This window comes from Phlebotomus argentipes, unplaced genomic scaffold (assembly GCF_947086385.1).
Source record: "Phlebotomus argentipes unplaced genomic scaffold, Phlebotomus argentipes genome assembly scaffold_4, whole genome shotgun sequence".
NCBI classification, from domain to species: Eukaryota; Metazoa; Arthropoda; class Insecta; order Diptera; family Psychodidae; genus Phlebotomus; species Phlebotomus argentipes.
In genome coordinates, this window is record NW_026776174.1 from 9,140,449 (window position 1) to 9,262,344 (window position 121,896).

Here is a 121,896-nt window from a genome sequence, read left to right on the forward strand (position 1 = left end):
ATTCCATCATTTATTGCCTTAACGAAAAGTGAGGAAGCTGAAAAATCTCTCAGCGCTGGAATTCATTGGATTTGGATGGCAATAAAAGAGTCCCCGCTAGAGAATCCACAGAGAAAGAAAAATAATGTATTGAAAGAGACACATTCTCGAGTGGTTTCCCCGTCTCGTTCACACCCTCAGAAGCCAACACCATAGCATTGATCGAGAAGAAGTGAGCGAGAGTGAAACGAGAGACCGAGTTTATTTTATGGCAAATTTTATGTTATTTTATGTAGTGTAAACGGCCCATAATCGTAAAGACATCAAAACAAATCGTAAATTCGAAAAATCTCCACTTGTGGGTTTCCACTGCATCAAATACAAACACCACGGAAGGAGTGCTCACGAGTGTTCTCTGAACACTGAAAGTCACGTGCCGAGACTTTATAGGCAAAACCAATAATAAATGATAAATTTATCGCTATTTTAACGACTCAAGGTCGCTATTTATGACACCGCAGCCCTTCTGCGAGGGTGCAGATGGATCAGAAAATCACCTATGAGGGAGATTCTCTCGCTTTTCCTCTGCCAAGTCGAGTCATCTATTAATAGTGGCTGTGGTTTTTGATGTATTTGACACGCGGGGAAACTTGTGAGTTTTCCTCTCGTGAGTGAAATTTCTGATAAAATTCCACAGAGAGCGCTTGAAAATGTGCTGTGTTGACTCTTTTACAGCTTTTAAGCTCTATTTTCAGATGCTGAAAAATTCCTCGCAACTTCAACTTGCTGCCCGTCTAGCTATATGCAATTGTGAGTATCTTGGCAATTGGGCATGAAATTTTTACACCTCCTCAGAATTGATCCTGGGCCGGCAGGAAGACTGTAATCAAACTCCTGATGAACTTTCCCCATCCACCTGTCGAAGGAACTCCCCCGGGGAGGAAGGCGAATAGATTGCAATGAAATATGCAGGTGAGCTTTCCATGTAGCGTGCCGAGCTTTACGTGTGTTCTGGGCTGTCTCTTGTGCTTTGTCGTTGTGGGGCGAGCGCAGATTTTGTGCATGTTTTGTGCGACAGGAGTGCGAAACAGGTGGGCAATAACCATGGAAATAATGCACGAATTTACTCCACACACACATACCCAAAGAGACGGTGATAATCATAACGATGCCATTCTGCTTCCGAAAAAAAAGTCCACGCTTCTACATTTCACATTCACAAATGTATATGGAGATTTTCACGGGAAAATTTATTCCATATGTCAATCAGCGAGGTAATGCGAGGTGTTTTAATCCTACGCGATTCTCGTACGCGTTTTAATTTCCGCAGTGCCAGAAAAACATTACAATATGGTGAAAAAAGTAAGAAACACCAGGTTATTGACGTGTGATGTGGATAATGAATGGGAGAGAAGAGGTTGTAAAAAATCAGCAAATTTGCATAATTAACGAGTCTTTTACAAGCAATTCATCGTTATACAAAACATCCCAGATAGTATCAATTATCGAGAGAGCTTCGCATCGCTAAAGATTAGATTGGTGTGTTTTTTTTTTCCTTTAGCTGATGAAGATTGGAGCTGCACGCAATTTAATCTGGCCTCTTATTCACCTTCGAAGACGTGAAATGTGGTGGAAAAGAGGGCCTCACACGTTGAAAAATTCCCCATGGAATTTTTCTTCGGTGCGTGAAGAAAAATTCCCAACTGTTGGAATTTTCATCATCATTCTGCCCGGCAATTTTAATTAATATGCAATTTAATTTCACGTTTTTCTTGGCTGTGCGGATTTCCCCTGGGCGCATTTTTTTTTTCACCATTGGCTCTGGAGATCTCGAGCAGCAGAAGAAGACGAACTGAGATTTTTTGGTGTCGCGTGACGTTTGGTAATTCGCGTAAAATCGCTTTCATGGGGCAAATGCAGCGCGCGGGACGAATGGGAATATTCACTGGAGATAAGTGTATTTCAATGAGTAACAAATTGACAGCATCTTTGATGATCAACATTTTACCGCCGAAAAACTCACCGACATTCATCTTCGATGGCTTGGAGCTTGAGGCGTGTGCAAAGTATGAAAAATGTGGGCTGGAAAAAATTGAGTGGATGATGAAGAGGTGAAATTGGCTGCAGACTCACCCACTTCTTTTACTTTTTCAACGCAACATCGTGCCTCTCAAGACATGGCGAAGCCATAAATTCGCCAAGAGAGGAGAAAGATTTAATTACGGCAACGCCAAACAATAGTCATACCACTTATTTAGCAATCGTCGGTGTGGAGGAAAAGAAGAACACACATATAGCCAAGAGTACTCAACAGTTGACACAACTTTGCTGCACTTAATTTCCCGTGAAACCATGAGCAAGAAGTTGGCTTTTATGGGTTCGAAAGTCGCTCTCAAAAACTCACCCAGAAACACACGGAGCTTTTGTCGGCACTCAGATTACATTTCAATCGAACTCGTGCCCTGTTGGCTGCAACTCAGGTGAGAAGAGGAAATATCACTTGAGTGCAATTTTTGTCGAATCGTGAGCAATTTGGGGGCAATTTGCTCCTTAAAAGCCAATAAAACGCCTCTCGAGCCTTTCAAAGGCCACACCAAATGAATCACAGTTCCGTGACTCGATTAGGGTTCATTACATTTTGTAAATTTCACTTGGTGTGAATTTATGCTATCTTCCTACAGTTAACAGTGAAAATTTCCCTGCAATATTGCGCTCCCCTTTCCTCCTTAATTGTTGCTCCTGAAAATTCCCGAGTGCGCCGCGATAAGGAGTTACTGGGAAGGGCTTTTAATTGTCCTCCCGTCACAGTGGGTGGCTCACAATGGATGCTATATTTCGAGGCTCTGCCGTCGCTATTTGCCAATTTGCAGAGGGATGGAAACGGCAAGAAAATTGACTGTAAGTGCACTTCATTATTTTGCAGCCTCCTCTTCCCAGCATTCATCATATCCTCCACTTCTCTTTCCGCCGTGATTTAGTGTCACTTTTGGGCTTTTTTTGGCGTGCAAAAAGTCATGTAGAAAAAAAGAGGACAGAGGAATTTTAAATTGTTGGTCGGGTGATCGATGGACAGGGATGCTGCATATGCTCAACTAGGAGAGCTTTTCCTCCATCGATCATACTGTAGATAGCGAGATGGAGCCGCCGGGTAGCTAAGGATTTATTGGCGGGGTTTTTTTTTGTCTATGAGTAGTGTTGACCTCTTCACGCGTCCCACTCCTGCTTTGGGGACGACCAGAAGAGGAAAAAGCGTGGTAAGAGCTGGGTCAAACATGGCCCAAACAACCCCGTTGAACCATAAATTGACTTTCCACGAAAGTGAAAATTCATATATATCATACTTGCAAATTCCGTCCTGTACAAATAGCTATGGGAAACTTTTCGTGGAGGAATGGCCTGCAATTTACAGATAATTTCCTACCCATTGAAACTATTTTAAATGCAAATTGCCCCGGGAGTGAGAAATTGATTCCGGAGCATCTAGAGAATTTTTTTCTTTCATCTTCTTAATTTCTCTCTGGATGCTTAATTAATTTTGTTCCTATGTTTACGAGCGCAGAAAAATATTCGTCAGTTTAATTGATATGTGAGGTGGAATTGTGGGGAATTTTCGTCTCACTCCACCAAATGAAGAAAACACACACCCAAGAGGAAAATAATTAATCTTCCCGGCGGTAGCAGGTGTTAGAAAAGCGGAAGCAATTAATGCGAATAAATTAAACACTTCACATTGCAGCGATTTCGAGGTTCATAGATGGCGTCTCTGGACAATTTCCCAGACAATGGGATGCAGGACAAAAATTCCCCAGAAGACCAATTTCGTCAGTTGGATGGAGGGAAAAAAATTGCCGCTGAAAAATACAGCGTGAAGCGACTTACCTGCTGTGCGAAGCAATTGCCGTCGGTATTCGGCGACTGCGGAGCTGCACTGATGGCGCGCACTTGGCGAAAGGGCGCGACTTTTCAGAGTTGCCCTCAGCGCTCTCCTTGGGCGATTTATATCAATTTGAGGTGCTGACAAGTCAATTTAATCTACCATCCGGATGACAGACGAATGTGCCGTGGGAATTAATTGGCTTTCTTTTACAGCGACGAAACGCGGATTTATATTAGACCTTTTCTTAGTCGGAGTGCTTTATGGGTGGAAAAAGTGTGATTTATTGTGACTAGCTCGGCTTTTCTCGCTGCGTTTTCTTGCACGTGGAAATGAGCAATGGCAAAAGAGCGCGTCAACACTTCACAATATATATTTATATATTCTCCAGAGCCTTTCTGGACTCTATTATTAGCCGGCAATTTTTTTTTTATCTTCACCACACCGAAAAAATCCGATCGCGGTGGTCAGAAGTGGTCTTACGATGGCAAACGGGAAGTGCCTGAAAAATCTTGTGACAATTGAGGCGCCTCGGGAACGTTCTTTAGTGAGTATAGAAATACGAATGTTGCCAGGACTCGATGCTTTATTGTTATTGCCAACGCCAAAAGCTCCACGATGTTGTCCATTTTCGCAAGAATATGGGTGAGAGAGTCACATGGATTCTCTCTCACGAGAGGGGGATGTTGCGATTTAACCCACATATATTGCAAATCTAACAGAGACAGCCAACACTTTATGAGCTTTCACTGTGAATTATTCACTCTCTTTCTGCGCGCCTTTTTGCCCCTTTTTCCTGCGCACACTTTCCCACTTTCTCCCCCCTCATGTTGGGGTGGGTGGGGAGATGGACCATTGCAATTTGCCATTTCCCAGCTGAGATGCCCATTAACTGAGCGATAAATATCTGCATGCGATCAGCTGATTCAAATGATCTTCGCTGATTAGGATGCATTCACACGGCGACTTCACGCAGTGTCCCATAAAATACAAGTATAGCAGTGCTGTGTTTTATAGGAAGATTTTATAGCATGCAGGATCTATTTATTTTGGCAAACAAAGCTAGAAGCAAGCTTAGACGCACAGGTTTTTTAAAATTGTGTTTAATAGCTCCTGTTCTGACTTATAGCAGCTCTTACAGTGATGGCAATTCTGGCTGTTTTTTCGCTAAAAACCGAGGAAAGAAGAGATTTGCAAGAGAGTCACACGTGGACTGAAGTCTCTCTCCTCTCCCACGCACACACTCTCAGCAGAGCAGAGAACGCACACTCGCTCAATCGTTAGGGGAATGCTTTATGGCTGAAATCTATGCTTTATGGCTGCCCATTTCATTCACTCTCGGCGCTTTGAGAGCATGAGAGCGAGGGAGAGAGAACGAGTCATAAGTCTCCGCCTTTTGTGCGGTATACCACCAGCTCACTCTAGCCAACACTCAGCATCGCGACATGAGTGAGACTACCGTGGATATAGTGTGAGAATTGTATATTGACTTGTTTATGGGCGTTACAACGCGGAAGGAAATTAATGATGAGAAAGAAACGGTGCGCTCACACACAATTCCCCCGAAATTTTCGCTCTCGTGAACTTGAAAGTGTGTGTGAGAGAGAGAGCCGTGGAGGCGCCTGGTACATCGTCATGAAAAATTAACACTATCATTCTATCATTTCGATTCACATAAATGTTTTGGGTGATTTTTTTTTCTGCAGGAGCTCTTGAGAGTTTTGTTCTCTGGATGGTGAAATGGTTTTTGGGTGAAAGTGACTTCTTTGGAGGGCTCTTGAGCTATTTTCAGGTCAATTCAATTATCAGGCCGAAATGCATTGAATCAGCAATTGGCTCAATTAATCACCGAGCAATCCAGTCAGGCCATAAATCACACCATTAATTGATTGATGGAAATATAAATATGTACATGTGTGGACTCTGGCTGAGATATTGATGCTGGCCTCGCTAATGCTTCGCTGAGTAATTTCTCATCATTAGGGACCTTTATTGCTTTTTGATAGAAGAATCCTCCCTCGGCTGTTTGGGATTTATATGCCGAGGGGCCGGGGGAGGCTATTTTGCCCGAGAGGGGGGTGGATTTGCATATGTGCCGTCTTTCCTCCGGTTTCCATGCACCACCACGCTTCATTCACTCGGCATGTGAACGTGCCATAATTTCTCAATTTGCCACTGGAGGGTGGATCACAAATGATGAAAACAAATCGATGCGCTTTTTCTCTGCAATATTTTCACTCTTCTATCTCCCCCTTTGTGCCATCACCCAGGATATGTAGCAAAAAAAAACGAGAGACAGCGCATTGCCAGAAGAGAAAGAATTAATTCTTTCCATCCCTGTGGCGGGACACAAAAAACAACTTTTTCTTGTTGCGCAATTTCTCATCTTCACTCCAATATTTTATCATTCTGGTGCGAGCGGCAAAAAAAGGACAAGACAGAGTTTGGGTTGTGGAGGAAAGAAAAGACAAAGATGATGGGTGGAAAGAGATAAAAATAAACATGAGAATGCCACAGGGATGATAAATCAAAAAACTTTTCCTACTCATGCCATGAGCTTTCCTCGGCCATAAGAAAAAAGCTGCATCGCTGAGCTTTTTCCTATGCACTTCCTCCCGCTTCCCAACTTTAATTCAAAACGAGCAAAGTCCAGTGGAGAATTGTACAAATATCCGTCTCATGGAGCAGTATTTTTAACGACTATTGAGCTGTATTTGGATAGAGTGGCATAAGTAAGATACAAACAGATATAAAAGTCCATCGATGGAGCCAAATATTGTGATATAAGCGATGAGAATAACAATGTAGCGTGCGAGCTTCCTCTTCGGATAGGCAACGCATCATTTGTATGATAATGACTTTTCAATGTGACTCGCCATGCTCTCCTTCCTCGGCACTGGGATTTATGTGTGTTGAGAGATTTTTCAACCCACTCCGCCCACCCATCCTCGCCAGTGAGACTTCCTCTCTCAGCACTTTTGCCGCGGAGTCGCCCGCGCGTCCTCGCAAATAAACATCCCTCTGCAATATGTTTGGTTACCCAACGAGTGGCGCTCGTCCAAGTAAAGTTAGGGGTGGACTCCATGTACGGAATGCTCTCGAGAGGGTTCAAAGAGGTCAGTTATTGGACTCCCCAGTTGAACAAAGAAGTAAGACGTGAAAATACAAATGTGTGAAAAATTTCCCCCCCAATGTAAGTGCTGTGAAAACCTCGTGATATTTTACCCACAATTTAACCTTTTAATTGTTCTCTCACTTCCACAGAAACTCCCTTGCTCGCAGCTGTGCCAAAGGTCAACTGATAGAAACCTAGAGCGCACCTCTTTTCACTCTTCCAACCGCAAATTTCACGCTCAACCCCAGCCTAGGGGTTTCACGCAATTTTCCAACGCTCCAGAAGCCACCCTTCAATGATGGAAAAATTTAATTTATCTCCTAATGAATTTCCCCCGGGGCACCGGGCGAGGAGCACCGGAATATTGAGTGATTTCGAATTGAGTTACGTGCTCTTGAAAGCGTGATGGATCCTTCGGGAGTATTACGTATTTATTTTTATTGCACCATTTTTTGTGTGCCACTGCTCATCTTGTCTGCAGAGGAGATGCTGGTGTAGATTTTTCGCCAGACTTTTTTGGGATTTTTCGGAGCGCCACAAACTATAATATATATTTATAATGGCAACGTGGAGCGCACGAGAAGGGCCGGGCGAATCCCCCAGAAGGAATGGGTGAAGAGCTTTGAAATTCCGAAGTCGTTTTTCTGCCACCCCACCCGCGCTATGAGCTTATAAACCATTTATTGGGGGATCCACAATGATGGATGGAAGGTGTTGTATTGGAAATAATAATGATTTTATTTCCTCCTTTGCTGTCTATATATTTCCACCGAATGAGGTGGTCCTCAATGCCACTCATTGATTTACTATCCATGCAATATTTGCTGGTGTCCTTCCTTAAATCACTCTCGCCTTCTGGGCCTGTCCGTAAATGCTTCTGTGATATTTTAATTTGAGACATTCCAGCTGAATCGATGGCACAATTTCGCCCACAATGTGATCAATGAAAAATTGACGAGAGATTTATAACTTTTGGGAGAGTTGATAGTAAATTTTTCAATTTCTCCCCACTCTTTCTCACAATTTTTTGGCCGTCCGTGGAATGTTTTATAAATTATGACACATCCGCATTTTCATATTACAATCCATAATTCATCTTCTGGAGCACCCGCAGAAGTTTTCTCTTGCCTCTCACACTCCTTCACTTTTTCCACTTCTGGCGAGGAGTGAGAGTGAGAGAGAGTCTTAACTGCGGGAAATGCGTAACCACAGTTAAATCGACGGGGTTGGCTTCAGATGGAAATCCCTTGAGACACTCTGGGAAAGTTTGATTAATTCGCCACGGTTGGAACTTGAATAATGACGCTTGTCTGAGCGCGAACACTCCCGATGCTCAACGAGTTAGCGAGCAGACCAAATTTTTCGCACTCGATCTGTCAAATTTCATAAAGCCAACCGACAATTTATCCCTGAGTTCTCGAGAAATGCGAAATGGGGAGTGAGAATTGAGAAAGTTGGATTATTAATTTAATTTAAAATTGCCATAAAGTATTTAGTTTCATTGCAATGTTTTACATTTAAAATAACTCCCAGTTGGAATTTTGCAAGAGAGGAAGCGAGAGAGAGAGAGAAAGGGTTTTGTGCTATTGTGTGGTGGTTAAACTTGAAAGTGAAGTATAAACTAACAAGTAGCACATATCTTAAAAGTTGTTTCGACAAAGTTCAAGCATTCGTCTTTCACTAATTAACCGCATACTGTTGCAAATTTACATATACACCAGGGATGGGTGCTTTGGGGGGATGAGGGGGGTGGGAATTTTTGTAGCCCAGAATCTGGCCCATGGAGCGGAGTCTCATGGCTCTGGGGTGGTGGAGGAGGAACGGAAGAAACGCTTAAGGGCAAGAAGATGAATGAATTTCTCTATTTTGGACTACTTTCTCCTCCACACAACATTGTTTTAAAGCCAGAGCTTTTGTGTGCGAAGCTCTTTTTTGGGGGGCTCTCTCCATCCCACCCCCAAACTTTTCCCTCCCCCAGCAATGGGTTTGGGTGAATGGTGGCAACTTTATTTTGTAATTCTCTACATTTTGTTCTTCACAAGACTTTGTTCTATAACAATAAATCTTATTTCGCCCACCCCGTCTCACCCGCGGGAAATTCGCTTTCTCCCTCCCTTTTTCTATCGAGGGAAATGAAGAAAATTAAGATGGGCCTCGATGATGTGGTTGGGAGCCAGAGTTGTGTGGCTTTTCCGAGTGGGTGGGCCTCTGGAGAGATGTTCCATTTCATGAAAAATCACCAGTCTAATTTAAAAGGAAATTCCACGTTCCTGTAATTGCGCCTGTGTCTGCTTGAGAAAAGACGCCTGCGATGGAGGGGGGATGGGAAATAAATGCAGAAGCAAGCAAGTTGACCAACAGACGTGTAGTCCGCAATTTTTTCATCATCCACAATTGGCCTTACATGTGAGGAAAAAATTTAATATCTTCACAATTCTGTCCGGTATAAATCATCGAGCTTTTCTCATAAAGCACCAGAAACGGATGTTTCATCCCACGAGCGTCCTCGAAGGCTTGAAAAACAAATGTCGTATATGGCAAAATCTCATGAAAAGCCTTTTCTCTTCTGCATTAATTGCTGTTTTCCTCTTCTTTGTGGTGTAATTTATATAACGACTAATTGGCGATTAGTTTCCTTTAGAATTTCACAATATATTTTTCGATTCCGTCGCTTCCTGTACCAAACGACATGCTGCAAAACACTTCCTCCAATTGTGAAGAAGATTGTGCGAGAGAAATGCAGTAAATCGACTTGGAAGATACAGCCTGAGAAAAATGCTGGGAAAACTGAAACATTGCAAATGAAAATTAAATATGAAATTTCATCCCCCACCCAATTCTGCCCACTCTCGTGCCAAATAGCAGGAAGTCTTGCATAAATTGGAGATTCTCCGACGTAGAAGTAATTAATTGTGGGGGAGCTTTCGCGCCTGCAAATTTGCACTGCATCTCCAGAGAGAGAGCAAGTGGGTGGTCCAGAGCAAACTTTAAAATAACATAATTTAACGCACTCAAACATTCTGTGAAAAATTTGTCACTTAATTAACATTAATTATAATTCACACCTTGTAAGCGTGGGCTGGGAAATGAAAGAAGTACGCGGGTTCGGGGAAAAATATATGCAGGAATTTGTCTCTGAAGCATTTTAATTTCAAAACTGCACAACTGTGGATACTTGTGCGCCCCGAGAACTTTGTCATGGGGACTTTTTTTCCGCCACTTGCCACACACTGGGCTGCGGGGTGAGGTCGCTGCGAGGTGGATCGTACGCGAAGAATACACAAAATTCTCTGTGGCCCAAGACCACGGCGGATGGGTGGCGTGGAGGATGGATGGCGGGGAGAGAAAAATTCGCACAAAACCCCCGAAGACGAGGGGGTAACATAATGATATAGCATGAGGGATTACAGAGTGATTTATGGAGGATCTACAAGAAATATGGGAAGAGTGTGTCGGCAATTTTTATTGGGCATTTTAAAAAGCAAGTAAGACATTTTGCTCTCCACATCTCACACCCCATCTTGAGTGGGAGGGAGGCTTTTCTGGGGCTCATGCATGAGCTTCCTCTCGCTGTCCTTTGTCTGCCTCTTCGGAATTTTCCACTTTTCCCACTCGGGGATGAAATCCTGCTGAAATCATTAAAGATTCACCAACACTGCCGAGGGGTGATTAACCATAAGCATTCTCACGAGCAAACTTGCGAGTCTCATGTCAGCCCATAGATCTCGAGTCCTCGCGAGCCATGCTGCCCCGCAGAGGGGCCGCAGGAAGAGAATAGCAATAAACACCTCTCGCTCTGATACAATAATTTATATCGTCCTCTATGTACATAATATTAATTATACTTTTTGCATTTTTTTTTCTTCGCCAACTCCCCGAAGAATTTGCAGTGCGGGAAAGAGATGTGAAAAAGAATGAGCAAGCAATTCATTATGTGGCGCTAATTTTATAGCACTTCATGTCCGCCTGTTAGCACCTGATGTCCTGGATTTTTTTCCATCTGTTTTCATTTCTTATTTAGTTTTTCTCTTTCCACTATAAATTACATCTCTCGCTTCATATTCACCTCCTCTTTCCCGCTCTCTGGCGGTTTTTGGGTGAAATTTTGCAGTGCCAAAAGCTGGGGAATATGAGGAGAAATGCGATATGAGAGATGCTGAATAAATTTGTCATAAATCTTGCTCATCAAAATGCAATTGCAAACAACAAATTCAACCTACGCAGGAATTTTTCATGCCCCACGACGGTTTTTTTCCTCAACTGACTGCGTCTGAAGAGGAGCAGAAAAAGGTGGTAAAAAGAAATTTCAGACAATAAATTGACAATGTTCCCAATAAATTACGCCATCGTTTGTCTCTTGCGGGAGACAGAGAAGAATGCTCTAAGACAGTCACTCTCGCGCCACGTCTCTCAGCACAGAGGCTGAGAGAGGGATGGGATTGCAATTATGGCATCATGATGAATTTTTGAGATTCTGAGCGAGTGCGTGGCCAGAGACGGCATGCAGTGTGAATTCTAATGCATACCAACTGAAATCAATAGCCACAGTGTGTAATTGCAATTTTATTCCACATGCAGTTTGTGGGCAGTTTTTCATCGTGCCAACCATGCAAATGAGCTGAAAATGTTCTGCACCATTCAAATGACGTCCTCGAGAGTGAATTTCGACAATTGAGGTGACAAGTGTACCAGCCACAAATCAGGTAGAACATGACCGAGCGCAGCAAAAAAGGCAGAACAAAGCGCAATTTAATTATTGTTTGTTTTCTTGCGCGGCGTTATTGTTTATGTGGGATTTTCTGGCGCGATTGCTATGCAAAACATCGCCGAGGCGCCTTCGAGGGCCACAAGACACGAAGAAGAGAGTCAATGGAGCAATTTATCAGGCCGAATCCTCGGTAATTTGAACGCAGAAACACGCCAAAATGAAGTTGTTTCGCCTTCGAGATGTGATTTCTCTCTGGTCCTTTTCGCCAATGGATCTCGCAGTGGTCAATTGGCAATGGAATGACGGTGGTAACACACATAGTAATTAGCTTAGACTTGTTCTCGCCTTTTACTGAACTTCCTTCGCACAATTTCAGCTCGCACACCTTCTCACGACAGAGACAGTTGGGAAATAAAAAATAGAGACTCCCGAATGTTTTGAAATCAAGACATACTATATTTATTACTAATATATCTCACATTGATAATTTCTCTTACTGTTAATGTACTAGAGTTTCATTCAGAGATAAAAATATGACATAATTTTCACTAAATTATGATTTTGTAATTATTCCACCGCCTGTATCAAAACATAATCGGCGGTTTTGTGCTGAAAATGTAACACTCTGTAATTCTCCTTCTTCCTCAATAAATAATTAATGATATTCAAATGGCAATTTGAGGAATTCTGGGAGTCATTTTTTCTCGGGCGAGAAGAAAAGATTAAAAAGCTCCTCCCGCCTCTGCAGATTTTTTTCCATCTCAGCGACACTTCCGGTGAACGGCAACACACCTCAAGAGACGTTATTCAAGCGAGCCAGCGCGTGAAGAAATCCGTGTAATTTTTCACTGTTTGTCAAAGTATTTTTGTCAATAAATCACCCGAGAAATTAGCATATTGCTCCAATTTTTTCGTGGCTCGCACGTTCGCTCGTTTTCCTGGGCATGGAAATTGCATCTCAATAAATTGTATTAATTCCCTGCTCAAATATTGGATCTTGTTCTTTGCACTTTTTCCCCTCAGCGCGTCTGGAATATTTGTCAGCTCCCCGATTTCCTCTAAGAAGATGAGGAGAGAGGAAAAAAAGCAGAACGCAGTGCGAGAGAGATTTTTGAATAATATAAATCAGAGATTTTCTTGAATAACATTTTTACTTGGAGATTTATAACCGAGCATGTTGTGTTTACATGGAGTTTTTGGAGATGCCAACATAGATATAGTTTCGTGCTTTTTTCTCGGCTGCTTCTCAAGGCAATTCAACTCTTTTGCCTCACTCGCTGAATCCCGATGCGTGTTTTTATCATCCATAGAGACATATGAAGAAATAATATAATAAAATGAAATATAAAGTAGAATGTCCACCAGAATCACACCTTTGACCACTTGCATGAATTACGAGGTCTCTCTCTCTGACAGCTTAAATTGTGAGAGGTTCTGAAATTTATTATTTTACCGCCACGCTACACTGTTAACGTGACTTGAAAGCAAGGTGAGCGCGAGAAGTCTTCGCAATTCATTCGAAAAGTGCCTCATGGAAAACTCTCAACGACCATTTCTCGCTGTGTTCTTCATTCAATAGTTTGTATGAGATGTTGTATCAGTTCTGACCTCATATATCAGTCATATTCTTGGAAGGGAATTCTTGTGTTCTCCCGAGTCATCTCTTTCTTCTTACCTCGCAGACCCTGATATGGTTGGACAATGAGAGTTTCCTATGAAATAAGCATGATAATTTCATTGGAAGAACCACAGAATAAAACATGGGAAAGAAAAGTTATTGAATTTTTGAGAAATGATCCAATTTTTGCTGACCAAATATCTGCCAAAAAGCTCTGAGCCAGTCAACAAATTTATCAAATGCCCATAATAGAAGCTTTTCTGCCAATCCTACGCATTTTTTCTGCGTACGAATTCCGCCCCGAGAAGTTTATAAACTTTATCCTCCCTTCGCTCTCGCATCCACCCAAAGTCACCCCCAGAAATGCTATTTATTTTTATAAAAATATATCTTGTGTTCGACGTTGCGGAACATTTTTATTTCGTATTTATTCGTGATCACACAATCCTTATTCTACGCACTATTTATTCCAATTGCTGTCGCTTCTCTTGAGTGCAAGACTCTGGGGTGTGCGAGAAAGGGAGAACGAATGGGGTGACAGGGAATAAATAAATCTCAGGCTCTTCCTCATTTGAATACTAGCAACCCAAGACCCTTAAAATTCATCTCACATCTCGTATTTTTTTGCCGATCTTCATGATTTCTCTTGGTAAATTAATTTCCCGCAAAGTTTAAGTGCCTTCGCGGCGGGAAATTGGGAAATTTTTCAATTGAAATCAATTGAATTAATTCCCGAGCGTGAGTGAGCAATTTTTCTAGCTGTAATGAATACGTTCATGAAAATTAATTGGATTCTTCAAGATGATTTAAATGCGCTTTCATTCTATATCGCGCCATTGAAGTGCGCTTAAACTTGAGTTATACAAATGTGGAGACTCGTGACATATCTCTCCTTGTTGAGATTAAAATTATGAGCATGAAGAATTGCACAGAAAGCACCCTCAGGCTGCAACCCCTCCAATTGATGACATGGACAATAAATTCACAAATTAAAGATCACTTCTTGTGGCTTCCAGAAGTGGCGCAGATTAATATGAAAATGTAGAAGGGAAGCAGATGGAAAATATCACACAAGTGTGGCTCAGGCTTCTTTTCGCTGCTTCCCGCATTTTTAAAATATTCAGCAAGATTCTGCGTTATGTTTCTTTATGGCCCTCCAACTCGCCTCTTGAGCTCGCGAGGGAGGAGTTGCGTGTGAAATATGTGGAAAATTTTGCCGCAACATTTTTTCTGCGCTAAAAGGACGCTTCTGCAGAGGGACGAGTGACGAATTTTTATAAGGGAATACATTTCTATTCGCCAGAGGATTAGCAGCACACTCATTCCTGGCGGGGGTGGGAGCATGGTGTGTTCGAGAAGGAGCTCTAAATAGCTCACGATCTGACCATGACTTGACGCTTGGAAATGGGCGAGAGAGGTGAAAAATATGTTGCGGAAGAGACCCACATATATTACACGAAAAGGGGACTTTTCTCTCCTCTTTCGTGGATACACTAAAGATTATAAATAAATAAATTTAGATCCGTACAATTTGTTTCAATTTCAACTTTAAATCCCTTTTTAAATCCCAAAAACTTCTCCCCGGTAAGCATTTTAAGGGTGTGTGAGTGTTGTTTTCCCTGGCATTCAAATTTATATGCCATCTCCCATTCACAGATACACTGGCGAATGTTGAAAATTTTTCGATGGGGTGAAGGAGGGATTTTTTTTATTCAGAGCCCACACGCCAGAAGAGGGTGTGAGATTTGAGGCTCAGAAGCCACCCCGAAATGGCAAAAATCGACATTTGAAGGCACAGAAGAGATGCAGAAGGTGAAATACACGAAAATCCCTGGGATGTCTGGTGGACTTGACATGGCCAGAGACGAATGGCCAGTGGGAGAAGGTGGGTTAAAAAAGCGGGACGATGGCTGCAAAATACGGTGTGTGTTCGACATGCTTGAATTTACATGCTCCGGCGTTGGCAACAATTGCCGAGGGTGAGAGGGAAACAATTGCGCCATGATTTGGAAATTTACAGCCCTTCGATTCTCTCAGTCTCACCCCTTTTCGGCCACCCCATCCGGAATTCTCCGCGCCGGATTAGGCATCAGCCAATGTGCATCGCGAAAGATTGGGGTGAAATATTCCCGGAAATTGTGAGTTTCAAATTGCAAACCAACGTGTTAATTTGAATTTAACAATTAGATCATGTAAAAATGCTATTTGGGATAATTCTTGATGATTTTTTTCCAAATGCTCCTCAAAGTCTAAAGGAAAAAATGACCAATGTTGGCAGCGACAAGTGAAGCGCGCCCCAAAGAGATCAACCCCCAGAGACGCATGCATGGCGAAAGGGGTGGGAAAAAGATGGTACACAATCAGTTCAAGAGTGTGTGTCTGCGATGGCAATTGGTGGAATAAATTAGCGACGGTTTCGTATCATTTTGCCATTAGTCAAAGCGACACACAATCTGGTACATTTTGAGAAAGACGAGGGATTCTCTTTGTGTAGTGGAAAAACTGTCACCAATAAATCACGACAAATGTCATGGATTTCGTGTGTATTTCCTTAAATAGAACAGCATCAGGACTTGAGGTGATGCCGAGAGAGGGAATTTCTCGGGTCTTCAGGAATTTCTTACCTCACTCAATTTTAGAGACAGTTTTTTCATCTATTTTCTTACTGCCTCTCTACATACTATACAGGGAGTGAGGAAAAAACTACGACATAGGAAGGAGAAGCGAATTAATAGTTCTCTCTTTCTCAGTTGAAAATTATCAATTTGTGAACATATCTTCCCTAGGCGGATACCTTGAACAGACGCCTCAAATATTTTGGATACAGAGGAGAAAAATGCCCACCGAAGGACGAATTTTTATGGAGGATATTCGAATTTTTGTGCCCACTTTTTTCATGTTTACAATTTTACAATTTTTTATGGTGTCTTTCCTGGGATCACAGTCATTTTGCCTGTTTAATATTTCTGCCACACTCTGCACGAATTACATTTATGATTTTTGACAACCTTGACTCCTCCGACACTCACAATTGCAGGTGATGATTTCAAAATGAACAATAACGCACGTAGTTTCAAACACTGGTCGCTCAGGTGAAAGTCCAAGGACTCCTTGAGACATGCTTTGGCAATTTGCTGGGTTACTGATTTTTTCCGGCCACACTTTTTTACTCACGCCCAGCACGAAAGTTTGAGTCTCAGCCAGAGATGGAAACCATAATTTATGCGTGCCAACATTGAGGTCAGAGATGAAAGAAGAGGCGCAAAAAATGCCCTGTTTCGCCCTCTAAATGCGCGCTTTTTGACTATCGAGAGGATGATAAACAGCATATGCTCTATGCTGAGAGGCCAGGAATCGGCAAAAAGACGCTCTGAGAGGAGGAAACAAGACAAACTCCCTATGATATCGACCAACAACTCAATTCAGAATTATTCAATATACATACGAATGGTGAAAGAGAAGAAATCGAGCAAAACACTGTACAAATGCAATTCGCAGAGAGACATAAATCATCGCTGAGAAGTGGAAAGAGTCCAAATGTCGATAATGTTGGTGCGTGTTTCGAGAAATCACTTCAAACTCGCCTTATTTATGCACTATTACAATAAATATTGTTGTGGTGTGTCTGTGAGTTACAATTTTATTGAGATGACTCTCTTGCGGATGCTTTTCGCCATGTGCTCGAGAAATTGCCGCAAAGAATTTCAAATCACTCGCGAAGTTGAATGGGAAGCGAATCAAGAGAGAGAAGCAGATAAGATGTGGTGTACAGGAAAGTATTAATAAAATACTTGAATTACCTTTTTCTGTGTGGATTAAAACGGATGAAATTGCGAAAATCGTTCGTAAAATGAACACTTTGTACAATTCTTTGACTGCATTGTGCGTGATTTTGTTGATTGCTCACAAAAGATGGTGTACAAATCCCTTCTCTAGAGTCTCTGCCTCGTGCGAAGTGAATAAAAAATCCCCGCAGAACAGATCCTGAAATCCAATTGCTTCACTATTTATAAGGTATGAATTGCCGATCAATTGACGGGCTACAGCAACACGAAGTGAGTATTTTTGCCGTAGAAATTCAACACATCTTCCATCATCGTCACTTTGATGGATGATTCTTGCACCCACACACCTTCTTGATTTATTTTTGCATTTTTATCGGCTCATGTTTTCCACCCAACTGCCCATATTTTCACTTTGACATATTCATAAACACGGCGAGTCTTTTCATTTGCCCGAGGAATGCCATTTCGAATTACATTTTGAAACTGCATTAATAATTGACACAACGACATGTGTGACTCCACTTCCGCATACCTTTCCTGTCCTCTAATATCACGTCCATCTGTCGGGAGGAATTCTTCTGAGTGGACATGCCTTGTGGGCTTTAATTTAGTATAAAAAAGTGATTTTTTTGCATAAATTTCCCTGTCTGTTTTTGGGGTTGGGCCGGTGAAATGTATGGCAGAATATGGTGAAATATTAACAGACAAACGACTGGACAATCGTTGTTCGGGTAAATTTTTGAGTTATGGCGCGGTAATAACGTAAATTTAGCAAAACCCGTCCAATGACAAACCATTATCTGTCCATGAATCAGTTTTATACACATTTATTTGTGGAGGTTTGTTCGCTTTTTTTCCACCCTCAGCCCTTTTTCTCTCTGGGTGAAGGAGAATCTCACATGAAAATTATTTTCCCCCCTCGAATGGCGGAGATAAATGGGGAGAAATATTTAAACAATTAATCGGTGAAGAATTTTCATCAGCAATTTTTGTGAAAAATTCAAACGCATGGCCATATATTTCTCCCTGAGGAGTGAAGAATGAATTTTCCACCCTGGCGGAATTTCATCAAGTTGGGAAAATGCGTGGGAATTTTAATTTGGGAGTGAGAATGATATGTGGTAGGGCTTCCAGAAGGGTGGAAACCAATAGTCGTGGATCACATAAATTTGTGAATTTGTCTGGGGAGGAGATCGAGAAAACTCCCGGTGAAAATGCCAGATGAATAAACTGTGCGGGTTTAGTTGAATCCTCGAAGAGCTTTTCTCATCTCTGGGTGTCTTTCTCTCTTCGTCATGGCCATAAAGCATAACCTTTGTTTCACTTCCATTGACATAAATTAAAGTGGCTTGACTTTTCTCATCCAGTGGAAATGTATTAAAATGAACTTTAATACATTTTGTGTGTGTGTCTCAACGTCCTGGAGGAATATTTTACCATCATTTCTCATGTATGAGAAGTGAAAGAGAGTGGAGTTGTCTCATCCTCGGTGGCGGCAAAGAGCGAAAGAAAACCAATTTTCCACAGTTCACTAAATTTTCCAAACGAATAAACTATTCAGAGTGAGACAGAGAGAATTTCTTTTTGGCATCTTTAACGTAATTTATGATGTTACGTTGGCAACTCTTGCTTATCTTATCTAAACTTTGGCATCGCTCCGGCAAAAGTGTGTACGAATGTGTGCGAAGATGTGATTGGATGGTGGAGACGAAGGAGGAAGACAGAAAGACTAAGAATTGCCTCAGTTTTTTTCCTCTTCTTCCTCCTCTCCTTGACATTTCCACTCTATTTTATTTTCCTGCCACCCCCACACGCTGTCAGGGGGTGAAACTTCCGCCACCCGAAAAGAGAATGAGAGAGAGAGAGAGAAACGGCAGAGTCACCTAATTCAAAAGCTCAGTCGAGGGTGAACGAATATGGGAGGAAGTCGAGGAGGAGCTTTTTCTCACAAGTGAATTGAAATAGAAAAAATCCTGACGCAGGATTTCATTGAGTGAAAATCCAAATTCAGGACCAGAGTTGATGCACTACGATTGATAGATAGCAATTGGATTTCGAAAAGGGATAAGACTGTAATTTCCGTCCGATCCTCAAGCGAAGCATCATTCCAATGCGAGGGCGTCAAATGTCATATTTCTTCATATTTATGTTTCAAAGTCATGGTTGTTTATTTCTGGTATAAACATTATACAAAATTCTAGTAAATAAAATCTTTATCATCACCTTGTCAGTCTCCAACTCTAATCTAGAGCGTGACCGTCAGGAGTGGCTCTGAATTTCTCTGAGACAATTTTCCCGGGCTCCATGTGAGAAAATTCGCCTAATTTTCCGGGGTGGGAGGAGAAAATTCAAAATGATAGGCGTGTGAAATAATTTATATAGTTATTTGGGCGCCTCTTTTTCGCTCTAGGGATCCTCGTCGGGCAATATATTTTAATTTATTTACTCAGGCAGCAGGACAGCGAATAAATAAATAAATGCACGTCGGATGGGGATTTATGGATTTCCATAGTTTTCGACCTTCTCACTCTACCCGTGAAATGTGTCACAGAGTGAAACAGAGTTTCGGATTTCGCGTTCGTGGCCCACCCAAAATGCCGGGCCCCATTCGGGGGCACCCTCTGAGTCATTTGCCCATCAACCTATCAGCCCCCAGACCTCGATGTTTTCATGCTTTATTTGGCGTATGGTTCTTTTTTCGCCCCGGCGAAAAATTCATTGTGGACAAGTCAGTGTAATTGTTAGTAATTTGTCAATGTTGTGCCATGCATTGTCCATTATTGTATGGTTTATGTCGAGAAATGTGTGCACGAGAGAGAATGAAGGATAAAATATTCCGAAACTTCATGAATTACGACACTCTATGAGGGATTTTTTATACGCGCGCCTCTGTTATAATTATTCCTCACTTAAGGCCCGGGCGGAAAAATGTTGATGTTTTGCAGAAATTCCCGCAAAGTCTGCGGAAAAAGTGCCCCCCCATCCAGCCAATAAGAGGAGTTTTGAGGGGTTGGCTAATTTTGAATATATCTGTAGACTCCATAATTCACTTAAATTCACTTTATTATGTGACAATTTATGGCGCTTCCCTCTCAATACTTAATCAAAATACATATCCATTCGCCCTCTCTTGCTCATTCCCATTTACCGGTGTGTATTTTAAATTATGAACAAAACATGAGAGATTTAAAAGCACCCCCTCTCAGCGCCCCCGAAATATTCATTTACTCAACACAAATGTAGGTGAGTGTTTGCGTTCGGATTTAATTCCATCGCCATTGTCCACGCTTGGACACACCGAATCCGATGGTTTCGCGGTTAATTGAATTGAATTATCATTAAAATCAGAGACGCGAAAGCTCCATAGCTAAAAATGCTTTCTGCTATGTACACTCTGGTTATTTTGCAAATTGATCAATGAGGGCGATTGGGGTTGGGTTTATTTATGGAGTTTCTCTATAGAGCTTTCTCAGGACTTTAAATTATGCTTGAGATTGCTAATAACTCCCCTTAACTAATATTTTCTTGCGTTCAATCGTCCCATTTTGGGGGTGGGTTTATAAATCAATGTGACATTTTGTTATTTATAATGTTTATAGGAGAAAATTTCCAATTTGAAAATTTCGATCGAATCGTCTTGACTTGAGTGTGTCTTTAATTGTATATTAAAAATAAAACCTTGATTAACTGATGGGAATTGCATGAATTTTTTTCCCATGATTTTTAACACATTTTCGAAGCTTCCTCCTAATGATCTTGCGCTCTCCTGGCCAATGTGTTGTGCCTTGTAATCTCATGAAAGGATGCCTCTTAATTGGTTGAGCTGTCTTCGTCCCTTGGGATGGGCTATATCGCACATCCTTCGCGATGGTAGCGCGGGAATCGAGGACACACACCTCCCTCGCAGTGCGTGCTTCTCGGGGGTGGTTTTTCCGTGTCGTGTGCGTGAAATATGTTGTGCGTGGGAGATGTATGTGTGTATAAAGCACTCAGGGGCACGCATGGGGGCTCTTCCGGGCGCGCGGGATAATGGGGGCGACGCAATGTGTATGCGGGAGATAAGGAAAAAGCTGCGAAAGAAAAAGAGGAGCGAGATAAAGCAATATCTTCTGTCAGAAATTTAATTTGACCATAAATCTCTCAGCTTCTTCTCCTTTTTCACCCTTGTGCCATAGTGTGTGTTGTCAGGGGTTGCCATCTCGCTCACCCTCACGCAGAAGCTCGGGGTTGGCGAGCTGTGCGAGAGGGAGAGGAAAAAATAGAAATGTGGCCGCCAAGACAGAAGGAGAATTAATAAATCACCGCCGCACGTTGTACATAAAAAGGAGGTGTATTTTGTGCCTTCTTGCACTCCTTTTTTTCCTTCTGGGGTGGCTGTGCCTTCAGTGGAGAATTCCACAATCTTTCCGCATTGTGTGTTCCTTGAGCACATTGTGAAGCATTTTCTGGGGGTACTTTTGAGCCGTGAGTCTCTCCCAGGGAGATTCCTCCGCACATTATCCCATCGTATGTATCACGTACGTGTGGCGAAAATATATAACGCCACCATGTTATTTATGGGGAAACTTTCCTCTCGATTTTCCACCCATGCGAAAGCTCCCACGATCATTTTAAGCCGCACTTTTTGCCAAGCCTCTTTCGAGGATGGATTTTGACGAGGTGAAAGCTCAATCCACAGCCCTAATGAAAATCCACCCCTGCTCGATTCCTGGGAGTGCGTGAAAAAGATTGGCTAGGGCAACCCTTTGCGTGTTTGGACTTCATCTGGCGTGAGTTTGTGTGGAGATTCAATTACAAATTGCGTGTCGCTCCACGTGAATTATCTCTCCCTCCAAACAGGGTGAGGGTGAATGATCTGACATATTTCATCCCGAAATTATTGCCAATGCTGTACGGGGGACGTTTTTCCGCAGTGACTCATTTCCGCGAGGGGTGGGCCGCCCACAGCTGGAGGGAATTTGGCCGTGTGAGCATCGAGAGTGCATCAAAGTGGAAATTTATGGGGGAAACTTGTGGAAGTCATTAGAGGACAATTACAAGGATGTCTTTGCCGAAATTTCCATCAAACTCTCAGCACAACGCCACCCTAAAGACGATGACAACCTATTGTGCCCCACTTGACAATGAGGAACCCCTTTTCTTTCCCACCCTTCGTTCTTCACAATGGGCGAGATCAAGTATAGCACGAACATCCATTCTTCTTGGGATTTTGCGTGGCCGTTCTCTGGAAAATGAGGTGCGAAAATTGAATTAAGCTCTACATCATAATGAGCTTGTATCATGCCATGTAAATTATGTGAATTCTTTTTAATTCACCCTCTTCCCTCGCTCTTGGCAAAGATGAAGCGACTGGCCTGAAGAAGGAGGCACTCTTTTGTCCCTGACTCACCGAAGAGGGTGGAGAAAATGGACGATGAAAGTGAGGAATTGCAGAGTGGATGAAAGGAGAAGGTCAATTTGGACGAAACAGTGAGAGAGAGAGAGACACTGCAGGGTTACCCAGGCCATAATTCACTCCTTGAGGCTTCAGACAATCGTCCAATATGTCCATCCCTAATTTCATCCCTTCCTCCTCGGCCAAGACCATTTTTTCGAGAACCTTTCTTCGGCTGAAGGGCTCACTGATGAGGGTGATTCTCTCAATTGTTAGCCACTTTCTTCTCCAGCATTTCTACACAGATAGAAAAAAGGTGACGGAGATTTGCGTAGATTTGGGTAGTTTTTGGCATTTTGAAAGTGAAACACTTCCTTCGGCGTTGCATTTTCGGCGGAAGTCCTCAAAATCACCACCCTCTTGATTCTTTGTGGCAAAGAGAAACAAAGAGACTTTGGCCGTTGAGGCGGAGAAAAAAGAATAGCAAAGTTATAATACACTTCTGTGGGAGCAATAAAGCATCTTCTGCTACATGGAGCAAAAGCTTTATATGGTGAATAAATCTCTATGGCGCGCATGGGTGAATTATATCACACCATCAATATTTCACAATTTACGAAAATCTCATCTTATTATTTATTTTTCCTGCCCGAGTAAAATAACAAGCAGTTTTCAAAAACTCCAGCCATAAATCGTGGCCCAACCCCGCGTGCAAGGCTCCCATATGGGGAAAAGACACGAGGGCGACTCTGAATCGCCTCGTGAGCTTTCCCTCCGGCTCTGTCGGGCGGGATCAAGAGGCTCTCGAGGTGTGGAAAAGAACGGTGGCACAACAAAAAGAAAATCGCTTTTCCTTCCCATCATCCATCTCATGGGATGATCTTGAGCATTTCTTCATCCCTTTGCCAGCTCCCAGCCATTAAATTACGTGCGAGTTGAGCTTTCGGCGAATATTAAGTGCCACTTTCTCGGCTCTGCCCGGGCGAAAACACCACAGCAATTTTTTTTTCCTCCTCACACGTGGAAAATCATCCGTGAGTTCATTAATTTCCAGGCCATATTTCCATGCTCCAGGTGTTTCTTGCTCTTCCCACACCCCGTGAAAAAGTGCTTCACGCGAGGATGAACACGATGAATGGACTTGAGCTGTGATGCTCAGGAGACTTGGATTTGTCCTCAAACACTTTCCTCTTTAGGAATGAAATGTAAAATAAATCCTTTCCACCCGACAACCGACCACTTCCGCATTTTCCAACGGTGAAGAGCGCGCCAAATAAATAAATAAACATTTGGATTGGAAAAGTTGGTTGCTGGCTGAGCAGAAACCAAGGAATGGAAAACATCCGAGAAGCCTGGGCAAAAAAAGCGTCCGACGTCAGCATTTCGCGAAAAGCCAAAACGGAAATATTTTGCATTAAGTTTGGATAAATTTCATGCAATAGTTTTGGATTTTCGTCTTCGCCAAAGGAGAGCACAAAAAATTGGGATGGGCGAAACTTCTCGTTTCGCCAAATATATTCGTGTTTGAACAACAGTGAATTGATGTTTTGGAAATTTCAGCGGAATGCAAGAGGACGAGCTTTCAGCACAAGAGAAAATATTTGAAGTGTGTTGGAACGAATCTCAGCTTTTCATTCCAACCCTCAAGCGATCTTCCCAGCGCCAAATCCTATTTATTGCTATGTTTTCGTGGCCCTTTCTTTTTCACTGTGTTGCGTGGTTGAAATTCCTTTTAAACACCCTCCTCGAATGCACGCCAATTTGGCCCAGCCATTCGTTCTGTGACGGCAAAATTGAATGCATGTTTTTCACATTTCTGGAGCCTCTTTTTGCAACCACGAAGATGTATCTATCTTGGGGTGTCTTCTAAGAGAAGAACGAGTTGAATTCTTTGTTGAAAAGTCCCCGGCATCGATTTATCTTTCAGCCAGAATCACTGAAATGCACTCAGAAGCTATGGTTGCTCGCAGGGGGTGAAGAAGATCAAATATCAATGCATATTCTTTGATGAGTGAAGCACAATGTCTTCAGAAAATTCTCTGCCAGACGCTGCATAATTTAATCTCCGACTGTTTCTGTTTTTGCATTGAAATTGAAGTTAATTGCCCCTCGGCGATGCCAATCTTTCTTTTTTGATGTTTTCGCCAATGAATCAACGCACTTTGCAATGAATGAGTGTGTTTTTCATCTATTTCTGCATTGAATCGCTGTGATAAATCCATCACAGAGTGTCTTCTTCTATTCGGTTGGAAAATTTACCGAGGATTTTTCTCCCGGACATTTGCATTCTTGGATGAAAGTTTGTAATTGAAATGCCATAAATTGGGTGAATTTTCTTTCGTTTAGGACAAGTTATTTCTCTTCTGCCATGCGGAGTGAATTTCCAAGTGCGAGAGGAGGACAAAAGTTCCTTAAGAAGGAGAAACAGAGAGGGAGAGGATGAGAAATGGGGTGAATATTGATGATACAAACATTTATACACACTTCTGGGTGTACGTGAAGACAAATAGAAAATAAAACCGACAACTTTTATAATAAAACTTTTGCAATTCATTTGAGAACAACTGCTTCATGGTGCTTTTTTCTCTCCTCCTGTCCTGTGTTTTGTATCTTGGCTGCCTCTTCAGATTCATCCCACAATGCTGGCGCGATGGAGGCGCCGGGTGTCGATGGCGACGCCTGGTCAGAGGCGCGGATTCGGAGGAAAAAGTGCTGCATCCTCAGAGTTTGTTTCCCTCTCAGAAGAAAAGTGCAAGCCATGAGAACAGTGTGTCTCTGAGAGATGCCATTTTTGCACACTCATACATCAACTTCTTTTTGGGTGTTCCTTCTTTTTTGCTCCCATTTCCCGCTCACACTGTGTGCCATGGTTGAAGAATATAGTGTGCAGACATAATGTCTGGACTGCGGCTATAAATCTGCACATGGTGTATAACCTCCTTTGCTCCACAGAATTTTTATCGTTCTAATGCCAAAGTATCTGTCGATATACGCATTAATCCCATTCCGCCCTTCAATAATTACATTCATCCACTCCGACGGCCGTTTTTCACGTCCACAGAGACAAACACAGAGCCAGCCATAAATAATTTGTTTACCCAAAAAATCACTCCTCGCGCGTTCAATTCCAACCATTTTAATTGCAATTGCGACTCCTCGAGTGAACTTCCTCGTGAGCAATTTTCCTCTGGTGTGCGACAGAGATGAGAAAAGCTGTGGCAGAAAAAGGCTGGAGGAAGAGAAATTAAATTTATTGGATATTTTCTCAATTTATCTCCAAACGAGGATGAGTCTTTCTTCATTCATTCAATGTCACCCAAGACGACGATAAAACTATTACCTTCCTCCCAGAGCAAGTCTCTGTGCCAGCCTGTCCCCTGCTGCTGCGCCGTGTCAATAAACTGCCTCAACTTCAGCTGCAGCCGAAGAAGAGTGTATATTCTAATGGGAAATTGACGACTTTTTATGATCACTTGAGTCCTGTGCCAAGAATTAGGGTGCAACTCAAATTGGAAAGATTTCTTAGGGCACTGGGAAATTTAAGTAAAGTGATGGTTCAATCTGGCTATTTATGGTGGTCAGGACTAGAAGTCTCTGCTTGTTTCATCAAAATATTTTGTAATAATTAGCAAAACACTCAATTAAACATCAATTCAGTGTACAAATGTTCGAATACGGCAAATTGACGAAGTCTCAGTGTGAGGCGGTTTGTTTAAATTTTTGAAATTTTCATTGCCTTCAACACAACGTCTCGTGAGGCCAGTTGCAGTCCCACTTAATGGACAAATTGAACATGAAATCTCCGGTCCAAATAATCTCCCCTATGAATTGTGATGAAAACTGGAAGGAAAATTCCTCACTGGCGAGCAAATGTGAACTGGTGAGAATTGTTGGAACATATTAGAAAGTAATAATTTTAATTTATAGACTCTCACCATTCACACTTTCACCCGGCACGAATCTGGCGGAACATTTTTCCCCCTTGCACTATATATGGGAGTGTGTTTTGCCACTTTTGGGGTCTTGTTTTTCTCTCCCCCATCGGAATGCCCCGAAATATAGTTTCCAGATCACACACCACATGGGCTGGGAACAGTCCGCAAATCGCCTCACACACTCCCCATACATTTGGTGTGCGCGGCGAGTTCGGCAGAGATAAAGAAAATGAAAACAATACATCATGGGGCATTTGAACATGACGTTTTCGTTTCGCAGCTATATTTTATATCTTTCTCACATACACTCTGGGATGCTGCGGCCCCCTGGGAGGCCTCCTGCCCAGGGGTTGGGCCAGCTCAACTTTGGCTTTCTCAACTTCTTTGCGCCTCCGCCAGCTGACCGTCCTCGGGGTGGTGGAGTCCACGGAAGGAGCGCTGTCTTGGGGGAAGTAATGGAAGGAAAACTTCCTTGGGTAAAAAATCTACTCACTCTGTCGAAGGAGAATCAAGAAAACTTTTGAGTCTCTCTTAGATTTTTCATATTAATTTTTTTTTTCTTCTTAATTCTTCAGCTTAACCACAATTTCAATTCCTTATACAAATTGCCATGTGAAAACTCTCTCGTCTTTCGCTTTATACTCCTCTTTAATCTTCTTCACGGTCTTTTCACTAGGCACACAGTGGCGTTGAAAAAAACTTCTCCGCTGCACACATTGAATAGCACTTTCTCACTCCCGCCAATTGGTTGAAATGGGCGTAAATGTATTTTATAAATGTGTAATGCAACTTTATGAATCCATAAATTTTACGGTGCGGTGGTGTATTCAATTATTTATGAACTCGCGCGCGTTCCATGTTCGCACTTTTAGTAACTAAATCATTCTCACAATACATAATTATTCTCCGAGCCACCCACCCCACCCGCCCCTCTATTAATATTGCAACAGCACTCGTGGCTTTCGGCGGGGCGGCTCTCGTGGGGGATGATTTGAAATAGAAACATTTGTTCCCTCTGTTGAGAGTCCTGTTGGCCCGGCTGGAGAGTCCTTTTTACCGGGACATGAGTCATAAAGTGCATTTTTAAGTAGCGTTTGAAAGCTCCCACTCTTCGCAAAGTGCTGGGATTTGCCATAAACTTGCCAATTTGAGTGAGTGAAAACAGCCGAATAGTAGGCAATATAAATGAACGTGAAGCGAGGGAAAGAATTCAGTGGGAAGATATAAAGTTGCCACGGCTCATGCTCAGAGCTTTTATGCTGAATTTATGGGCGATGTGTTTTGGGTAGGTTCGCTGAGATTCACTCCGTGTGTCGCCTTTTCGCGTGTAGATGGCCCAACATGACTCATGTTCGGAATTTCTGTTTTATGCGCCGCACCATTGAATTGCCCATAGAGTCCATCATCTCGCACTAAGACTCCTAATATACCGTTGATTGGATTTGCGGAAAGGCAATCTCCGTCCATTGAAATCTCTCTGGAAGCACCATCGATAAGGTGGTAATATTCAGTGGACAATCTTGTACCCAAATGACTCCCAAGACAATCGTGCGATGCGACGGTGAATAGAGAGTATCTCAGACTTGATGCACAAATTTGCCTCTCCATCATCCCAGTTCAATAATCGAATTTCCTCTAGCACTAATTCACTTCCGCAGAGGAATTACAATTCCGGCCCAATTGGATTTCCTGGAGGGTGGTTTTCACCCCCCAGTGCTGCCACCTCTTTCCGCCGGGCCACAATTACGGCTCAGGGGACACTTTCTAGTGCTTTTTTGTCCCTCAGAGTCCTTTTATGCATGAATTAGGGGTGATATCTCACCCTCTGACTGCCTGTTGTACTCCTCCTAAGGTTTGAGTCTTCAATAAAAGTTCACCCCGAGGGGCAGCTCAGTAATTAACTTGAGGTTAAGGTTAGTTTAGAGTACAGCTATTAAAATTTAGAAAAATGTGTTTTTAATGATGTTTTATTGTGTCTTTGGAAAAGTTTTAGATCTTCTTGAAAAGGATTAAGGATTTTTTGTGTCGTGACTATTAAAATTGAGTCATTTATTGAAATATAACACATGCAGAAATATTTTTCTTAAACATTTAAAGCATTCATACAATCAAAATAAAACAGTTTGCAATTGCTGTCGCAACAGATGAATCTTATAAGGATGCAATCGTGAGAACAAAGCCGCCAAGCAAGCCACAAAAGTCGTGAATTGAGCTGCCCTTCAAGCATAGAACAAGCAACGATGAGTGTGTACAAGGAGCATAAGAATGTAAAAGAAAGTGTGTCCATTTATTAGTTTTTATTGACAAAGAAATTTTCTCTTTCAACTTCTTAAATTTTACTGCATGTTTCACAAAAATCTCATTAGTGTTCCTCCTCTTCCGTTCGGGAGCCTTCTGTCCACATTTCTTGTAATTTACACCTTATAATACTTCACTTTTATTCCATCATCCAAGTAATTTCCCGGGCATCGACCATGAATTGCAATGCCCGCTTTCTGGCTTACTCCATCTCAATAATAATATAAATAACTTATTATTAACTAATATTTTATCTCACTTTATCAATTTATTTCATTATTTAAATATATTTTGTCCACTTGTGAGATAAAATATTCACCAACGTTTCACTCTCACTTAATTTTTTTTTCTTCTCCATTTTTATCTAAAAGATAGACTTTTTTGTTCTTTACGTATACATTCTGAAGGTATTTCAAATAATTCCTCAATATCTTTCACTTCTTTTGTGTGTCATTTCTAGTAAAATTATGTCTGTTCTTCTTAAGATTCCTAATAAAACGACTACAAATCTTTTATTCTCTGCTGTGAATGCCTTCTTTCTGGAGCATCTCCACTTTGTTTACTCCTTCTCTTCTCCTCCACAAATATTTCTAGTGACCTAAAAAATAGTGTTTTCCTTTTTTTTTACTAGTTTCTCCAAAGGTTTTCTATTTCTTCTCAATTTAGTATACATACTGTATGCAGGGAAATTTTTGAAAATCCACCTTGTCGCCAAGGTGAAGTTCGCAAAAGATTTCTCACGTAAAAAATGTACAATGCCTCAAAATTTTTGAAAATAACCTTTTTTTTCCTTTATGCAAAAGAAGAGTATCTAAATTTTGGCTAAGTCATCTAAATATGGGTTTTAATTAGCTGCAGTGTCTTTTAGTTTTTGAGGAACGCGGGATGGATGATGCCTCATGAGAAATGAAAGAAGTTTTTGCAAGGAAATGACTCTGATTTATAAAATGCAATGAATCTCATGTGAAAAGACTGCAATAAAGTGGCTTCTTTACAACTATTTTGGAAGTTTTTCTTTATCTCCTCACTCCATCTTCTTGTCTTCTTCTATGGCACTAAAACTTCATCTAATTGAGCTGAATTTCTAAGGAGGGATTCATTCACTCTCACTCACTACACGCTAAAATGTGTATCTGGGCGTTTCTTCCATCGAAAGGATATTTTTAGTGGGACTCGTGTTAATCTCCTTCAACGTAAACCACCTTTTTTTTAAGTACTTCTGCCCATTTCATCTCCTCGTCGTCACAGAATTTCCTTGTGGGCGAATTTATTCAATATTTTGGAAATATATTTTCAGCAGAGAGAGACCAAATAAATCACTTTCATTACGTATTTTCGTTATATTTTATACATGTCACATTAATTACGTATGCTTTATTTCTCATAACACTCTCTATCATGCTCTTTCTCTTCAGCGTTCAACTTTAAACAAATGGTCCGATTTCATCTCACTAATCTCTTGCAGGATGAAGAAGCGCAAGCTAAAATAAGTTAAAGCTCTATCGAGAAAATGCTATGCTCAAATGTCCAGGAAAATCTTCTGTAGTTGATTGAATTCTGAAAGCTGAATCATCAGTGTGTATTTTCGCGAATCTCATCTCTTGAGAATGTCTTTAATTTTTTCACAATTATTCTTCTATTTTTTTTATGACAATAAATAATTATTGCAAACATTCTGATAGCAAAAATATACACTTTACACAGATGCGGATTCACATTCACTGGGGCGCTTTAATACTTCCTTTTATACATAATAAAATTTATAATATATATTTTATTTATATATTTTATTTAGATGTCCACTTCTAAAAATTTTTTACTTCTTAATCTTTTCCATATACTTTTTCTTCATTCAATAATTTTTCTTGTTCACTTTTTGGCGGCTTCAACAAAAGGAATCCTTTGCGATATTATCCAAACGATAAAATGTGTGTGTGTGTGTGAGTTTCGTTTACTTCTGGTTCGCATTATTCTTATTTTTGAGAGGAAACACGAGGAAAAAGAAGACATGATAAAAATTCCATTTACACATTACAAAAATATAAACAAAAAATTCAACAAAATAAACCTATAAGAAGTAAATTCTTTACAAAAGTTTCTCAGTTAGTTACACCTAAATACAAAAGAGTATTTCATCGCTCTCACAAACTCACATGAATTCTTATTGGATCTTCTTTTGTGAAGTTGGGAATAAAACTCAACAGGCAAATATCATTTAATAAAAATATATATCACCATTGATTTGCAAAATTGCGAGAGAGAAAAGAAAAGTCGTCAAACTTAAATTTGGAGTGATAAAAATTTGTCGTAGAATTGTGCACAGAATCATCCAATAAAATTCACACACTTTGAAAGTCAACATAAATGTGGTTTTTTTTGGTACCCTATTTTGTACAGTTTTCTGCCCTTTTTCGCGCGCACAAAAAAAAATCAATAAATAGCCGAAGACGGGAAGTTGATGAAAATATTTTGTTCTGTGAATATTCCATATACTTTTTCTTACTAATTAATTTAATATTGCCACACGATTCTTAAGTCTACGCTTTTTTTACTTCTTCCACTTCATGCTCGGTTTAGTTTGGGAGGGGGGGGGGGGGCGTGGAGAGAAAGAGATAGGAGCGCCTTCGAGTGTGGCCGAGGAATGGGGATGGAAAATGTCCCAGCAAATCGACCAGAAGAAAGTCACTCCTATCAATTCAATATGACACTTAGAACATTAACTTTATGCTTCAATCTCATGTGATTCTTCCGCCTGTCGCCGTATAATTTTCACATTGTCCTCAGACGTCCGTTTCTTGCTTTGATAAATAAATAATTTATATTGGTATATTTTACATTTATATAATTTACGCTAGGCTTCACTATCTTAGAAATGTTCACTGCTTTTGTCTCTCAAATCATGTGTTATGTGTGTATGTGGGTTGCCTATTCACAACTTACTGTATTGGTAGGGCCGTCCTTACTGATCCGATATGACTTGGGCTGCCGCCGCGGCGGCCGCCGCCGCCTTCTGGGCCTGCGCCTGCTTCTCCTGCTCATTGAGCTCCTTGATGGCCTGGATCTCCTTCTTCAGCTTCATCCGGCGATTCTGGAACCAGATCTTGATCTGTCGCTCCGTGAGGCAGAGGGCGTGGGCCATCTCGATCCGCCGCCGCCGCGTCAGATAGTGGTTTGTGTGGAACTCCTTCTCCAGCTCCAGTGTCTGGTACCTCGTGTACGTTTGCCGACCCCGCCGTCTCAAGCCGTTGGCACCTGGAGGGAAAGGTTGCACAAATGCATTATTGTGTCTGCAGTGAGGCATTTTCTATGAAATTCCTATGCATGAAGACAAAACTCTGAGAAGGATTGCAAATCAATGACTTCACACGCCCAGCACAGCGGGCGGAAGGGCCGATAATCCTCACCCTGGGTACCCTTCGGTGTAGCGAAAAGCAACCCCTGGGCGGCTCCTGAGAGGGTCATTATCGGAGAGACCGAATGGTAATGAACTTAATGATTTCGGGCTGCAAAGGCGGCTCAGGTGCACGAGGCAATAAAAGCTCGTAAAAGAGTTCATTTTTTGGACACGCTCTATGAATATTTAGTGACTCCTTGGCATCAGCATTGAGTGGTCCTTTGTTGAGAGGGTAAGAAATCCCTCCTATTTTTGCCACTTTGCCTTGATGGCCTCTTCACTGTGCCTCCCCCTTCGGCCATGAAGGTGTGCAAAAAGCATATGCTTCGCCGAAGATGTTCTGAGAAACCTACATTCGCTCTCAACACACAAGATGTACATTTCCATATGAGTGGAAAAAAAGATAGAGACATAAATTAATGAGTTGGATTGGATGGATTGGAAACGTGTTTATGAGAGACAAAGAGAAGGCAAAAAATGCAAAAGCATTTCTCAGCGATAGATTCATCTTTTACATAATGGTGAGAGAGAAGAGGCTACACAAGGCCAAGAGACACCATTTTTTTCTCTCCCTCCCAGAGACAATCTTTGATGTTTTCATTTTGCCATTGATTTTAGACAGTGTGTGGAAGAAAAAATGCCCACAAATTTATTCAAGTCTTCTTGAAGAAGAGTTTCACTGTTATACAAGCCCGAGTAACAAATGAATGTGTATTTCTTCACGTGAAAGAAACACAGGTATTTCAGGTGAAATATGTCTCACAGCGAGCTTTTGCGAGTGGGGAGAGAAGACTGGCAGTGGAGAATAAATCAATATAGTGAATATTTGAAATATTTTCATGTCTGCGCAAAATGAACGGGCCAGCTAATTTCTCAATCATTTACCATGAAATTTCTTAATCATTTCCCTAATTCCAAAGCCACAGCGCTCAGGCCAAGAAGTCACACACACGCAGAGTCAAAGATGGCAATCACCCATGAAGACTGACGGTTCACGAGTTGGATTCATGGAAAATTGATTCTGGCGTCCGGTTTCGGTGCACATTTGCAAGCGAGTGTGTGTCGTTATATGTATGGGGAAAAGTTCAAAAGTTCCCCGTAACATATATACTCCGCTTCCCTAAAAGCATGGTGAGGTCACATGGAAACAATAGACCGTTAGATTCCTCGAGTTGTCGTCTGGACTCCTTTCGGTCACGAAGCTCACTTTATCGCTGCTGCTATTTAGATTTTGATCAATGTGCCTTCCTCAGCAGAGGTCGCCTGAAGAAATCCTCTCGCAATTGAGCCATAATTATTCATAAAGTCAAATTCATTCACTGTTTAACATCCAACTTGAATTAATTCACAATTTTTGTTACATGTTCATTAGCAGGGCTTTTTCACGCGCCAGCATTTGCATTTTATTGGCCATTCCAGTCACTATTCGTCTTACGAGAGCCAATCAATTTAATTTAAATGAGCAATCTCCCGGAGGCCGCAAGGTAGATTTTGCTACAATTTTCTACGATTAAATAATTTGCTAAGTTGATAACTGAGCAGATCATGTAAATGCTGCACTCTTGAGGCTGCAATTTAAGGGACAGATGCTTCAAATTTGCTGAACTAACATTTCAGTTGTGTGGCACCTAAAAAAAACTTCGCAAATTCTAATGGTGAAAACACAGCATTTGTAATTTGTAATTTGTCCGCGATCATCTCTTTCTTCCCCTCGCGTTTCGTGTATTTTCTTTCCTACTCTGTCAGCGTCCGACTCTGACATGTCGAGACAGCCACTGTGCGAGTAGGAAGGAAAATACACGAAACGCGTGGGGAAGAAAGAGATGATCGTGAACAAATTACAAATTACAAATGCTGTGTTTTCACCATAATAATTCTTCTTCAAATTTCAACTTTTTGCCACATTTTTGCGCTGAATTGCCTGCAACTTAACACTGGAAGGCACTTTAAGTGGAGAACAAGGTTTCCTCTGGAGTACTTTGGCCTCAAATTGCACCCCACCAGGACAGGTAGCACGTGAATGGGGTAGGATTTTTTCGTGGGCCTGCAAGTGCGGCGAAATAATGAGAAAATTAATTTATGCGCAATTGTTGGAAATTAAACAAGAGCCACCGCAAGCCAACAAAATGCCAGAGGCGTGGCCCTCATAGCAAAACAACCTCATGAATAAATTACCAGTCCATATTGCAAAAGGAGATACGCAGTGGATCCCATATTTGGCGGTCGGGGGCCTCATCTTGGCGATTTCGGCTGCACCTGATGATTGCCGGGATTGGCGAATGGTGCGGGATTTCGGGAGTCCAGGGAGAGTGCAACAGCATGAAAATGTCTGGAATGGGCGCTGTATTTTATGCGTCGCCTCGACGTGGCGATTTATAAGTGCATTTTGGGATATATAGCGCAGTTGAGTGTGTATGAGATAATGAAATTTAAATTGGAGACATAAATCAGCATTTTCGCTACTGCGGTTTGTCGCTCCGGCCAACCAGTTCTGGTCGGGAAGCTCCGAAAAAAGCCCGTGGCATTTATCCCTCGTGGGGGAATTTCTTCGCTTAAGCTCCCGCGCACCGATCAATTTCCGCGCGAAAGCTCGCGCCAAAAGCTCATCCATAAATTGGGCAATGGACAATGTGGTGGAGCATTTTGGATGTACTACAAGCATTGTTTAGATGCTGTGAACTGATACTTGACGCCACGATGATTTATTCACTGTGTAAGATTTACGAAAGTGTCATACATCAAATTGCGGGGATGAACACTGCACTGAAAATTGCCAGCCCCCCATGAAATTTGTCACCCGCCATGCCACGAAAATTTAACACCAATCTGATGTGGTCGATTCTCCGCTGCAATGAATTTTCCACCAGGCTGGGCAAATATAGGAAAAATTTTATTTATTTCCACCCACTGCGGTCCATTTATACACCCGATGTACATAGCAACCAAATTCACTGCTAACTTTCGGGACAGACATTCCTCTGAAGAGGGTGAAACTATTCTATTTAATTTAGTCTGACCCAAAAAGCTCTTCAACCCCCATTTCGGGGGCGCTCTGAACTTCCCCTCGCAAATCTTCACAAATCGTTCCTCCTCATGAGGGGGACAATTCGTACAATTGACCGTGGGATGACCATTAATATCATGAATCGGCCGCACTAGATGGCGCTGCGGAGTGCGGGCTCGCGAGACGCTGTGAGAAATTGCGTGAGGACCGGAGAGAAATACTCTCTTCGCCAGCGTGGCCGCTGGAAAGCCATAAAATTGGATTGGACATAATAAATGAGAGTCTTAATGAGATTTTAATCATGGTCCCACTGTACTACGCCGGAGGAATTGGAGTGGAACAGAAGAAGTCAATGTGGACGCTCGTGAGCTAATTGACTAGACAATTGCTGTTCTTACATTGTTCGCCATCTCGCTGTGCCCTCGAGGGTGGGCGAGGTGTAATGCTTTATGGGCTTTCCTATCAATTCCACCCCCACCCGCATTTGATTAATGCTCAGACTGTCGCCCTTATCAGTCTCTGTCGTCTGAGAAGTATGAAGTCCTCGCGCTGGCGTGGCTTTTTGCTCGGCGAAGGGTGGAGAGATGGCAGAAAATGCTCCGCGTCTCTCTGATGTATTTTTGTTTTAAAAGAGAATTGCATAAATAAGAGGGTGGCACCCAATTAAAGCGGCAACATAAATCGAGAGTGGCTGAAAAAGAAGCGAAGGAGAAGAAGCTCCTCCATTGTGGGACACCAAAGCGGGCATAACTCATCCTCCTCGGCAAGCATCTCACACCATGAATGCAAGTAAATATGTATTATTTAAGAAATTGACTCTGGGGGTCGCCCGGCTCTTTGCATGCAAGAAGTACAACCCCGAGTCTTCGAGGGTATTAAATTACAAGTGAATGCGGCACCCCTTGAAAGACAGCAAAACCCGCCTTGGCGAAAAGAAAGCCAGTGGTGGAGAGTGTCGGATGTCGGTGAGTTAACTAATGTACAAGAGATACCAGTTGAATAATGAGGTGATGGTGAAGTTGTGTGTTTAAGCATTGGAACATCACATTTCACTTCCCACCAATTTCACTTTTGTGAATCCCCAGGAAAGCGCCAAGGGATGGCACGGCAGGCAGAAGTAATAGAAATTCCCGCCTGCCTATATTGCACATTTTTGCCGCATGATGGTGTTTCTCCATCGAAAAGCCATTCGAAATTACCTGCCACGACTTCGCCGGTGATTTATGCGAATTTAATTGTCAAGCAGTAGGTTTAATTTGTCACGCATAATTTAATATTCAAATTTACTTATTAAGTTTCAGTACTGAGCCACCCCATTTGTGATATATTTGTCACAAAATCGAATTTCAGGGGGTGCGCGCGCGAATAAAAAAGACCATACAGTGCCTCCAATGGAATTAGTATCACATCTAGAGAAGCGCTGGAGAGTGTCTCGGGGTAACTCACCCCTGCCAAAGGAGGGAGAGCCCCGAGGGTGAGTGGGCCTTTTTTCTCGCTATGAAATAAGGGATGCGCACGTTTTTGGTACCTCCTCATTCGTCTTAGGAATTCCACAGCGACAAGAGCCATAAATCACGCCTCACCCTCCTGCTCATTTTCTCATTTTCCCGCCCCCGTTCTTCTCCAGGAGAGATATATGGGTTCACTTTCTCAATGGCGGCGGGGGTGGGCGAAGCGCACCTCGCCATCGCTGGAGTTTCGTGGCTCCGAGGGGATATGAAGATAGTTCGGGGTGAAAACACTTCTTTAAACGTGTCTAGAGACACTTTCCTGCACTGGGCTGAATTTGACTATATGGCTTTTCCCCATTGACGAGTGGAGAAAGAATAGAGGCCGACTGGATGCTCAAATGGGCTTTTTAATGGGCATTCCGGGGCATTTTTCTTGGCAACTGGCTGGAGAATTCGAAGCCAATTACATGCAGCAATTGCAATTATTCCAATTGGAATTCGCAGCGTCTTGTTGCGGTGTCCCTTGGCAAAAAGTGTGGGGAAGATAATTAACGAAGAAGACATGTCCTGTCTATGCGCTTTTCTTTGTTCTCTCTCAACCCTTCTCATCTGGTGGGGCGAGTGAGAATTTTTATTGGCGAGCCTCGAAGGACGGAATTGTTCATCTTTAATGGGCATATCAGTTCTTGCAATGGAGAATTTTGACATGCTGTCGAGCTCACATAAAATCATTTCAGCATCATAAAATTTTAATGGGTGAAAATGTTCTGCCATGGATGATGGAATGGCGACAGCAAAGAAGACTGTCTTGCGAATTTTGCCTTTATACGTTTTCCGCGGCTAAAAGAGCGAGAAGAGGCACACTCGAGACATCATAAGAGACTGTGAAAACCACTGAAAATGGATATTTTAGTGTCACATCTCGTGTCTCATTTTACAATGTTTAGCAGATAATTAATGGCTTCCATGTGGCGTTGGAACATGTGTTGAATTTCCTCCAGGAGCAGCTCTTGGGCCAGTGTCGGGTGGAAGGAGGGCGAACAGGGGGATTGATTAAAGAAAAATCAAAGAAAGTTCCTCGTGCGAGAAAGTTCCCAAACAGTTGCGCTGGATTCTTCAACAAAAATGAACATGGGTTATTTATTGCAAACACATTTCCATACGAGACGATCGTAAGTCAGCTTTTGTCGGGAAGGAAGTCAAGGGTGGGATTTGGGCAACAAAAAGACACTCGCTGCCATCCACAAATAATCCTGCCAATAATTATGGCAACCACTAACGACATGTTTTCATTCTACCAAATTATATTTACTGGCTGCTTTATAGCTTCCTCGCCCTCACCAGGGGCTGACATCCTCCCTTCAATTTCCAATTACCTCCTCCAGTCCTCCTCCCCGTTAACATTTGTGATTAAGAAGCAATAAAAGATTCCCGAGAATCCTACTCGAACCGCCACAATGGCTTTTTTGCCACCAACTCCCCGGTGGTGGAAAAAAGTGAAATGACATAGGGTACTTATTCATAGAAATGTCCCTCTGGAGAGTCGTAAGAAAGTCAGAGAGAAAGTTACACACAGTCAACCAGTCCTGTTAGTCATTCTCGTCGGTGAAACAGGCTGGAGAAAATGGAGAAAATGTCTCTCACACAGAGACTTATGTCTAAGCCAGGAATTTTTCACAAGGGGAACTTTCAGCTCATGCTCAATGAAAATTCCCCAAAGTTTGTTTGTCAAGTCATTCCACCCCCGGCAAGGATGGCTTGTGTAATCAAATCGTTAGAATATTTTCCAGAATTAATCCCATGGCGAAAGATGAAATAAAACAATTTCAGGGTTTATGAATTTCAGGAGTGTGGAATGTATTCTAAACTCCACCTGGGAATTGTGTCATGCAGATGAAGTTATATGTACAATAAAGCTATGTCACAATTTTTTAGCATAGTTTCCCATTACACAGTACTATGGAAAATCTCAACCCGCCACGCCAAAGCGCAATTGACATTCTCCCTTCTCACATCCGCCAGTCTCCATTGTGATATGTAGCCTTCCAATACTGGGTGTAGTTGGACCGGAAAAAGTCATGTGTAAGCAGCAATCTAAAAATCTTGTTCTTGCCAGCCTCCCATAAATATTAGGCGTAAGCTCAGCGTGGTGAATTATAGCGCAGCCCGGCCTAAGGGACTGTTTTATAAACATTGGCGAGGGGTGATTCCTCCCATTTTGTTGCTCAATTTTGCCTCCCCCGGCAAATAAATCCAGGCATTTCGCGCCTCCCCGGGAAATGCTCCGCAAGACCCATAAAAATTAATAAGAGAAATGAGTGAGAGATACATTTCACACGTCTCAGAGGCATTCCTGACTAGCGGTGCAGCAATTTCGGGGGCGGGTGAGGAGAATTCTAAAAGGTGAGGGAGGTGAAAAGGTGAGCAGCCACTGTGGGTGGGATTGAGTGAGCAAGAGCATTTTGAGTAGTATCTCGTTAAAGTGTCACGACTTTCAATCACGAACTCCAATTTATTCACATGACTCCTTATTCTTTCACAGCGCACAGAGTCTTTCTCTTTTGGAACATGTTTTTCAATTACAAGAACACTGGGGGGAAAACAGTTGGACACATTTTGTCTTTTAGGCCGCAGCCCAGTGAAAGTTTTTCTAAGACAAACGGAGGCCCTAACCCAGGGAGACATGCCACATGGGAAGCGATAAATTTAAACCCGATTATTGCCTTTTTTCCGCCATCCACTATGCATTTTGAGACATGTCTCTGTCGCGAAGTTGACTAACAATGGGCAGAAAAATTTACTATATCGACCTACAATATAAGCACACCAACTCTCTTTCTCCCTCTCACTCTCGCTCTGCGACATATTTCTCGCGATTGAATCTTTGAAAATGAGCAGAGAGTCTTTTGGGCGAGATGGAGAGGAGATACAATGATTTATCTGTATTTTTCCCGCAGCAAAATGGAAAAACCATTTGCATTTTGATAGTGAAGTGCATTAACTCTTCCCCGCAATGTTGCCGCGCTCAAGTGGAGATTTTCATCCTCACCAAGAAGCTATTTTCGTTGGGGAAAACACTTGAGATTCCTCAGAGGCCAACAAAAAGACCCATCCGAAGATTGAAAACAAGTCAAGCTCCTGGCCGAGGGATATACGGGTATCTCTGGACTCTTTTGAATTTCTCATGTGAATTGAAAGAAGAATTCTCCGCTATTGTGCTCCAGCCACCTTTTTCTGCCAATACCTCGCTTGTCTATTTTGCGATCTTCGAGCCACATTCCCAGAACCGGCGCGATTCTTTGATGCATTTCTCAAATACCAGACCCAATAGACATTTTCCACGGGGATTTTTTCCTCTCTTATTCCAAACCAACCCCCCCCCAGAATCGGGGAAAAAATCGATCCACAGATGGAGCTTTTTTGCTCTAGCGCGCCTACAAAAATATGTTGTTGTCAACATATTTTGGATGATTGTATAACTTTTCCTCCCTTCCTCAATCGCCGTTCCACCGCCATTATTGTTATTCCTCTTTATTGGATAATTTTATTATGTCGTTTCGATGCCAAATGTGGAATTCAATTGGCTACCAATTGCCAATGGGAAGTCAATTAAACACCCTTGAAATTAGATTTGCTGCGGCTGCTCGTAATTCTTAATTCAAAAATTTATAACAATTTACAGCTCACGTGTGTGATATCAGAGCGATTTCCGGCCGTCGACATCAAAGCGAAATTGAGATCAAAGAGTAGAAAAAGGTTTACCTCAAATCCAGCGATCAAAAGAAGTGGTGATCACTCGCGAAGATCGGCTCGCAACTCACGGGAAATCATCATCAAAGAAGTATTATACAATTTTTTTTTCTAATTGCCTGAAATCCTCATGAGATCCAATAACATCTCCAAAAAGAAAAAATGCAAGTCACGTGCATCCATTGATGCTTCCCAAGCGGTTCGTCTTGCCAACCACCCTTCGCGTGAGGCAAATTCGAGGGTGAAATTGCTGTCACGCGCCTGATAAAGAAAGAATTTAAGGAGCAGAAAAAACTGTCCGCCAGTATCTTAAGAAATATTTCACGTAACTTTAATTGGGGGTGTGTGGGTGAAAAATGAAGAGAGATGGCGAGGAATAATTACTTGGCTGCGAGGAGTTATGGGAGTTTTTTGTGAGGGTCAGATCTTAATTTCCTCCTTTTGTGATTTTCCAAGAATGGCCAGAGGAAACTCCTCTCGTCTTTTGGCGCCAATTTATCGTTCTGCCACTTGATTAGTATTCCGGCCCTTAAATATCCTCTGGGCCACCCCCGGAGATTGTCCTCCAGATGCCCATAGTGGAGGAGTGCGTAAGAAAGTGGACAGTTCTGATGATACCATCGCGAGTGCACATCGTTCTGGTATGGAATATTTCACAAAGTCGGTGGATTATTTATGGTTGCAACTAATGTGTGTGTCTGTTGGGCAAAAAGCGGAAAACACTGAAGCGATTTCTTGTCCAACATCGCCGTTTACATGGCAAATATTGCATCCTGGACAAGCAATTGTTCTATCCGGGCCGGGGTAAATCCTCCCCTCGAGATTATCTGCACCGACGAGCGAACCATCTCACACTTTTGGCCCCGGCCAACCTCCCAGAAGGGGCAGAGTTTGGGTCGTGATGTTTGAATTTGGGATAAAGTTTATTGGTCATCGGGGAGTTTACCAAAATGCACAACTCCAACTGCCCCGTATATCACGCCAATATGTAGATATTGATTGTTATTTATTGGTTGCAAAAACAGAATGTGCATTATTATCAAAGATTCCACGATGGGGTGAACAGAGGGGTTGATGCCGTGGTTATTTTGCTGCAATTGCAAACCAAATGTCTGATTTATGATCAATAGTGTTTATAATTAACAAACTAATTTGATTCATCGACTCACCACGAGATTTAATCACTCACCCCCTCTCACACCCCCTTAAAAAAAAAGCCAAAATCCGACAAAACTTTTCCGCGCGAACGTGGAACTTTAAGTTGAGCAGAGCGAAGGAATTCCCGCCCACCATCTGCCCACCCTCTTGGCAGTGGGGGTGTAAGTTTATCAAAAGGCAGAGCATGCGAGGGTGAGGATAATTTTGCTGCTGGCGCATTGGGAGTTAATAATTCAGAGTGCGTTTCTCGATAAATCACAATTTACCCTTCGAGCCGTGCTAAAAATCAAGACAAATACATTTCCGCCCATTTCTCGTCGCCCACCCGACTCACTATTTTGGATAAGAAAGTCGAAGAATCAACAAAAACCGAACCAAACAACACATGACAGTCCTGAGCAACTATCATATTAATCTTCTCGTATATTTCATTAGTCTTGCCATGGTCCTTCCTCGGATCTCCAAGATTTGTGTTGTGAAAAGCAATTTCGAGAGGGAGAAAGGCAGTGGATAGAACGTAGTTTTGGCCATAGGGTGAGTTTTTTCATGTTTCCTCTACGTTTTTTAAATACAAATGGAGAAACGCTGTTGTTTTGTGTAAGAGAAAGTTTAAAGAAAGTGCTGAATATGGAAAGGAACACAATTTCAGAAGGAAAATTTAAGCAGACGAGTGAAGGTATTTTGTAAGTGAAACTGAAGGACCCCCTAAAACAGTGTGAATACAATTCCTCGGCAAGTTGAGGCATGTTGCAAACAATGCGAGAGTCAAACCCCTTGGTCACAGCAATTTCATGTGGAATTTCGCTCAATTATTGAAGAAGTCCGGAAAATGTGAGGGATTGGCGTCCTCCAGAGACTCCAGAGCCATCCATCTTCCACATCTGTCTCAATTTTTGGGGAGCCATGCTGAGGGAGAGCTGAGCCATCATTTTACGTTTTCCTTCTTATTTCCACTGGTAAATGAATATTTTATTGCCAGAGTCCTACGCACGGCCATGGAGGGATTCCTCGCCCGGAGATCCTCGCTGCCTCAGAATGATGAGTGAGCCCGATTAGTACTTTTTGATAGCATCTCTCTTCTGCGGGGATTTCTCGCGAGAGGCGCGCCGCTTTTTTGTGAGGAGCAAAATGGACTCGTAATGATGAAACAGTTACACTGAATTTCATTGTATAATTTAGCGAAATGCGAGCGGGAAGAGTGCGCGTAAAAACGGTCACACAGAGTCTTGTTCCTCGTAAGAGTTCTCGAGGGGAATAAGAATGAGAAAAACATGAGGAAAATTGGTGCGTGAGGCCACAAAGACGTGCTCTTCTTTTGGAGATGCCCCGTTTTGCGGTAAGGCCACTCAACTCTTTGACTCTCAGGTTTTTTTTTCCGTGGCATCCTCAACCTCGATCTCTTTAAACACTTAATGATACACACTCAAGGTGAATCCTCCTGTGGTTGGGCAAATTGTGTGTCTTGAATTGCGGCAATTCAAGGGCCTCAATTGCAGACTGAAAACCACGTCATTCCTCACGGAAATTATTCTGCGCGAGTGGGCTTTCTATCTCCATGCAAAATCTTCAGAGAAAGACGTGATGTCCGAGGAGGCTTTTAAATGCTTGCTCATCTCGGGAAACATTGGGCCAATTTTCGGTCAGTGTTTAATGAAATTATTGCTTTTACACCACAACATGAATGCTTCATCCAATTGCCGTGAAATTGGATACAAAGTAAGGAAGACACAACCCGCCCGAAAATTAGCCTCAATCTCTCACCCAAATTACCCAACAATCCGACAATCGGCATCGCGAAAGGTGAGGAGAATCGTAAAAAAAGAAAGGAAAACAGGCGACAATGGTTGAAAAACAGCGTGCAAAAGACCTCACGAACTTGTCGGCCGATCTCAATGGGAGTCAATGAGCAAAATCAATACGATTTATCCGGGCCGCAAGAGAACACTTGAGCGAGAGAGACTATGAGATCTCCCATACTCGGCCAACTCTCGACCCAACAATGATGGGCGTGTTTCAAGTACTTTATAATGACTCCCATAAGCTTGACTCTTATGGTTGGGCGAGGTGCAACCATATCATTTTCCTAATTAATAGCTCCATTCCAGATTGATTCGCCAGTGTTTGTGCAGCTCTCGAGGGTACTGCAATTTCCTAGATGAATTTATCAGGTGGGGATTTGTAAACGGCAGCTGCCTGGGCACTTCTTCAATCGTGCCCACAGCTTCTCCGTGTACACGAGGAGGAAATTTCTCTTGAGCAATGACGCTTTATGGGCGCTTGAGCGCATGGGAATTTTAAATACTGTTATAAACTCAATTATGGCCTCATGTTTGTTTTGATCAGGCACAGATTTTGAGGCATTTTAATCTGCAGCAAATCAAGATCACAAGAAAAACACCGAAGCTGCTCGAGCAGATGCATTTTGTCGTTTGCAGAAGACATTTGAATACACTAACGAGGAAAAGTATCAAGTGATAAGAGAGCCAATTAAAATTTCAAATTCAACCGCTCTCTTTCACTCTAGGACCCTAGATGGGGACGCCTGGTGGAGGCTGTACTCTCCCAAAGCCATACACGGAAGTGAGTAACGAGTTTACTGACCCATTTTAGCACTCTTCACTATAATTTTGTGTGAAATATGAGGGATAAGGGTCAGCATATTTTCTCTGCTCGCAATTTTTCATATCAAATTTATCCCTCCTGGCGCACAGAACGGTCAAAATTCGTCCCCTCTCGTGAATTACCATCGCCGGTAAAGGTATTTCAGCAGGGGCAGTGGCACTGTGAGAAAAGACGTAGATTTGTCCCACAAGAGAGGATGTTTTATGTCCTCTGGTGGTAGGCTGAAAGCGTTCTGGGCTGACCCCAAGCCCAGAGAGACGCGCGTTCGCTGGAGTGCGTGAAAAAGGAATTTATTTGGCAGTTTTGGCATGGCGTGAGAGATGGGAGGATTTGGGAATTTATGGAAATTTATCTGTGGAAATAAGCCCCAACAGTAGATGGACGACACCCTCTAAATTAGGGGTTGGATAAACGCATTTTCATTCACGCTTCGTCGATTCGATTCTCACTCGCACACATTTTTCGCCAAACACATATGGGACTCTCCACATGCACGAGAGACAGAGACAGTCATTTATTTTAAAATCCAATCGACAGTGTCTCCATGCAATTGGGTTCACTTTGGCAAAGGATGAAGGCTCGAGAGAAGGAGATCGGTGGAAAAGTGGCTGATAATTCAGCCCTGAGCACAAGTGACACGCAATTTTCCAGATAATTTTCTTATCTCAGCAAATTAATCAGGAATTCCCACGCTTTTGGCTCCAATGGTGCAAATTATGGCTGCAGCAGAGAGGATATGGTGGAGCATTTTTGATATGTCGCCCTGTGGGCACAACAAGGCGCACAAGCACCGAAACATTTATGTGGCTGCTCTTCTCTCGGTATTGTGGCGAGATAGAAGCATAAGTGCACGTTACATATGAGTGTATATTAAGTTATTGTATATTAGGTGTTAAATCAGATAAATTTTCGCATAATACCGCATACAGCACTTGGATTTGCAAGATTAACGCGCTCTCTACACTGTCTCCCAATCTCGTGCTCACAAAGCATTTGGGGATGATAATCATGGGCCACCAGAGGGTGAGGTGGTGCGGAAACACGTGGACTTTGCCGTTGTCTTATTATTTATTTCACAACTTGCATTGTTATCGCATATGTAGTGTTATGTTTGCCCATATCTTGCGTCTCAACACTGGTTTTCGCGGAAATATCAAAGACAAAATCGTAAAAATTTAGTAAGACACATAGAAAGATAGGATGACACCCTATTGAGGTATTTGAAAAATCTCTTGAATAGTTTTCGCGAAGGAGATTAAGCGAAATTGTGACGAAATGATGGACCACACAGGAGGAAAATCAGAATGGCGAATCGACGAGTGAGAAACCGAATAAATTCGAGAACATACGTTAGACCAAGACACTCCAATATGACTTTAATGGCTTCCGAGAGTGTGTTTCCATTGGGGAAGGGAGTGAATTTCTATAATGGTGTACTTCTCCGGGCCATTGGAGTGATGAGGACGGCGCGAGCGGCCCGAGCGGTGGCCAGAGCGAGACGCTGAACTCGTGAGGCTTCCGTCGAAGATGCCACAGCATCCGAGAAGATGCGTAGAAGAGAGACAGAGAGGAAGTATATCCATGGAAGAGATGCCGTTTAGTGTGTGATTGAGATATATGGAATCGCCTCTTTTCAATCATTTTCGCAACAATTCAGGTGGGTTGTCTCCCTTCCGTTAAGTATATGAATGCAAGCAGAGGAAGGGTCAATTAGGGAAGTTTATTTAGTGTCACACGAGTGAAAAGAAATACCGAAAACTCATTGCGAGAAATTACTGAACTCGATAGTGTTCTGATAATGAAGCAACAGTGGATCAACAATGACGCTTGGGGAAGAGATAAAGGCGAAGAAGAAAGAATGAAGTGTCTCTGTTCTGCCAAACCGGAATAAATAAAGTGGAACTTTTTGCCTTATCTGACGAACACCGGCCAATGCGGGCAGAAATGGAGCTCAGTGGATTCATCGTCCAATGATGAGTGCAACTGCTCAGCGGCAAATGTTGCAGCGTCAGATTTTTCTAAAAAATTAAACATCTCTTCAAACGTGTCTATTTGATGATGGCTGGGCAGGAGGAATGGCAGAAATGACGGCGAAGAAGGACGTCAAGAGTCCCAGAAGACAAAACGGAGAAGAGATAAATTGTCGTGGTGTCTTTCCACGCAAACACACTCACAAATGGGGGTATTTCTTCTGCAATCATGCAGAAACTGCATAAATTGAAGTTGAATTCCAATTCCATCACTGAGTTTGCCTGTGCCAAAGCAATCGTCGCAGCGAAGGCAGGAAAATTATTCTCAAGTCTTGATTTATAAGGAACGAATATTTTAACTGGAACGACCAGTTTCGGACCATGAATGTCACTTATTAATAATTCATTACAAGGGCTTTTTGTTTTGTAGACCACAAAGATGGACTGGCTGATTTTGATGGACTTCTTCTCTTGTGAGTCTTTGGCTTTTTTGCCCTCTTATAACGCTGTCTCTCTCTCCACATGAATGCCATTTGATGCCTCTTGCATTTTCTTTTCTTTTTCTCCGAGTGCCTTCTCAAGGCATTTGAAACATCCATCGGCAGGCCTCCTCGCGACCCGTATTAGAGTTTCTCTCATGGCGCAAACACCATTCAGAGGCACTTTTCCACGCGGCGGAAGAAAAAGTGCAGCAGCGAAGAAAAGCTGCACGGTCGACTGAACGTGAGATTGATGGATGTTTCTTCTCAAGCACTGATGCTCTTTATTTCCCTCCCAAACACACTCTAAATTTTCCCGCAACATCATTCCCACACCGGCACTCTGGAAGCTGTGCGGGATTAAAAGAATTTCCCTCCTCCCGCCCACTGGAAGAAAGCTCCATCGCCATAGAGCTTAAGCTGGAAAATGCAAAATCTCCTCATTTCGATAAGAGATTCTCATGGTGGTTTTTATTGTATGGAGCACATCTCTTCTCAGCAAAATATACATAATGCTACATAAATAAAGCATAAATTTAAGTCTCCCCTCCATCCCTCAGCGCCCCATACATATTTATAGATGAGAGTTTTGTCTCAAGTTGTGTGTGTGTGTCGAAGAAGGAAAATTTAGATGAAAAATATGTATGAATTCAGGACATTTATCACAAGTCGAGATAAATCTAAAGTAGTTATAATTCAGGCCACAAATTTCATCCAACTTCTCCTCTTAGCTTTTTTTCCCTCCACACTCTCACCCCCCCATTCCGCCCCCTCCGAAAAGCCCCTTCCACGCCAAACCCCATGTATATAAATGTAGATATTTTCGAGAGGGAAAAATCCCTGAATTATTTCCCAAATAAAGCAGTCAAAGTTTTCCCAGTTGAGAAAATGCCATTTGTTGGATTTCCATGGAAAAGTTTCTTGGTGAAAAATTCCCTCCTTCCCAACTCCCAAAAACTGCTGCTGCCAAGACAGGGCTTTTCATGCACGTGAAAAATTCTGCAATTATGTACATTGTCGATGGATTTTGTTGTAAATTCAGAAGCTTCCGCTGACCTTTCATCAGCGCAATTCATCTTATATCATATTGATATTTCACAATTTAATCCATGTAAGCATATAAAATTGAATTGAGAAACGAACCACCCTTTGACTGAAAAAAATAGTTTTGTTTCAGTTCAACTAACTTTCCTGAATAAATACGAGCACTTCTCTCGGCAATCGCGTGTTAGTGAATGGGAGAGGAGAGAGAAAAAAAGCGAAGGAAAAAAGAGTGTGGGAGTGAAAGAAAAGATGGTGAACATCTTTTTGTATTTTTCCGCCCATTTATTTTAATTTTTTTATCATCTCAAGGGTTTATTCCTCAGCATGAGGAGTGAAAAAGGGGACTCTCTTCATTTCACCAACTTCTTTCTCAGCTGAGACTGTTTGTTTTTAGTGTGGGAGCAGAAAAAACAAACATCGTGGAGTATCTCTTTTTTTTCGGTGGAAATTGGGGGATTTTCCGTTGATGGAAATTAGGTGAGGATGAGGAGAGAGATTGTCTCACTCACGTGGCTTAGAAACGTGCCAGCGTGTAGGTGAAATTAGCGTTTAATAAGTTTTCAGTCGGGGTCCCAAAACTTCTCATCCCCGCGGGTGGAAAATTCTTCCAAATGAGAGTGAAATTCTTTTGGATGCGAAAAAGTCCCTCTAATAGAGCAATAAAAATTTTACAGCATATAATACAAATATAATAAAGAATGCCGATGGGCCGAAGGCGAGATGCTGAAGTGGCGGAGGACCATTTTGTATCGGTGACACATCATTTTGCCGAAACTTGTGGCTCCGCCGAGGGTGAGGACTCGAGGGCTGCGCCCTATAAATCCCGCGCGTCTGCCGGAGAGCCCGGGCGCACCCCAACCCCGCCAGCGACACCGTGCGACGTGTGTGCAATGCAATATAGGCGGGCGTGGGGGTGGATGCGAAATAATGTACGGAGGTCACGTAGTATATCTCTCAAAAGCGGCCGGAGAGGGTTTTATTGCGTTATGGAATGAAGTGTATTTATGGGGGTGCGATGGTGGGACAAATGGCATTCCTCGAGCCCCATATCGCCGTGCGGCACAGGGTGAAAATTAGGCACAATAATCTCCGTGCTAAATGAAGTGCCTGCTGGAAAATTATTCGCATTGTCTCTCTCTCTCACTTTCGCTCTGCGCCTATGTGCGAGAACAATGTGTGGGAGGATTCTTTCACGATGACCCCGGGCAGCACTTTTCGCAAACCCCGAGCTGGGTGGAAAAAGAATGTGTCGCTCCCACCCACTTTCGTGTTAATTAATGAAACAGCACGAGCAAGAGTGCAAAGCGTCACTGGACAAATTATCTAGATGAAAGATGATTCATAAATTCACACCACAATTGCCCGCAGCAAATTGCAGATCGTTCTGTGCACTGGATTTCGCACAGAAGGTCTAAGTCGCGCTTTACAATCGGCTTAAATCAGTTTAGGGCGCCTAAGCGCCTACACAGAATTACTCAGAGACTTCTCTCAACTCTTCCTCACACCCCTCCATTGGGCCCCCATCTGCCGCCAACCGCGCGGAATATGGCGAAAGAATCGAACCTCCCCCAATGATACATATCCCAAAGGCGTAAAACCATCCGTGGTCTCTTAAATGATTTATTAATGCGCCACAAGTGCGATCAAGTGCAAAATCCATCTGTTTGTTCCAATAAATTGCCACCCTTGGACAATTTGCGCTGGGAGATGGTGTCTCAAAATTAACAAGTAATGAATTGATATTCCACCCCGGAAGAATTGGGCGCGTCTTTTGGGGAAAATTCTGCCTCAGCAGAGAGGAAAATCTCCACGCGAAAACTTTCCACGCTCATCTGGAGTGGAGTCTTGATGGCCCGAAATGGTGCTTGAGTATTTACAACTTATTCAAACACTGCCTCTATGTAATGCGCGAGGGTGTGTATTTTGCCTTTGGCATGAGCTTTTTCCACTCTTGATTCCTGCCAGCCACTTTGAATATCGTTTTAAGCTCACCAACGACTTTAAGTGTTTCATCCCCGGCAGCGGGTGGATTTGAGGAGTTTCGAGGGTGGAAAAATCCTCCTCAAGCATCATGAGATATATACCTGTGAGACTCTCCATGGGCGCAGAGTGGAATGGAGTAAATAACTGCGGTAGAGTGTGCTTATGTAGCCTCAACCCATTGGAAACTATACAAATGCAGCGATAGAAGAGACAAGAGAGTGTTCCGTTTATATGCATGAGATGAATGTTTTGTTTGAATACGTTTTAAATAAATTTATAAGGGTTGTACACTGTGGGTAAATCAAGCAAAAATACGGAAGAGAGTCTCCTGGAATAGCGATTTCCTTCACTCTGTCTGTCTCTCTCTCCTTCGCACACTCTTGCTCTTGGACTGAGGAAAAATTGACACTGGCTGTGCAACTGCGAAGCTCCCAGAGAAGAGACTTTGAGGTGAAATCAGCATAATCGTGACTATAAATAAACATTTCCATTTAAATTGATTACATTATAATTTTTTCTACTCCCTTCGCCTGTATCTCTCCGCCTTTCTAGTTCATCCCAACTGTATCAAAGCACATGTGTTGAGATGATGTGAGAGAAGAGGAGAAAATTGATAAATAGTAGTGCTGGAGAGTTGGAAAAAAGGCAGACAAAAAGATATTGCACACCAGAGAGATTTAATCGGTGCACCTTAAGTCATCTTTAATCGGTCATAAGTTGAAATAATTACAACATAAACCTACTTTTATGGGGCCGTTAATTGATTGTGATTGTAGTGGAGAGGCAAAAAAAGCGCCAATACGGTTGCAAAGGTGTGCATTTCAACCCGGTATCAATTAGAGATCTCATGTTGAGGAACACATTCCAACGCGAAGATTTTATTTATTTTTAGAGAAAAAAAATATACCTTCCTAGACGGTGTGAAGCGTATGCTTCATGCGCTTGATCACTCCCAGAATTTGTCTCAATACTGCAATAAAATTTTCATAGTCCACCCTCAATTTCACCGCACGGAATTCACGCCCTCGAAGGAGGAAAAATTTGCGGTACACCAAATGAGGGTGGAATATCCTCGCATTATTATATTTCATAAATTGCAATTTGAGCCATTCTGAGGGTGGCACTTATGAACTGCGAGAGATTCCTGTGAATTGAGTGAGAATATTTGCAAGCCTCCAGACAGCTTTTCATGCGCCACGAAGAGGAGTTGAGAATGAAAATATTGCGTGTTGCACGCCAATTGTGCTCGCAGATGAGTGACATCGTCCAAGATTTACTTAATTAAATTTTACGACAGTCTCTCCATGGTGGACAAATATGTGTTTGAATGAGAAAAAAAAGCGAGGGAGTTTCCAGAGCTTTTCCCATGTGCTTTTTCTGCGGCGACTCAATGCAATTATTTTGATGTGTTTTCGCTACTGAATTGATGGATAAAATTTCCTCCCCATATGCCGCGCTCTTTTGTCGCACAATTTACTCCATCTTTATGGCTGTTTTGCACAGTAAATAATTTCCACTGTATTTCATTTGGCGAGCTTTTCGGCACAACGACGCACAGACAATATTTATGTATGGTAATATTATTGCATAATTCCTAATACACTGTCTTTATTTTCCTTATTTCTTCAAGACCGCCACTAGGGAGGTCCTCAGATAAATTACGTCTGGCCTCTCGACGGGAAATCACTTCAGTTTGATGCTAAACATTAACCCTTTGCTTGAGTGGAGAGGCCTCTTCTGGGTGAATTGTTAGTCATCGTGAAAAAGGGCCCGCACGACGAAATGACAAATGGATGGTCTGTTTTGTATCGAGAATCAGGAGCACAATTTTGGAATAAAACTCAAGTGGAATTTCTCACCACAATCCAAAACCACACCCACAAGTGTACGAAGATGTCTCAATTGCAATTGAAGCTGTGATTCTACCATTGGCAATAAATTCTGCCTTATGCTTTGGATATCTTCAGCAACGTGAATTGAGATGTTGTCGACCAGAAGTGACCGCGGAAAATGATCATTTAATCGATTTAGGAGCTCTGCGAGATGATCGCTTTCGTCTCAAATGACTGGTTTTGGGTGTCTGAACGAGGAAATAAAGTGATCACATTTTTTTCCGATGCTCTCAGATATCTTGTGTAATTTTAATATATGACTCCATTTCACGACTCTCGAGAGATGGTGGCCTTTTTGGAGCTCTCAAGAGCACGTATTTCAACTTTGGTGGAATCTCGTCTGCCTGGAAGTTTAACCGAAGGCAAATATGTTGGAAAAGATGATGGGGGAAGAGTGAATATACTTTTTGGTCTCTTTCTCGCAATACACACACACACATCTCGGAAACAAGGGGAAGGCAGTCGAGTGATGCATTGTACATTGAGTGAAAAATCCTTTCTAAATGAGATTATATATCGCGTACATCCAGAGCGAATCATCTTCCTTTAAGCGAAAAGTGGTGGCTTTTTGGCGGTGAGAAAGAAAAAGTTGCTCAATGTCGGCAGAAATGAATCGAAAAGGCATACAAAACCTCATGCGATAAAAATAATACAAATGGCACTTTTATATGTGCGTCTGACTTATTGAGGCAATATTTTATGGACAAGTAGAGGAGCAATTTGGCACCGAAAATTTCATGTTACATTGAGAATTGAGGGTTTAGTGATTGTATAGGAATGCTCTCCGATGCGGCTAATAATCTTCCTCGTCACAGAGGAAGAGCAGAAGGAGTCCAGAGAGTGGGGATATAAATGTGAATATAAAAAGCAATTATGACATATTTCTGGCTTAACTTTGGCACATTATTGCAATATTATCGTTCATCAGATGCGCGCCGCCTTAAAATTCTCCCAGCTCAGCCACCCTGAATTGTATCAATAAGTTCAGTGGCGAATGGCTTGTCTCTGCATTCTGGAGATGATACCCAGTGGCAGTAGGAGGCAATAGAATTGCAAAAAGTTCCGCATTGCATGCCCAAGTGTATGAGCAACCCACAGAAACCCCATTTCGACCCAATGAATCTCTCAATAGGACTTTTCAGACGACCTCCCGCCCCCCAAAGACTCGCCTGCAAAAAATGCCAAGAGATTCTCTGCCAATTTTGCTCGCAATTAGTTGTATAAGACTCTACTTAAGCTTGATTTATGCCTATTTTGCTTTTATTTGGCGCGCACGCGTCCTCCAATTGAGCTTTTCGCCACCCCCATCCCGAAGAATTCCCGGAAATTGAACCACCCCCTCAATATCATTTAATTACCATGTTCTCTTCCCATAAATTTCCTACTCACGAGCAATCCCGGAGTTTTGTCTTCATTTTCCGCCTCAACAAATAATATCCATCATCTCTGTGGTGGTTGAGAACTTACCTAGAATAGACAGAAAGAGAGAAAAGGGTGTTAATATGCATATGGATTATAGAGTACCGCTTCTGGGTCTAAGCTTTTCACATCCACATGGCCTACACAACATTGAAAGAGATGCAAAGGAATTGGAAGCAAACATTCGGCAAAAATACAATGTACAAAAATAAAGAACGCAATATCAAAAACATTTGACGAGTTTTCGTACTCGTTTTTGTTTCAATTTCAAACCAATGATTAATTCTGGCCTCACCATTCTCACTAGAATTTCCGGCCAAATGAACCCACGAGTAATCCATTTACCGGGTAAAATTAATTATCCCACCAAAAGTCTGCGGGGGATCAGCTGAATAATTTTCCATGTATTCTTGTTATCATATTAGGTCCACATTGAGGTATAAATTGGCGCATTAGCACGCCAAATTCAATGGGAATTCGATTAGAATTATATGACCGAGTTCAGCCACTATAGATGACCTTTCTCCGCATGGATGTTATGATTGATGGTGTTTTTGATGAAAATTGAGAGTTGAGGAGACGAGTTGGTACATAAAACAAGCATTTTGTCACGCCAGGGTGCAATTCTCTAATTCAATTAATTCTTTTGTTAACACATTATGAAATGCATGTGTTTGTTTTATAATTGTCTATCCCCTTCCCCCATCCGTCACAATTTAAATCCATTAATTTTCCCGCCTTTTCTGTAACACCACGAACATGGCGTTTTTTCACACAGACAGGCGGGAATTATTATGAATTTTATATATGAAATAATTTATCTTTTTTGACCCAGAGGCGCACAGAAGCGAGACAGAAGATGCCAAGAAATGTGTGTGAAGTGCATGAAATGCTTGAGGGATTTTCAAGGCTTTTTTTCTCTGCTCTTAACTCTCCTAAATAGAATAAATTATTTTATTCCATCCATTATTAATTAAATTTATTTGATTATCTCCACTTTCTCAGCTGAATTTGATTCTCGCCGCAGGATTTATGGTGGTGGTTTTTCAGTGCGGCCATCTGACTTATTGCATGGCGTATAAATTCGGGTGGATTTCGAGAGACAGTCCCGGGAAATGCAACAATCAATTGTGCATGATAAATTCACCGACAGTGGTCGCTTTTTCTGCGGAAAAAAGCGTCAGAGTGTAAAATTTAATCGGGCGTCAACACGAGAGGAAATATAGCGAATAATCGTGCTTTATTGACCACTAAAAGCCCGCGGCGCTGAGAGAGCTTTCGCTGAGCACAGCTTAGTTGCAAAGAAGAAGATCACGTGGCATGTTCCTGGGCCTGAATCGCTCTTGTTGGGCACTTCTTTTGGCCATCAGCCGGAGCTTGTTAGGAATTTTAACAAAGAACCTGCGCTCGTCCATTCTGGTTCATCCCCGGGTCTTGTACAACACTTGGGCTGCTCGAAAGAATTCCACCTGAGAATTCAATTGAATTTTCCATTTGCTGTTAACCTCGAGTTTCTCTCCACAATTGGACAAAATCGCGCATGATTGTCTGCAGTCAATGAGATACAGGAGAATATGCGCATGCTAAAGGAGCTCTCGAGGGGCTGCTCAGTGTCTTTTTTGCCGAACCTCGCGTGACGTCGCCATCGAACTTCCACCATCCTGTTGCCGTGCTGCTCGTTTTTCTCTGCTCACTCGCGGTTGAATTTTGTGCCAATTATAAAACCAGTCGCAAAAATGCCCTCGCAACTCGGCGAATGAGGTGGAAGAGGATGGACGGGAAGGTGTGCTGTGGCTAAAATTGGGAGTGAGAATGGGATGGAGAGGCAATTGAACAATGTGTGAAGATTCACTTTAAGATTGCGCATGCGATGCGGATTTATATTTAATTGTTCCATTTGCAATCGCTCTCCTTAAAGAGGTGGAAATTTCTGGGTTCACCTCCGACCATCGGAGGCCCCCTTCCGTGCCAAAAATTCCACCTCACTCCATCCAGTGGAGGAGAGAGAGAAGTCAGGCAATTGTCCAATTAATTCGGACAGGGTGGAAAGTGTTCGACGTCTGAATTGGGAGGAGGTGGAGAGCGACTGGAGAACATTGAACCAGATGTCATGGAGATACTCAGCGACCGCCCAATCAATCGACATGGGCAGTAAATAATAAAGAAATGCACCTCATTGGGACTTGAGTCAAAATACAATGTGTTTGCGTGGCTGTTTCTCCCATTCCGCCGAGCCAGCGATGTCCAATAAAGCAGCAAAATGTAGGCAGAGAATGCATCATGCAAGTCCGGCCGATCTTTTTTCGCTAAATATGGTGAAATGCAGAGACTCGCACATGCGGTACATTTATCGCACATCTTAAGTAAACCGTCCCTCAGCCCGAGCATCGCATGCTCGCCATGTTCCGTGACAGGGTCTGATCTCCGGCCAGAGATTTCTCCCTCCTTGCCCCATCTCGCCGACCTGTCATCGAACCGTGAGTAATGTCCGCGGACGCGAAAAGGGCCAATTGGCGATGGGGGCTTATTGAATATTCTCCACAGAAAGTTGGGGCTCCCTTTGATCTCCCCACGATTATCCTCTGCCCACTTTCTATGCCAGCGCAGAGGTGTTTTATACCCATTTGAGAGCCATCATCATCTCCAAGAGCACATGGCGTGTCGTCGTCCGGTGCACAGCAAGTGGCTTGCAGAGGGACAATAAGTAGCTCGTTTGCAGGACAACTGCAAATGGCAGGACGCAATGCACTTCCAGCCGATAGGAGACTGCATTTACTCATTTTAGGACAAATCTGAGACATTATTTTTTGGTATTCCGGAAAATATCTCTATCAAAATTGTAGGTTAGACTTTTTCTTCAAACTCTTGTGCCAATCCTTAGATTTTCCTACTTTCCTTGATATTTTCTATGGTGTTTCTGCAGCATTTCCTAGACAGCTATAAACCCTCTTCAGCGAAGTTGTCCACCCGTTGAATTTGCGAGTGGTTCGTTAGGAGGAACAAGAGCAAGACTCCGAGAGGAGCTTGTATCAAATACCTTGTGCCGCCACATTGCATTTCCTCCCTCGACCCTTCAGCTCGCCTTTCGCTGCGGCCGTGGCCAAAAAAAGACAGTCTCTCGAACACGGAATACCGGTATCGTGGAGGAATCGAACTGTTTTCGCGAAAGGAGAGACGAGACCAAATGAAGAGGATGCCTCGACCGATGCTGGTGGAAGGTATATTTTATAATTTTTTCGCGTATCTCACATGTGGTGTGTGTGCAAGAAGAAAATCCAGCTTCTTGCGCCTCTTTTTGCCTTCCTCCAGCATTCGCATCACGTTTCCACTCCAATAATTTATTTCTCGTGGACAGCTCACAGGTATGCCTTAATGATGTGGCGAGATCCATTTTTATAAAATGGCCGTTTCAAACGTCATTCCTTACGATTATTGCAACGATTATTGTTATTGTGCCAAAGTGGTCATTCTCCAATGGGTCATTTGTTTACTTGGCCTCCTCTCCACACAGCTTCTTCGCAATTCTCACCATATATTTCGCCTTGGCCGACCGTGCCGCAAAAAATATGTCCACTCTCGGAGATCGATTGGAAATTATGCACTTCGCGGGGCAACGGTTTTTTTTTTCGTCAAAGCTCCATCAGCAAAAGCTCTCTGGCATTCCAAAAGCCATCAAATGTGACACTAATTGGGAGGTTTTGCAAAGTGAATTGCATTGAAGTTGGATTGCAATTTTACGCGTTTTGCCACCGAGAGCACCTGGACAAATTCAATATGATTGATTAATTAACTGATAAGCCGCCGCGACGATGAATTGTGCCGGATGAATGGGACAGTTATAAATAAATTTGCACGAAAAGGGGTTGCAATGTTTTATTGCCGCGCCAGTGTTTTATTAAAGTTCACGCAAAGGCATTTGGTCAGAGTGGAGGGAATTTTTTTCCCCAAGAGCAGCGCACCCAGGATCAGACCTTGTTCTAAACAGCCTGAGAGTCCAAACCAGGTCTCAAGCTTCCGGAGTGGAATAAAGCAAAAACATCGTCCTTGATTGCAAACATTTCTCCTTATCTCAATTGCAATTCTTTTCCTCCATTTAATGAGCATTTCCAGCTTGGGAAAAATAGCAAAAAGCTCCACCTTCTCCACATCGCCATAAATAACTTCGCTAAGCATATGAATTGTGTTGTGAACTTTTTACTTCGGCTCTGGAGGTTCATTCAGCGAAAAAACCATTGCAGAAATGTCCACAAATATCAATATTTATTCGCCTTTTCCTCCGCACGCAGTGTTTAAATGCAAATTTATTCCATACACCTCGTGTCACTGCAGGAGACGACGAGGGCGCAGACCCAAGACAAGAAACAATTATGATTTTCATTATTGAAAAGTCTTTTCCATCTAAAGACATGGCGCACCGTGGATTTTTCTATACGTTCACTGGGGAATTTATCTTGCCTTGTACGAGGTTTTTTGGTGTGGAAACAGCATTTGAGTTATGGTATTTCATCTCATTAGTGAGGTATAAGACAAGACAAAATTCTATATGGCCAGAACTGGCCGCATGTCTGCTGTAGTCAATTGAAAATGGCCTGCATGTTGAGATTAATTCAGTCCATTGGGCTTTTACCATTGCCTGTCTCGACAGCGACGCGGAGGGGGTGGAAATGTGCATTGAAAATGTTGCAACAAGAGTCAATGGGAGAAAAAAGAACATTTTCTCCAACATTTCAGTCGTGCCACGATGATGATGGTTGTCGTTGTGCTGCAACATTGTACTTCTTCTGAACTTTGCAGCCTGAAACAACCGCGTTTCAAATTTCCAAGTCAAAGCTCCCGTGCTGAATGCTGAGTGCCTCATGAATTGGCAGAGGGTAATCGATAGACTCCGCTTAGGTGTTAATCTGTGTAGAAATTTTAGATTACATGGAACTTTTAGGACATTTCTGGAATATTCAGATAATTACCAGGCGTCTCCATTACGCGGAGAACTTTTAACGTGAACTAATAGCCTTTTTCTATGATTTTTCCGATCTGCAAATATCATATGGCTCTCTTGCACAGTAACTTTACCGAAGCGGTCATCTTGTCTTAGACGAATAGAGAAACCACCCAAGAGTCACCCTGTTTGGCAGAGATGCTCCTCAAAGCTTCATGTTGTGTATGTATAAAATATTTTACATTTTCTCATCATTCCTCTTCGTCTCATTCCACGTCTTCACGGGTGCACCTTAACGAAGGCAGAGGCCAGAGCGAACATCCGCGCGCGAAAGAGAGAAAATTCTTCTTTGATTAGATGTCCAATTATTTTTGCCATAAATAAACAATGCCGCTCTTTTCAGCTCTTGTTGCCCTCTCACTCTGATCCCTTTTTTTCCCCTGCCTCCTCGCCGCGATTCGCCGTGGCACAAAAATTCAAGAAATTGACACAGAAGGTCTCCACATAATTGCAGAATATCCATTCAATGGTGATTCGCTGGATGGGGGGAATTTTTCGCGCATCTTAATGCCCCGGATGAGTGGCAAAAAGCTTCACAGTGAAGAAATCAATTTACGAGCTCAGCGATGGTGACTAAAAAGCTCAGCAGAGGAGATCACTTTTCGCGCTTCGCGGTCCAGTACAAAGAGATCGCTATTTCGCGGAGAGAACAAGCCATTGGGAGTTATCCATAATAAAGTGGAGGATATAAATTTCATATTATTTACTCGCATCTGAAGCGCGCTCTTAGAGCTTTTTTTTGCTCCACAAACACTCTATTGTTCTTTCATAACTTTCCTCCTTCCGATATCGTGGCTCTCTCTTGCACCCAAGCCAGCCCGACCCGATATTTACGATTTTCTCTACACTCCTTCATTCACCACAAAATACACTGGCGGCGGACGCACTCACGAGGGCAAAAAACCGTCCAAGTCGCTGGGACTTGCAACTGGTTCTCGTTAATAATAATACGTTATTGTTCCAAGTCGATGACAATTTAGCGCTATATAGTGGCTTTGATTCCATTCTGGTGTGGCGAATGGTGAAATTTATAGCGACGAAAATCCATTTCATAAATGTCATAAATTCTCATTCCCGCAGCCACACACAGGTGAAAGTTAAAGGGTGATTTATGGGGTGAAGAAAAGTACATGAGAAAAACAGAAAGTGCGGGAGAGTAAAAGCTCAATGGGGAGGGAAAGCTCCAATTGCAAGTATGGCGTTTCACCCAGAATAGAGGGCATATATGAGAGCCACGCGAGTAAATTGTGGGTCAGAAATCCGCGTAGTGATGATTTACCTTTAATTTGAAATTCACACTTTTTGCCCCAAAACGCAGAGTGACTTGAAATACAAAGTTAATTAAACACCGATTGAACGGGCAAGTCTTTAAAGTCGCTGTTTCCTTAAAGTCAACAATAACCACCCCAAAAAGCCAGCGAAAGGAACGGCGACTAGAGGGTGAAAAGCAGATGAAGAAAGTCCCTAAATTGTCTCGCAATGAACCATTTGGAATTTATGGATTTTATTTGAAAATAAAAGTTCCTCAATCCTTGAGGGGCTTTTCCTTCGCTTCTTGTTTTTCTTTTCTCTCACTCTCTGCCAATTTCCGCCACAGAGGGTGTCTCAACCCCACGAAGAAAAGGGATAAACATGAGAGACACCAGTTGGTGAGGAGTTGTGCGGCCCAGAGAATCCCTCAAGATGCCATCGTTCTCCTCTTCCTGAGCACCACATTTTAAAAGCGCCAACGCAGCTCTTCTCGGCTTTGCCATTCGCGAAAGGGCGCGTCTACGGCTGTCTCGCTCGCGCAAATGTTGCATGTACACTTTTTTTACACAACATCAAACTATGTAGACTTTGCCAGGTATCCACACACCATTTTATATTTTATGTATATTGAATTGGAGGGAAATAAATCAAGATTTAATATGGAGATAAATGTTGCCGTGCGTTTATGTGTGTGATTCTGTGGAAAAACTTTTTGCAGTTGTTTCTCCGTGATTTTCCTGCAGTATAGCGAGTTAGAGTCTCTCTTTTTCGGACTAGGCATGAGATCAAAAGAAAGAAAGTGGTGTGATCATTCGCAAAGGCAGTAAGCATAATAAATAGCTCTTATTTTCCTCGTTGCCTTCGCCTAAATGATCCCAGTGGATTTATCTAACTTGCGCCCATGAATGGGATCAAAGAAATGGGTAAGAAAAGAGAAATAACAGTTATTTAGAAGACTATTCATAGAGATTAATATTTAAATGGGAATTCTGTGTGCAACATTTAGCTAAAATAAAGTAAAGATTTGGAGAGTAAATAATCAAAAGGATTACCTAATCATTTTCAACTACTACATACACAGTATAATGTACTTGTGTCTTGCAGATACCCATTCTACCCTGCAGCATCCCCCTCGGAACACCCTCCAGCTTCACAGCGGGGTTGTATTGCCAAAAATTGACTTGTAGATAATTTTTCCAGTGGCATTGCTTATATCAAGGCGCGAGTCAATTTAGAGTTCCGTTCACCACCTTGTTAAATGAGTCAATAAAGTGAACTTTTATTGCCCATAAATAGAATTTTATCATGTGTACTCAATGCCTCGAGTGATTCATAGTTTTCCTTCCAAAGTGCCGGTCTATATTTATCTCGAGCGCTTCACAGTCAAGGCAAAAAGCACAACATTGGGGAAAACTTCGACGTGCCACTTTTCACCCCGTGGAGATTAATTCGAAATCGTTTATTTTGCCATTAACCCTCTGGTAGAATGTCCCAAATGTGTGAGATTTTGAGCCACTCTCATCTCTCATGTGCACTTTAATGCATTTTTGATTTAACACTAAGAGCCATTGAGGATTTTCGAGCAGAGATTTTCGGAGTTTCGGCTTTTCTCTGTACATATAATTTGCAAAAGTTTCACACTCCACAGCATCCGAGAGGGATTGTCGCACTTCCACGGAAGGCGCCCATCCACACCGTTGGAGAGCATTGGAAAAAGCTCCTCATTTTGCCCACCAATCGGCCACAAAAAGCGCTACACATAAATTGAGCTCATGTGTGAGTCAACAAAAGCTGCGGCAGAGCTTTTAAATGCTACCCATGTGGAAATTTCCCACCACGAGCGGGGTTGGAAAAAGGTGCGGCCTGGGGGTGGTCCTTTTAGCTCCATATACTTCAGCACTGACATTTAATTTAAACTTTGAAATACGACCAATAAAATATTCAGACTTAGTACTGGGGATTTAAATGTGTCTTCTCCACCATTCAGGTAAGAATTAACTCACTTTCTCGGGGGCGATGTTCGCCAGAGAGTGCCTCTGATGAAACTTTTGATGAATTTCCCAGGCTTTAGGGATCACCGAGCTTTCACTTTGCCACATTTATACCCAACTTTCTGCGGTTGAGCTTCGCAGCCATGCGATGAAAAAGTCAACCCTTTCTCTCTGCAGTCTTTCTCCACCACTCAGTCTTTCCTCCGCAAACTTTTCGTCTTGCGGAGAAGAAAGAAAGTCAGTTAAGCTGCAGAAAATTTGAATGGAGAATTTTCTTACTGCTTTTTTGCACTGCCCTCCTCACCTATCGAGCGTTGAGTGGCTGAGTAAATAAATACCCACATTATTCGTCTTTCCTTATCAAACTGGCATATTTCACGTCGACAAAAGCCTTCTTGGCGACTGGCAAAAAGCGCCAAAACCTTACCCCGCATCCTGGCAATTGTATGCAAAGACGGGGTGGCTCGACATGCATATGAATGCCACACATTGCATTTACAAATCTCACATTTCCCCTCCGAAAAGTTCATTGTGGTAAGAACACCGTGTTTGTTTGCTTTTCCATGCTTATGCACACCAATGAGGATTGTTTTTCGACCTGACTTCCTGTGACAAGCGACTCTCGTGACTCCCGGCCACCACTTCCGCCCCACGCCCATTCACCCAAATACATTTATTCCATCCACTTTTCCACCTGTCCACCCCCTCGATGGGGCCTGTCGCGGCTCTCGTCTTTTCTTGGCTCCGCGCGCGCGAGGGGATGTCTGGGGATGGCAGACCCTCGTTCGATGCGCGGCTGTAGTTGTAATTAATGCATTAATTTCACCCGGTTAACCACACGCGCTTTTCACCATCTTGCTGTGGAAATTTACGGCGAATTAGGATGAGCGTTGGGAGGGGTGAAAAGACCCCCCAATTACGGGGATTTGATTGCAATTTCCGATCGGTCGCCCCGCAATCAGCCGCTTGAATCTCCCGTGCATCCTTGGCTGCATGAAGTGCGCCGGAGGAGCGTGAGCGGGGGTCAGAGGCTCCCGGAAGGCTACCCAAATGACCAGGAGGAGTCCGATTGCACCGCCATAAAGTGTCCACCCGTGCCATGTGTTGCGAAATTGGGGTGCCGGGATGCGAGATACTCTGCAGAATTTATGCACTTTTGACTACTGCCAATAGCGTGAGGGGCGTAATGTTTGATATTTTGTAAAATCACAACATTTTCGATGCACTGTGCATTGTTGGGGAAAATGTTTTATATCCAATCCCCCTTGGGAGAGTGCGAAAGTCGGGGGGCTTGCGAAGAGCGCCACACTTTTGCATGGTTAGATACCCAGCGAGAGAGTTTAAATTTTAAACCATCCCCAACCGATTGCGGAACGCCCCATAAATATGACCGGTGCGATAACTCGATAATTATGTCCGCTTTTGTTTATTTCGCACATCGATTACCGCCTTTTGTATTTATGTATATGCTCACATTTATACAATGATTTTATATGCTCTTCGCAGTTCCACCGTCTCATCCGTACTCTCTGGCATTGGCGCTGTCTCCCTCTCTCTCGCCAGAATGTCATCAATTGGCAATAATTGCATTTGCAGAACGAGATTCTCCGCAGTTCTCAAGGGATCAATTGGGGCTTTTGATTCAAGAGGACGTTCACTAATTGATGGTTGTAGTTTTGCACCAAAAATATTACACTCGAATTCCGAATAAGTGGCATTTATGTAAATTAATGAGAAAATTCGCTCAAAATTTGTAAGAATAGCCGCTTAATTGGTATGAAATAAAAAAAAACTATGATTTAATGTTAATTACTTTGCAAATAATTGCATATTTATCTGATAATTGGTTTTAGCACTTAAAAATTGTGATTGTGTACATTTTTCCATCAATATCATAATGTATTTTCCACAACTGGGGCAGAAATAATAACATTGGGAGAAACAAACAAATTAAACGTTTCTCAGTAATTTTTTTTTCTCTTTTAAAATTATGAATATTTCAAAATCAACTGAATATATTATTCCACAGGCTGTGCGTGTTGATTATATGTACATTTAAACTAAATTCAATCTTTGTGAGATTATCGAAATTTTACTATGAATTTCAGTTCAAAATCCATAGATTTACTCTTAAGAGATTTCTTGACGCTCTCTTAACCACATTGATTCTCAGGCGATGATTGAGAATTTTTTATTCTCGATCATATCGCAAAGGTGAAGATTCTCCGGTTCACGTCTCCACTATTTATCTTCCACACTCACACGCTCGCCACCAGTGAAATATTCCCCAAAAGGGAATACAAATTGGACGATTTTCGGCATCAACGCCAATACGGAGGGGGGCTGAATTGCATAAAGCACGGCGGCGAGCTTTAAGCGACTTTGATGGAAACGTCCGCAATTATTTAACACCACTAAATACTTTATTAGTGAATAAATTTTCATTCAAAATTACCCCTGCATAATCACGCAGATCTCGGGCGGTTTTTTTTGTGTTCGTCATCCAAGAAACAAATTTTTGGTCGCAGATAAATAATTCTGAGAGACAAATTTAATTTGGCTATTTCGATGATGGCTTATTCGTTGTATTCTCTGAGTGTGCAAAAAACCGGGACAATCTATCGATTGTCTGCTTGCTTGCTCATTAATTATTCGCACTAATTAGCAATTGTTGGAAAATTTGTGGCCGAGAGAGGTTTCCAGCCACGTTGTGGCCGGGGAACGCGGAAATTTATCATTTTCAGCAAAGGAATCGGGGCTCAGGGCAAATCTCGGTGGGAGCGAGATAAGGAAACCAGCGCTAATTGAACACGGATGCCCACTTAAAAGTAAATATATAGAAGCGCTAATTTGAATTTTTCGCCATTTAATTGGGAGTTATCGAAGAAGTGAATTTAAAAGGAGTAATTGTAAATGCAGAGGTGTCTTCCTGTCCTCGCCACAAGGGTCAAAGTGAAGGGAGAGGCGAAATGCTCGCTGCTTGCCAGACAGTCAGATAGCACAAAGAGAGGAGACAAGAATTGTGACATTCTTCCTACGCAACAAGCATTGAGAATTATTTTAGCAACATTTTATGAAATATGAGAGTTATGATTTACCTTTCACGCCATCGTAGAAAGTTCTTCCCAGAAGGTGAGGGTGTTGAGCAACAAATTGCAACCCTTAACTTTCTCTTCCATTCTTTCCCTTGCGCAAAATAGAGAATTCCTTTTGCCATTTTTTCTCGCCCTTCGCATGAAACACTTTCTTCTGTCCCGGGCAAGTTAAAAAAAAAAACGACGCAAATGCCGAAAAAATGCAATAAAAATTACCACTCAGCCCTTCAACTTTCACGGAGGGGCAATAAAGGAGGCACAGTTGGATGCTTCTTGGCCGTATTCCGATGGCTAGGAAGAATATTTTCGTACCTCCGTGGCCAAAATCGAGAAATATACTGAAGACGGACTCGAAATGCACATTTTTCAGACTGATAATTGACGGTATATGGTATTTTTTGGCGTCTATCTCTATAGGTGTGCGTTTCATGGGCTGGGCTACACGATTTGAGAATGGGGTAGAAAATAATAGGGACCGCCAGGTAATTTCGTTGAGGGGAAGGCACAAAATGCACCGTCAGAAAGTGCAGCTGCTCAAATACTGTTTAGAATTTGAATTTGAACGATTTTCCTGGGGGAAACTTTGCTTTTGTGCCAGAGTGCTTTATCTGAAAGTTCATCATTTTGCAGTGATTTCAGTGGAAACGTCAATCACTGCCTGAGCCTGTCCATCCCAGCGAATTATCATGCACTTCGCATCACCATCTCCGGACGCTGTGGCGGAATGGTGGAGGAATTGTGGTGAGATCAGCCAAAATGCCGGAGAAGAGGGAGCTGGCGAGCACTTCCTCGGCGCTGACGTGGGCTTGTCAGGCCCTGAAGATCGCTTAATGAGATGGGATGGCGGGGAGAGACATGTCGGAGATCTTGTGGGCATCTTTTGATGTATTAATACTCAGGCGCTCTCCCCAAGTGGTGGCCGCGTGATCAAAGGCCTGCGAGCCCCGTTCCAAAAGCGGAATGAGACACATTGCAGTTGGGCGCGCAAAAATTCCGAGTCCGGGGAGAAGAAAATTGAGTCTTCAAACCTGATCTGGTGTGTGCGGCAAAAACCTACCAAACTGATTGGTTAAATATAAAGAAGCAAAATGTTTTACGATAAAACGTGCAGCAGATTTATCTTGCGCGTATTGCGCTTTTATACATAATTTATCCATCCGCAGCCGCTGAACTCGAGCGGCTCCAGCGTCTGTGGATGCTGGAACATGTGTGGATGGATGTTTCCGAGGCCGGAGAGCCCATGAGAGACGAGCCGAAGCGAGACGCGATTCGGGGAGGATTGCTTTATGGGGGCAGTTCGAGTGACTGGACTTAAATGAGCTTGTTATTATCGCACTTCACTTACATATAAATTTCACGTGGATGAATGAGGCGCACAAGTGAAAAGACGCCCATGCTATAAAACTGCAATAAAAGCCCCAATAAAGGCCTATTATTAAGCAGTAAATTGTAAACACTACTCTTTTGTTGCCACTAATAGTGCTCAAGATGGTTAATTTTTAATTTATGCACACACTTGAGCGACCCAGCGACACCACGGGAGCCGTGCCGGGGAGCTTTATGAGAGCTTTCGGGGTGGAGCCCATAAATACTGCAGGTAAATAAACATCCAGAATGGGCTCTAACACAGTTTTAGGCCCCATTTCGACGTGCAAATGAACTAATAAATTAATCATTTAACTGATATGGACAGTGACAGTTTCATGGATCAGATCTTTAATCATTTGCGCCCTTAAAGGCATAGAATTTCATATGAAAATGAACGGGCAATTTATCATGTCGAGTTGACCTCTTTTCCACCAACACCCCCCCATCCTGGAAATGTGGGTTACAGAGGGCTCAGCAGTGGCTCAACCCCGACTAAGATTCTCAGCATTTCAGTCTGACTTCGACTCTGCAATATATACACCTCACATTCGCTCTCATCTATCTCGCATGAGTTTTTTCGTCTTCTCGAGATTTATTTGTGGGCTCGCTTTTGCCTCTTTTGCCGTGAGTTCAAAGACGAAGGCCCCACCATTTTTCACACTGTCTGTCTCTCTGACCAAGTCACCACCCCGCCGCCGAACAGCCAAAATATCTAAGGCCGAAACGTACCCGACATCACGCAGCCATTATTGCGTCATTATTTGCCACTCACACACTCTCACCGGAAGTACCATAGACACGATGGATGGCTTTTTGGTCATTTGGGCAACACTTCACTGCTCGAGTGGCTTCTCTGGGTCCAGAATCACCACGGCGGACAATTCCCGCGCGAACTTGTGACAAAAGTGGGGCCTTCTGGGCCCCGGAATGGGCTCCTTGGGGGCGAAACAGCGCGCGAGTGTCGCGATCGAGGGGCATTTCGACGCCATTCACGGGGTGATACATGAAGATGGCAAATTTTAATGGTATATGCCATCGGGAAGGCCTCAATGTACCGGCTGGAAGCATGCGCTGTGCGACGCCACGGAGCAGTTGCAAAACAACGCCGAACACGTGAGGGAATTGTGTGTGGAGTTTTTGGCGAAAAAGTGCATCCAAATTTGGTCCCACCGAGCCATCCCATGCCGTGACACTCGTTAGTGAGATGGTGAGATTGTGTTTTTGCGTGATTTCCCGATGGACGGAGTGATTTTTTTATGGGCGCGCGATAAGAATCGACAAAGGTCTCTTGATGAGACGCTCGCTGGAGGTGCAAGAAAAGCATGTTTCTCAGCTGGAAATTCCGTGGAAGTAATTGATAAATTTTTATGCAATGGTCTTTGACTCCATCTCGCTCAACGACCTCCCGACGGACTTTTCATCTTGGGAGAAAACACACCTAAAAGTCGCCCAAAGAGGGGGTTCAACTCCATAAAACTGTCAAGAAATGTGTATGGTGGAAAAGCAACTTCACCCATGACATTTTCCATCCCTCTTAGTCACGCATTTTCCCTGATTTTCCATCTTTCTCCCCACACTCTATCGCTAGAGCGAGAGCCACTCTAGCCGTAGAGCGTGCACTCCGACGCTGAAAGGCCTGAGAATTAGTTATAAATATTTTGTGGAGATTAATTGGATTTATGTGGTGTCTGGAGAAGTCATTGCTGAGCACGAAGAAGCATCATTCCTGATAAAAATATTACCGAAAAAAATTGAGAAAACCAGAAAGCAATGCACACACTTTTAATTGCTCTCGAATTTGTGACTCTCTTCGCAACCTTCGCTTCTGTGTGTGTGTTTTTTCCAACCAAACGGGGTTAGGGGAAATTGTCGTATTTTTTCTCGCTTTCGCTTTTCCGGGGGCAAAGCCCCGAAAGCCCACCCCACAGCGGAGAGGGATTTAGGATTAGGGATTCAGCAGTTGTGAAAGAGAAATATATTTCGCAGTGAAATGCTACAATATTTCTCCATGGGCCCCATCTCGCCCCCCATCTTATTATTTGTGCTGAGGTTCTATTTGTGAAGAATCCACCCCATAAAGTTGGATTCTCGCGTGGATGTACAATCTGAGACTTGCTCTATATATCTCAGATAAATTTATTGATCCTCCAGTAAATTTCTTTTATTTGCTTCTTATACATCTTCCGCTTGAAAATCATGCGCACATGAGTTGGGGATATTGGGGGGCGAAAAAAGCCGTGGGGAGCTCTCCCAAAGAAAACCCACTGAATCTCTCTCAATCAATTATAGCGACATTTTCCACGGCCCAAGGGCGCTGCCCCATCGCGGATGAGGAAAACACTCTCGCCAGCATAGAGCAAATGATTTCCCAACTATTTCCGATGCCACACTCTGCCGAATCGACAGTGATATTAAAGTAAATAAATCGACTTTCAAGTGTTTTACGCTATCTTCTCACGCAACAATAACATCTAAGCCGAGGAAAGAGTCACAGAGAGTGTATATGAAAACGTTCCTTCTTCGGGATTTATCGCGGAGACGTTTATTTTTTGTGTGCTTTCTTTCCACTTTTTGCCCAACAGCACTTCTCTGGCCAAGAGACTTTGCCTCGCCTGGATTTTCCTCCAGTCACACAGAGACTCAGTCCAGATGCTCTACTGAGAATTTCTCCCTAAATTACTCTCTTAAAGACTTAATATTGCCATGCAATTGAACTATAAATTCGTGTTGAAGTGATTTTCTTCCTCGAAAAAATTAACACCTTGATTGTCGTGCATTGTGCTTTTCCTGCTGTTGTTTTTTTTTTTACTTTCCACCCACTGAAGAATTTTCAATAGAAACATATTTTCATGCAAAGGAAATTTCTTCTTACCCCATTTGCATATTCTTGTGCAGAAAACATTGTGGGTGGAGGAAAAAATGGCAGTGAGAGAGAGAAAGAGGAAAACAATGTGGATTTTCATTCATTTCCATGAGAAAGTCAAGAAATATACGCTGTGACTGGTAGGGAAGAAGTGTCCCGAGGAAAGTCTTCTTATTGGCAGTGAATTGACTCATGAAATTTGAGTCAAATGAAGACATTTGCCGAAGCAACAAACATTTCATCGTGTGGAGAAAAGGGAGAAAAAGAAAAACCACACAAGATATATTCAATTGCAATATTCTCACGAAATTCACATCACAACAATTTCAGCAATTGATTTTGAGACACCCAAAGTTTGGCGTGGGAGTTTTGTTGGGAGGCTTTGCGGGGGATATTTTGAGGGTTGTTTTTATTTTTCACTCTAGAGAAGTTGTTTGTCGGTGGAATCTCACTGGGAAATCGTGAAATGTGGCCATTTGAAACTACTTGTTATCGATTTTTCGTTTGGGATTTCTCTGTGTCAACAATAAATCACGGGGCCAGAGGCGAGCCCCCGCGCCCTCCCACAGACCACAGAGTCCCCCCGTACAAGGGCGTGGCACCCACATTTTGGGGCGAGAAGCACACACACACACAATCACATATTTCAACCCCCGAATTTATGGCGGTGCTCTATTGTGCAACAAAATCAACTCTATTTTAATTTGAATCGCACAAATCACACATCATTCATGCGTTAAAGCCCACGGAGCTTTCACCCACATTCACCCCACTCGGCGTGCGCAAAAAAGTGTGGCGTCACGGGCAAAAGCTCCCCCGCGACACGTGCCACAAATCAAACGGCAAAATACCAATTGAGCCTTGATTAAAAATTCACAACATGAATGTGGTAATTGTTGGCTAAATGCAATTTATGCGCACTTTTGCAGTGCGACGATGGACACAAAGTGCACGAGGAAGAGCAGCAGCCGGAGTGTGAGAGAAGAGCCCCAGTGACGACACCACCGGAAGAATTTGCATATAAATTGAGAATGTGTTAGAAAAATTGAATGTTCTCTCCCGTCTCGCCACCCTCGGCATCACCCACAAAATTATGTGCACAATGTACAAGGAATAATGTAGAAATTTTCCCGGTGGTGGAAATTCATCAAGTGAGAACACACATCTTCTGCAAAATGTGTGGTGTCGTTCATAAAATTTAATTTTAGCCAATATGTCTGGAACATGTGGTGACATTATTCCATTTCAATGGCTCTAAAGTTTTGCACTGTGACTCTTGTGTTGTCTCAACATAAATTCCTCAATTTCACATCTCAACAGGAATTTCACCACGGCAATTGTGGGACTTTTCCTCACTATTTCGGCAATATTCCTCTGTGTCCAAAAAGAGAGGCATTTTTTCTCCCCTGTATTAATTGCAGCGCTCCACATCCGAGCGTTTTTTTTTCGCAATGCAGAAAATGCAGTAGAAATTTCCGGTGAAAAATCTAAAAGATCACTTCCTGATACCGCCAAACAAAGTGAGTAAAATGAAATTTATATTTCGCCTCGAAATTTAATTTGTGAGCATCCACTGACAAATTGATAGGGTCGTGTGTGTTGAGGAAAAAAGTGGCGGGAAATCCAATTTCTCCAGAGACAGCCACACCAATAAATTGTGGTTGATGCTGGAGAGCCTCCCTTGGAAATTAGAAGTCAATTTTGCTGATATATTCAATATCTCTCGCGCCAGTGCGTGTAACTTTAGAGGCCGCCCAATTTCTTAATGGAAAGCCGCAGCCATAGTGAGATTCCCTTCCATAAATCAAATATCAATAAATTTCTGATGCAATTACCCGAGTGAAACTCTCCCCAAATCACACTTTGTATTCTCCGCGACTGGTATTTAGATTTTATTGATGTGCACTGTAAATGGAGACTTTTTTTCCTTTGGGCCTCTCATGTGGTGAATCACATTGAAATTCGGGGAGGCATCGCGAATATTTGGCCACCATTTCTAATGAGGACAAATGCTTGGGGGCAAATATTGAAAGTTTTTTTGTTTGTGCGCCCGAATTGGACAAGACATCATGTTTTGTCACGTACACCTTTTTCCAAACTCTCAAAATAGATGCAAAGCAGAGTGATATCGCGAGACTTCGGGATCATTGGCTGGAGGGGCGTCCCGGAAAATTGTGCCGGAGGTTGTCTTGGTGGAAAATCCTCCTCTATGTGTGACCTGGAGGTCAGGAGAGCCCAAAATGCTTGGGGGAGATGATGTGTCGTTCGTCGCGTCCCAAGAATTCACGTTGAATAGCAATTAGGTGTTGACGTGTTTAGCGTGCGCCTTCGCCTTGCCCCGCCACGTCCCTCGATATTATTTGTATTTACACACTGAAAATTCCAAATTGGATTTGTGTATAAATTTGGACAGTTGGAGCCCCATATATGAAATGCCAGAGTGCCGTGGAGGAGCTCTCTCGGAAGAGATGAGGTTTATTTTTAAAACAGGTCGTCTTTTCGTTAGATCGCGGTCTATTCTCACACTTTCTTCCACCCATAATTGCCACTGTGATCATCAGAATATAAATTGACTTTTGACTAATTCCCCAACACTGCTTCTCGTGTGAAAATCCCTGCAAAGACGAACTGTTTCGGAGCTTTGCACATGCTTGTCGCCAAACTTCCTGGATCATATTTATGACAAATTGTGGGGCAAGATGACGAAAATCAATTAGGAAAAATATTCACACACATTCTTTTCCTTCCTCCGCCACCAATCAATTTCAATTGAGGAGGAGAAGCAGTATAAATAAACAATAAAGGAAGTTTTTTCGTGTGTTCCTCCCTCGTGTTTGTTTACATTGTAATTGAATGCAGACACACAAGTTGTGAATTAATCAGGCCCAAAATTGAAACAATTAAACAAGTTGAGTGGCGCCTACAGATACACAAATAAACAGCCAAATGCCTCTTCTTTTTCCCGTCTTTGGACGCTCTTTGGCATTTCCTCAACCAAACGAGCGTTCTTCATCATATCGAAAAGGGGGGAAAATTGCTGATAATTTCCGCATCAGCAGATAACATGGGGCTCTCGGTCAGGGTGACCCTGGGCTTCTCTGGGATGGTCAGAGTGATGTCTTATGTGAATTAAACCCTCGGCGTTGATCTCTTTTGGGTTCGTGGCTCTAAACAGGCGTCAGATTACGATCAAAATGGAAATTACTGTTATTGTTTGTTTATATGCAAACCTCTTTAAACATAGAGTCAACACTTGAGAGAATAAGAGCGGTGCGCCTTTGAGGTACCGCAGATTTATGGCATGTGAGTGATTTTTGTTCGTTTTCCTCAAGATTTTTGCTTTTGATATAGTCACATTTTTTCACTCCAAGTAATTTTTGTCTATATAACTTTCCCGGATTCCGGACACCATCTCATGGCAAACATTCCCCAGGTGAATCATGCAACAATACCTTCCAAATTGACTGATGTTCAACAAAAGAAAAAAAGTATAAATGGTTTTTAGAAGACACAAATAGCAATATTTGATTGGATATTTTTTTTTACCTTAGCACCGATTTTTCTCGCTGATGATGCGGTTTTGGGTGGGTTTTCGATGTTCTCAGAGAACGTTTAATCACAACAAAGAAACAGAAAGTATAACGAAAATTAAAACTGAGGAGAAGTGAGAAAATTGTGGGACTCCTCGTGAGAGAATTCACCGCAAAGAAAATATGTGTGATAAATAATTCATTTTCCAGAGAAATTAAATGCAGAGAAAACAATCATAAGAAGACAAATAAATTCGCTTGACTGTCTCGTGGTGCAATCTAGGCAAAGAAATGGCTCTAAGAGCTTTTGGAAGCTCCCAAAAACAATATATATGTATAGAATTGCCCCACGACAGTGGAAGTATAAAGAAAGTATATTAACACATATCAGAGGGAACATAACATATTAAATAACATAAATAAAATAAAAATAAAAAGCCAACTTACCTATCCAGTCTGGAAGCAATGAGCCCGCAAGAGATTCTGAGTATCTCTTACCTGGAAAGAGATGAAGAGAAGGAGACATTGAGTTGTTAGTTACAAACGAGAAAGAAGGTGAAATCACATACAAAACATTCAATTAATCAGCCAAGAGAGAGGGAGAGAAAAACGAGAGGAGAGAAAGTTGGAAGAAGGATGAGTGTGATAAAGAACAGAGATTAATGCCGAGTTAATCTCAATTAATAATTTTAATCACATCCCAACCGGATTGAGGGAGGTGAACGACGGGTGTGAAAAAGAGGTGGAGCATTCGTGGTGGAAAATTTAATGTGTACACAAGGCGAAGAGCGTCACTTTATAAATAATTTTATTGCACAGAGTGTTCTTCATTCTCATAGTCCCAATAAATCATCCAAATTACACAATAAGGCAATAAATAATTTACCATAAGGAGGCGCGCGCATAAGAACACACCTGACGCTGCTCATGTTTTGTCGCGATGCTCATTTTATTATAAATTCTACCTCCATGGCCTGAGTCTCGACCGGAAAGGGTCGGAGGAGCTCTTCCCCCCGTTTCCAACTAAATTACATTCTGCTGAATTTTATTAAATTATTTAGCAATTCACCCCGTTTGAATTAATTGCATAGCAGAGAGAGAAAGAGAGAGAGACCTAAGGAAAAATTCTCTAGAAGTCACTTCCAACTCAGAGACACTGTGGGAATGTGTGGCAACAGCAGCGTCCGAGAAATGACCACGCAATCCCCTATAACAGTGAACCATCTGCGGAAAAAGACATCTCTCCTCTGGCTTAAAAGTCCCAAATAGAGAAGTAAATCCCACCCACACTCTGGGCTTCTAAAAATCATGTGTGAGCAAACAAATCTCCGCTGAATCTGTAAAGTGTTGGGAGGCGAAAAAGGTCACATGGAAGGGTTGTAAAATTGCAAAACAATGAAGTTCTTCCCTAGCAATTTGCTCTCTCATTTTCTCACATGCGTCCTGCGAGAAGAGCCTGTAAATAAACCAATGTACATTCATGCATAAAATGAGAATGCTATAAGTTTTCCTCGGCTCCCCATACCGAAAACCACCCCCATTTCTCAATTCTCCACCCTGTGCCATTTTCACTTGTAGCGCAAAGAAAGGGGGGGGCAACAGTGGGGCTGATTTCGAGGGTGGTTTTGCATACATAAACTTGTCTGGTTTATTAGTAACACACCCTAATTCGTTACTCTTTGCAAGCCGGGAGACACTTGGTCACCCACCCCAAACTTGCACTCTCCAATCGATGCAATGTCCAAGAGTGGAATCGGACATTTGGACACTGCAGACATTGGTTTCCAGTGCCAACATTCCCGACCACCCGCCTCTTTTGCATACACCGGACTGCATAGTGTGCTTCTTTCGCATCTCTTTCCAGCCTGTCTCCTCGCCTGGAGGTCTTCTGGAATTAATTTGAACGGGAAGCAGCTCTGTCGCGACTCTGGTAAACTTCCGGATTTCAGAATTCACCTTGAAGTCCCAAAAGAGTCAGTTGCAGGTTATAAGAGATCAAACTGAATTTCCTAACTAGAAAAGGTCTTTTTCCTACTTCTTAGAACAACAAAATAATAACTAAAACAATTTCGATACCGGAAGGTTTACGAGTTTAAAGCTGACGGTCAGTTATTGGTTTAGACATACGTCAGTCGAGGAGGTGTGGCCACTTTGCAATGGGAGTTAACCAATACTCATGCAGACTTCCGAATCAAGTAAAATCTACATTCAGGCTAGATGTCAATGTTTTGACTTGAAGTTCATTCTCTGAATATTCTGCAGTAAATCATTTAAAACTTCTCAAGGTTCTCTTCTTGGGCTTATCAACCCCCTAAAGTGGACCTCCGCTGCCTCTTAGCAGACTATCTCACCGATCTCACTTCGCTACTCCCTCAGGGTAAGTTATCCAATTAAAGATGTGGCTCTGGCTTAAATTTGATTCAGACCCCAGCTCCTCACACCAAAAACTTTGATTGCCAACATAATGCAAAGTCATGGTGTGTTTATGTAACATTGTGTCTCGGAGTGAATTACACGGAGAGAGATACTATTGTCCTTGTGCAACATAAATATCCCCGTGCCATTTATCTGGGCGAGAGAGGGCACTCGTGAGTGTGAGTCTGCGACATATGCACGCTGCTGGCCACGTGCATTTCGGGCAGCATCCCCCCGTTGAAAATTTATGTATTGACAAATGAATGCATTGCCTGTTAATTGATCTACGGGGTGTCCTGCTAATTATCCAACACGAGATGTTGGCCCGAGGCAGGGCTTATGAATTTACAAGTTTGCCCCCATGAGAGAGCTTTCCACGAAAGTTTGCAGCCCCGCGCGCGCAAGTCGCACCTCACCCGGAACCCCTGCGGTGTGTGGGAATTTTGCGGATATCCTCCGCCAAGAGGACTGACGTTAATTAAAGAAAAGGAAAATTGAGAAGAAGGGAGGCAGGAAGTTGGGTTGAAAAATTGCACAAATTATTCAATTTGGATGTGAAATGAGTCAAAGTTGCAGAAAATTCTTCACCATTGTGTTTGTTTCTTTGCCACTTTTCTCCTCTGTGGCTGCCATAAATTCTACTCAAACCCGAGACAGTTTTCCGCCCCATCCCCATGGGGAGGGTGGTTTTGAGCTTTCCAACTTTTCAAAGAATGCTCATGTTAATTTCAACTGTAGAGAAATGGGGAGAGAGAGTATGAAAAGACGCCAAGAAGTAAGGTGGTTTGGAGAGATACATGCAACTATTGGGTATATGTATATTTGCTCTTAGACACATCACTTCTGTCCCAGATGGAATAGAGTGTAAACATGGAAGCTGTGTATCGTCAATTTCCCTTGACTAAAGACTGTAATTAAAGCAAATACACTCCTTCAGACTCTAGATAATTCGCCAAACCATTTCAAATGCATTTAATGAGTGCAACAATTTATTTTTGGACAACAATTGAGGGCTTGGCCATATTAAATTCCCCCGACAAAACACCACCCAACCACCTCACCTTTAATCATTCTACCCCCCATAATGCATAATCTGCAAATGTGTGCATTTTTAATGGCTTCCCCCTTGACTGCCGAAAAAAGTCTCCAATGAAAAATTTGGTGCTAAAAAATGTAAATTGCCTTTTATTGCGGGGTGAAAATTCTACCACCCAAAGAGAATGGCCGAAAAGCGCATGTATTGAATGTATCATGCACTCTTTTTTTTTCAACTAATTTGTTAATTATTTTTCTGTGAGATATTAAATTACCACAAATGAGTGCTATTTATTCCAACCCCAACTCATGGCGGGTTGAATCTTTTTTTTTCTCGCCCAGTCAGTGCATTGAACGCGAAACATCAGCCGAACATGGCTTTTTAGTTATATTATTGCTTTTTATCAGGATTGCCAACCCCAGAGGTGGAGAATGATCATTTTTCACCCTCCACATTTGGCTCGAGATTTGTCAAAATCTCCCTCTCTCGCTCGCTCTGCATTTTTTTCCCCCACCGAGCCATGGTAATTTTCCACCACATAGAGAATTTTTATGCATTTGATGAAGCTCAAATGGACCATCGCTATTTTTTACACGACACACTGTTAACAGATTTTCATTATAATTTCCCATCGAAAATTGCCTTTGATGGCTCACCCGATTGGTATTCAATAACAATTCATCACGCAGTGATTTATTAGGTGAAAATAATTCAATTTGAAATCTATCTCTGGCACGAAGGATTATTTTTCTCATACAAAAATTCCACGAGAAGGTCTGCTGCGGTCGGGAGTGTGAGAGAAGACGAGCTACCAGACCGGTTAAAGTCCCAAATAAATGCCATAAGTCATTTTCTTCTGGGCTGCAGTGCAAGCCAAGAAGTCTGTCCAAAAATGCAGATATTTTGCCAAGAAATTGTGCACCTATCTTGCAGTATTTGCCAGTACTTAAATCACAGCTTCGCAGCTTTGGCAGTGTAATTCATCATGTTGATGAATTTGTTGCGCGTGCAGTCGGAAAAATAGCCGCGAAAATGCGTGTATAATTTGAGAAAAACCACCTTGAGCCACTCTCGAGAGCCCCTGAGGATTGTTTTCTCGAAGTACGACGCTGCCTTCTTGATGGTCTCTTTGCCCATCACGCAGAGATAATGTACAGTAAAGATGGAGAAAAGCCCCAACGAGAAGCCTCCATATTTTATCAGATGGTACACTCGACCGCAAAAGTGTCATGTTACGTGGATTTATAGCACCTCTTTATTTTTTGATCACGCCCAAAAATATCTATAAAGTGTAAAATATTCTCTTCACACGTTCACGATATGACTGTCGCGTCCATTAGGTTTCTTCTCTATGGCCCAAAGTGGATAAATGGGATAAATAGTGTGTGAAGAGGCAACAAAAAAAGGAGACAAAGAACATCCTAACAAGGCGTCAAATAAATTTGAAAGAGTGTATTTTAGGTGGGCACGGAAATTTTCGTGTGAGGTCCTAATATGCTTTCCCGTGAGCTTTCACTGATCAACTTGTAATTATCAAATTTAGCCCCATATTCTTCTGCATTTCATATGCACACAGAATGTCAGCTTACGCAAAAGAAAGAGCCACATTGTATAAATTTTTGCTAATAAATAATTCAGTGTATATAAAATGAGACAAATAAAAGTGATCACGACATGAGACACTCAAGATTAAGATGCTTCGCGTTTGTCTTTCTGCAGAACTGCAAATGTTGCCAAGAGGGAGATTTTTATCGAAATTCGCGCCATTTTTCGCCCTCATGAATTGAGCCATTCACCGCTCAATCAAATCCTTTCTCACTTTAGAAGAGGAGCTGATTTATTGAGAAAATCCGGATGGAAAAAGCCTCGAGAAATTCTTGCAATTTTTACACGACGTTCAGATATGTTTTGCAAACACTCCAGATATTGTGAAGCGAGATTGAGGGACAAAAATGAAAAATTCTACATGCGCTCATCGAAGCCATAACTCTCAGAGATAACATCAGAATTTCGGCTCACACATTTTTTCGGGGGAATGGCTGCGAGGGAGGGGGGGGGGGGGAGCAAAGCAAATAAATAAGGCATACAAATTCATTCCTGACCAACTCCTGAGACCCACCGAGAGCCCTGGGCCATGAGCCAGACAAGTATTCCCGAGAGGAGTTGCGCGCGGTCTTTGTAATTCAAGAAAAGTGCCACAAATAATTTCTCTCGCGCGAGAGGAAAAACACCCGTGATATTTGTGAATTAATTTTGATTCTCGAGACGTCATTTGTGGGCAAAATGCGACAAAGAAGTGACACATACAAATGCAAAATGGGGAGAGCCTCTCAGTGAAAAAAAGGCGAGGAGTTTGAGACGGGCGAAGAAACGCGAGTCTCTTTTTCAGTATAATGTAGATTTGGCGCAATAAATTTCAGCCATTTCCCATAAATCACTTTAGCTTGAAGTCTGCATTTCTTTTTGTTCCTGCCTTCCAACAGTCTTACTTTGCTCTCACTCTCCCGCCTTATGTACAGTGCCATTGGGTAGAACTCCGTGCCACTCCGCGGAGATTCTGAGCCTTTTTGCTGCCACTCTTCGGGTGAAATGGCTGTTCCTCGGCCCATAGTGAATAAATAGAAAGTATGCACAAGATTGCTATGTAGACATTGACCATGATTTTGGGGCCTTAATCCTCGCCACTGGGCTGTGATTTCACAACTATGATTTCCGCGATCTTTCTCACCCTTTCGCCCAGACGGCCAACGATCAGGCCGGCAAAGTGTGTGTGAAAAATTGCCCACAGTTCAAGTTCGTGACCTCATCTATCATCTTAACTCATCAAATTCAATTTGAGATGCTGCACGAGGGAGCCGAGGCCCAAATTGTTGAGACTCCGCGGCACAATCACGGAGAGATTCCTCAAGAGTGGAGAAAAAATCCATGCTAAACTTGGGTAAACTTCAATGGCTCTCGGCTCTCGAGATTCCAACTCACAGTCTCAGGTATTCTTGCATTGGAACGTCTTGATTCGATTGGAATATCTGTTCATCCTTTGGCAAGAACTTCTCAGTTGAATCTTCGATCTCCTCGATGGTTTCATTTGGGCTCAAGAGCCACTCAGAGAAGAAATGCTCATGAAGTGTTTTGCCGCAGGGCTAAAAGCTTCAATTTCCATCGCACATAGATCAAGAGTCAAATTTCTTCAATCAAAATTCAATTTGTATTCCTTCGCCTCTCGTTTCAATTTTCAGCACAATTTCTGCCCATGAGCAAAGAAACCATCGAAGATCTCGTAAACACATTTTCGCATTGAAATCCATCCAATGGCAGTGTTCTCGCCATACAATGTATGCACTCTCCCAACAAAACTTATAATTATGCTCGCATTTATGGACCCCCTTTCATGTATTTATCCCACCATCTCGCGCTCAATTTACTCCGAGCCGCGCTTGTGAGCCGCGCATCCCCGCGACTTCTTGGGTAAATAAACCATTTAAGCTATTTAGTGCCAGCAACTGTCGCCGCAATTGACATGACGTGCTCAGAGACCATTCGGAGTCCTCCCCATTGGCAGTAGGGAAGTCAGGACGTCCCAAATTCATTTAAATGGATTTTTAATTTCTTCCCCTTCGCCATTGATCATTCGCGATACTATCTCTTGTTGGGGTTCGATTGGAAGTGGGGCAGTGTTGTTTTTTCCAGTTTGAGAAGCTCTTCAATATTTCTAAAGAATAATTTTACAGCGAAGCGCATCAAAATATATGTTCATATTAAAGGATTCAACTTCACCTAATGAAGGTAATTAATGTTTAATCATTAAAATGATTGAGAACCTACGGAAAATGCTGTGTTTCACTGATGCATATTTTTTCAAAGGTCCTGAACATCTTATATTACAAAGAGAATTTGTATAAAGAATTGGAAATATAGCAAAATATTTATTTTCAGTTTAGTCGGTATGAAAAAAAACGGTCCTTCTAGTCTGAAAAGCAACAAATCCATGAAGATATATTCCCAGGTTTGCCGAAATTCCACTAACAATCTCGTAATGGATTGATGGATTCTTCGAGCCGCACACGCAAACGGGTTAACGTGTCTCTGATCATCTTTATTGTTCCACCTCGTGAATGTTTGGCGCACGAAAGGTTTCCCCAAAAGGAAAATCTCTCGCCATTGTCACGAAAGTGTTCCGGGTGGAATTTGACGGTGATCGATGGCGGAAAAGCGTGAGGGGGGAAATCAATGTGCAAATGAGGGACCTCAAGTCATTTCCCAAAATTCTTGTAGACTTTCTGCGCAACTGTTCGCATCTCTGCTACGCATGATAGCGCTGCTTTGCCACTGTTGCTCAAAGGTGGCGGTAGACGAAGGCCAATCGCTTCTCCGGTGTTCTCCTCACACTCTCCTTCGCTACCTGGTCGCTCAGGTGGTCCCTGGGAGGACCCACTGGCGGCCGGAAGGACTCCAAGTGGCCGGCAGTCGTGGGAGCGAAGGGCTCGCCTGTCGCACTGCAGTCAAAATATCCCAGTTGGGGGTTCGCGCAGACCTGGCACTCCGGAGGGCCCCATGGTCATACAATGCTGCACCTCTGCACTCGCTCGTGAGGAGCAACTTTTCAACGTCATATCCCATGATATTTGCGCACTTGAGAATTAATTAAAAACCAATGTATTGGGTGAGATTGTGGCGTGCTCTCGAGAGCCAAAGGAAGCTTTGTGTGTGTTGCAGATGGAAATATGCTGATGGCCATATAGCTCAAAAGTTGAGACAGCCATAAATAATATTCGATGATTAATTTCGTTTTACGGTTTCCTTTTCCTCCAACTCCATTCTCCACCGTTTTCCTCCCCAGAACGTCACTCTCTTTTTTTCATTCTTTTACACTCAACACTCTTTTTGCCTCAATTTCTCCTCTGCGGCTGTTCGAGGAAGGAATTAAGTCCAAACCATCTTGCCTCTTTTTCTCTCATTGTGTAATTTTATAGGGGAATTTTTCTTCTGATTAGACCGCGATGTTTCCACGTGAAGAAACAGGTTTGTAGGTGTTATTGATACCAAAACTCTGGGAGTATCGATACATTTTCAGACATTCAGCGCTTCTTTATACCATGCGCCGTTTGAGATGCTCGTCAACGGTAAGTTTGCGGTCTCAAGTGGCTAAAATTGCCGATCTTTTTCGCATTGACAGCTGTCAAAGATGGGGCTTTAAACGCTCAACTAAAGGTGTAATTATGAACCGATTTAGATGTACTTGATATATATACAGTGTAAATGTCCTGCGAGTACTCCTATTTACTTTGCCGGCAGCTGCAGAGAATCCCGCGAAAACCTTTAACCTTCGCCATGACTTTCGTTCCCTGGCCAAATCGACGCTCTTCCTTGTTTTCGCTGCAATTTTGCAATCAAATTTACATGTGCGTTGTGTAAACAAGTAGAGGATGTTTGACGAGATGATGATGTAAAGACTGTGTTCGGAAAGTCTTGCAAATATTATCAAGATAACCCGATTGTGAACCCAAGTCAATAGCAAGAGCGGAGAGGGTAAAATTGTTCAACTCGTTTTGGACTTTTCATACTTCAAGTTTGCAATAAATTCCAAGCTCAGACCTCTGAGCAGTAATTGCTCCAATTTCATCTTGCGTCCATCTCGTTGGAATTTGCAAAGTGTCTGAAAGTTTCTCAATCGCGGAAAATTGATGAAAAATCAGAGAGAGAGAGAGGAAAAACGCGAGGTTCATCTTAATTAAATCAGCGTGAGTGTGTGGAATTCTTCCTCCTTCTAACTGAACTAATGAAAATTTCATTGCTGCATTTTTTCCGGCTCCACGAAGGCTTCCATGCGAGCTGGGTAACATGATAAAATCCATGTTGAGACTGCTCAAACACACTGGCAAGAGTATGATGTTGCAGTCGAGACCAATAAATCTTCACCGCCGAGTCGATCAAATCGGCTTTCGCGCGCAAAGCCACGTGAAGCCAAAGCTCAGGTCCTCTGAGAATCCGCGAGAGTGGAAAAAAAGGCGCAGGGAGTGAATCTGTGAATATTCGCACATTGAAGGTGAAAGAGGTTGCAATTAAAAGGCCTTAATTGTGGTCGTAAATAACATTATGCTCACATGGAGGCGGTTGTGTGAATGAAGCTGCCAACAATCTTGTTGACTCTCGCCTCATGCCAGCAAATTGATTATCCGCCAGGCAAAATCCTAATCGAGCGTGAGTGTGTCTTTTGTAAGCATAATTCTTCTTTCACCTGCAATGAGGCGCCTCTGAACTTGCTTCAAGTTCACCGGCAACACACCTTTTCCCCCCATTGGCCATCAATTTGCTGTGCGCTATTTTCTGTGCGGGGCTGAAAACTCCACGTCAAATTGGCTTCTCTCGAAACTTTCATATATATGGAATCTCAAAGCAGACAATCCTAACTTCGGCTGATAGGGACAAAGGAGCAACTCACTGTCGCAACCTTGAACTCCTGGCGGTGTCTGTTCCACACATGAAGCACCTTCCTGGCAGATTTATATGCCGTAGTTTTATTAATTATGTTGAGTGTGGGAAAAAGTGTGAGGCCCACTTTATTTTAACTCGCACACGGAATCGCGATGACCCAGATTCTGTCGGCTCGGAAAATTCCTCCACAACCGTTCGTTGGCCACTTCCGACGCCTCCCAGGTGGATTTTCAAGGAAATCCTCCTTGCAGAATTTCCCCTCGAATTACCATTAGCAATTAGCGTGGCTATTGAGAGACTCTGTGTCAATACGAGGGGCTCTCTTGGGGCGGCTCAATTGTAGCGATTCTGTCCAAAAATTGTGCCTTCTCTGCGCTCGTCGGTGGAAAAAGAAAAACATCATAACACCCAGCATAAAATGTTTATGTGGCACTCTCATGCACACAATTCTCGGTGTGTTGGGAAAGGTCATGATTTTATTACACTTGCAAGGGTTTAAGCGACAATGGCTGGGGCGACACAAAAAAGGACATGAAGAGCAATGGTACAGCACAGTTGAAGGGAAATATCCATCAATTCGCTCACGAGATAATTTCAATTAAGCGCCCGTGAATTTCCACGAACGGCGGCGCAGAGATAAGTGCGACAATAGAGGGAATAGACGCAGGGTCTGCCGAATTGGAATGTGCTCGATAAAATAGTCAATAAATCTCCGATGCTGTGGCTCATTTGCACCTCCTGCGAGGCACCCTGTGTGCAATTTCGCTGCAACCCAACAATGACCACAAGGAGTGGTGAAAAGGCGAAGAAAAGAAGCACACCGGTCTTATCGCACCTTCCCGAAATGTTTCCTTAATGGCATCATTTTGGCCTCTTCTCTTCGCCTCAGTCTTTCAGCAATAATTTGTATCACCGCCACCAATTGTATGAATATTTCTCCTTAAACACTTCTCACTCTGCCTTCCCATTCTCATTTGTATACACAATTGGGCGCACTTTTTTTTCTCCTTCTGTCCTCCCTTGGGAGAAAAATCGCACTGCCAGAGAGTCGGCTTTAGGCAAGAAAAGCCCCGCCGAAGAGTGTCTCATGCGAAGGTTCCACCGAAAGAGTGGAAAATAAATAAAAAAAATATCGACAGAAATAAACATCATTTCTTATGTAATTATCATTAAATTGATGTTTATACCTCTGTCTCGTGCTGATTGTGGCACGAACTCTCTTGTAAAAATAAACTCCAGAGAAATGCATCACTTTGTCCTCTCCACATACTATGTGTACAGTCGCCGTGAGAGAAATAAGGACACTTCTCTTCCAATTTGTCCGTGTGATGCAAACAATTGGCAGTTTTTCCCATTCATCAATATCTAATAATATAATTTCAGCAAAGCCACATTCTTCACTGATCAGAAACTGCATTAATCTCTGGTTCTATTCTTCTTGTGAACAGTGTAAATGGCACTCATACAATGCAGTACCCGCTTGGCATGTTGGAACTGTGAGAGTCAGCTATTTTGATTTATGCACCAGTCATATTGCAATTGAAGCTGAACCTCCTTAATGTTTGATCCGCGCCAAAACAGCTCCGCATTAGCAACGCAAATTTCGCGTCAATTGGCGAGATTGCAAGGTGAAGGGAATTCCGTGGCGAATTGTGGCGTGTTGGCGAGTCGGGAGAAAAAAGAGCCGTCTCTATGCAAAACTGTGCAGATGTCTAAGGTGAAAGAGAAAGGGCCTGGAGGAGCCTCGAGATGTGTGGAGAGTGATTTAAATCCAGCGATAGAACACGTGTAGTGTGGCCTGGCGCCTGTGTAAACGTAATTTTCAGCTGTGCCGATGTTTACACTGGGAAATTAAACCTAACCTCGCAACTACCTTTTCCATCATCTTTATCGCTCCCCCGAACTTATTTCCCAATAAATTGCATCATTTATCACCGGATTCTCCTCCGGAGCAGCGCAAGGAAGGGCGGCAAATAGATAAGTGGCGAACAGTCCTCGTGAGAGGCAAATTTGGCCCGACCAATGCGATTTCTTGCGATGACTAATGACGGTGTTGAACTGATTTGTTGGCTCACATCATTGAGTTATGCCCAGGTGAACCACCACCAGAGTCTCTCTCTCTCCGTGGTGGAGATAATTTGATGTGTGATTGCGCGTGCGAGAGTAAAAATTCCACCTCGGGTGCAGCAAATTCGCGGCAAGGAAGGGAAATAGAAGAAAACGTGAAAAATTACTCAGTGGCCAGTACAGGTGTCTGAGTGGCAATTGCTGGAAATTGTGCCATCGAAAGTGGCGTGCCCGGCAAGTGTTGATCACCCCGAGAGGATGAATTAGCTGAGAAAATACACGATTTCCAACTGGCACGGTTACAGTCTCCAGGCCAGAGAAAAGAGGACACTGGGACTCGAGAGACCGGAGGAAGTGCGGCTAGAAAGTGTTGATGATAAATGAAGCTGTGTGCTGTTCTTGGAGCGAAAAAAGGTCAGAGCGATCAGAGAATTGGGTCAGATCCACCCTCGAAGCAAAAAATGCTTCGTTTGGGGTTTTTTCAATTGTCGGCGAAAGGGAGTATTTATTCAGAGGGTGACAGGAGAAAACCCTCGGTGCCCCGGAAGTGAGCCATTATTATTCTAATTGTGGCTATAAAATCATCACAACCATATTTTTACATGAGAAAAATCTCAAAGATAAAAATAGGCGATGATTTCTCTCAAAAAACAAAAATTATCAAAATTCACCCACAATTCACCAGCCAAGTTTCCATTCGGCATAATGTGTGCAAAAAGTCAGGTGGAAAATTTTGCCAATTTCATCAAGAGTTCCTGGTTCGCTGAGCAGTGAAATGAGTGGTTGGAATTGCTCCTTCCGCCACATGTTCAGCGGCACGACGCTCATTGAATTTTTCAGCATATGCTCGCCCGGACACACTCCAAGTTATCCATCATACCACCCCCGCCTTATCACAATCTCTCACCTCATACAATGGCAAAATATTTGACTTTAATACCCAGCTTCGGGGGTTGAGTGTGCGGCGGAAGAGCAAGACAAGGGCAGGAGAGACTCCACGATATTTACCATAGAGGGCGAGATTGGGATCAGCGTGAGTGAATTTTTGTAATTTCAGACCAACTATTAAGTTTCAACCTCTGCAGACACTGCATTTGTTCGGTGGAAGTTTCTGTGTTGGGTGCCAATGGGAGGGTCTCTGTGGGTGGGCTTTCACCCTCAGTGGCTTCCCATTTTTCTCGCTCAGTTTTCGCTGCAATGAACAATTCCGTGAGGTGACTTTTTTTCTCGCCACAGGTTCAGACTTAAGCCCACAGTCTGACCGCGCCTTTAGCTGTCCCTAATAAATCTCACAAGAGAGGGAATATTTTGTGGAACTCTCCGTGTCGACTAATCGAAGACAAAGCGATCGATTAGAGTAAGTTAATTAACCTTCGATCGCGCTGTTCGCAATCGTCGGACGATTTCTTGGGAGGTAATTTTTGAAATTGACCGATTGTCGGGACATCAATGTGAAAATGCAACACTTCAGTGTTGCTCACGCGATTCAATGCATATCAATTTGTGCCATTTTCTTACCTTCAGAAGGTCTCTCTTTGACGCTCGTCATGCAATAGGTGATATTTATGTGAAAAATTCACCGAAAAACCCAAAGCAATTCCGTGAATTAAATTGTTACCTGTCGACACGTCTTTTCCACCTCATCAATTTGTATATCGGCCTCACTATGCCGCACTTTCCCAAAGGTGGGAAAATCACCGTTTGCGAATCTTGCTGAGAAATCTCAATGGGTAATTGACAGTGTATAAAAATAATTTCTCAATAGCATCACACGTTTGAAGAATCACTTTGCTTTATCTCGTATTTTTAGCACAAAATTTCGCGAGAATTTTTTCTCTCAACGCATTCGCGACCAGATCCGCACTCGGGCACATCTTAGAGACTTTCGCTGCGCTGCGAATGTAGCGCTTGGTGGCACCCCTGAGTGCCACCCTCTGGAAGTTATAGAATGAAAAGTGAGGCGAAAATCGTGTTTTACGGAATATTTGCCACACACATGTAACATGGCCGTGTAGTGTTTTTTGATAAACATCCCACCATTTTTAATTTATGGGGTCCACGACGAGTTCTGATCGAAATTGCCCAAAAAGAATGCCAAAAAATCATGCAAAAAATCACCTCACGGGCGAATGTCTTGCACAGAATTTTCACCACCATTGCGAGCCAGAGAGGAGATCTCTCTGGGATAACTTCCCGCGCTGTTCAGGGGCGGATGACTACTTATGTGTGGAATGTTTGCTCAATGAATTATTTGTTGACAGAATTCCCACCCAGATTGATCGCGTACGCAAAAGATTGTGATAAAGTCTTCAGCGGTAGCTTCACTTCCTGCCGCTTCGCCACCCCTTTGATGTCACTCTGGATGGTGGAGCCGAAAGTGTGTCAACTGGCGCGGAGGAGAGCATTGCGGGGGCCGTTTGTGGGTGCTTGGAGAGATCCACAGGTGACAAACCACACCTAAACATCTCAATAGCTCGTCAAGACTGCCCCGGCGACTTCACGTGGATCTCAGAGTGAGACTTAATGAATTCAGCGCGTCTTGTTAATTGGCCAAAATTGGGAGGCACGCAGAGGGAAAATTTGAAATGTTAATTCAAACCTTTCCGCTCTTAACCCACTGATAAATTTCTAACGGTGTAAAGCACAAACGTTAGATAAAAGGCCTATGCGGTGGCCTCAGAGAAAAGCTCTCAGCATAGCAAATCGTTTAAAAATCAGATTTGTGTATTGGAGTGTTTTATTGCGGCTTCAACATAATTTTCTGCTGGTCGTTTTTTTCGCTCTCCCTCTCTCTCTCAGTCTCTTCCTCGAAGCCATTGATTTCTTGCCATCTTCAGGGAATCCATGGCCAGAGCTGAGAGAATCGAACTTCTTCACAATCATTTGCCTCTCATCGGATATTGAGAGAGTGAGAGAGCGCATACGGGAAAAATCACAAATATTTTATTAATGTGAGAACTCTAAGAATTTATTTTATTGAGTGACAAAATTGTGGCACAAAGACGAAGTCAGAGAGAACAAACTCGTTTCCCAAGGAAATAATTTAAAGCGCACAGTATTTAAATTTATTTCAAACAAGAAAAGAGAGACTTCTCCCAAAGACAGGGAGCTCCCATCACCTGTTGCACTCCTCTTCCACGCCATTTTCCACACTATTTTATCGATTATTGTGCAATTAATGTGATGTTCAATGCATAAATCATTTTTCGTCCCGATCGCGTTTCACAGGCTCATCAATCAACTGTGACGATGTCTATTTGGTCTTAAATATCCCATCCAAACAGGTGAATTTAATATTAAACGTGCGACAATGTCAATTAATATATGCACGAACAACTCGCCCCAAACAAATTTCATTAATTGCCTTCCCGTGGGGAAAATCATGGAAAAAGCCTTGAGAGAAAAAAAAACACTGAGATTCCTCATCAAAACTGGACTTCGAGTGTCTTCCGATGCTCTTTTCCATGTGTTTCCACGCAAAATTTCACCGCGTGAATTTCCTCATTCTCACAGATTGCCAAGATAAGCTGCTTACGCGAAAGAAACCTCATAATCGATGCAATTGCTATAATTAAATAACTGCAATGAATGCTGCAGCAGCGGAGAAATTAAAATAGATTGAAAATTTCACTGTCTGGCAATCTGCGGGGCGAAGTAATTCAATAACTCACATTTTAAAGTATCTATTTGCTGATATTACAAGTGCTATTTTGTAAATATGAAGACAATGAAGATTCGCCTTTGGGAATGATGCTGATTAACCTTCACCTTTCGCACACACAACGCCACAGCAGAAAAGGTCTGCAAGATACTATTATTAACTCTTCCTCTACTCTATTTTGTGTATAATATTATTTATTATTATCATATGCGATTATTTGTGGTGGAATTGAGTTTTCTGCTGTACAAATACACCTTTTTTCTCAAGCTTCCATACAGACATGCAAAAGGCATTTGTAGGCTTCCCCATTGACGCTTTTCAACCAGTTTACACTCTGACGCTGCCTTTAACATCCCGCCACGATATATTGCGATAAAATTTAATGAAATAAGGTAGTTCCGATTGCTTTTATAGAGCGATTACAGACACAATTTAATGATTATCATTAGCATGATCGTTTCTTTTGGGTTCTTCTATTTGGACAGTAAAAGAGGAAAAGTGAATGTTTGTCACGTCTTCAACTTGCACTTTATTAAATAATTAAATCATTTTTTTTCTCTCTTTTTTCACGCAGGTTAGATCTTCTGTTGGGCTCTCTTGCGACCATCCTCGAAAAGACGGTGAACTATACTGAAGTGAAAAATTGCCTGCCAAGCCACTCAACACGTAAAAATGCCATAAAACATAAACATCAATTGGCAAATTTTAGTGTGAAAGCCACAGGGAAAACTGATTTTTTAGCTGAAGACGACTCCTTGGTGAAATATTAATTTCAAGGGCATCTTGCTACCTTGAACATCCCGAAAAAGTGGCTTCAGCTCACGAGAAATTCATCAGCCGACGGCCTCAAAAAATACAAAACAGACACTCACAGAGATATGAGCATGAGGCCCCTTGGGAGAGGGGCTGCCATCATGGTGTTGGACTTTAGAGTCACGATATTTATTGATTCGCCTAATGAGACAATTGTGTAAATCAATCAATTCAAATTAGGCATATTTTCTGTTTGTTTTCTCCAGCGAGTGGGCTTTTCCTCCATCTGATTGATCTACCCAAGGCATGTTGGAAGCATTCGAAGCGTTCAGAGATGAACTTTGAGATTCCTTCTATAACTTTCCCACTCGTATAAATCAGTTTAGAAGAATTTTTAGACTAATTTCAGAGGCAAAGCCCAGCGAACATGCTCAAAATCGATGCTCAGCGGTGAGACCGTGAAGCGAAAAAAGGGAATTATTCATAAATAAATGGCAGAAACAGCTGATGGAGTGGCTGGTGAGTGTGTGCGTTGGCAAGGGAGAATGGGAGAAGGAGGAATGCCAGAAAAATTGCTATAGTGACTTTTGAGGAGCGAAAGAACAACCATTTGGCTGTTGAATGGGCGGAAACTCAAATAGTACGACGAGTGTGTGGTAGTAGCACATGGCCACGGATGTCTGACACGGTTTCGCTCGTGTAGTGGTGGGAAATCATCTTCCCAAATTCATAAATAATAGGTCTATTGTGAATTTTTGACTGTGGACATGCCTATCTCTATCATGGCTGAAGGAGTAGTGCCCACTGCCAAGTACCCGAGAATCATGGCTGATAACTGGTCGTTTTTTGTGCTCTCCGCCACGCACACGAGCATCTCGCCAATTGCTCCCAAATGTTCGAGCGATTTCTACCAGAGTTCACGTATAATTTTCCCCGTTGAGACGCGCGCGATTCAATCATCACGTCGAGTGGATATTGAAAAAAAAATCTGCTTACAATAAATATTGCAATTGGCTCGTGGCAACAATTGATGATGGCTGAGTGATAAAGCGTGAGCACTTGAGAGGGCTTTTCAGCACACAATTGCTCAGAATTCACCCCGTAGTGCTCCATACTTGGAATAATTGAGGACACTGTACGAGAAAATCCACTACAGACAGTCGTGGAGACGCCTGGTGAGACCTCCAAGAGCGATCGAGTGGAAAATATAAACTTATAGCATGTGCTATAAACAATAAATTAATGTATATACCGCATTTATTGTTGTAAAATGAGAATTATTGCTGCAAAGATTTGCTATAATCTCTTATTTACCTCCATTGTTGTTATCGTGCGTCGAGATAATTATGATAAAAAATTCCCTCCGTCTGTCAAATCTCTATTAACTGACGACATTATAATCATGTTTTCTAATTTTATATTCTCTTAATTCTCCCCACTCAATGGTGAAACAATAGGCTTGAGCGCGAAGGCAGAGAAGATGCTATAAAAAAAAGACGTCCACCAGTAATAATTTTGCATACAATCTTGTTGAACATTCTTTTAATATTTCTCAAGATCTTCTAGGCGGTGATTTTCTGCCTCCCCTTCGCGGTAATCGATTTTTATATTGTCATGAAGTCACAAACACTTGCACTTTTCACGGTTCTCTGCCTTCCCACAGCCGTTACTAATTGCCCTATAATTAGTTCATTTAATCTCCATTATTATTAAACTGTATGCGACTTTTTCGCATAGGTCTCTCTCTCACTCGACTTGGTCGGCGCTCTATATTTTACGAGGCAGTAAACAAATTGTCGACTGTCCAAACATCATCAACATCGTGTTTAATATTCTATGAGTGGATGTACAAATTGCCGACTCGTCGATATAGGTTAACCGTGTTTTGTAGGTATGACACACTGTAAATATGCACTCCGGCCTCTTTGCGTCGTCCTTGTGAATCCCAGTTGTTGTTTCACTGTCGAATTGGGAACGCAAACGAGGGGCACTGTTTGCTCGCGGATCCTATTGGGAGAATCATGGCGTGTGCACGCTGAGGTCCTCGAGTGAGGATCCAATTGGGAAATGAAGTCAGGCATGTCCTTGGTGTGCGCCCAAGCTCACCCGAGACACCATGTCACCGAGTGCTTTTGAGTACAGCGACAGAGAAGGAGGGCGCAAAGTGAGAGAATGAGAAGTGCAATTTGATTTACGAGGCCATAAAAACGGAGGTTTAAAAAGGCAGGTCACACTCTTTTATGTAATAGCAGCCAATAAAAAGGATTTCTCCACGGCAAAACACCTCAATGATTTGTAAATAGGCATCGTTAAAATTATGGATACTCGGCGCGCGCGAACCCTTTTGCCGCGCGGGTGGGTTAGCGGAGGGTGGGCTGAATCCTGTGAGTAAATACAGTTGGTGTATGGCTTAAATGGCCAAATATTGTTGGCAAATTGCTGTTGGATGGACTCTTTATTTGACCTTCTCAATTGCCGGGACTCAATTTGCACTCGAGGCCTTTTCCAGGGGTTGCAAGGAAGGGCGCCACACATGATTAGAGAACAATTAGAGAAAAGGGTGGCGCAGGTTGATGTGTAGTGTCTTAATTTGCATTTTTTGCCTATGGATATATGGGGTAGAAGAAACCCCTTTTTACAGCAGCGACCTATTTTTTCCATGAGGCTCAAAGTGTGGCTTTTATTTGCCCGCTTTATCTCGCTATTGTAAGCCAAATGATGTGGAGAAAATTTTAATGGGAAATAAATCTTTGGATCTTCCTCAAAGAGAGGTGGTTTTGTCTACTCCTCCCAGAAAGATGATCGGGATCGCGTCGAGCATATGCTTCATACTTTTCATATCTTTCACAATGAGTGGAAATTTACGCAGATTTTCATTGGGAAATTATTAATTTGATATTTCTTCTTAATATGCAAAAAAGGAACTCTTACTGAAAATTTCCGTTGTGGGAAATTTTAAGTTTCTTCGAGAAACTTAACATGAAGACGGAGCTTGAAAGATATCTTGCATTAGCCTCTGTGAAGCCAAACATTGCTACCTGTCTAGTGAATTCGAGAAAGTGAGGTTGAGCATCTTGAGCTCATCTTGGCGTCTCTTGAGGCATATATACGCATTTAAATTGCCACACGCAAAACGACACTCAATGCATCATTTCCCCGTCGCTACTTTTTCCGGTCAGTTAATTTATGTAATGCCTCCCGTGTAAGTGTAATTGCTCAGGCCCCTCGGATGGTCGCGGGGCCTTCGTCGGGGCAACTTCTGTTTAATAAATAAACATGCGACTTGCTTTTCGGGCATGAGAGAGGCTGCATTGGGGATTCGCGAGTTGAAAATTGCCGCGCAGATTGATGGGCACACACAGCAACTTGGCTCCATCTCAATCTTGTCCATCGTGTTTGACGATGGGGCTTTCGTGTGCCCAAGATGGCCATCGTGGCCCACAATGCCAAAGCAATTACATTCAATAAGCGATGAATTTGATGGAAAATTATTGTAATTTCCGCAATTTAATATCAACGAAAGAGCCACATATAATTTCACTCAGGCACACCAAAAGTCTCCCATTATCGACACTTTTCTCGGCCGGAACCGCAGCCACAGAGCTTTTTTATACCATAACACAGTGTGAGCCTCTCATCAGCTGGAGCAGCGCAATCAGAGATGGAAAATTGCGAAGATCGCCGGGGATTTGTTTAGAGATTGCCAAGATATACCTAAATTGTGGCTGATTTGATAGCTATGCGAGACGCCATGAGAGCCGGTATCGCGAGGTGAATTAATCACGTAAGTAATCACGTTGATGGTTGATTTCTTTCTCTATCGCAAACCCGTCTTGGCAGAGGCCATCACCAGAGAAGAGGTCAATGAGAGAGATTTTTCGTCAGATGCACCTCGTTTTGCGCCCAACTCCTCGTACGGCCATCGAGAGGTAGAAAAGAAGCCAAATTGGTGGTTGCGAGATGAATGTCTGTTACAGCACCGTATCAAATTAAATTCCAATTCAATTTTGTAATTGCAGACCCTGATCTTCCGCGGGAGGGAAGTCGCGTTTTGGGGGCTCCGCAGAGGCAAGCCTTTTGTACCCACCCTGCGTGGCAATCAGGGTAAAGAGCGTCAACCGCGGAAAGGCAATTGATCGGCAATTACGGCGAGATGTTGCTGGACCAGGTCTCAATTGGCATGCAATTTGCACATGATTTATTGTCAAAACATCTGTACAATTTGGCCAATGATAATGCGAAAATTGCTTTATTTAATTTCATCTCCAAAAACACTTCCCTCTCTTCTCTCTCTCTTTCTTTTCCCAACTTTGAGAAACTTTCTCGGGCGCCTGAGAAATTCCGTTCCCGGAAAAATATACCCACACTGGTGATTTCCATCCACGAAGATCGTGATCAATTGCGATTTGGCCGAAAAAACCAACTCATCCAACCCAATCATTTGATCTCTCGATCTTACGCATGATCATCTCGTGAAATCTATCGATTGCAAAACGCGATTTTAATTGACTCCCCGCAAGACAATCCACATTCACACTTTATCGCTGTTTTCATAGAAGCGCGCGATCGCCACAATTAAAAGGCAATCAATAGCGGATGCTCTGCAATTAATGCTAATTTTCATTTCACTTCCAGAGCTTTTCGGGATACTGTTGCACTCTCAAGGGGCGCATAAAAATGACGAAACCATTCATTATTTCGGAAGCAAGACACCAAAAACTGGCAGCCAAACTCGCCCGAGAGTCAATGAACTCCCAGTTTTGGCAGATTTCACAATTCGCAGCTCAACCGCTGAGGGTTGGTTCGCTCTATAGCACTGTGAGTTAACTTTTGCGGCGCACACGTCGGCCGCGGACGGGGACTCACCTGCGATAGCCATCCAGGGGTAGAAGGTGTGGTTCGACGGCTGATGGAGGCCCGTGGTGGCGCCCTGTGAGCTGGCGCCCGTGATGGAGCAGTTGGCGTTCCAGGCACTGCCCGAGACGCCGCCGGAGCCGCCGCGGCTGGCGGGACTGCCGCCGGCCGCGTCCAGGTAGCCGCCGACCCGCGAGTCCGGGGTGCAGGCGGACGGGCGCACGGGCACGGAGGCGTTCTGGCCGGTGCTGCCGCTCGAGGATGTGTTCCACACGTCCTTGTAGCCGTTGGTCTCGGCGCTGCCGCCGCTGCCGGCACCTGTGGCGGCGGATTTGGCACAGTCCTTGTTGTAGGCGCCGTCGTAGATCTTGCTGCAGGCCGCCGAGATGGAGGCGTCGTAGGGCGACTCCTGCGAGCGCGACTGGTGCAGGTGGTGGTTGGCGTAGGGCGACATGCCCAGCGAGAGCGGGAAGCCCCGGTACGCCGCCGTGGCGCTCTGGTCGTGGTGAGCGGCCGTGGTCATGCCCATGCCGGTGGTTTGATGGGGATGTCCGTAGAAGCCGGACTGCTCGAAATACGAATTCATGCTTGCCAACACACAAATGTCTTAAGCACTGGAGTCACTCTTGGGGTTACTTTAGCTCAAAGGCTGCGCGGGTCCACGGGGCCTACAGAGTCTCAGTCACACCACTCGCAAGTGGCGTTTATGAAAATTGTTTTAAACACCATTTTATGTGCAATAACTGTCATGGTTTATGCTGCTGAGGGAAATTGATTCTTCGCCGAAGATTGTGTGAGAAAGAATTCCACAGCGATGTGTTGGTGCAATTTCTTATCCTCTGCGCCTCGCCAATTCCTCAGACTATTTTTTATACGATTATCCACTCTGCGTGGTCTTTTTCTCGTGTGCTCTATATTTTTATCGTGTCGTCATGAAAACTCATTATCAGTCACTTCGTCATCGTCGCCAGGAGAGCCGTGTGCCACTCAATCTCTTGTCACTCGAGAGCACATTGGGTGTAATTTCTACGGCGAGACCATTCAAAAGATGTGGCCCATAAAAATAATCATAACAATAATGTGAATATCTTTGATTGCAAATTAGTGTTGAGTCACTTAACACTTCTTTTTATGTCCGATGCTTCTTTTTACGCAATTACACTCGCACTTCTCTTCCAACGTTCTCGTTCTCGCTCAGCAATTCAGTGGCAGCTGAAGTCCACAGAAATTGTCACCAGCACTATTTTCTCCAAGTCTCTGGCGGTCTTCCAGGATTTCCCGGAAGAGCGTCGAAAGGAGGATCCGGACCACCAAAAATATCGCAAACTCTTCTCGCACAAACCGCCTCTCGATGGGCAAGGAAAAATGTGTCGAATTAATTGTCCAAAATAGCCGATTAAGTGCCGCAGTTGTGGTGGAAAATGTTTATTGTTATTATTTAAATAAAGCCCGGGGGCAATAATAGTAAATGTGATTGCTATTGAGATTGGCTTGAGTGAGTGTTTATTTTCTTGGGCAGGAATTGTATGCGAAAATTGCGAAGCGCGCCTGTTCGTAAGCGATGTCTTCGAACGAATGTTCACTTGCGACGACGTTTCTGAAACTGAGCTCATGTTGTTTTCACATGAGTGCTCAGTCAAAGTATCTTGCGCAATCTTTTATTTCACTTACACTCATTTATGTTTTATGGCACCATCTCGCCCATTAATGCTATGAATTTTATACATAACATGACATTAATGTTATGTGACTGTATTGCCCCGTCCTGTTGTCTCGCTCGCGCCCGTGCTGCGGCCGTTTTCCGCGCGAGACGGCGCCACTTTTCCGTGTCACAGTGTGCGTTATCACGGAGAAAAGTGCTCGCGTGTTTTATGTACGTGAGCGAGTGGAAGCAGGCACTCTTGTTGCATATACTTTCACGGAGATTTTCCCCAATTTTCTCGCCGTCTCCCTCGCACAGAGCCTTTCCACGCGGCCTCGCGACCTCGTGTGCAGAGAAGCCAGGAAGCTCGCGGCGCCGTAATTGCTCTATTATTGACTCGGGCATTCGAAGCCTGGAAATTTATGGTTTTGCACCACCTCTAAATTATAATCTATTCACAACTTGAGCGATTCCCCCGCGTTTTTGGGCCTCCTTTTTCGCCCAAACATTTATCGCTGAATATGTTTTCATTTCCACCACCCGACAGAGTGAGAGGACGCGAAGCTGCCCCACGACAAATCCATCACACACTCCAATCGTCATCCGTCCCGCTCATCCTCACGCATCGATGAACGCATGGCCGCTGCCGTCTCCCTCTCTCTCTCGCTCCCCCCATCGTGCTGTCTCGCTCCCGCAGTGCGCAATAAATGACAATCACTCTGGCACACCATAAAAAGTGCCACTGAGTCAATTTGACTGGTATTCCGTCAAAAGCTCCCCCGAAAGCTCTCGCTCGCTCCTGCAGGACTGCCCGACAGGCTCCCCTCTCGCCAGCGCTCCGTCTCGCTCGCGCGAGAGCGAGAGCCGCCGCAGCTGCGTGCCTCTCGCTCTCGCCACATCGGATTTGCCGGGCGGAGTGTGAGTGGTAGTGTGTGGATTAGGTAGCAGAAATTTTTACGGTAACTGCCTCGTTACTCTCCCCATTTCAGCGATTGCAGGATCTCGAGAGCACTGCCTCAGGCACCTGATGTTTCTCCAAAGTATCGCCATTTCCTTAGCAACAGATCGCTAGTGAAATTTCTCCAGTAAAAGCGCTGATGAGTGAAAAATTGGTGGGAAAAGTCGAGAAACGTGGCTTGGATAAGTCACAAGAACGATAAAAATTACAATTTATTGCTTTTAGATTTCAAGTTTCGTTTATTTATAAAAACCAATGACGTTAGGAGTTTGGTTTCTCTAAATTTACCAATAAACTAGGAGTTACATTAATTGCAAGACTTTGCATAGTTTTTATATCTAATCTTTTAATTCTACTGCAATTTTATAAAACAGAAAAGTGATATTTTATCATCTAAAAATATATTTCCTAAAAATTATCTCCTGTATGACTGATTCTTATATAGAGAATTCTTCTTAATTCGAACATATTTACTGAGACTTCCTTGATTATTAATTCTTTGCATTACCATCTTTACTGCCGTTCCTCCAGATTTACAGCAAAATCAACAATTTTTTCTGAAAAGAGGCGTGAAAAGACCGTGGGAAAAGTGTGCAGGAAAATAAAGGAAAAACAAACCATATTGTTTGATGTGTAGATGTTTATTTGATCGTAAAAGTGCATGTTTAACAATTAAGGGGCAATAAAAAGGTGGTTGAATACAAATTGACACGGCGGCGCAGCCGAAGCCGCCGTGAGACGATAAATAACACAAAAGTGACTCTATCATGAGTGGAAATTAATTAATAATGTCACTTTTTTAATGGCATAAATCACCGGGCCTGTTGAAAAACACACGGTTGATTTTTACGACCACCCAAAACCATCAAAATAAACGGCTAAACACCTCATAAAAATCCATTTTGGAGAGTGTTTTGATGTCTATTAGTATAACTAGAATTGTTTATATGGCCCATTCGGCGTCCTCCCTGCCCCGCCACGCTATCGCTATGCTTGTAATGAAAAACGAACCGCTTTAAAGCTCATAAAAAGATCGTAAAAAAGTAGTAAAATTTTACCAAACACACGACCTCATGTTCATCTGGCTACTGGCGCTTATGCACTTGTTGGAATTCAGCTGGCTTCTCGCACGGATTTTTCTTCCCTTCCTCGGCCGAGGGCTCTTTCCTCAGGAATTTATCTCACCCCCCCCCCCCCCCGCCCCACCCCCATCTGCTGAACACTTGTCGTGAGAATAATTTGATTATTTTTATCACTTCTTCACTTTATGGCCCTCCAGCTTGCTGAGGAGATTCACAAGGCGCCCTTTTGCTGCAAGACAGAGAGAGAGAGCATAAGGAGGAGTTTATTTCGGTGGATTTTGGGAGATCGGAATTAATTCTGCGACAGTTGAGGAAGCGAGATTTCTGGGTATATTTCAAGCACATGAGAAGATCTTTCTCCAATTCTCTCCACTTTCAATTGCTTCATTTTTGCTGGCAAAAGTCATGCCGAAACCCTTCGAGAGGCACTGAAAAGAGGCGTTTGAGGGGCGCACTTTCTAATTTTTGGCGAAAAAAAAGGAACAGACAAATTCACCAAAGATGCACAAGAGAGAGAGAGACACTGAAGCGTCACCCCTACATGAGATTATGATTTATGGCTCAGTTGTGCTCTCTTGAGTTTGATTTATAAATTATTTTGGTCAGGAATTACACAGTCTTCAATTCTCTTCAACTCCCGATGCTACAACTGGAATGTTTTCTGGGCGCAGAAGAATAGATTTCGTGCCTATAAACGGTGAGAAATTGATTTATTTGCCCTATTGCAGGGATGCTGGAGGGTCTGTCTCTCTCTCGAGAGAGGTTTGAGACAAGTTTTCTGGGCTGAGATTTACGATAACAAGACATGAAAGAAATGGTGGATCGCCTCCATTTCCAGTCGTGCAACACTCAACAAATCATTGAATACACACTCAAGACAAATTTCCCTAAATTGTCTTCCAATGTCCACTGGACTAATCATGAGAATCTCCAACTTCACCCATCCCTTTGCGTTCTGCGCGATACTGAGCACAGAAAAATTCCACACTTCGACATTCCATCATGGAAGCTTCACGAAATTTCAATCAATTTGTATTCAAGCCAGCGAGCATGGCTTAAATTTTAGATTTTCCTTCCCGAGAGCCAGTGTGGGAGAGAGAAAAATGCGTAACAATAATTGAATAGTGAATTAAAATGAGGAACAGCCTCTAAAGAAATCTCCACGATGTGTTGTGAATTTCATTGGGAGGAGATCTTATGCTTCAGTTAGACACATTTTGTTAATTAAATTTCAAAAGTGAACATAAAACTGTTCAACATCAAAGAAGCCTCTCGACAAAATACATGGAAAACAAAGAAGAAAGCCGAGAAGCATTTGATTCTCTCCCAAATCTTTCGTTCACAAGAAATTTTCCGACGTGAATTTTTCCTTCTCTATGTGGAAAAATCGATTTTTCACCGCAATTGAGCATTATATAATAAAATTTGGCAATTATTCCCTTTCGACAGGAATAATTCGGGAGCATAAGAGACTCTCTTACCGGTGTAGTGAAGATGCGAACCCATTAAAAAGTTCACCACGGCGGAAAGTGCAACTGCACTACCAGGCGGCCCCACTGCCCTACGTCTCTTATAATTTGAAGCTACACTCAGAGAAAAAGTAGGGCAAACAAATTAACCCCGTGCAGTTTCGTAGCAAAAAATAGACCGCCACTTGAGAACTACACGAGAGCCTTTTGATCTCTCTCTCTTTGAATCCACCGTGCCGAATCGCTAACATTCTATTAAGAGTCAATTTGAGATGCTGATGGGTGAAGGGAAAAAAGTCGAACCCATTGTTCGATGGAGAATCTCCAGGAGATGCACTTTTTATTCCATCTACTTTTATTTATTGTATTCGCTGCACAATGAAAGAAAGTCTCGAGTCTTCGGCTCGTCCTTTCGCCTCTCTTGAATTCATAAGCCATTAATTTTCATGGGAAGCCCTCATGGAGGGTCGGCTTTTCCGTGGAGGGAGAAGTTGATTTTCAACCCTTGGTGGAATTTAGAGCGCAACAAAAGGCCAAGATCCCATACTGAAGGCATAAATATGGCCGATGCGACATGATTTACAGCCTTATATTCTCGATTGAGACATTAAAAGTGGAGTATAACAATGTGAATTTCTCGCCCTGGGAGCGTCTTCCACCATGAGGGTTGTACCCTGGAATTCCCTCCCAGGAAAGAAGGATAAATCCCTCTCCCTGATGATTTATTGAGAGCGAAGAGACGAATATTCTGTGGTTGATTTTATCCCCTTTTGATGCCTCTCATTGTCACATTGAAATTGCTCAATTGCTCAAACTATGGCATCTCTTTTTCTTCTGACTTAAACAATGGCCGACACAGGCAAAATCTTCCGGCAAAAGTAAATTTACGATACCACGAAATTCATACTGAGTGTTTGTTGATGGCAATTTTCAGAGCAAAATGAATCGTTGTTCGATGAATGACAAAAGTTCGACAATTCATTTGACAAAATTGCTTCAAATTTGAGAAGGGACATCAATTGATATTATTAGATTTTATCGTCTTTTGATTGATCCTCTTGTCAGCAATTCGGGCATTCAACTTTTTGCGGTTAGGATCTTGTGGAAAGATAATACAAAAGACGTGGTTATGTACACTGAAAGCAAAATGTGAGGCTGAGATTTGATCTTGGAAATTCACGACAAATTCTCCAGTTTTCTTGTAGATTTTATATTGCTTATCTCGGAAGAATTGGTAAGTTTCTGCGTAGGCCTAGTTTCTGATAAAACATACATTCGTTAATACTCATAAGTATAATTAACAAATGGCTAACCGTTTATAATATCTTATGCAAAATAGCTTCACCACTGTTTCATTTCTGTCTTTCGTCAAAACTACAAAAGCATAAGCGACTTCATTAAGCAAAATTGAGACATATCCACCTCCGCCAGATAAAATATATTCTCTCAAAGAAAACAAGTAAACAAAATTTGGTTTCTTGCTGTTTAATGGAATGCTCGATAGCACTAATTAATTCATGTGTACGCACTCTATACGGAATGCTTAAGTAGAAGAGATATTGGAGTAACTTTTACACTTTCATATTGGTTTCAAGACACAAAAAGAGGCCCAAAAAGTATTTTATTTCATCAAAAATGCAAAGCCACATTGAGTCCGCGTTTTTTTGGAAAGTATCAAGATTTTGGTGAGATCTTTCGCGATAGCCAAACTACCAATTAATTGGCAGTGAATGGCGATCATGAAGTGGATAAGAGAAGTCTCTTCCTGGAGGCCAAAATATGTATGCCTTCTCATGTAAATTGCTCAAGCAATTATTTTACGACATGAGCTTCCGAAGAGCATCTCTCATTGTGCGAGTCAATTTTGAAATCATCGAGCCAGGTGCGTAAAATCGCGACTTTACGAGTTGTGCGGTGAGAAAATGAATCGTTGACTGGTGTAATCCCTGGAAAATCCCTTGGATTTTCACCCAGCTCATGAGATATGCCACTCTGGCGCACTTTCACGCCACATTTTCGCGTGAAAATGTGCGCAAATTCACGCGGTAAATTGTACTTGGCGTAGAGTGATTAATAGTGGAAAATGGTGACGGTCTATTTTGGCTGCAACAGAGGCACATTCCCTGCCTCAAGCGTCACTCATTTGTGGCGGGTGAAATGCAGCTTAATGGCCTTTATGGGGAGTGTGAAGGAAAGCCGAGGAAATTCCCATAAAAGTGTTGTCAACGGAAGTCTGTTTGGGCACATGGAATGCAGTCCCAAAATACACTTATCTTCAGCTTCTTTCTATGTGTCTTTTTGACTATACAGGAAAAAAAATCGAGGCTAAGAGGGGGAAAACAAGAAATTGTCAAAGCTTTAAATTGTTTTGTTCATCACCACAAAATTGTCGTTTATCGATGAGACGATTTCTGAATGCTTAATGAAGCGTCCGAGGCTCATTTTAAATTCATTTTGTAAATTAGCCCCTGAAATCTTCCATCAGTCTCTTTATCATAATTTTTCTGATGGTGAGCTCTCGGGGAATTTTTCTTCATCCAATCTTCGCACGTAATTCCCTAAAATGCTCCCCAAAAGCCTGCCACTCTAGCATATATTTTCATCCCGTTGAGAAAGCCCAGGAAAATCCCACTTCAGTGCGCTGCACTCGGAAAAAAGCGCTTCAGCCCAGAAGCGAAGAAAAGAGCAGTGGAAAAATGTGGAAATCGGTGTGGATTATAATCAAATATGTATGTGTATTGCGTGCCACTCGCCGATCTCATTTCCACTTATTTAAATCTGCGCTTTTGGGGGGATTTTATGTCCCATTCTGTCAGCAGTAAACATAACACGTTACAAGTCCATCTCAGTTCCACTTAACGGCCTATAAAGAACATTTCCCATCGCATTCTGCCCCATATAAAAATCAATGAAAGTGCTCATTTGATATCTCTTTTATATCTCGCCTCATTCTCACTCACTCTAGCGCCTCTGCTTCTTCCTCAATTGTCAACGGAGAAGTGTATTTCTGCGCAATCAATGAACTTTACTCACCACTCTTGCCATCTCACTCTGGCCAGTGAAGTCTTCCCAGCCTTTGAGTCTCTCTGCACCGTCGCGCCATCTCTCTCTATCCACTGGGCGCCAATGCGAAGCTGTTGGATGGAATGTGAGATAGATAGATGACGCTTATTGCCAATGATGGCTTCCTGAGTGAAAAAGAAAATGGGCGTGTTAATGGCTACATTAGAGCTTCCTTATTTCCACAGATTCCACTAAGAAAATCATCGTAAAAAAGGTAAATTCTATGAAATTTTACACGTTTTATGGATCACAAAACGATTATTGCATTCTTTATGGTACAAATTGACAAGATAAACGTCATTAAAGGCGATTTTCTTGGGAAAAATCTGAAAACTTCCACCGAAAATGGTGTGAAACAATTATTACTACAATTTCAATTGAAGAAAGCCTGCAAATACTCACATTTTGCCTTGTTGTTAGCCTAAAACAGCCAAAAACTTTCCGGAACTGCGTTCCTAACCATAAATCGTTAGGTAACGCCCCCTTTTGCACAATACATTCATTTGACTGATGTTTTCCACTGAAATCTCACACTTTTCCGCCAAAATGCAAGGATTTCTGGCAAAGAAACACTTGACTGATGCATTATCACGCACTTTTGCCACCTTTTCACGCAAAATTTCCACAAAAATGCCACTTTTCTGGAGCTGAAGCTTTGTCTGTCGCTCAACCGGATGCCATATTGGATTTGCCCCCACTCGGAAGCCACTGGAACTACTCTATTCGTCTCTCTTGCACGCGAGTTGGCTGAAATGGTGGGAAAGCAGTGTGAGTGAATTTGTGTGAGTGGTGGAAAAGAGTGCCTAAAATGTGTTTCAAAGTTGGAATTTTGTAAATTTTTCATGTAGAATTAATTAGAGAATTTTGCAGAATAAATTACTGAGATTCGTGCAGGCCGTTTTTAGGCAAAATGGCAAAAGGTGCTCCACGACAGGGTCAAATTGCATGTGGCTCGTTTAGGCAGAATTAATGCATGTTTTCACGTAAATAAATGCGCACTTTGCACTCCAGTATCGGCCGTAATTGCAATTATTTTTCAATTAGGGCCTCCAGCTGTATTTATCATGTGAAAATTGACCAGCAAAGCAACTTCTTGTGGACAATCTTTGATGGAATTTCGACGTAGTCGGCCAAGAGCAACTCCATCGGGTTTTTCGGAGTTGTATTTGTCCCATAATTCATGAGATTGAGGATTTTCTTTCTCAAAGCAGTCAGAACATAAATTTCTAATTGTTGGCAGGAAAAATGGTGTAACTCTGGATATTTGTCGTGTGTATTTCATTTGTTCTTTATTTTATTCAAGGCTCCAAAGCACACAAGAAAAGAATGAAGGATGATTTAGGGGAGAGGAAAAAAAGCGAGCTCAAATATAAATTACGATGCTCCCCCCTTCGTTCATGGAATACAATTTTCTGGGAATTTAACACGGATTTCATGTTGGTGGACAATAAATCAATTTCCTCGCAACTTGATACATCGAAATTCATCTCCCAGCGGTCGGTTGGGCGCAAAGAAATTCAAGAACTTGTTTCACGTCTCTCAATTTAGACGGAAAATTGCACAAGACGCAAATTGCCCAGTGAAAGGTAATAAGAATTAAATTAATATCTTCTCGTCTTTCTCATTCACCATACATACATATGTATGTATATGCTCCATCTGGGCGTCAATATCTTGGGGGGTATTTCACGAAATCAGCAGGAATTTTGCCACTGACCAGCAAAATTGCCGTCTTCTTGAGGCGATTTTCTTGCATAAGAGAGTCTCTGGGAAATTGATTTTTGAAGTTTGACTGGGGTGTTTTCCGGCGAGGAAATTGGGTGGAATTGAAAATGATTATTGAGAGTCATTGTTATCTCTGGGTGCACAGATTGTTCTGAGTGTGTGCTTTTTTGAATATCAACTGTGACATTAATTAAAACTGTGAATAATTGTCCAATAACGATGGGTAAATTGCCAATAAAGCTCCCCATAAAACTCCTATCGGCGAAATCTCTTGAAGAAATACACCATCGAGAAGCATACTGAAAGTGCCTCATTTATGCCTGAGCGACACGATTTTCCCATCGTAAATCGCTGAAAAGAGTCTCCCGATATTGCACATTTTTCGTGATGAAAATGGCAAATTAACAAGGCATTGGGAAGTCACATTTATTTAATATTATTATTACGATTATTGCCATTGTTGAGGAGCGCTCAAACAGGTTGGGATCATTTTCATTTATTCGCCCCGACCGAGAGGCCGATCCCAAAAAAGAGCGCCGTGAAGATGAGCTTCTGCCACACTCTTCGGATTTGATTTTTACGATCAGTAAAATAAACGATAAATGGTGTACTAAACACTTACAAAAAACAGGGTGCACCAGCCAAAATGTTGTGCAGAAGCCACATGAGAGGCACTGGGGGTGAATGGAGGAGTGCGGATGGTTATTTCTGCCACCCAGCCGCCCCCGAGGAGGGTGGATGGTGAGCAACAGTGGAAATAAAACAGTGTGCACCACTTGAGATTCACCCTCTTAATTTGAGACCATTCATTTGAGTGTTATTTTATAGTTATTTGCCACTAAAAAGAGTCGTTTTTGGCTTATGGTATGTTTATGTCTGGGTTGTATGCTCAAAGTGTTATACAATCTTTGACTTTTCTCCTTTTCTGATTGTAATTGGGAGAGGCGGCAAGTGATTTCCCGCACCGACAATGTCTTCACCAAATGCCTCACCTCATATTTCAGCCAAAATACTCAACACTTTTCCCACCAATTGAGCTTTATAATTGTCGCCACCTTATTTCCCGAGAGATTTCCTTGGGGTAGGTTGTCAGCTCATGACTGAAAGTGCTGAAGTCAGAAAACTGTTGACTAACAACTAATTCCTTTGGGAGAGAAAAAATTTGTGCTTATGATGCAAATCTAATCAGCATAGAAACTGCGACTTTTCGCCTCGCAAGATAAGCCTTTCTCCGTCAATATTATTATTGATTGCAGTCTCAAGAATTCATTCTATTCCATGACCTCCAGCAGCAGCTCAAGAGCAAGTTTGCAAAAATTGAGCCATTAAGAGTGGCGCGAGGAGTCATTGACAATAAATATAATCTGGCAAGATTGATGTTTATCGCAATCGATCGCGTGAATTGAGTCAATTGCCCGAGAATTATGTCCCAATTTAATTTATTCAATCTTCAGCCACACCACCAATGCAGTATCAACAATCAATAAAAGAAATTGTCCAATTGTTTCCGCCAGGCACATCGAATGGTGAAAAAATGCGCCATCCTCTGGGGGCGAGTGCTATTCTCCTGACTTTTATACACTTAAGTAGTCTATAAAATGGAAATTATTATCAATTACCAGTGACTTTTATTGACCTTTTAAAACTCAAATTGTATGCGCCGCCGAGACTCCTTCTCTTCCACTCTTTCCTCTCGCCTTTTTTCACCATTGCTCAAGTTGGTGTGTATATACAGTGCACGAGGGAAAATATAAATACGAAAGGAGGAAAAAAGAGCGGAATAACAACCGCATGTATCAATTCAACACATCGTAAAAATGATCTCTCAAACTGCTGTTTTATGGATCGTAAAAAGGCAAAAGCATCAAATTGGGGAAAATGATTTGCTCCCAGACCCATAAATCTCACACCAGCCACCATGTCCGAGGTGTATATCGTCAAATTGCACTTGGAATTTTTATTGGCCTTGTTATCCATTGAAATTCACACAATGACTGTTTTGGGGTGAGCCGCGCGAGCATGCGAAGAAAGTCACTAGGCTCCGTCTCACCTGGGCGAAGGAGTGCGCTGAAAAAGCCACTCTGGAAGCAGATTGCTCTGCTCCACTTCAATTAATTCTTATCGAAAATCGAATCGAGTGGAAGCCGGCCAGAGATTTTCATGCATCTCTCACATGAGAGACTGAAGAGCTTTGGCATTTCTTGCCTGCGCGTCACTCTGATGGAGCAGAAATGTTTCTCCACTTGAAATAAAAACATTAAAGTGATTTTTTATCTGGTGGCGCATATAGAAATAAATTTGCCTCTCTCGGGCTGCATGTCCATGAGGATGTGGTCACAATCTTTGATTTTGAGCTCATCCTCTCTTCTTCACTTGACCTCCGCGCGCTCAAACATGGCAGCATCGCGCTGGAAACCCGTTTCCTTGCCCAGAGAAGCAAACCAACCAAAAAAAGAAGAACGGTCAAACTGAAGGTGCCCAAGAAATAAAAGACTTTTCAGATACAATTTCTCGACGCGGTGTGCGCAGAACATTTTTCACTATAACCCAAAAATGATGCGGCTTAAATCTCACGTTTCGGTGAATTGATGGTGGGCAGAGGAGGCGAAAATAAATTCTCCGAGAGTTCTTGCTGAGGGCCAAATTGACTCTCAAGGTATTTTTCGGGGAGGTTGGCAGAAAATCACGCAATTATTGCACCGCAAACACTCTGATTTTTTTTTCTTCCACATCAATTGAACTCGCCAAATGGACCTCTTTTGCGCCTGATTTTCGCTCGAGGGCCCATTTTGGGAATCGCTGTTTTTTTCTTGGGTGGTGATAAAGTAACGGAAGAATCGCCCATGAGATTGTTTTCCTTATGGTTCAGCGCAATTGGAATGGGTCAAGGGGATGGAATTCTTGTGCGATAATCAATTGCAACATTCTTGTGCGTCTTGGGATTTTCCAGTGAGTCGAAAAAAGACAAGAATTTCTCTCTGGCCAGCAGTGTGAAAGACCAGACAAAAGGTGATACTGCGACGCCCCCTCTGCGTCCTATAATTCAGTAATAAATAGATTGTGTGATTATGGAATTTATATGCGTGATCCACAGACAAATAAATCTCAGTGCATCGTAAATTCCGCAGTTTGAGACACTCATTCATGAGCCGGTTTAAGTTAAATCATTTATCACGAGAGCCACGCTCACTCCCGAGATTTATCGCCACCCGAAGCCCATCCTGGACGATGGCAGAGGTATTCCAATATTTTCCATATCTCTCACCACATTTCACACCACGTGTCTTGGGAGAATTATCTCTTGGACAGACCTCTAAGGTCGATTTGTTCACACTTCTTAGCCCGCTGAGCTCATTTGCCTAACAATTGGCCACTTTTGTCAATATTTCGGGCACGCTTTTGCCACTGCATTTGCACACTCTTGAGGGCGATCCTCGAGGGAGGATCTCCAGAAGTCAGCGAGGAACTGACTTCGGGCGATCTCAGACATTCTCACATCACCCTTCCTGGCCATTAACCTTGAGGAAGGCGAACAAGCCAAGAAATAGTCAAACCATAAAAAGGAAAAAAAAAACACATTCCCGGACAGAGAATTCTGCAAGGCCACACAAACTCACAAAGGACTCAATTGACAACCCCTTTGCACCCCATCCTGGTGAGAAAAAAAACATCCCGACATAAAAAAAACACAGTGTGGAAAATGAAGAGTCCGACATGGTTACAGTCGGGGTGTAAATATTACGCTTGTTAAAAATTCATATTCCCCAGAAAAGGGACCTGACTGCAATAAAAAATTATTTTGTCCTTCATTTGAAATATTCTCAGGTTTTATGTCACGAACCTCCATGGCGAGAAAAAAGGCGACGATATTTCTATGAATTTTCCACTCTTTCATATATTCCTCGCTTTTTTTTATCGGGCGAGGAAGCGCGCAGCCAAAAATATACTCTCATTGTGCAATGAAATGAAAAATCGTCCTGATATTAAATTGGCGAGGCGGGGGGTCGGCAAATTCAATTATTCGTGAAAATGAAATAGATGAAAAAAAATGAAATTTGCATTAATTGGCGCCTTTTATTAATATTAATTGGAATGACCTCGCTTCATTCATTTCTGCCTCCGGAAAGTGATGCTCTTTTTGTCCACTGACCAGCAAAAAATTGAATTACAATAGTAATGGGCGATAAATTAGGCAACTGAATATTGTCATTTTTGCCCCCACTGTCGCTTCAGAAAAAAAAAAATGTAAATATACATGAAAAAAACGTGGCGTGCATAACTAAAAACACTCGCGAGGCAAGACACGAAAGCTCAACATGATATATTTCCTGGTTGGCTCTTTTCACGTTTTCCATTCGCTTGTGCTCTTGAGACGCGATTTAAATAAAAAGCAAAACACGATTTTCAAACGACCAGATTCTTGGTAAATAAATTCTATTTTTAAAGCGCGTCTCCCTTGAATATTCTGTGGTGGCGGCATTAATCAAGCTCAAGAGGGATGCTACGAGAGGCCCCCGAAAAGGACTCACCGTGCGGGTGGATTTTGGGCTGATGTGAATACGGCTGGGTCGTTCAATAAACAAACTACCCCATGGGTGTTGTTTAGTCTAATGAATGACACCCCTGAAATTGCTTTAAGGGGTGATTAAGTCATTTACTTTGCTCTTATCACTGATGAACACGCTGGACGTCGAACTTTCTCGCTCGGGATTGAATTTTAATTATTCCCACATTGTGCATTGACTCTCTGAAATCACCTCCAAATATACTCCAAATTTCATTACTCCAAAATGTGACAATGGCCTATAAAAGCGAGTCGCGGATTTTTTTTTTCAATTCACACAAAAATACGCGTGTTGTATGTAAAAAGGAAGGGTGATGAAAATCCAACCCCTTGTTTACCTAGGGATCCCCCAGGAAATTTCTCTCAACGACACTCTGGAGATTTCACTGTATTTTCATATATGGAAATGAAGGGCTTAGGTGGAATCGTAAATTTGACGGTGCGAAAATATGCAGCCAACGTTGAAAGGATTTAATCCCGACCGAGAGGCTCACACATCCAATTTATGATCATCGTCTTTCAATACCACCCAAAATGCAAGGGTGACCCAAGGAAAAAGGGGTGGACACGATTTATCGGCACTGCAGATCAATTCCCATAAGATATTCCCCCAAACAGTCGCTCTAACCAGCTCTCTAGCTAGAGGGGTTGAGAATAGAGGAAATGGGAGCAAAAGCCTGGCGAATTATTGCAATGCGGAAAAGTGTCTCGAGAGATGAGAATTTTCTCGCCAGTGCGACATTTGTTCCCTCGTCCAGAACAAGAAAATGAGGATATAAAAATTGCACAAGATAAGTGTTGAAAGATTTACTGAAATTCATGAAACATTTACCGCCCCTCGTGGTTTGAAATGAATTAAAATTTTCATTATGAATTCAAGTTCACTGTGATGACTTTAGAATCCGAAACGATTAATTTTGGGTGGAGTTAATCGCACATTTCTTCAATGTGTGGCTTCCCAGTGTCTCCAGAAGTGCGGTTAAACTTTCACGAAACTTTCCACTGCGCAATAGATTTCCGGCGAATGCGAATTTTCACCCGATGACGCCAAAAAGAGTGCCTCTGGAAGCAATTTCTCCCCGACGGCGAGATGCTAATACGAACATATTATCCCCAAAAGCTCCATCTCACACCCCACAAGCCCACACCAGAAGCTCTGGGCGAATTTAACTTTTATTCAAATGCAAAAGTCCCCAACATGACTCTGGGGAAATAGTTTAGAGAGAATGCACATCGTATTCAACGTGGAATAAATTTGCCTTAACGGCCGTTAGGGCGTGTTTGAAATGGTCGTTATCTTACCGAAACTTTTCGAAGTATTCCATTTTCACGAGAAAAGTTTAATACTATCAAATTTCAAATATCTCCTCTGCCCCCAACTCCAAGCCAATGGGGGGAATGTCGAAGAATTTGCCGCTGAACATTGTTGCCTCCTTTGCTGCTCTGGGTGCAAGTTTTGGGATGGCGAGAACATGAAGATAATGAGCTTTGATGCACGAAGGCACTGGCGGCAGCGAGCTTTTGATTTATCATCAAACACTCCAGCTACTCATGGTCTGCACTCGGGCCCTGATTTACACTGTGTTAAATATAAAAGCCCTGGCGGGCGCCCAATTTACGATCGGCGCATATCGATGTTCGTAAATAAAAGCAGAAATTGCAATTACACACAACAGATGCACACACGCGAAAAAAAAACGAGCCTGAACGCATCCAACGCTGAGACCACAAGTGCAAAAAAGCCTATATTGCAACTATAGATGAAAAATGTAAAACAGTAAATTTATGCTTATGAACAAGATAAACAAACGCCAATCCAATATATTTGTGTGCAGCTCAACAACAAAATAGCACGGAATAAATTCTCCTGCCTCGCAACCATTGTTGCTCACGCGGGCATTTTTGCCACGATGTTGACGAATTAAAATATGGCCAACAGGAAAAATGTCCTCGCAAAGACTTATATTTTATGGTGGATAATTCTTGCACGCCACAAAGTCAAAGGTATATAGTATAAGCAAATGTCACCTGAGTCAAAAATAAGCCAAATATTTTCGGAAGACTGAGACTTAAGCATACATATTAATGACTTAGATCTAATTATAGCAATAATTGGCATTGAAAAATATCCTACAATTTTCTGAATAATTTCCTAATGAATTCTCACAGAATGCCTCGATTTCTCCTCTATTTTCTTTCACTGAATGAAATGGACTTTTTCTCTTGATCATTCGCAAAGGGTTTCCTCGCCAAACCCAGAAATACACCTCAAATTCTGTCATTTCCACATGTAATTTGTGTCTATCTCTTTTGCAGCTCTCGGACAATAGAAAAGTGCCATGTTTTCCCCAGGTGTGCTGGCCCGTGATGGACGAGATGCCCTCCTGAGCTCCACCGCCGAACATGGAGCCGCAAATGCCTGGCCAAAGTGGGCGGGCGCGACTTGAAAAATCTCTTGAGCACAATCTGTCCAGTATTTATGGACGGTATCGAGTGATTCAAGGGAGCAATTAGCGTCTTATCGATGATACTGTTTTGCTTTTAGTCGCACTCAATTTATCCGGCCGTGTGGTCGATAAAAGTGGCACTGCGAATGGCAATTAATGATGCTGAATTTCTTCTTCTGCACACCATTCTTCCTCCCAGGAAGATTCACAATCCCCGCCATGCCCAGATAGAGTTTCAATGCAGCGAGGCTGTGCAGATTGAGTCATTATGGTGGGAGGGGAAAAGCTCAAAGTGTGCTTTTTGAGGCTCATTTAGCAGAGCGTCTATTGCCCCAAGTGGTCTTGCAGTGTCTCTTGGGCGCAATGAGGCTTGAAATTCAACACTAATAACTTAACTAGTCCGGCACCGTGTCGCGAAATGTATGGCAGAGTGTCTGCAAAATGCGGCGTGGCGGAGAAATATGATGGAAAATTGGAATTTATAGAACATTGTCACGCAGTTGGAAAAGTTCTATGATCTCGTATCGGTTTTCTGGTGGCAGAGCCAGTTTCTTATGGACAAATTTACGCCTCAAGGGGGAAGGAGAAGCCAGAGACACATGGGTCTATAATTAAATCATGCATCTCATGCTGTAAATTTCCTTCACACTCGCACCAGTGACTCGTCAGAAATGGAAATGCTCACGGCTCAAATAGTAAATTTCATTTAAAACGCGATGATATAAATCTTCAGCTTCTCAATACACTGATTGGGTGAAATGTTTCAATTAACCAAAGACTTTCTATCGCAATCGACGTGGATTTATTACTGTCTTCGGCCTCTTACTCAGGATTTTTACCATAAGAGATCTCCAGAGATAATTCGCGTGCGGAAGTGACTTAGATATTTTGCGTTCTATTTATTTAGAGATGTTATTTATTGGCATTCTTTCCCCGACTGGCGTCGATTTGATCGCTTTTGCAGAGGAGAGCGAGGCCATTGGCTTTTTAATTTCCAGCTTGATGTACATACAGTGGATTTCCCCAGAGTTTGGCCTGATTTACCATCTCTCGGGGGTGGAAACTCGAGGGAGGCCATACTGTAATCAAGAGGGCTACATTGACACCCATAAATAAGTGGAAAGCATTTCGGTATAACCCTTTTGCTGGCACACCTCGAAAATGCCACCCCCGTGTTTAATCACGTCACTCAGCGGGTTTTCCAGAAGGGCTGCCGAAGGTGGTCCACCCACTCGACCCACACGGGCCGCAGTCGTAAATTTGGCCGGAGGGCCACCCCAGAGATACTTGGGAGGCGACAATATATTCGAGCTTTCACAGAGATGAAACTTCCCTCGTTCTGTTTGTCTCATTATCAGAATATTTCAACCCTTATACGATATGGGGGCGATTTACGGATTAAATGGGTTCGGATGTGTCGGCCAAATGGATGGAAACACTCTCATATATTTTCAGGAAAATTATTCAGAGGGATTGCAAACTCCAGCCCACAAACTCGCTTGTCTTCAATCTTGGCCATTGTCACTTGAGGCAGAGCTGAAGCAAACAGACATAGTTTATGTTGTGTTCAGTGACGTGTGGCTTTTATTTAAAGTATTTTCATGTTGAATTGAGCACCATTTGTGATATTCTTTTGCCTATTTCATATGCAAAAAAAATACATTTCACACTTTGTCTAAATTCTCTTTCATCACCTCAAATTATGAGGACAATTTTCTACGCCACTGACTGAAGATTCGGTGTTTTTTTCCTTCCTATCCACTTTGATGTTCCACAAAAACAAAGAAAAACACCGCATAAAACAGTATAAAAAATATGCTACTATTTTAGTGGGTGAGGAAAGCACCCGAAAGAACACCTTATGAAATTTATGGGAATGAAGTATATGAGTGGATGTAAATTGCAATTCGCATGTACGTAAATTCAACGTGCAAATGTGATTTTGGCGAAAACTCTTGTGTACATTGTAGGGAAATTTATAGTGCGGCAATGCGGAATAGCGTAGGTTGAGAGTGATTCTAAATTTATTCCTGTTTTCTTTGCGCCCCTGCCTCTGCTCATCCCGCCTTTTTGGGGGGTCTCTGAAAAATGCTCCTGAAATTCCACCACAGCAGTCAATGGGGAGTATAAATTTCCGAGCCACGTGGAAAAAGACCTCAAAAGAGTGGAAATACGGAGAGGAGAGTGGCTTTATCTCAATGGTGGCATCTGTTGATGATCTGCAAGATACATTCTCACGGGGTTGATGAGGAGAGAAGCAATTGATTGTGATTCCATTGAGTGTGTGAGGAAAATATTTTGACACTTTTATATGCCATTTGAATATGATGCCGTAACAATTGGCTTCTTCTTTATTTAGCAATAAATGACACCATAAAAATCAATACCAACTACTGCACATTTTGAGTTGCCGTTCTCTTTCTCTGCCACAAAACCGAATCCCCGCGGGAATGGGCAAAAAAGGAGAGTCAACAGTGGCTGAGAAGAAGAGACAATGTTGTTCACCATTCTTCCATCCCCGTGCTGAATGCCATGGTCTTTTTCCCTCCCTCCGGAACGCACAAGTGTCCCCGAAAAGAGTGGATCACAGTGCAAGAGGAGCACAATATATAGTCGATTCCATTTGAAGTTCCTTTATCTTTATGTTCTTGTTTATGGCCTGAATGGGCCATCGTGCCTTTTTTTGCTTGTCGTCGAAAACTACTATACACAATCGGGGAATGATCAATAAAATGGATGAGAGAGAGCATCACCATCTCACTCTGGCGCTGATGCTGCTCGTTGGGAGCTTTGCATACACCACACTTTTGCCATACACTCCTATTAACATATTTTTCTTGGGGCCGCACGGGCGAGAGCGAGACGCCAAATGACGTCGTGTGAGATGGAAGGCGCCCCCCGAGGAAATCTTCTTGTCGCTCCAGCGCAGGCACCAGAAGATGCTTCTCTTCGTGTGTCTCCCCCTTCTTGCCACATCTCACCCCACGGCTTCCGATGTGACGCCACGAAGGGTGGCCAACCCCGGAGGAAGTGTGGGAGGGTTATGAAAATTTGATGATATGCTCGCAATTGCAATGAAATCATAAGGACGCAGTCCCCAGAAGGTCCTCATGATCCTCATTTATCGGCCGACAATTGATTCTATGCGAAAGTCCTTGGGAGAAGAGGACTTGGGCAGTGGAGACGCCTGGTGGTGGAGATTTTTTATGTGATATTTATGCAGAAATTGTAGGTTTTAAATGTCAAAATGATTGTCAAAAGCACGCTTTGAGCATCTCTACTCACCATCGAACTCGTATTTCACTCATAATCCCATGATATACTGGCGAATATGATTAAGATTTGTGGCAGATGCTTCCTATTTCGCGACTTTCGGCTATTTCTGTCGGAATGCGGAGTGAGAAGTAGGAAGGAACCTTGCCCTGCGCGGGCCATGGAACATCGCACAGCACTCTGAGCGCCCACAAAATCATCTATAAAAAATGCACTCGCATGGAAATAATCAAGAAAGTCGATAAACACGAGGCCGAAGACATTTCTTGTATAGCGCAAGCATATCGTCAGAGTTACACAGAAATTCCATTGAATCTCTCTATCGCCTCAACTCTGACCACGTGCAAGACAAGAGCCCGACTGGGCAATTTATGGGCATTTCATTTGAATGCAAATAAATTCCCGTGAAGATTCAGCATTTATCATTTTCAGGCATTGTGACGATTCCGCAGTGAAAATGAAGCATTTCGCGAGCGCAGAAATTTGCACAAAATGTGTGCATTGCAGCAACATGACTTGAAAACTATGCAGGACACCATTCCTGTTCTCCCTTGCCACGTCTGGGGCCTCTTCGTGTGCACTTGGGTGTTATTCGCTGGCCAAAGAGGAGAAAAAAAACGCAGGGCCCTCCTGACAACACACATAAATACTGTCGTGAAGTTATTTTCTTGTACACGCTATCTGGAACTTGGTGTTGGCAAAGTCTTGTACACACTAAATCTCCCCCAAATGCACTCACTTGACCCCGGGTGACATGGAAAGTTTCTAGAAAGTCTCATAGAGGAACTTTCAGATTTTCCACCTCGAGCCAAAAGTGAGTCCAGATTGCGGAGGAAATCTCGCCTCGATGGAGTCTCGCTGTGCGACAGTAATTCACAGAATTCGCATAAATTGAGTCGCTGGATAGAGTTTGGCCAATAAATTATTGAATTACACACGTGGGATGAAAGTCAATAAAACGCACCCGTTTTTTTTTTATTCCATGCCAGATCTCCAAAATGCCCCACCCGAGCCAGGGTTGGAGGTGTGGAAAAAATCACACCAATCCATTTGACTGGGACGAGAATTTATTGGCTGAATTTATCGGTAGACTTCTCGCACTTTTGCCAGCGACATTCGCCTATTCACACGTCTAACGATGCCATATAAATTAATTATTTACTCTCAAGAACAATCTACAAAATTGACTCAGTGTCTCTCAGCTGGAACAGAATTGGAAAAAGCACTTTTAGACATCTCAAGAAGTCAGAATAGAGACACAAAAAACTCAAGAACATGTCTGTGAAAAGAACGCCGTCGGAATCTTTGAAACTCTCTCAACTATTCCACCGTCCAATGAGATGCTCAACTGAAGAATTTTAGCATGAGAAGTGCTTGAGAGACTCAAACTCGACTTTTTTTTCCCGAAAAAAAGACTCCAAAGCAAAAAGGGAGCCTTCATGTTATTTATGGATGAAGCTCACATTTAAAGAATTCGTGGCCAAAGCCGCCGGCGAATTCTGGCGAAGAAATGTGTCTTCTGGAATATTTCAAGGAAGTGGTAGGAATTTTTGCGGTTGCAATTTTTTAATAAAAACTGACGCAATGTGTTCAGTAATAATATTAAATTGATGTTTAGTAATTTTTTTTTACCAAAGTCGATCGTTAAATTGTCTCTGCAATTGAGTTAATTTCCAAGTTTAATTTCAGGACTTTTTCTGAATTGATTTTTTCTTCTTCAAATAACAAAGACAACAAAACGAATTTAAACTAGAGGAAAAATATATAAATTTTCGTAGATTTTAGCGATTATAGGATATAAAAGTATTGAGCACATAATAGTTCCAATTTCTCCTCAAATTAAATCTCAGAGAAAAAAAAATCAATTATCGATTTTAAACGCTAAAATCCCTTCATCGGCTCCCCGAATAATCCCCATAGGATAAAATAGGAATTTAATAGAGTCTCATGGATGAGCTTTAACGTTCAGCCATATCGTGTGAATAACAGCAGAGTTTTCCTCTTGCATTTCAATGAATTCCCACCCCAGCAAATGTTTGGAGTTTGGCATATTTATTGAGGGATGGGATTTTCAGTGCGGGGCAGCCCCCATTTTTGCTCATTTCACTTCAGCTGGCAATAAATTTCCCATCCGAGTTTCCGGTCCATGAAATCCGCTTCCCCATTATTTCCACTAGATTAACCCATAACGCCATCTAACCGATAGTAGCACCCGATCTCGCCGCTCGGGTGTGAGTTGCGCGCCATGCAAAATGCTCCCAAACGATCCCCAAAGGCCCAACACCTGCCACAGAGGCGCTCATTTCCCTGCTCTGGTCCACTGCAGCCCCAGTGGGTGGGGCGGATGCCATGGAGAAAGCCATCGGAAGTCCGTGGGGCGAGTCACGGCCATTTTCCACGTCGAGAAATGCTACAAACATCCCAGAGATCCCTCTTTGTTTGCATTCTCAGCTCGATTTCCGCTTCCTGCAGCATTGGGATGTTTTATTGGGAGGAGCTGCTCGCTTCCGGCACTCTTTCCGCCTCACTTGATTTGTTTGCGCTCCGCGGGAAATTGAATTTATTCCGGGAGTTCAAGGAACCCAAACAGAGAGAGAGACAATCGAAAGAGGATTGGTGATTTATATCTCAGGGGAAATCCTCTCTATGCGTATCGCTTGGTGTCTTCCATTGCACTTCCGATTGGGGGAAAACAAGGACAATCCTTGGGAAAATGTCACAAAAACAGTATCTGAGAAACATAGATTATCAGATGGTTAAAAGCTATAGTGAACTTCTTTGTCGCCAATCCAGAGTTTCCTCTGAAGATAAAAATAATCCTTATGAATTATCCTATGGTCTATTTGTAAAAATCGAGGGGGAATTTTGGTATATTTTTCTCGGGAAAGTATCAATTTTCTTTATCAAATTATTATTGCATCAAATTAGGAAAAACATCCCCTATTTACAGCTTCAATAATTAAATCATTTTCTCCATAAAATCTAATTTTAATGCACACCGAAAGCCAAGAGGGCGATGGCTCGAGAGTCCATTTTCTCAGATTGCATGGGAAATTCTGGCAAAGAGGGTTGTAATTCATCACTGGAGACAATGTGGGATGATTTTTACGGCTGCACGAGGACAACGAGAGACGATTGTGGCTGCACTAGGGTGGATTTTGGGATGATAGTCGATTGTTGCCATAACCATAAGCGATATTGCCCGAAAATTGCACCTTAAACACCAACATCGCCACTGAAAATCACTGCAAGAGCTTCGAAAGGGAAACTGGGGTGCATCCGAGGCTGCAAGGGTGGGATTTTTCTCTCGTTGCACATCGCCCGAGGCCCCGAATTTACGATAAGGCCAAACGAGCGCCTCGTGTGTGAAATTCCATGAGATAGAGCTATTACTCCTTCAGGGGTGGCTCGCAAACATGGCGTCTGACGGGGGTGATGCTCACGTAGACAACCCAATACATCAGAGATGCCTTTGTTCCTCCGCACACACGCACTTTTGCCGTCGAACATGGCCAGGGAGGGAACCCTCAATTTCCTGAAGGTGCCCCGGAGGGAGGGTTCCAGCGAAAAGAACAAACACGGGGAGGGGTTGAATCGATTCCGAGCGAAAAGATGCCATGGAGGGAGGAAATTGAAAGGCGAAGAACAAAAAAGGGCCGTCTTTTTTCAACCCTCCCGAGAGAGAAAGACTTGGGAAACGACCATTTCGTCGATCGGTTCTTGCGTTTCACACTTTCGGCCACGACAGCCTCTGGGGAGTGTTGGCCGATGCGAGAATTGGGGCTTGATGTAGTCCATGGGCCTCAAGAGGCAATTAAATGGACCCATTATTTCACCCTTCGAGGGAGATTCCGATCGATGGGGATGGCAATTGTCTTGGGTGAAAACAATAAATGTTGATTTTACTTCAACCCATTTGAAGTTGAGCGAGAGCAGAGTTGGAAAGAAATTGAGATGAGGATAGAATCTGAGAAGGTAACCGAGTTGAATCAAGCAACCATTGCCCTGTCAAGGGTTCCTTTCACACATTGTTCTTATAATCTTTTTGTATTGTCATTTCATCCCAATCTCTATCTAGATGACAGCAAACTCTGGACGTATTCAGTTTTATGGAACACCCTCGAATGCCTCTTAAGGGCATTTTTCCATTTTCCAGCCCTCTGAGCGCGGCCTCTAGACTGTTTTCTTGTGAAACACACTTGTTGACATATTAATTAATGCTGAGTGCATTTGCGACCACATGGAAATCGGTGATATCAGCCATTTGCAATCTCGCTGCACAGAGTTCATCACGCTTCAGCAGTCATCCACCCACTCAGTCTTCTCCCCAGCCGTGGAAAATGGCACCTTCTCCTGGGTCACGTGTGCTGAAGAGGTGAAATTGCGTCATTATCACGTTCTCGCAGCACCATCGATAAATCCGCATATTTGCAAAACTAAGCGCAAAACTAGTGAGAGAAAGAGAAAATCATTGGATTTATCGGCCTGAGTTGCACGTCAAGATGGTTAATTAATTTATCAATAAATTCCCACATCGCGCGATGGTGAATGCAAAGCCATGAAATTGATGGTGCAAAAAGCGCCCCCAGCCGCCCCCCTCCAGCTCCTGCACAAACGAAGTCACCAGCTAATGGTCAATAAACAATTTTTAATGGACTTTTCAAGCAATACCATTTGGTCATAACATAAAAATTCTTAAGAGAAAAATACTCACGAGTTCATTTGGGGAGGGATGCTGGCTCCACGAGAGGAATTTTCTCGCTTCATCGGACTGGCGGTTCGTTAGCAATAAATTTTCGCGGGCTGGAACGTTTCTCTTTCACCCACTTTTCCGCCCCCATCACAGTGGGTGGGGACTTTTTCCTTGCCGGGGCAACCCGGAGAAAGAACCCCATTCATTGTGACTTTCTCTGCGCCAACCCTCGGCCATGCTCATGGTCATTTTTCATGCTGAAGAAATGCTGAGACGTCTTGCCCTTTTTCTCCTGCCCACCCACCCACCGCCCGCCCCGTTCGAGGAACACACATATTGGTTGATTTAATGTAGCGAAAATTGAGGGAATAATGTGGTGAACATTAGAAGGAAAATTCCACTATCTGAGGAGGGAAATTCTTGTGGAACTTACTCCATTGCCCTTGGATAATTAATTTGGAAGTTTTGCCCATTTCCTCACACGTTATTTAGCAATTTCCCTGGTGAGAGAGAAATTGCAGATGCGAAAGAAATCCGAAAATGGCCAATTGACACATTTTTTCACGGAAATTCTGCCGATAGCGCCCAAATCCTCGAGAGAGAGAGACAGAGAGCGTTGAAGAAATGAAGTGCAGAGATGTCGAGGTATTTCCCGATAAATAATGCATACGGAAAAACCCCTTTCAAATTGATTATATTAGGTGTAGAGCATTTGATGGGAGTGCTCTCGAAGGGATTACGTGAGATATTCCCGAAATTGCCTCAAACCCTCAATGGGACGATAAATATTGCGAATGGAATATATCTACAGAACTTCTCCTTCCACAGTGTGAGGAAAAATTCCTCACACGAATATTACAGCCTAGAATTTCTGAGGGAAAAAGAATTCAATGGATTCAGTGGATTTCTTTGGCAGGCCAAAAATGAGCAAGAAATGATTGAGGTGAAAATGCGAGACAGAGGCGCAGAGCAAATTTATGTGATGAATTTGCATGTTAATGAGAAGGTGAACGGAGCAAATGAGAAATGTGGTAATTCTTAGTGAAGCATTTATCATCTATTTTGTTGTTATTTTAATTAAGGACAGAAACACCCGGAAGGCACGAGACAGTCCAATACAATGTTGCATGAAAATTCAATGCTGCCATGGACAATGTTTTTGTCACATAATTCTTCCCAGCCACTGTCCCTCTGAGTGATTAAGGGTTGGTGAGAACACAGGTGCACTTCATAAATTTTCCCGATACACCATCTCTTGATCACCTCGATTTTTCACTCTTCACAAGAAGATGACAAGAAGATGGCATGATGTACTTTGGCTGAGAAACTTCGCATATCTTTATCCACACTTTAGTTTGCGATATTTCGCGTGAAATTTGTGGGGATAAAAAAAAGGCTAAAGAAAACAAGCACAACAAAATGCAATGGAGGGAAACCGCAATTTGGAAGAGTGATGACATCTTTGTCTAGACTTTAGCGCCATTGGAAATATTTCTAAGCAATACTGAAGCGCTTTTTCCATTCTCTTCCCTCTGACTGAAATTATTTGTCTGTGTAACTTTTGTAAGCTTGCAAAAAGCTTTTGTTTGCCCCTTTTCCTCGACTTGCCATCCACTGCATGAGACCTCCCAAGGGTGAGATGCTCCGCAGCGTCTTCGTGGAGAGTTGTATTGAGATATAAGTAAGAGTCAGGGCGCACGGCGAAGGAGTTCATTATAATAATTTTGCCGTGTGTGTGCGAGGACTGAAGGGGAAGAAGCTCCAGGGTGAGTCTAATGAAACATATGGATGTATAGTGGAAAATTATTCGTGTTAACGACTTCAATATTTAACCCGGTCGACATGTTTTCCTCCACGACTCGTGGGTGTATTCTTCGGCACTTGGGGGTGCTGTTAAAATAATAAATCCACCCCAGAGCAAAAATATAGCGCCAAATATTAAGACATACGCCCTGGTGGAGCAGGAAATGGTGCGCTCGGGAGGAAATTGGACCGGGAGAAAGTCCACCCCCGGGGAAATACACTGAATTTAATTTCAATTTTAAATAACATCGAAAACGGGAGTTTTGAAGCACTTGCCAAGGGGATAAAATATTAATGAAATTCATGGGAAAGTCATTTAAGAAAAGCCCTCTCTCGCTCTCTCCACTCCGCCATGATATACCCTGGGGTTGTCGTGACATACGATTATGGCGGGACAGACTTACGTTTTTACCCCCGCCAAGCCCCATTCCTCTACATCACCTTAATGGTTGTTAGAAGATTCCTCTTCCTCTCACGTTCCGTGTGCGCGCACATATGTACAAAAGGCAAGTACACACCATACTTTTATGCCATACATCCGCCATATAATGCTCATACACTCCAACCCCATTTTCCCTCCACACACACACACCCCACCGGAGAATGGTGAGAGCACATCCCCAGGAAATATTTGCCATCTCTGCCAACGTCTTGATCATCCGACGGATAGTGGAGGTGAGCAAAAATGTGTACCGGAATACATTACAATAAATAATGTGCGCTGGCAAAGGAGAAAAACATGTTCACATGCTGCAGAAATATTGCTCCAATTTGAGGCGAGACGTCAAATCGCAAAATTTCTCTCACTTCATAGACTATGAAGAATTTCTGCTTGGATTTTCTGTCTTAATTTGCCAATGTCAGAGTTGAGTGTAATTTCCGAAGAGAATTCCTCTAGAAATAATAGATTTTCCAACTGCTTTCTGGGCAACTCCAAAATCTCTCAACTGAAGAATCTTCAACTTCATCCTCATGTGAAGATTCACAGGCTTCCTTTTGCCTTTGTTTCCACTCTGCAGACTCTCATTAGGAATTACTCTGTGAAAATTCCACGCAACTGTCCTTGCTTTTTGATGAGGAGAATACCTTCAGCGAGGAATTAATTAAAGAGTTTATCTTCACTGGCAAATTCTTCAGCTCACTTTCTTATGCAGGAACATCTTCGGGCAAATCATGGGAATTTTTAACTGACCCTAAGGACATGTCTAAACATCCGCGAAGGTCCCTTCGCTCACACATCTCCCCATCAAAGGTATAGAGAAAGTGTACAGAAATAGCAGTTGTATCAAAGAAAGCATTGGAGTTTTTTCTCTGTTTGATTTATCGACAAAGTGTTTATAAATTGTTATAAAGAGGAGAAAGTGAATCGAATGAAAGACTCTGGAGTTTAATTTATTTACTTCTCACTCGGGAGGGTGAGGGATGTATACACGCAATGGAGAGACAGCCCAAATGGAGTGTAGTTGAATGATATATGCTGTGTTGGATAAAATATGCTTTTTGTTCACCCGAGTTTGGAATTAAATTCCACATCAGGCGGAGCTACTGAGACCTCAATTAATTTTCAGCTCAATTCCTCCGCCTAAATCCCTCCTCGCCCACAAGCTAGGAGAATTCAATAATGAAGCCATTGAGTTATTAAATATAATGGAGTCTTTGTTTCTTCTGTCTCGGATCCTTCGCCTCGATATATCAATTTGATCAATGGCTCTATTATAAACTGCATCAGATGGTGGGTGTGTAGACACCATTTCGGTATCACAACTGGCACTTTCCTGCTAAAAAAAACAACACTGCGGGGATGCGTTTCGGAAGGGTGTGGCTTTGGGGTCCTGATTGAGTCGTTGGAGATTCTCAGTGAGGTTGAAGGTGGTAAAAAATGCAGTGGAAAGTGCACGGAAAAGGCGATCAGAGTGACCCAAAACTGTGCTCGAGAGCGAGGAAAAATGGCTGAATTTTATGAACTGTAACATTTCTATGGGATGTCATTTGGTGAGTGTGTGTAAATGGTGG

At 42.7% G+C, this 121,896-nt stretch overlaps 1 protein-coding gene and 1 long non-coding RNA gene across 3 annotated transcripts; both read right to left on the minus strand.

Annotated features, from left to right (window-relative positions):
- Positions 1–28,670: 28,670 nt before the first annotated feature.
- LOC132257618 (homeotic protein ultrabithorax-like) lies at positions 28,671–93,750 on the minus strand. Its single transcript, XM_059754601.1, has 3 exons — positions 93,177–93,750; positions 72,394–72,444; positions 28,671–31,938 (listed from the first exon to the last, which is right to left on the minus strand). The coding sequence occupies exons 1-3, from the start codon at positions 93,748–93,750 to the stop codon at positions 31,646–31,648; spliced, it is 918 nt and encodes a 305-aa protein (XP_059610584.1). The 3' UTR covers positions 28,671–31,645.
- A 2,248-nt stretch (positions 93,751–95,998) lies between these two features.
- Positions 95,999–104,199, minus strand: LOC132257681 (uncharacterized). 2 transcript variants are annotated; one of them, XR_009468256.1, is made up of 4 exons: positions 104,096–104,199; positions 101,781–102,125; positions 101,349–101,503; positions 95,999–96,321 (listed from the first exon to the last, which is right to left on the minus strand). It is a non-coding gene; the product is annotated as an uncharacterized LOC132257681 (long non-coding RNA). The 2 variants fall into 2 exon arrangements; XR_009468257.1 differs by lacking the exon at positions 95,999–96,321 and adding an exon at positions 96,978–97,075.
- Between the last annotated feature and the right edge of the window lie 17,697 nt (positions 104,200–121,896).

Excerpts from the sequence above, each read along its gene's own strand:
- LOC132257618 (XM_059754601.1), bottom strand. The coding sequence starts at position 93,750 with ATGAATTCGTATTTCGAGCAGTCCGGCTTCTACGGACATCCCCATCAA. Across the intron at positions 72,445-93,176 it reads CCCCTGGATGGCTATCGCAG|GTAAGAGATACTCAGAATCT; the intron begins GTGAGTCCCCGT and ends ATCTCTTTCCAG. Across the intron at positions 31,939-72,393 it reads ATTGCTTCCAGACTGGATAG|GTGCCAACGGCTTGAGACGG; the intron begins GTAAGTTGGCTT and ends CTTTCCCTCCAG.